This window comes from Furipterus horrens, unplaced genomic scaffold (assembly GCF_987537825.1).
Source record: "Furipterus horrens unplaced genomic scaffold, mFurHor1.1.pri manual_scaffold_7, whole genome shotgun sequence".
In the NCBI taxonomy this organism is placed as follows: Eukaryota; Metazoa; Chordata; class Mammalia; order Chiroptera; family Furipteridae; genus Furipterus; species Furipterus horrens.
The window spans coordinates 32,013,309-32,157,487 of NW_028327177.1; the positions used below are offsets into that span (position 1 = coordinate 32,013,309).

General features: G+C 40.0%; 1 protein-coding gene and 1 pseudogene across 1 annotated transcript; one reads left to right on the plus strand and one right to left on the minus strand.

Annotated features, from left to right (window-relative positions):
• Positions 1–25,466: 25,466 nt before the first annotated feature.
• On the minus strand, positions 25,467–26,248 carry LOC150004238 (carboxy-terminal domain RNA polymerase II polypeptide A small phosphatase 1 pseudogene; annotated as a pseudogene).
• Positions 26,249–26,987: 739 nt separating this feature from the next.
• CDH17 (cadherin 17) lies at positions 26,988–100,677 on the plus strand. Its single transcript, XM_090283563.1, has 18 exons — positions 26,988–27,098; positions 42,820–42,891; positions 49,127–49,225; positions 58,753–58,887; positions 59,750–59,888; positions 62,119–62,277; positions 62,375–62,574; positions 65,710–65,841; positions 66,164–66,314; positions 70,548–70,763; positions 74,276–74,352; positions 76,219–76,410; positions 85,728–85,972; positions 88,354–88,484; positions 90,704–90,943; positions 95,359–95,475; positions 95,600–95,713; positions 99,782–100,677. Exons 2-18 carry the CDS (start codon positions 42,841–42,843, stop codon positions 99,880–99,882), a joined length of 2,499 nt encoding a protein of 832 aa, XP_090139689.1. The 5' UTR covers positions 26,988–27,098; positions 42,820–42,840; the 3' UTR covers positions 99,883–100,677.
• The last annotated feature ends 43,502 nt before the right edge of the window (positions 100,678–144,179 follow it).

A 144,179-nucleotide genomic window follows, 5' to 3' on the forward strand; every position in this document is an offset into this window, starting at 1 on the left:
TAGCAGTATGCTTTTTTAATCAAGGCAACCACTTTTCTGGTTTCTGGTCATTATCTTTGAATTGGACTACCAAGATTACCTCTCATCAGCAATAATTTACTACTAGCACACAGCTGCCTTGGTTTAGGACTGACTGCTTTTGCATGGTTTTTCAGATTAGCCATGATTTTCAGAGGCTTGGCAAATATGCACTGGACCACTATTTGCAACAAGAGACACTGCAGAGGGGAAGACAGGTCCTCCTGTGTCACTCTTACCAGAAGATGGCCATGCCAGACCTGGCTTTCCCTGGACGTGTCTCTTGGGTCATACCCCATGGGTTGGTTTGTAATTTTCATGTCTGCATCTGGCATGCCTGTAGCTCTGCCAAGCACTCAGCCTCTTATATCCTACTTGGAGATTAAGCACTGGACAAAAGCAGGAGTAAGTTTATCTGGGGGGCACATGGAGGAGAAATAGACTGCTATTGTAGCCCAAATACTAAGACAAATTTTAAAAGCAAACAGCACAAGTGATTCTATTATAATCCTCATCTTCTGTTTTTCCAATTCAGTGTTTCCACCCCAGGATGCTGAGTATTAAACAAGGGTGGTTCTGAGCATAAACCAAAGACACAGTTTCCCAAGAGGAAACTGTGGGTAACCCAGGGTGCTAGGAGGTGCCAGCTACAGATCTAAGAGCAGCCTAGCTGTTGGCTCCCTGCCTCTCAGTGGCTCTTTGGAACAGCTCTGCCACAAGCTACAAGCAACCGTTAGTCTCAGTTTGGGGTTGGCAGAGATAAGAGACCAGGTCATCTGACTGGATGAGAGCCCTTCCAGGGCCTCAGTAAAAATCTGTGACAAGTGATGATTGTTAAGAGGGTGTGAGGGATTGGGAACTATGGACACGTCTTACTACCAAAAGCATCGCTGAATTTCTTTAGAAGAGGAGGTATGGTTTACAGTCAATGGGCTTAGGTATATAACTGCAAGAGCACGCTTCCCCGTGATTTCCCTAACTAGAGATTATATCCTGCAACGACATGTAATACTACACACTTACCATCACAGGTTGCTTCTGGTATAGGTATTTTTCTGATCTTCTTTTCTCCCTTATCTCTGGGGCAGCGTGAAAAGAAATCACAAGTGATATGGTCTTTGAGGAAGTGTGATGAAGTTTAGATTCTTCTATCTATTAGCTGATAGCTACTAAGGCAAGTGACTTAACCAAAAAGAGTTTCTTCATCTATGAAATAGAGATATGTCAATATTTACCTCAGAGGTTTTTAAAATAGCATCTTAGATAAATAATGCCTGTTTTCTGAATCAATGGACTGTTTTCTTCATTAAAGAAGAAAAATATAATCATACCTTGGAATTGATTCAGTGATGCTCATCAGGCCGGTGGCCTCTTTGGAGGGTTCCACAATAACCCTCGTGCTTGGCATTACCTAGATGATTTTTCCCCTCACTTTGTGATGAATCTTGCTCCAATGTGTGTGAGAAACAGAGAGAGAGAGAGAGATTGAAATGGTTAATTGACAGATGTGTGCTCAAACATTGTTCTGGGTATTTCTGTAAGGCTGTTTTTGGTTACACTTAATATTTAAATTGAGTAAAGCAGATTGCTCTTCCTAATGTGGGTGGCCCTCATTCACTCACTTGAAGGCCTTAATAGAACAAAAAGATTGATCTCCCCTGAGGAAAGATAAATCCTGTCAGCAGATGGCCTTTGGACTTGAGCTGCAACATTGTCTCTTCCTGATTCTTCAGTCTGCTGGCCCACACTGCAGATTTTAGACTAGCAAGCCTCCATGATTGCCTGAGCCAATTCCTGAAAAGAAATCTTTTCAAACAGCTACATATTCTATTGGTTCTGCGTCTCTGGGGAACCCCAACTAATCTAGGGATGGAGAGACAAGAGAACATCTGTACTCTCTGCTTCCTTATATCAGCTAGAGATTTCACTTGACAACAGTGGTCACCCACTTTTTCTATTTTTAGAAATAGTCTTTCTGCCTCGTGTCTGCTTTTCATTTATTTGCTTATTTAGGATAAATTAAAAGGATGAAACAGGGTGATTATTAGATTGCGCTATGTTCATGTGAATCTTAACTCAAACTAAGACCAAAGACATCCACACCCCCGCGCTCATAAAGACAAAATAAAAGGCAACACATGCGAGTTTCTACCGACATAATTCTAGTATAATGACCTATAAGGCAAGGATCATGCGGTTAGTAATTATAATAGGATCATAGTAACAATAGCTGTCACTTAGAGGTCCTAAACAATTATTAGGCATATACAGGACTTTACATATATTATTTCCTTTAACATGATACTAGATTTTGGAGGCCTTCCCTATGTATTGAGTAATCACTGCAGGGTCCCAAGTTGTAGTGTAAAATTTCTCCCTAGAAATAACATACTTTGAAAGGGCTGTCCCCCGACTTCCGGCCAATATGGAGGCTTAGACTGACACCCTCTGTCTCCCTCTACAACTAAATAGGAATACAACTACCTCAAAACCAAAGATAACCAGAAATTCCAGAAAATAAAACTACATCGAAGCCCAACGTATGAAGTTATAAACCAGCGGTGCTCACCTGGAGGGGTAGGAGGGGCGAAATCGGAATTGGGATGGAAAGGTCGGGCTGGGTTGTCCGTGGTAGCAGTGGGGATAGCGGTGGGACTGTGAGAAATGCCAGGGGAGGAATTGTGCCTGGAAGCTCGCGATTCCAACACTGGGGAAGGCAGATCCCCCATTGCCTTGGACGGTGAGGCTGTGGAGAAGGAGCCTCCCAGTCTCTCAGCAGAGAGTAACGGCAGGAATCCATCTTGGACCCCCGCCCCCACACAAAGCACCACAGAGCGGTGAAAAAGGTCACTAGTCGCAGGGTAGTGACGAGTGCACAGGGTGCCACCCCCTACAGCCTGCTCAGGAAACAAAGGTAAATAGAAAAGCTGACAGGATGAAACAGACCATGACACAGCTCACCAGCCAGCAGATGAGGGACCTAACCAATGAGCAAATAAGAAATCTTTCTGAGGCTCAGTTCAGAGCTATAGTCATAAGGTGGCTTACAGAACTAACGAAAGATTTGGAACAAGGCGGGGAAGGAATGAAAGCTAGTCACGCTGAAACAAATGAAGACACATACGAGACAAGTGGTGAGGAAATGAAAACCAGAGATCAAATCAACAAATTGGAACATAGGGAAAGAAAGAACAGTCAACCAGTGCAGAAAGAGGAAACAAAAAGGGAGGAACATGAGGAGAGGCTCGGAAACCTCTGGGACAGCTGTAAGCGAATGAACATTCGAATAATAGGATTGCCAGAGGGCGAAGAAGAGAAACTAGAAATAGAAAAATTATGTGAAAAAGTAATGAAGCAGAACTTCTCGAACTTGCGGAAGGAAATAAACTTACAGGTCCAGGAAGCACAGAGAGTTCCAGAAAAACTGGACCCAGGGAGAACCACTACAAGACACATTATAATCAAAATGTCAAAAATTAAAGATAAAGAGAGAATCTAAAAGCAGCAAGAGAGAAGAAGAGAATTACATACAAAGGGGTCCCAAGAAGACTATCAGCTGATTTCTCAAAGGAGACCCTGCAGGCAAGAAGGGACTGGCAAGAAATATTCAAAGTAATAAAAAGCAGAAACCTACAGCCACAAATACTCTATCCAGTGAAATTGTCATTCAGAATAGAAGGGCAGAGAAAGTGCTTCCAGGACAAAGTAAAACTGAAGGAGTTCATTAGACCCAAACCACTATTATATGAGATGTCAAAGGGATTGGTTTAGAAGAAAAAAGATCAAAATTATGAACATTAAAATGAAAACTGTATCACAACAACCAATAACAGAAGCTAGGGAATCGAAAACAAAGACAAACTAAGTAGGCAACAAGAGTGGGAAAAGAATTATAGGTATGGGAAACATATTGGGGGGAGGTCAGCAGGGAGGGGGAAGGGGGAGAAGGGAGGGAGATGGTACAGGAATTAAGAAGCATAGTAGGAGGGAGTGGAGTAGACAGGAAGAGGTTGAGTAGAACTATATGCACAACCAATGGACATAAAAGAGGGGGACAACTGGAGGGAGGGGGGTCACTGGGTGGACGGGAGCAGAGGAAAAAAAAATTGGGACAACTGTAACAGTATAATCAAAAGATATTTAAAAAAAAAAAAGAAAAGAAAGGGCTGTTCCCAGATCCTTTTTGACCATATTCTTTCTGGTTCAGTTTTAAGCTTGTCTTCTCCAAAATCTTCATGTGATGGAATAAAATTGTATGAATGGCAGAGGTCTTATTTATCTAGATTCAATGGCAGAAAAGCCAGTGTGGTCAGAGAATGTATTATTCTGGTTAATCAAATATTCTGGTAATATAGATTTCTTATAACCATATGCAGCTGAGCAATTGCCAGATAAATTTAATTCAATAAGATGTATTTAACGATGTGCCTCTCTGGAACATAATTGCATTTTGATGAGTCATAAACCTCTTTAGGATATCTCGCTGCCTTTGGGTCTTTACAGTCATCAATTCTTGTTGGATTGGATGACTACTTTCTAATCAATAGGATGCTAAATGAATGAACTTTTATTACATTACTTGCCACTGGGGAAAAGGGACTACATTTGTCTTTAAAAATATTCACAATCTATTTTAAAGTGATGTTAGGCTGATAGCTCTGGGGTTGGGGATTAGGGGGTGGAGGGATCTCTCAAAAAACAAAAAGAACTCATGGGGACAAACAACAGTATGGTGATTGAGGGGGTGGGGGAGTAGGGTGGTGGATGGAGGTGGGAGAGAGTATAAGGGGGATAAATGGTAATGAGAAATCATCCAATAAAGAATAAACTATTAAAAAGATAAAAGTGATGTAAGGTGATGGGGAAAAAGGATCTGTGTAATACACTCCCTCCTGACACATTGCCCACCAGCACCTGCCAGCCTTTCTGAATGCCTTTGTCCTGGATTTGCTGCCTCCATCACTGACTGAAGCATGAATTGTCTTCTGAACTCACTTGCTTTCTGTAACAAGGTTTTCATCCTTTCCTGGATAGTGCTGTTGCCTGTATTTCAAGGGTTAGAATTTTCACTCAGGAAATGCTGTATGTATGACCCTGCAGTAACACCAACTACTGGTGTCCACGGAGCGCTGCCCAATGGCCCACCAAGCCCAGACAACAGAGAAAGGGTTTTGCAGGCTGATTTCCCTAGTTAGAAGGCAGACTAAGTCATTTACCAGCTGTGTGGCCCTGAGAAATTACCAGACCTTTCTGAAACTCCTTTTTCTTATTTGTGAAATTTCTATGTTAATGCCTCTGTCATGGGGGAAGGGAAGGGTTGTGAAGATTCAATGAAGTAATTAATATAAAATGCTTAGTATATGGTCTGCAATGAGAATTTACAAACGGCAGTTGGTATAACTGCTTATAATCCTGTCATCGGCTCAGATTTCTCTGATCATTAGAAATATGGAACCTCGAATCATGCTGTGAAACGATAAAGACAGGCCCACAATACCTTCAAATTCCCGAGGTTTAGGCTCAAGCAAACAATAGGATCCTGAACCCCTACAGCCCCCTTTTTTCTGGGCCACAGGCTCTTGTGTCTGCGGGCATGTTTTTGTTTCCCTGTGTGCCCACCTGGCCATGAATCTCAGCTCAGGAGTTACATTATTTAGCTGCTGGCAAAGGAGAAGAGTTCTTACGTTTCACTACCATTATCTGAGCACCTTGACCTTTAAATTTACCTTCTAATTCAGGAGACTTCATTTAAATTTTCTGAAAGGCCAGATCCAGAATGTGAAATAAGATTCAGCACATGATGTTATGGTTGAATAGTCTCTTCTCGGGCAGCTTTCCAATTCAAATGTGCTCATTCATGTTTTGAAGAAGTAAATGCTTTGATTGTTTAGATCAGTGATTTTCAACTGGTGTGCTGCAAGAATTTTTAAAACATGCAGCCCTTGACTACTTAGTCAGGGGCACTGACCTCTTTTTCCTTAGACTGTCAAATAAAAAACAACAACAACCAATACAATAGCCATCTGGTGTGAATGAGTCAGAATTATACCTTTCTTTTTTCCAAATTGGCAAAAAATTAATATATTTTTTGGTTTGCTGCAGAATTTTAGTAATTAGTTTATGTGTACATGAGATGAAAAACGTTGAAAATCGCCGGTTTTAAACAAAAATCCACCACTCACCCATCATGGACCCAGGTCCTCTGCTCAAAAACAAGAACAAGAAGGTAGGGAGAGTCAGGATGTGTGTGGTGGGGGGCTTGAGTTTTCTCATTTTAACATTTTGTAATAGGAAATTTCAAACACAAATAAAAGTAAAGAGAATAACATAATGACCCCCACATACTCTCACCGAGCTTTGGCCATGATCGGCTCATACCCAATCTCATTTTATCTGTGCTTCCCTGTACCATACATTCCCACAGCCCCAGTGGATGCTTTGGAAGCAAATCCAAGACAGCAAACCACTTCATCTATAATTCTTTCCATTTCTATCTCTAAATGGTAAATCCTCTTTGAAAATTGAAACCACATAACCATTATCACATCTAAAGAAAAAGAAACATTGGGATTTCCATAATTGTATCATTTTCCCCTTAAAAAAAAAAAAAAAAGAAGAAGAAGAATTGGCTTGTTCTAGTCAGGTCAAAATAAGTTCCAAATATTTTCTTAAATTTCCTTTAATTGATAGGCTTCTTCTGTCCCTCTTTTTCAATGTACATGTGGAAGAAAAAGTCATTTTCCTGTAGTTTCTCACATTTTGTTTTTTCCAACTCTGAGGTATCATTTTATCTACATCCTGTTATTCTGACAACACTGCCTATAAAATAGTGGTTAGGCCTACACCATAGAATTGGAGGTTTGATTGATTCAGGTACAATTTTTTTTTTATCAAGGATTCTTCATATGTGATATTGCACAGGGCAAACAGTTGTAGTTCATCACCTTTGTCTGGATCCATTATTTCAGTAGAGGTTTCAAAATGGTAATATTCTATCATCCCTTCAGTTATTAGCTGGAAGATTTCTATAAAGAGAAACTGTTCCTTAAAAACTATTTGGTTACCTTTAGATAGAGTTTGTATGGCAAGGGCAGATTAAATATTTGATTCTTACCTAGTATTTACATGTTTTCAAAATAATGAATCTATCCTCTAGTATCTTCCAAAGGTGATCAATAAATTTTTGTTGTTGAGTATAATTATGACCTCAAGGATACTTAACATACTTGGCATGTTTCAATTAATTGCAGTCATTATTCTTATTGGTTCTCAAAATTATCCATCTTTTGCTAGTGAGTGCTTCTTCCTGTTGGTTTCTGAATCCTTTGCTAGAACCCTGGTGGTATAACGTCCTCTCTGCCTAGTATGATAAATGTCCTAGACACATTTTATACATTTCCTGTGCCAGACTTAAAATCAGCAATTTCTCCAACTAGGCTTAGTTTCTTTTGTGAAAAATGATAGTTAAAAATCACAAGTTCGTTTTAGGGCAGCCTTATTGCTTAAGAGTAAGTCATTGTTTCTAAGGTATTTCAGTGGACATACATAAATACTTACGAGAAAGTATATTATGAGTCTCTGCTATTATTTTGAATTCGAACTTAGTATTGCAAGCTTTTAAAATCTAACTTCTTTGATTCTGTATTTGTGTATCTTCTTTCTTCTGCCTAACATCTTGGTTGCAAACAATTATTTCTTGCTTTACTTGGTTGTTGAAATATTCTATCATTCTAATCATCGATCTTCTGTTTGTTTCCTTTTTTTTGGTAATAATTAGTGTTGGAATACATAACCTTATATATACATTTTTGGATACTTTTTCCAGTGTATCTATGGGATATATTCTTTGAAGTGAGATTCCTAAGACAAAAGGTAAATATAATTTTGCTAATATTGCCAGATTCCCATCCATGGGCTTGCACCATTTTGCATTCCAGTAGCCATGTGTGAGAGTGACTGTTTCCTCACAGCCCCTTCAACAGGACATGTAGTTTGGATTTTGTTAACCTGAGAGGTAAGAAATATATTTTTTCTTATTATTAGTGAGGTAAAGTGTTTTTGTTTTTTTTCATATGCCTTAGGGCCATTTGCATTTCCTTCCTATGAATTGTTCATATTTCTTGTTCATTTGTCTATTTTAAAAAACTTAGTTGTTCTTTTTTGTTTTTATTTTTAGAAGCTTATATACACTAAATTTATCAACTCATTTTCTGTTATATTTTGCATTTATTTTTTCTAGTCTATCATTTGTTTTTTACTTTGCTCTTAGAGAAGTTGACCACAGAGCTGCTTCCAGACAAGAACACCATATTCTCCTCCCAAAGAAGCCAATTTGAATGCTCTGTGGGAAGGAGGTAGTGTGTACAGGTGGAACATAGATGGAACTAGATTGAAAATGAGCTGATAATTGCTGGAGCTTGGTGATGGTACATGAGGGTCATTGCATTATTCTCTCTACTTCTGTTTATGTGTGAAAATTTTTCTATTACAAAATGTTAAAATGAAGAAATTCAAGTCGCATACACAGTCTGAAGCATTTGGTATCTGACTATAGATACTCTCCGGGGCCTTCTACATCTATCCTTGAATCAAATAAATTACCAGCAGAAAGCTATGGACTGACTACATTAACTTAAACCTCTGTAGAAAAGTCTGGACTAAGGTAGCTTTTATCCTTTGCTGTTATCAATGATGGATATAAAAAATGTCCTTATGGAGAATGTTTTGGCATCTTCCATAAAGTCACTACATAGAGACTGTCCCTTACATTGTAAGACCCACCTACGTAGAATCAGAGGTTGGACGTGATTCAAGTACAATTCTTTTCAACATGAACCATGTAGAAGTAATATGGCATACTTTAATCAGGAGGCATAATATGAACAGTGTCTGTCATATGGCAACCACTGATGGTCTTTGCCTCGACTCATTTTAGTGAGGGTTTGCAAAATGGTAATACTTTTTAAAATTTAGTTTTTATTATATTTATTCCATTACCTTTTAGTTCCCTTATACCTCCCTCCCCTCAGCAATTCCCACTCGTGTTCATGAGTCATTTTTCCTTTTTGCTCAATCCCTCCACCCCCTCACCTCTCTCCCGACTGGTAATATTTGAATTCTATCATTCTCACTTCATTTACTTACTGAAACCCTTCTTTCAGAGAAACTTCCTGTGATCCTAGAGCTCCTTTCCACATAGCATGGCAGACATGATTTAAAACTAGAAAATGCTAAGGGAAGCAACCTAGTGTCTCCCTCAACCTCAGGAGAGCCCACTGAGCCCAGGAAGCTTCTGGAATGGAGAGCACTGAATTTGGACAGAGAAGTCTGAATGAGTATATATAACTATATCTTGGAAGGAATATAGCAGGATATAAAAAATAGAGCTGGTTAACATTGCCTACCTGAATATTAGAGAGTTTGTCCAAAGCATTTTAGTTTGGGCATAAGTTCTCCAGAGCTTTTTGAAAAACTGTTGTAAAACAGAGTTGGTGGTATATTAAGGCCTCTTTTGGTTGGTGGCAGTTAAGCCACTCAAGGCCAAATGGTCAGAGAAAGGGTATAGCCATGGTGTCCAAGGTAAGAGCTGTGACTAGGATATCCCCATAAATTAGGAACAGTGTCCACAGTAGCAGAGACCTCAAGCCGGCATATCTGAGTTAGAATCCTGGCTCTGTAATCTACCAACTTTGTGACCTTGAACTAGATCTTTGACTTCTCTGGGCTTCAGTTCCTCAATTTTAAATAGAGGTTGGAAGATTGTTACCTACCTTTCAGACTTGTGCACATTAGAGGTAACATTAAGCCAAGTACTTCTGTGCCAGAGCCTGGCACAAAATAGACATTCGCTAAATAGAGATCATCAGGGTAACTGTTTAATTATCAGAGTAAATAGTTAAGCAAAACTTGGGGCTCATCCCTAACTCTAGTAGATGAACACTTCAGGTGGCAAAATAACTTCTGGAGCAATTAGATAGTCCACACTTGAAAACTGCAAGATTTTTGCTGGGGAGAGTTGTAGGCTGCACAAAACATGAAGACGTAGCTACAGGGCTACAAACTCTGGGCAGCTGTCTGGTGTGCCACCAAGAGAAATCAGAGTTCCTGCTGTACTTTCAGAAGTTATTGGGTGAGACATGATGTGTTCACGTCGAGTTCACTATGATGTCTGATGGCTTATCTCAAGCTTTCTCACTGATGTTTCCTGTATTTTAGCTTTTTAAAGAGAAACTTACACAAGGACTTGAGCTCAAGTTTCCGTGGTTCCCTTTGTATTTGGTTTGGTGTGTTGATACCAGATTTTAATTTTAGTTTTCTAGTAGCCTTTGTAATAACATGAGATAGGGTGACCAGCTTCCTAGTTGCTCAGGCCTGTGACATATGAGGCTAATTGCTGTTTGTGTGGTTGGGAGGTGCACGGGAAAATACTTTTAAGGTAGGTGGAGTAGAGTTGAAAAGCTCTTTAAAAAAGTAATTAATGGAAAACGTTGGGATCTTCACTTTCCACCTTCAATTTACGCTTAAATATTTCAGTACCTTTTTTTTTTTTTTTTGACAGAGTTCAGAGTTCCCTATAAAAGATCCCTAACCTACCTGTTTTTTACACCTTGATTAGGCCATTGCAGTATGAGCACAGTAGGGGGTGTAATACTGAAGGTCTAGTCAAAGATTTCCAAATCCATGCTGGTGAGACATATAGAAGTCAAAGAGAAGCATTAGAATGGGATTCTAATCCCAAATTGGATTCAGATCCCAATTTTCCAGTCTCCAAAGTCTGTGGTTTTGAACACTCTGCCTGAAAGAATAGTAGACTAATTTACTAGGGATCTGAATAAAGATGGGAGAAATGACAGCTCCCTGGTAATTCTCCCTACATTCCTTTGCTTCATGACAAAAAAAGAAAAGAACCAAAGAGTTCTGTATTTCAAAAACAGAAGAAAATTAATGTTCAACATCCAAGACTCCTGTAGACTGATGAATGTTAAATTCCAGAACAAATGTCAACGATTCAGCATTGTTGTATTGGGAACCACATGCTACCCGAGTAATTTAGAAAGCCCACTGGGGGCAAGGTGCACCTGGTGTTATTTGCAACATTTTGAACAATTTTGGTTCAATAGATTGTCTGAGCTGAGCTAACCACTTCCTCAGCTCAGAAGTTGAGCTACAGTCAAACTAATCACTTCCTCACTATCTTTGAGTTGAGCTAAAGTCAAGCTAACCACTTTCTCATTAGCTCCTCCAGACTGGCTGAACAAGAGTGACTGGATCTTCGTCAGCCAAGTGATACTGTTGCTCAAAGACAAAGGTCAGTAAGAAATCCAAGAAGATATCAACTGGAGAGGAGATTTGTACCTGGGACAAAGTGGTTGGTGTTACCAGTTCGTGGAAATGACCCCTGGGCAGTTTTATCAGCTGGGACGGGATTCCCAGTGATGGAACTCTCAGAAAAGGTGGAATGGGAGGGACGGCTGGTGGGAATGATATTAGGGTGGGAGTATTGATATTTCAGCTATGGATCTGTGAGCTGATCAATCTGTTTAGGGGACTTGAGCCAGCCCTGGTCTGATCACTGCTCCTTGTCGGTAAGTAGAGTTGTGCAGGAGATGTGCTGGGAGGGCTGTTACTGGAGCTCAGCTAAGGGTAGCTGTTAAGGGTCCTTGATTTTTCAAAAAAATTCAGACCTATATTCAAACCCTGGATAATCGATTTTTATCTTCTTTGTTCCTCAATTTCCTTATTTGTTAGGTGATAGTAATACCTAACTCACAGGGTTGTTGTGAAGAGTAAATTAGATACTATGGAGAGTGCCTGGCAAAAGGTTGAATTTAACCTGTAGCTTCTCAACCTCAGCTGTTGGCACCGAGAACTTTTAAAACGATTGCTGTCAGGCTTCACCGAAGACCCATCAGATCACAATTTTTATGATTCATGCAGCCAGGGTTGAGAGCTCTGGTACTAAACTTTATTATTGTATTCAGAAAACTCTTTCAAGGGATTGAAAAGAGTAGTGGATTTCAGTTAACTTTTAGTCGAGTCCTGTGTTGTTAACTGCCATCGGTATTCTTTTACATAGTGGTGATTTAGAAAAGGTATAGCAACCTGTCATGTAAATTTGTTTGCATATAATCCTGGTTTAGGCAATTCCCCTTGTTTAACTCACACTTGGGAGCAGAATTAAAAAGATCAGAAGAACTCCCCACCTCCACCCCCACAAAAAACACAAAAAAACAAAAGAGTGTCTCTGGAATCCTGCCTTTCTGAGACACTGGTCAATCCAATCAAGTTCCAACCAAGGGCAGGTGGGGTAAATGGGACCCCAGTAATTTAATTAAGTTTACTCTGCTGGACCTCCTCTAGGCCTTTTTACATATGGGGAGGCTGGTGGAGCCCGGCCTTTCTTCCCCTTCCTCTGCACTGTGGGATCTCCTGGGGACCGGCTGAAACAGCGGAACTGGGTGGATGGCAGATGTGAAATTTCAGTTTCTGTGTTTTCTCATGCAGCAACGGGAAAACTCAGGCTTAAGATAAGAGGGCTTTTCCAGAAATTTTCCTGGGTTGTTACTGGGACTAGGCTTAATGTTATCCTGAGTGAAAAGACCTAAGGAAGAAAAATTTGGCCTCTGTCTTTGGAGTTACTAGGCTTCATCATGTAGAAAACTAGTCTTCCTTTTGGGGCAGGCAGTGAGGCGAGAGAGTTTATCTTGTGTTGAACTTCCTGAGCTGAAACACTGGGAGAGACACTGAAGGGCGCCGTAGTTGCGTTATTTTCTCCTTCCTTCTCTGCTCAGGGTAGAGGTAATCGTCAGGTACTGAAATGTTCTAGTAAACATTTTAAAAAGTGAAACATAAAAGGGGAGATCAAACAATAAGTAAAAATGAATGTATGTAAATGAAAAGAAATCAAATGATTAAAAAACCTTGAAACATTCGTGTTAGTAAAACAAAAATGATATGTTCTGAAGTAACTGGATTGAAGTGACTGAAAATGCTTAGCTTATGTCTTGTGTGTTCGTATCAGGGTGGGATTGAGTGTAGGAAATATATCTTCCTTTTTTGCTGGTAACAGCTTTATTGAGGTGAAATTCACATACCATAAAATTTACCCATTTAAAGTGAATTAAACAGTTTTTAGTATATTCACAGAGTTGTACAACAATCGCTGCAAACAATTTTAGAACTTTTTTTTTCATCACCCCCAAAAGAAACCCCATATTCTTTATCTGTCACCCACAAACCACATTCCCTGACCCCAGACAGCCATTAATTTACTTTCTATCTCTATGAACTTGCTTATTCTAGATATTTCATATGAATAGAATCATACAGTATTTGCTCTTTTCCATCTGGCTTCTTACTTGGAATAATGTTTTCAGTGCTCATTTGCATTGTAGTATGTATCGGTACTTCATTCCTTTTTATGGCTGAATAATATTATATTGTATGAATATATCACATTTTATTCATCAGTTGATGCACATTTGGGTTGTTTTCATTTTGGGGTATTATGAATAATGCTGCCATGAACATTCATGTACAAATTTTTGTGTAGAAATATGTTTTCATGTCTTGTGGGTGCATACTTAGAAGTGAAATTGCTGGGTCAAATAGTAACTATGTTTAAGTCTTTGAAGAAAGTTCCAGGCTGTGTTCCAAAGTGCCTGAATCATTTTACATTTCCATCAGAAGTATATAAGAATTCTGATTCCTCTCTTCTCCAATACTTGTAATTATCTTTTTTATTATAGTTATCCAAGTTGGTGTATCTTAATAGGTGTGAAGTCATATCTCATTGTGATTTTGATTTGCATTTTGCTTATGCCTAATGATGTTAAGTATCTTTTTATGTGCTTGTTATTTGTACACCTTATTTTTAAAATGTCTATTCAGGTCATTTGCCCATTTTTCTTTCTTTTTTTCATCTTTTTTGTATATTTTATTGATTATGCTGCAGTTGTCCCAATTATTTTCCCTTTGCTCCCCTCCACCTAGTACCCCCCTCGACTCCAGCAAGCCCACCCCCCTTAGTTCATGTCCATGGGTCTTGCATGTAAGTTCTTTGGCTTCACCCTTTCTTTCCTATATTATTCTTAACTTCCCCCTGTCTATTTTGTACCTACCAATTATGCTTCTTAATCCTTGCACCATTTCCCAATTTCTCTCCCTCCCTCCTCCCAACTGATCCAAATGATCCCCATCCCTATGATTCTGTTCCCATTCTGGTTGTTTGTTTAGTTTGTTTTGGTTTTTATTTTTTTAGTTTCTGTTGTAGATAGTTGTGAGTTGGTTGTCATTTTAATGTTCATAGTTTTGATCCTTTTTCTTTTTTCTTTTTAATATGTTTTATTGATTATGCTGTTACAGTTATCCCAATTTCTTTTCCCTTTGTTCCCCTACACCCAGTGACGCCCCTCCCTCCAGTTGTCCTCCCCCCTCCTTAGTCCATGCCCATTGGTTGTATATATAGTTTTTCTCAATATCTTCCTGTCTATTCCACTCCCTCCTACTATGCTTCTTAATACCTGTACCACCTCCCTCCCTTTCCCCCCTTCCCCTCCCTGCTGACTTCCCTCCAAAATGTTTCCCATACCTATAATTCTTTTCCCACTCCCATTGCCTACTTAGTTTGCCTTTGTTTCAGTTCCCTAGCTTCTGTTGTTGGTTGTTGTGATACAGTTTTCATTTTAATGTTCATAGTTTTGATCCTCTTTCTCCTAAATAAGTCCCTTTAATATTTCATATAACAGTGGTTTGGATCTGATGAACTCCTTCAGTTTTACTTTGTCCTGGAAGCACTTTCTCTGCCTTTCTATTCTGAATGGCAGCTTCACTGGATAGAGTAATCGTGGCTCTAGGTTTTTGCTTTTCATTACTTTGAATATTTCTTGCCAATCCCTTCTTGCCTGCAGAGTCTCTTTTGAGAAATCAGCTGATAGTCTTATTGGGACCCCTTTGTGTGTAATTTTCTTCTTCTCTCTTGCTGCTTTTAAGATTCTCTCTTTATCCTTAATTTTCGACATTTTGATTATAATGTGTTTAGTGTGGTTCTCCCTGGGTCCAGTGTTTTTAGAACTCTCTGTGCTTCCTGGACCTATAAGTCTATTTCCTTCCCCAAGTTAGGGAAGTTCTGCTTCATTATTTTTTCACATAATTTTTCAATTTCTAGTTCTTCTTCACCTTCTGGCAACCCTATGATTCAGATGTTGGCCCGCTTATAGTTGTCCCATAGGTTTCTGAGCCTCTCCTCATGTTCCTCCCTTTTTGTTTCCTCTTTCTGCACCGGTTAACTGTTTGTTCCTTCCCTATGCTCCGATTTGTTGATTTGATCCCTGGTTTTTTTCCCCTCAGCACTAGTTTCCTATATGTTTTCATTCATTTCAGCAGGACTAGCCTTCATTCCTTCCCCGTCTTGTTTAAGATCTGCTGTTAGGTCTGCAAGCATTTTTATAACCAAAGCTCTGAACTATTCCTCAGAAAGATTTTCTATCTGCTGCTTTGTTAGATTAGATATTTGCTGTCTGGTCAGCTGTGTCACTGGGACCTCTATCATGATCTGTGCCATCCTGACAGTTTTTTGTTTACCTTTGCTTCCTGGGTGGGGCTGTCACACCTCCTACGCTATAGGGGCAGAGCCCCATGCACTCATCACAACTGGACGACCCTTCTCACCACGCTGTGGCGTTTTCTGTGGGGTTGGGGGTCCAAGATGGATTTCTGCCATTCACTTCTCTGCTGAGAGACCGGGAGCCGCCTCCTCCGTCCCCACCCCCTCTGGACCTCACAGTCCAAGGCAATGGAGGTCTGCCTTCCCTGGCTTTGGAATCACAAGCTGACAGGTCTGGTCTGCAGCCAGGGGTGCTCCCCAGGTGCTTCTCACCTCCCCTTAAATATGGGTGTCTGTGCTTACTGCTGTCCTGCCTCCATCACTGTTGCTGCCGTGGACAGCACAGCTTGACCTCTTCTCCCTGGCTTCACCCCTCCTACCTGTCCGACGAGCACCACTTCTTTATAACTTCATATGTTGGACTTCCATTTATTTTCTGGAACTTCTGGTTATTTCTGGTTTTGCGGTAGTTGTATTCCTTCTTAGTTGTGGAGGGAGACGGAGCGTGTCAGTCTAGGCCTTCATCTTGGCAGAAGTCTCCTCTGATCCTCTTTTTCTTAAATATGTCTCTTTAACATTTCATACAATATGGGCTTGGTGATGATGAACTCTTTTAGCTTTACCTGCTCTGGGAAGGACTGTATCTGCCCTTCCATTCTAAATGATAGCTTTGCTGGATAGAGTAGTCTTAGTTGTAGGTCCTTACTTTTCATCACTTTGAATACTTCTTGCCAGTCTCTTCTTGTCTGCAAAGTTTCTTTTGGGAAATCAGCTGATAGTATTATAGGTACCCCTTTGTAAGTAACTCTCTGCTTTTCTTTTGCTGCTTTTAAGATTCTCTCTTTATCTTTAACCTTTGACATTTTAATTATGATGTGTTTTGGTGTGATTCTCTTTGAGTCTAGCTTGCTTGGGACTCTCTGTGCTTCCTGGACTTGTATATTTATTTCCTTCACCTAATTTGGGAAGTTTTCCTTCATTATTTTTTCACATAAACTTTCAATTTCTTGCTCTTCCTTTTCTCCTTCTGGCACCCTTATGATTCAGATGTTGGCACATTTAAAGTTGTCCCAGAGGTTCCTAAGATTCTCCTGGTTTTTTCAGTTCTTGTTTCTTCACTCTGTACTGGTTGACTGTTTATTTCTTCCTTATCTTCCAAGTCGTTTATTTGAACCTGGTTTCCTTCCCTTCATCATTGTCTTCATGTGGCTTTTCCTTTGTTTCACTTAGCTTAGCCTTCACTTCTTCCCTTATGTATTTGCCATACTCAAGCATATCTGTCAAATCTGTGAGCATCTTTATCACCAGTGTTTTGAACTCTGCATCTGTTAGGTTGGATATCTCCTCATTGCTTAGTTCTTCCACTGAAACCTTGATCTTTTCCTTGTTTTGGGCCATACCTCTCTGTCTCCTCAACTTGAAAGGCTCCTGTGTTTGCCTCTGTGTCTTAAGTAGAGCTGTTGCATCTGTTACATTGTAAGGGGCAGAGCCTTAGGTATTCGTCAGTGCAGGACGACCCATTTTACCATGTTGTGGCACTGTATGTAGGAGAGGGATCTCTCTGGATGAATATTTCTTCTTTATATCTTTGTGTTTTCGACTCCCATGCAGCTTGATTTTCTGGAACTTCTGGTTGTTTCCAGTTTTGAGGTTGTTGTATTCCTTCCTTGCTGTGGAGGAAGATGTAGTGTGTCTACCTATGCCTTCATCGTGGCTGGATGTCCCATTTGTTCATTTTTCATCGGGTTTTTGTCTATTTATTCTTGAACTGTAAGATTTCTTTATATATTCTAGATATAATAATCTGTTCAGATATGTGATTTGCAATATCTGTGTGTTGTCTTTTCATCTTTTTTTATTCTCACGGCATAAAAACTCATTTTATTTTATTTTTCAATTATGGTTAATATTCAATATTATTTTATATTAGTTTCAGGTGTATAGTACAGTAGTTAGACACTTATACAATTTTTGAAATGACCCCCCATTGGCACCATATAGCATGCATAGTTATAATATTCCCTCTGCTGTACTTCACATCCCTGTGAACCTTGTAACTTCCGATTAGTACTTCTTAATCACTACCCCTTTTTCACACAACCTGCTAACTTCCCTCCCATCTGGCAACCATCAGTTTGTTTTCTGTATCTATGAACCTGTTTCTGTTTTGTTTTGTCCTTTATATCCCACATGTAAGTGAAATCATATGGTATTTATCTTTCTCTGTCTGACTTATTTCACTTAGCATAATACCCTTTAGGTCCTTCCATGTTGTTGCAAATGGTAAGATTTCATTCTTTTTATGGCTGACTCATATTCTATTGTATATATGTACCACATCTTTTTATCCACTTGTCTGTTGATGGGTACTTAGCTTGCTTCTATATCTTGACTATTGTAAATAACATAGGGTGAATATATCTTTTCAAATTAGTGTTTTGGATGTTTTCAAATATATACCCAAAAGGGAAATTTCTGAGTCATAAAGCAGTTTAATTTTTAATATTTTGAGAACCTCCATACTGTTTTCCATAGTGACTGTACCAATTTGTAATCCTACCAGCAATGCATGAGGGTTCTTTTTTCTCCACATTCTTACCAACACTTGTTTGTTGGTTTATTGACGATAGCCATTCTCACAGGTATGGGGTTATGTCTCATTGTGGTTTTAATTTGCATTTCCCTGATAATTAGTGATGTTGAGCATATTTTTCATATGTCCACTGGCCATCTGTATGTCTTCTTTGAAAATGTGTCTATTTAGGTTCTCTGCCCATTTTTAAATTGAATCGTTTGTGGTTTTTTGTGTCTATTTGTATGAGCTCTTCATAAATTTTGGTTATTAACCTCTTATTGGATGTATCATTGGTAAATATCTTCTCCCATTTAGTAGGTTGTCTTTTCATTTTGTTGATGATTTCCTTTTTGTGCAAAAACTTTTCAGCTTGATGTAGTCCATTTGTTTGCTTTTTCTTTTGTTTCCTTTGCCTGGGAAGACAAATTGAAAAAAATATTACTAAGAGAAATGTCAGAAAGTTTACTGTCTGTTTTGTTCTAGGAGTTTTATGGTTTTGAGTCTTACTTTTAAGTCATTAATCCATTATGACTTTATTCTTGTATATGTAAAGAAAGTGATCTAGTTCCTTTTTTTTTTTTTTTGCATGTATCTGTCCAGTTTTCCCAACATCATTATTGAATACTGTCTTTACCCCATTGTATGTTTTTGCTTCCTTTGTCATATATTAATAGACAATATTGGCATGGGTTTATTTCTGGGCTCTCTATTCTGTTCCATTGATCTATGCTCTTTGTAGTATAGTTTGATATCAGGGACCATGATACCTCCAACTTTGTTCTTTTTTTCTTAAGATTGATGTCGCTATTTGGGGTCTTTTGTGGCTCCATATAAATTTTATGATTGTCCTATTCCTGTGGAAAATTTCATTGGTATTTTGATAGGTATTTCATTAACTCTGTAGGTTGCTTTAGGTAGTATGGACATTTTAGTGATGTTAATTCTTTCTATCTATGAGCATGGTATATGCTTCCATTCATTTGTAACTTCTTCAATGTCATATAATTTTATGAATCTTTTACCTTCTTGGTTAAATTTGTTCTTTTTTTTTTTTTTTTTTTGATGCAGTTGGAAGTGGGATTTTTTTTCTTAGTTTCTCTTTCCAATAGTTTAGTATTGGTGTATAAAAATGCAACCAATTTCTTAATATTAATTTTGTATCCTGAATTTATTTGTTAGTGTTAGCAGTTTAAAAAAAATTTTTTTAATGGAATCCTTACGGTTTTCTCTATATACTATCATGTCATCTGCAAATAATGACAGTTTTACTTCTTCCTTTCCAATTTGGATGACTTTTATTTCTTTTTCTTGTATGATTACTGTGCCTAGGACTTCCAATACTATGTTGAATAAAAGTGGTGAAAGTGGATAACCTTCTCTTGTTTCTGAACTAAAGAAAAATGCTTTTTGTTTTTTCCCATTGAATATGTTAGCTGTGGGTTTGTCATATATGCCCTTTATTTGTATGAGGATTTTTTCTCTATTCCCACTTTGCTGAGAGGTTTTTTAAAAAAAAACTCATAAATAGATGCCAGATTTTGTTAAATACTTTATACATCTATTGATATGATTTTTATTCTTCATTCTGTTTATGTGGTGTATCACATTAATTGATTTGTAAATATTGTACCAAACTTGCATCCCAGGAATAAATGCCATTTGAGCATGGTGTATGATCTTTCAATGTATAGAACAAAAGTTCTTAATTTTGATGAGGTCCAATTTGTTTTTCTGTCTATTGTTTTTTGTGATTTTGAGATTATAGCTAAGAAACTATTGCCAAATCCATCATCATGAAGTTTTACTCCTTTTTTTCTGAGAGTTTTATAGTTTTAGTGCTACATTGAGATCTTTGATCCATTTTGAGTTAGTTTTTATGAATGGTAGGTGGTAGGAGTGTAACTTTATTTTTTTTTCACATGAATAACCAGTTGTTTCATTAAATTTTTTTAAAAGACTTTTTTCCCAGGAAATGCTTCTTAAGTACGTCATTTTCAGAGTCAAACCCAATGTTTTGGTGTCTAGTGACAGACTTACAAGCAGAGAAGGGAAACCGATGTTTATTGAGTTCCTAGTGTCTGAGTCTCAGACATCCTAGGCAAGGTGTGGGAATCCCAGGCATATGCATTGCTAGTCTTCTCTTTATACCCATGACAGGAATTATTAATCAATCACAGCACACTCTCTGGCTAAGGCTTGATGACTGTCAGAGCTAACATGCAGGGGTGGTTTCCAAGATGATAAGTTTGGGAGGAATCAAGACATTAAGGTCAGTTTTGGATATGTTGATTTTGTTGTGCACATGGAACATGTATGTAGAACTGTGGCAATGGGTGATTGAATATAAAAGACTTCAGACCAAACTAAGGGACAGATCTGGACTGGAGAGAGAAACCTGAGGTTTTGGTCCTTAGATCGGAGCAGATCCAGCCTCCTAGAGTGGGTGACAAGGCATCTGATGAACTCACATATATGACTGTGAGGGGCCTGGCAGAGAGGTAAAGTAAAACCAGGAGAGCTCATTGGCAAGGAAATCAAAGGTAAAGGAAGATTCAGGGATAGCTACTTATAGTGTCAAATGTCATGAGAGGTCTGGGAAAGTGCAGACTGAAGAGTGACTCTGATTACCAAGGGGAGGTTGTTGTTCACCTTGGTGGGTGCAGCTTTGGTGGGATAGTGGAGTGGAAGCCAATGATGCAATGGTCTGAGCAGTAAACTGAATATGAGTAAAGACTCATATTGATGAAATCTGATAAGAGACAGAACTAGGTCTCAGAAAACCAACCAAATTATTGTAATTTCTTGGAATTTAAGGAAAATCTGAGGTCAAATACGAAGTTCAGTGGATGGTGAGAAAAATGTATGAGGGAAATGAGCCTGTTTGTGTCTGCCAATTCAGCCTGCATGTACAACACCAAACCAACTGTATCATCGTCCGAGACATTCCTGCAGAAATGCACCCTGAAAGGTGGGGTAAAATTAAACTCAGGTACAGACCTTGCTAAAGAATATTTACTGGCAGATAAAGGACAGAATTCCTAAGCTAGTGTTTCTTATAGAAGGGCCCATGTGTTCATCTGGTTCAGCAATCCAGATTGCTTTTAAAATGTTGATTCCTGGGATACATCCCAGACCTGCTGAACTAGGATCTCATGGTGTAAGGCCCAGGTTAAATAAACGGTACAGGTTTAGAAATCCCTGGAAGGCATTTGTCTAAGGTATGGCTGATGATGTGGATATTTACTAACCATTCCATTCATAGGATTCTCCAGCAATTCATTATATAGGCAACTAGAGCCAGATTAAGGACCTTGCCTACTGGGCAGTTGCTTGGAGCAACCATCTATGGATAGCGTTAAAATATTTCTGGAATAAGCAAGTGCGAACTGGGTCCACGTTTGCACCTCTTTGTTAAGCTAAACTATCTTTTTTGAATATTTTTTTGGTGGCTGTCAAATAAGATTTTGCAACAGCATTTTGTATGATTCTAATGATTTATTTTGTTATCTAAGTCTTAAATCATTTAGTGATTCTTCAAAAGTTCTGGTATGGAAAATTGTCCCCAACTCCCCCAAAATAACAACATGAAAACACAAACTCAAACAAAACTAGAGACAAGTATAAGAGCTACATAAAACTGGGAGCTGCTTTGCTTAAATTTATCAGAAAATGGACACTTTTCTGGACACTGAAAGTAATTAGGGAAAATTCTGTTTCAGCTTAAAATGTTTACTAGTGCAAAGATGGTTTCACCTCATTCCACTAAATAAATATAAAACAAAGTATAGAAAATATTTGTTTGAGGAGGTGTAAGATCATTCACTTGTTTGCGTTCCCATCAGTCTTTGTTGAGCTTGCATGTAATTCTGACTATTTGGAGTTAATAAATTAAATACTTGTAACTGAAAGAAGTTCAGTTCTAAAAAACATTTACTGAGTGCCAATAGAAGACATAGTTTCTGCCATTATTAAATTACTAAGATTGAGATGGATAATAAATGTTATTTAAAACATTACTATACATTTCTATTAGGTGAAGCTTGTGTTGATAGACTCATGATAAATGTTCTCAAAATATATCATATGTCGTCGGCAGCTGTCCGTCTCGAGAGACGATGGTGTAGCTTCTTAAGAGTCTATCTGCACCACCGAGAATGGCTGTGCAGTCCGACTCGGGAGTGACACGGTATCTGTCTCCTCCCGTGTTGAATCGACATCTTGCGATGACGCTGAAGTGTCCTCTCCGGTGAAGCTGAAGCTACAGAGCCTGGGCGGGGTGATATGGAGGGTCTGCTGTTGCCCATGCAGCAGACCCCCCCTCTCTTCGCAGCTGAAGGGTCCAAGGGAAAGACGGAGTCAATACAGCTTGGGTTCAGGTGCGCCGCAGGAGTTGCCGGTGTTGACTACAACGTCAAACCGCCTTAGGGACTCCGGCTCCGGATTTTCTGTCGGGGTTTACTCCCTTAGCCTTTCCCCTGAAGAGGTATGCCGCAAGGCAGCGGAGGTTTTTTGGAGTCAGAGTTTTCCTTCTCTGATGTGCCCTGACTGGAAGATCGAACCAGCGACACTTAGCTCACAGGCCGACGCTCAATCCACTGAGCCAAACCAGCCAGGGACACAACGTATCATATGTAGTACACAAATAAAGTACCATTAATATGAAAGTACATGAAAAATGGAAAAGTTCAGCATTCATAGATTCTATTTATTTTGAGTTTTAAATAATAGAAATATTAGAAATGTAACATACTTTGAATTTTAAGCAAACTTCAAAATTTTCATAAGGTGTGTTTTTTTTTTTCTGGGAGACTATCCAAACTTTAATTTTGCTGACTAGCATTGTCCATAAATTAAACATTACTTATATATTTTTCTAGGGCTAATGTTGGAAGAATGGTTAAAACATTACTATAGACAAAAGTGCTAAAATGTCTTTAACACCATAAAGCTCTTAATCAGAAGTATTTGCCCAAACCCTTTCAATTGTTCACTTGTTTCGATCATATAAATTATTTATCTCTTTTGCTCTGATACAAGGAACCAGAATTTTTATCAATTAAATTTTCCTTACTATTCCTATTATTACTGAGTCAGTATTAAACTATTGAACTATCATTAAAATGGATTCTTCAAATGCAGTGGTGTTCACCCTGAAACACAGGGCAGAACATGCATGCTCTTAATCTTTGCATTTAATCTTTAAGAATGTGTAAATGATGAAACACAGTTCTCAGAATCTTGCTAACCTGTTATCCTGGAGAGCACAGGAAAAGCCTTTATTATTCAAAGATGTGATCATCTTTTAATTTCTCTGGTTTTGTTCTTTTTAGAGTTAATCAATCTGATTCTCTGACTTGAAAGTTCAGTTTAGGAACTTGGCCATCTCCCATCCAGAATGAGCTCACTCAGAGGGAGTTCTTCCAATGGAATTTTTATTATTCACATGGAGCTGGAAGTAAAATAATTGGGCAGATTCTATAGTTGTGATTGGTAAGCTGAGCTTTCAATCTGACAGACCAGGGGTGGAGCCCTGATTCTATAAACACAGGCTGTATGACTTGGGCAAGACAAGGCAGACGTTTTTGTGCCTCTGTTTTCTATCTGTAATATGGACTCTACTGCATGAACATGCTGTAAAGGTTAAATGAAAAAACATATTTTTAAACCAATTTTCCAATATGCCATAAACATAGTTGGATAATATTGCTGAAAAACAATGCCTAAAAGTGATACATACACTTAAAAACTATTAATTTTTTTTAAGGGGGGGTCTTGGCTTTCTCTTTAGTCTCATCACACTGAGGGGCTCTCCATCACAGAGAAGGCACTTAAATCGGAGGGTCACTGGATTCAGGCCAGCCACGTCCTCCCTCCAACCCCCAACTCTGGGGGTAGGGGAAACAAACAATGATATCTCCATTTGACACTCCCCTTGGCACTGGTATGTGGGTCCCCTTAATTGTTAGGTCCTGGGAATAGCCTAAGGCCTTGACCTCCAGACTCAGTATTTGGGGGAGGGGTTCAGGGTAGAGGAGCCAGAGCTGGAAGGCAGGATATCCTGGGAACAGCCGCCAGCCAGCAGGATCAGGCAGGGGGCTGCAGAGGGTGGGTTGGCACAGAGGGGTGTAGCTTGGCAGGAATACCTCCAAACCCCACAAGAAGGGTCCCACCTACTGATCCCCTAAAGGCACAGGTGAAGTATGGGGTGGCTGGCCTAAGTACCCATCAGGTGGTATAGAGAACTCCCCACACCCACTCACTGGGTGCTCTGGCACAGGCTGGGCACAGGGAAGGTGCTCAGTAAATGTGTTTTGTGTTTTAAATGAACAAATGAATGAAGAAAAGAGGGTGTGGGGGACAGAGTACAGGGTCTAGGGCCCCTTAGCCTAGCTTGTTTCATTCAGAAAATTGCAGTTTAAAAATGTAAAAATCCTTTTCCTCCCTCCTCCCAATTTATGGGCTCAGGAAAGGGGTGAGGAATGGGTATCTCAACCCCAACCCTTCCTCTAAAAATCTATATACACATATACATATTTATATGGCACCAAAAAGGGGTCCTGCCTATGGCCCCACACTTAGAGCTCAGGGAGCCAAGCCCACGGGCCTTGGGGTGGTCAAAGTAGATAGGAGGGGTCAGGACTTGGGTGATGTGGGGCAGCAGCCCTCAGCTGCAGATGAGCCCAGAGAAGCTGAACTCCAGGTCCTGAAGGACAGACCCCTCCTGCCCACCCTCCTAGGCAGAGGTGGTGGGGTCTGTAACAGTCCCCACAGAGGAGGTGGGGAGCCCCCACCAGCAGCCTGGAGGCTGTTCCAGGCAAGAGCTGACCTGATCTGGCCCTGGGAAAACCAAGCAGGGAAGAGAACTCTATGCAAGGCACTTGGTGTCCACCATTCCCAGGCTGGAGGCTCAAGGCACGGGGCAGCAGGAACCCTGCCCCCTCCCCCAAGCAGAACCGGAAAGGGCCAAGGGGCCCAATTTGGCAGCAGAGAAACGTGGCAGCACAGAGAGAAAGGGGGAGCAGCACACAGGGCCCCTCACATCCCCCAAGAAGAGGGAAGAGGTTCTAAGGCAGTGGCACGGGGACCCAGGGTCTCACTGCCCTCTGTGCGGCCTGCTGCCCACTTCGCAGCCTGGCCAGGCTGGTGAGGGAGATGCCCACTTCCCCATGGCACTGAGGTGGCCGAGGCAGCTGGGTTTTCTTAAGGCAGAGTCCACGTGTGAAGGGTGGAGGTGTGGTCAGGGGCAGGTCCTGGCCCCAGGGCACCTCACTAGCTGCCAGGCTGTGGCTGCCTGAGCACTAAGTACACATCATCCACTCGGCTGAGCTGCTCAAAGAAGGGCAGGAGGTCGTGGAGCTCTGTGTCACTCATATTGTCAAACCATGAGGCCACTGGTACGGCGTTGTCTGGACGGAAGACATAAGAGGCAGGGGAGTTGTCCAGGATAAGCACCCTCTGCAAGTCTCGGCCCAGCCTGCTCAGGTCCTTCACGTAGTTCCCACAGTGGAAGACACATGACTCATGAAATAGTCATGCCCGGAAGGCTCCCCACTTGTCCAGCAGGTCAGCTACCGGATCTGCATACTTGGGCAGGCTGGCAGTGAACAGCACGCACTCAAAGAGCTCGCCCATTTGCTGCAGGTACTCATCCACGTAGGGCCGCTTCAGCACGTAGACCTGGTGGACAACCCCATCGATCTCCACAGGGATGATGGAGTCTGCATTGTCCACTGGCTTGAAGGAGCTGTGCACCAGGGTCTCATCCAGGTCGAGGACCACGCAGATCTTGTCCGAGTCCTGGGGCTTGGCCTCGGGGAGCAGATACTGGACTGGGGTCTTGGGAACAGCTCCATTTTCCTCCACGAGCAGGGGTGCCCCACTGTGGGTGGGCAAGGCCTCCCCATTATCCCGGAAGACACAGCAAAAAAGTAAGTGTAAGATGCCCCAATACCTGGGCTTCTGAGAAGCCAATGACGTCTGGTCACCTTTGCCCCATAGCGGCCGCGAGTCTCCTCCTTGCTGATCTGAGTAATGACGGCAGAGCTGTCCATGGGGCCGGGTGCGCTCCGCTCCCGCCGGACTCTGGCCCCAGCGCCCGGCCTCCCCTCTAGCTCTTGCCGAATCAGGGCGTGGGGGCGGGGGGAAGGGGTGAGCGGGAGGGATCCCCGTGAGCTTCGGAGGGGAGGGGAGCCAGGTTCTTAGGGGGAGGGAGAGGGAGAGGAAACTTTGTTACAGCATGGAGTTTCCTTCCCCCAAAACTTTATTGATTTAAAAGTACTTTTTACATACATTATTAAAAAATAATGTGCCTTTGGTGGTGCCTTCTGAGTCATTTCCTAGGTCTCCTGTGGCTGGTTACCAATGAACTGCGTCTTTGCTCAGACATGGCATTCTGTGCTCTATGTTTGAAAGAGAATCTACTCAAGTATTAGTCAATTGATTTTTCTGTGCCAATGCTGCTAAGTGTTGAGGTGGTGATGCAGAATATGGATGAAACTGTCTTTGAAGTCATGGAACTCATACTCTAAAGATAGTTGAATACACAGAAAGTTTTTACACTTTAACTCCTCCTTGTCTTCTAATTTACTTTTCTACACTCAAAAATTCAGAAATCTGCTTTGAGGTGTATTAGTTGTGAATTATCTTCTTTTGGTACAAACCCATTTCTTTCCTGGAGTGAATGTAATAATACATTTTATGACATCTGATGGTTCCTGAAAAATCAATAAAACCAGTCAATGATTAATGTGTGACTGAAGGTGAAGGGAGAGGCTTCTAAGGGAGCAGAGCAGTTCAGCCAGAGTGTCCTCCGGGGAGATACTCCAGTCCCAGCAAGAGTCTCAACAGCTGAATGGAAGAAAATAATTTTTAACAAACAGTTTGGTATTTACTTACGGAAAGGTAAGTGTTGATACTACTTTACTATGTTAATAACATATTTCTTCAAGAATGAAAAAAACATAGATGGGAAGAGAGTATTTACGAAGTCTCTGGACAGTACCAGCTGGTGTGGTTCAGTTGGTTGGAGTGTTGTCCTGTACACCAAAAAGTTGGGGGTTGTGTCCCTGGTCAGGGCACATACCTAGGTTGTGGGTTTGGTCCTCAGTTGGGCAGGTATGGGAGGCAACTGATCAATGTTTCTCTCTTTCTCTCTCTCTCTTCCTTACTCCCTCTCTACAATCAATAAATGTATCCTTAGGTGAGGATTAAAAATCTTGGACAAATTTATTTCTTGAGGGGTGCTATGTAGTATTGCTGGGAAGGGAAGTTTATTCCTGATGTGACAACTTTTGCTTGCAGACCGTAATTTCTTAAGTAGTTTCTTTTCATTCATCTATGTGTCAGAAATTCATTTGATGAAGTGGCTTCGGGTGAAGCAAACTTGGTAGTGGAATTAGGGAAAGGTTGAGGTTTTGGATGTTTAAATGAGTGTTGCAGCCATTCCTTGTGATTAAAATATGAACGTACCTAGCCTTAAGACGCTCTGGCTCTTGTATCCTAGAAATTGGGGATGGAATCTCATTCCCACAAAATGTCTTCTCTCAGATGTGGTCTCCCAAAACTGAGCATTCCAACTATTCCTCAGAGAATGAGACCCAATTTAGAATTCTTATGACTGCCTGGGATACAGCAGGGGAGAAGAAATGCATGAGAGAAAAGAAGCGTTTTTAAAAGTAGTAGAATGAGAATTGAAAAACAGAGCAACAGACCTGCTTTCACAACTGGGAAAACAAGGCTTGATGTGTGTATTTGCCAGCTGATGGTACTTCTTTCAGCCTCACAGGTGGATGTACTATCTGCTAATGAGTGACTATTTTGAGATGTCAAGAACATACAGCTCATTGGTGCCTTCAAAGGTTCAGTCCTTACTCTGTTTCTGTTTTCTTTATTACAATAGGTTGACTTTCTGGGGACAAATGCCCTCTGTAATGGGAGATATGGAGCAGGAGATTGGAAGGACAATGCATTCTCTGATATTTGCTTGTCTTTATTTTTCTTCAAAAACTTAGGTAGTAAGTGAGAAATAGTTTGAAAGAAGAAAGTACATGTTTAGGTGACGACAAGGAAAATGGATGCATTCAGCTCCCATCAGGAAACAAAATGAATCTTTTACTGAGTAAGGGTTTATCATGGTTTGCAAGTTATAGTTTATGAGTCTTCAGGGTTGGGCAGTGGGTTAGGCCAGTTTTATCATTTACCAGCCAGCAGGCATTGAACATATTGCTGGAACTCTCTGAACCTTAATTTTCTCCTCTATAAAGTGGAGATACTTGCCAAACCACAGTTGTGAGAGTAAATTAGATAAGCATGTAAAGAACTCAGTGTTGTTAACTCTCCTTTCCATGAGAAAGTTCAAGTAGGTGACTCAGTCAAAATGAGAAATTGCTATTTTATTCTCTAGAGGGAAAAAAAACATATAATGTGGCAATAATTATGTCTTTCATTGTGCAAGAGAGCAACTAATTCTATGCTAAGGAAATGGGGTCCAATAAGATAAGAAAATGATAAAACAATTGGGATTTACTTTTATATGAGGCATTAAAAAGTCCCTCTGATGTTTCATATTAAGTCTTTCGTGAGGTGGAAAGAGGCACCTTTGAAACTTGCTAAGATGACCCCTGGGAAAACTCATTTGTGTTCAAGGTAAAGGTTTCATTTTCAGTACCTTTTCCTTTTTTTCCCCAAAGGACAAAGTATATTCTGACAGCAACTCAACTTCCTCTTTTACTATCAATGGAACTCTGAGAGGGAGAGCATGTCCACACTTTTCTTTTATGTCAAGGGATGACTGTGAAGGAAGGCTAAGCACCACCATGTTCCTTTCTCTAAAAGTCCACACATAAGTGCTTTTCTGAGTGGTAGTTTACACGGGTAGAAACATATAGATTTAGTCATTGGCATAAAATTGCATTTGTTTAGAAATCCCTGGTTTCAAATTTAGAATGGGGTTATTCATTCATTGAGTAAACAAGGAAAGAGGTATTGAAGTTTGTTAGGGGAATATCTACATATGTTACTTGTGAGAATGAATGGGAATGTTTACTCAGATACAAGTAATATTAATAAAAGCAGTTAGTCACTCAGTGTTTGAGGTATTAATTACACTGAAGTTGATTTTTCAGTTCAGCATGTGTAACAGACCAAGCTATACTTTGTTATTATATATATGGCACAAAGAAAACTTAATTTCTCTTAAACTGTTCTGTAAAACTGACATAGTGAATATTCTGAGTCAATGATTTATTTCCATATTTTAATTATTTCAAACCATTAGAACCTGTAGTTCTTGACTGGAAAACGAAGAGAATCAAAATGGTAAAATGTTTAAATTAGCCCTGACTGATGTTGCTCATTTGTTTGGCATCATCCAGAAAAGCGAAGGGTCGCTGGTTCTAGTCTCAGTCAGGGCACATGCCTGGGTTGTGACCCGGTCCCTGGTCTCTTCCTCTCTCCCTTCCCCTTTCTCTAAGAATAAATTTTAAAAAATCTTAAAAAAAAAGAATCTTAAAACTAAAGATGAACATATCTTCCTCACACGGAGAATCCTATGCTTGGTCTTGGCAGCCAGATCTTCCTTCCTTACTGAGCTTGGTTTCCTAAGCTGTGGGATGGATGACAACAGGACCTACTTTATAAAATTGCTGCAATATTTAAATGAAATAAGTTGTCCAAACTCCTTAACTTAGTAAATTCTCACAAAATGCTGGTTATTTTTTGAAGTTTTAATTATATAAAGTTAACTCATGAGTGAGATTTTGTACGGTATGATAACTCTTAATAAACTAGAATTAAATTTATTTTTCCCTTACTCTCTTGTTCATCCACATTGTCGGTTATGAGTTAATTACAGAAATCAGAAAGTTAACCTGCCATACTTGCAAATGATTGCACATTTATGTCATTAGAATCTTGCCTCAGGGTCACCTTATAAAAAACTAGTATTACAGAAAGTGTTTTTTTCAATTGTGTGTAATTAAATTCATTGATAAATTAAATTGTTATTTTAAATTATATTTTATTGATTATACTATTACAGTTGTCTCAATTTTCCCCTTTTGCCCCCCTCCACCCAGCATTCCCCATTTGCTCAGGCAATTCGTACATCATTGTTCATGTCCATGGGTCATGTGTATAGGTTTTTTTGGCTTCTCCATTTCCTATACTGTAATTTATATACCACTGGCTACTCTGTAACTACATATTTGTACTTCTTAATCCCCTCACCTCTTCACCCATTCCCCCACACCTACCTTCCATTTGCAACCATCAAAATGCTCTTCATCTCCATGATTCTGTCTCTGTTCTTTTTGTTTGCGTAATTTGTTTTTTAGATTCAATTGTTGATGGATTTATTGCTATTTTATTGTTCATAATTTTGATCTTCTTTTTCCTAAATAAGTCTCTTCGACGTTTCATATAATAATCATTTGGTGATGATGAATTCCTATTGTTTTTTTTTCTTGTCTGGAAAGCTCTTTATCTGCCCTTTGATTCTAAATGATAGCTTTGCTGGGTAGAGCAATCTTGGCTGTAGGTCCCTGCTTTTCATGACTTTGAATACTTCTGGCCAATCCCTTCTAGTCTGCAAAGCTTCTTTTGAAAACTCAGCTGACAATCTTATGGGAATTCTCCTATAGATAACTAACTTTTTTTCTCTTACTGCTTTTAAGGTTCTCTCTTTATCTTTAACCTTTGGCATTTTAATTATGATGTGTCTTGGAGTAGGTCTCTTTGCTTCCATCTTGTTGGGGACTCTCTATGCTTCCTGGGCTTGCATGTCTATTTCCTTCACCAAATTAGGGAAATTTTCTTCATTATTTTTTCAAGTACATTTCCAATTTCTTGCTCTTTTTCTTCTCCTTCTGGTACTCCTATGATGTGAATCTTGAAACACTTGAAGTTGTCCCAGAGGCTGCTTACACTATACTCATTTTTTTTAATTCTTTTTTTTTTTCTTGTTTGGATTGCTTTTATGTTGCTTTCTTATGTTCCAAGTCATTAATTCGATTATTGGCTTTATCTGCTCTACTGTTATTTCTCTGTATGGTTTTTATTTCAATTAGTGTATCCTTCATTTCTGACTGGATCTTTTTTATGCTGTTGAGGACCTCACTAAGTTCCTTGAGCATCATTATAACCAGTGTTTTGAACTCTACATCTGCTACATTGTTTATCTCCATTTCGTTAGTTATTTTTCTGAAGTTTTGACCTGTTCTTTTATTTGGGCCATATTTCTTTGTCTCCTCATTTTGGCAGCCTCCTGTGTTTGTTTCTGTATATTAGGTAGAGCTGCTATGACTCCCTGTTTTGGTAGCGTGGCCTAATGTGATAGATGTCCTATAGGGTCCAGTGACACAGCCTCCTCTATCACCCAAGCTGGGTACTCGAGGTGTGCTTTTCATATGAGCTGAGTACACCCTCCTTTTGTAGTTGAGCCTTGATTGCTGTTGGAAGGTCAATGGGAGGCATTTACCCAGGCCAGTCAGCTGCAAGGACTGGCTGTGACCACTGACCACCAACATCTACCCTCTACAGAGGATCAGCTGTGCATGGGTAGGGTGGTAGTGTTCAATGTAGTGTATAGCTGGCCACTGGGTGCACAGGCTCTGGGATTTCCAGATGGTACAGGCCAAGTTCAGCCCCTACCTGTGTTCTGCCCAGGGCCACCGTGCATGAGCTATAAAACAATCTGAGATGGCTGCTACTTGTACTGGGCTTGGAGGTTCTCAGGTGAAACCAAGCTGTGAAATTAGGCTGGCTGCTGCTAGTGCCAGGCCTGGGGACACTTAGTAAGAGGTATGGGGACAGGGATATCACTGAGGCTGGCTGTTACTTGTTTGAGAGGATTTAAGAAGTTATGAAGCATGAGCCAACAGCTTGAATGGGACAATAAGTTGGGTGGGATGGAGTCTCAGGGGATCTCCAGGGTCGGGCAAACAGTGTTAACCAGGGTGCTAGAGTCTCAGATACAGCACCTGCCTGCTGGCTTTGTGGCTCTGTTGGGGAAGAGTTTAGAAAAAGGACAGTGGCTTCCATCTGCCTTTCTGTCTGGGAGAAAGCTGTCCCCCAGCTCTCGCCTTCATGCCAGACACTTCTGTTCCTTTCTGTGTACCACTGGTGCCTTTCAAGCTGCTGCCCCAGTTCTAGAACTCAAAGGGAGTGAGTCTTAGTACATCTCTGTGAGGGTTCTTTAAGAGGAACTGCTTGGGACTCCAGAAGTTTCTTCTACCAACTCAATCCCCGCTGCTTTTTGCAACCAAGAGTTATGGGGACTTATCTTCCTGGCACTGGAACCCTAGGCTTGGGGGCCTGGTGTGGGGCTGGGGCTCCTTACTCTGGAAATATCCCTCCCTAATTTTCATCCACCACATGTATCTACGGGACCAGCCTATTCCATGTCTCCACCTCTCCTACTAGTCTGGATAAGATGTACTATCTTGAATTCTGTAGTTGTTAGACTTTCATTAAACTTTATTTCTGATGGTTCTGAGTGATGGTTGTTCTATAGTTTGGTTGTAATTTTGATTTGGTTGTATGAGGAGGCGAGCTGTTTACTATACCACCATCTTGACTGGAAGTCTCTTATTTATTTATTTTAATTGAATTTATAGCAGTGACATTATTTCATAAGGTCATATACCTTTCAGGTGTACATTTATATGATTCATGATCTGTATATTGCTTTGTGTGCACACCACCCAAAGTCAAACCTTATTTCATCACCATATGTTTGGCCCCCTTTATTCTTTACTACCCCCCACCCTTTTCCCTCTGATAACCACCCACTGTTTCTGTCTAAAAGTTTTGTTTTTATATTCCACATATGAGTGAAATCATGGTTTTTAGCTTCTTCTGACTGACTGATTTTGCTTCCCATGATATTCTCAAGATCCATCCATGTTGTCATAAATGGCAGTATTTCATCTTTTCTTGTGGCTGAGTAGTACTTCATTGTATATATGTGCCACATTTTTTCCCTTTAAATTTCAGTGTCTAAACCCAATGGGATGGGATCTAGTTTGCACTTACCTCATACTGAATTTCTGAAGCCAGAAGGTGTGACTTTATTATCTTGACAAAATGCTCACCTGTATACTTTATAATACATGAAGAAACATTGTCTAATATATGAAGGAACACCTTGTCAAAAATAATTAAGTCACCTTTTATGAGAAGCAGTGATTCCTACCTTTGTTTTTAGTCAAGGAAAGCTCTTGTGATGTTCTGCTAGACAGGAAAGAAAGTCCTTTGCCTGTCTCCCTCCTAGGATTTCTGAGGTATAAGCCTGCACCACTCAGGTAATTCAATGCTGACATCCTTACTGCAAACCTGCCTAGGCTGTCAGGGAAGCACCAGGACAGAATAGCCATCTGTTTTACTTATGTGTATGCTTCCCTTCCCTTTGACCTAGTCTGGACGACCTTTCCATTCAGGACTTTGGTGTCCTGCGTGAGTTCAAGAAGAGGGCTCCTCATTGCAAAGCAACTATCCTTGCTCCCTCTGGGGTAGTGCCGGGTGGGACAAAAGCTAGCCGAGAACAAATATTCCTTAAAATTCATTACACTTTTCTTTGATAATAATAATTATACCAGTGATTTGTATTTTTTTAATACTTGCCCAAGGATATGTTTATGGATTTGAGGAAGGGAGAGAGAGAGAGAGAGAGAAACATAAATGTGAAAGAGAAACGTTGATCAGTTGCCTCCCATAGGTGCCCCAGCTGAATATCAAACCTGCAGCCCAGATGTATGCCTGACTGGGATCAAACCTGTAACCTTTTGGTGTATAGGATGATGCTCCAACCAACTGAGCCACTTGGCCAGGGCCAGTGATTTGTATTTAAATCAATCATATAAACTTAAAACATTTTAAGTCCTCTAGGGGAGCCATCTATATCCTCCCATGAGCCCCTTTACCCAACCATGAATCTACTGATAAAACAAATAATCACCCCCACTTTTACATATTTGTAAATCCAGATTTTCATATACTGAAAGATTAGCATATCTATATTGTAAAGTTTAGTGAGAGAAAAACGTGCTCACATTTGTGTGTGTGTGTGTGTGTGTGTGTGCGTGCACGCGGGGTGTGGGGACATCTACCCCTCCTTTTCTTCATTCCTTCTTCCCTCCTAATCAGCCTGAAGTACAAGGCAGCAGCCCTGATCTCATGCCTGCCTGCTTTTAGCTTAATAAGGGCTACTTTAATTGGGTCCCTAATTTGTTAAGAGCGCCAGTTGGTCTGATTCTTCGTGATTTTTCTAAGCCTTAATGATATAATTGGTGCCAGATATTTGTAAGTAAAATCAAAAGGAGTATGATGGTCTGAACATTACTTGATGCACAATGGTGTGAGTGAGGTTTTAATCTGATCTTTATTCATATCTGGTTTTGCTTTATAATTTATGCTGCTCTTAGCAGTATACAATGCAAAGGTGAAGTAAATGGCACATAGGATGCTTGGTGTTTGGTACTAGCGGTGTTATGAATTCCAGTCACATCCTTTCCTGCCCACATCACCTATGGTGTTTGAAAACAAATTTGGCAGTCCGCTCCTTTGGCACCTTGTTGTTCTTTGGAAATTCATGGTTCAACTTCAGGATAGCATGAGTTAATTTAATTCCAAGCCCTTAGTGGACTTTTTTAAACAAAAAAGATGAGAGATAACTTACTACTTAAAGCTTGTCTTTAACTTAGCTTTTTTTAAGGAGGGAATCAAAACTTGTGTATTGAGTTACTTGCAAGTTTTGAGATCTGGGTCATAGGAATTCCCTGTCCTTACTCAAGTGGAGAAATGACAGGACTGTCTAAAAAAGCCTCTTGGGAGCGTTGGAACCCAGCAGGATAATCAGTCAACCTTCGAGGGGACCCCCTGGGATACTGGGCGCACCGGCTGCATGTGTAACAGCTGAATAAAGCTCCACCGAGACTACCTCTATGCTGGGACAGCAGCTCCCTTTTCAGTGAAAACTAGGGTTGCTTGGGATATGCGTTTGCTAGGGCTGCTGTAACAAAAGCACCGCAGATAAAGTGGCTTAAACAACAGACAGTTATTGTCTCACAGGTCTGGGGCCTGGAAGTCAAAAATCAAGGTATGAGCAAGGTTGATTCCTCTGGGGCCATGAGGACCTTTTTCAGGTGTCTCCCCTTGGCTTTTAGATGGCCATCTTCCCCCTACGTCTCTTCACGTCATCTTTACTCTATGCCTCTTTCTGTATCCAAATTTTCCTTTTTTATGAGGACACCAGCCCACCCTAATGACCTAATTTTAACTTTATCACCTCAGCAAAGACCCTATCTCCAAATACACTCATATTCTGTGGTACTTGGGAGTTAGAATTTCAACATACGAGTTTTTTGGGGTGGAGGGGTTGAGGAAAAGGGTATTATTCATCCCAAACACATGGCTTTATTTAAAAAAAAAACACGGGAGACTGCTGAGGTGAAGGTAGAAGGGAAATGAGGAGAGATGGTACAACACAGAAATGTACATGCTGTAGGAACTCAACCTCCTGGCTGCTGTTCCTCTGGGAAGGGAGAGTTGTGTCTGTATCTGCATAGGAAGGGCAGCCCTTGAATGAAAAATGATAACTTTTTTGAATTTTTGGAATGATATGTAACAAATGAAGTCATACCGGACAGTAACATGAGGATGTTTGTGTCTTCGGAAGGAGAATAATATATGAATAAAAGCATAGGTGTGGAATCAGCCAGGCATGGTGATCTCGGGCCAAGTCTAACTTGCTGGACTCTCACCTTTTGATTTTCCATCTTTTAAGAGATAAATTTAATAGGGTTCTTATGAGAAATCAATAAGACAATCTATATAGAAGTCTCAGCATGTATGTGGCAAATTGCTTTCAATAAATGTTGGCTGCCTTTGTGTTGTTTTCCTGCCTGAACACACATTTAGGATGTAGGGGAATCTCAGTGTTTTGTGAGCTGTAGCAAATTAAATGAAAGCATCAGCCTTAAGCAGCAAGACCAGCAGCCTTGACCCCATATTTGTTAATGGTCCATGGTTAAAATAAGTGGTGGTGGCTCTTCAGAACTCCTCCTTTTCCCCCCCAAAAAACCGTTGACCTGTGTTGCTAAGGCTGTGCTTGGCCCTTCACATAGTTGCCATAGAAACTGCCTGAATTTAGTCTTTGAATCTCAGGGAAACCCTGACAAATAGCAAAAATTCCAAGCAAGTGATTGGATCAACTATATCACGTAGTTGAGATAAAATGTCACTGAATTATCCAGAAAGCTACTCCAGTCCTTTTCCAAGCAGTGTTCATGAGGAAATCTATCAAGTATATATGGTTTGGTGATTTAGGCCATTTCAGTTACAAACTATGGTTTCCTGCCGGCATCCTTATGATCTCGGATGTGAAATTCATTAGTGAAATTATGCCCATGCAAAGAAGAAATACAGGCAAGACTTATTTGAGAGGCCAAATTCCTCTTCTGGCATAATCCTGGCATTAATGTAGTTAGCCGTAGGGTTGTTGCTGTGAAGGCTGCTTTTGAGTATTCTCATTATTAGAGCCACAGAAAGCTGAGGGTTGAGCAAGGAGATGCCTGTAGACAATGTTGAAGATCATAACTAAGCAAACTTGGGTGGAAGGATGAATTTTTATTTGACAAACACTGTTAGAAATATTAATTCGCTGAATCCCGTAACTCTCCAAGGTGGATACTATTATTATTATTTTGAATCCTCACCTGAAGACATGCTCATTGATTTTAGACAGAGGGGAAGGGAGGGAGAGAGAAAGGGAGAGAAACATGAGTGTGAGAGAGGAACATTGATTGGTTATCTCTCATACATGCCTGGACCAGGGATCCAACCTGCAACCCAGGCATATGCCCTGACGGTGGAATTGAACCTGCAATGCTTGGGTTTATGAGACGATGCTCCAACCACGGAGCCATGCTGACCGGTGCTAGATAATATTATTATCCCTGCTTTCCAGATGAACAGACATGAGTCAGTGGAGGAGCCAGGATCCAAACCAGTCAGTCTAAAGCCAGGGGTTTGCTTTCCTAACAATCCCATCATTGTGCGGGAGATTTATCTGCAAATACGTCATGGCGCCCTGGGCACCAGAGTGGAGAGCACTTTTGTGAGGGATAAGACTAAATGTAAATGACAAAATAAAGAATAAGGGCATCGTTACTTTTACTTCTTAGGTTCCATAAAAATACCCCAACCAGTGGCTTGTGTAAACATCTGACTAAAATAAGGTTTATTTTATTTATTTATTTATTTATTTTTCCGTGTGGTTGCCTCTCACTCACATCCCCAACTGGGGACCTGACATGCAACCTAGTCATGTGCCCTGACTGGGAATCAAACCAGCGACACTTGGTTCGCAGGCCGATGCTCAATCCACTGAGCCACAGCAGCCAGCGTTTATTTTACTTTTATTTGCGTTCTATTGTTCAGTTTATATGTATTTTGGAGATTAAAAGTGCTAAAAAGAAAATCAGTTCAAGGTGAAATGATATATATTAACCAGTTCTTAATCTATTTCCCAAAGCAGATATTTGTTAGTGTATTTAAAATTAAAACAGCCCTTTTGTCAGCAATTCAAAATTCATTACTTTGCATCAAGTCTTTAAATCTCAAATTAGTTTTCTTTAACACTTAATGTTTATTCTGATATCTGTTATAGGTTAGACAAATTAATAGGGTATCAATGTTAGACAAGCACAAATGATTTAGAATTTAGCAAACATCTGGTGAGGGTTTAATAAGTGCAAGACAGACTGTGAAGAGCCATTAAGAGATTAAGAAATAACAATTTTAGAGATCAGGCCTTTGCCTTGAAGGATTGTATTTTCCAGTAGAGGCACTAACACAGACATGTAAATAAACGATGCAAAATAAGATGCGGGCAGGAGGGGCTTTGAGAGGAAGATCCTTCTGGCAGGAAATCAGGGATGAGTTCATAAAGGAAGATTCCAGTCCCAGCTCCATGGAGGCAGACACTGTCCTTATTTTGGTTCCCTAGTTCTTAGCACAGGATCTGGAACATTATAAAGTTTTTTATAACAAGTCAGTGCTTTTAAAATAAATGAATACTTTGGACCTAGATGCTAAGATATAAGAAGTAGAAGTAGAGGTGAGAACAGATATTCTCGACTCTACTTCATGAAACAAATATCAATTGTCCACTGATTGCAGGTGAGGCCTTGTGCCAGGTGGGGAGAACAGCATGGAGACAGGGAAGCTCAGGGTGCGAAGTCCACCTGCGTGTATGGCCTCCTGGGTGTGGGAAGGGAGTGGGAGATAAGCCTGGAAGGGTCAGCTGGGACCAGCATTGGAAAGATCTTGTACTGAAGAATTTGAAGAGAAACAACTCAAAATGAGTTATTACTATCTATACTTTTACTTTCTTAAGCAAATGTTGGTGATTGCTGATCATGTTCTTTCTGCTAATGTAAAAAATACTAATTAGGCTTCAGAATAGCAGTTTATTCTTTCACATATGTTTTATATTGCAATATGCTAGAACCAGGGACTATTATTTGTTCCTATGTTTTTCCAAACCACATAAGCAGTCTGAAGCAGTAGAAATGTGTCTCTTTTGTGTTTAACATGATGAGCCAATTCTACAATGATGTTTGGATGCATCAAACAAATGAATTCTGAGGCAAAAGCAAATTTTTAAACATTTGTCCAGAAGGGTTTTAGTTCAGGTTCTTCCTTAAAATAGCTGAAGAATCATGGGGCAAGCTATTCATTTAAATAGCATGTATATACAATAGGTACATTTTATATATCTCTACCTCTCCATGCCTATATCTACTTCTCTGCAGTTTACACACTATATAGGAGGTAGTAGAAGGAGTCAAAAGAGATTTGAACTTTGTAATCTGACAGATCTGATTGGAAGCATGGCAGTATCACTTCCTAGCTATGTGTCATTAGGTGAATTACTTAACTTTGAACTTCAATTTCCTCATATATAAATAAGAATAACAATTTCTAACTTGTGTTGCCTGTGAGAAACTCATGAAAGCATACGTTATTGAGTAATTGCTATGTTTTTTCCATTTGAAGAAACTGAGGCACAGAGATATTAAGTAGTATGCCCATGGCCACACAGCTAATAAAAGGCAGAGCTCTTGGACTCAGAGTCCATCTTCTGCACCACTGTTATTATGTTTGTGAAGGACCATCCATAAATGTACCACATAGATGATGCTTAATAAATGCTCATTTCTTACTTTCTAACTCCCAGGGCATTTGAGAGGCTAAAATGGAACAGTCCTTCTATCCTTTAAAAGTTTAAATATAAGCTATCCAAATGTAAGGCATTTAAAAATTTCAGGGTCTACATTTTTAAAGTGGTTAGAATTTTAACAACCATTTTATTCTATGCTGAGTATATTAGTGATATGTTGAATGTAGAAAAACTTTTAAAAATAAAGACAAGATGAAGTGACCCAAGATCAACCATAATCCCTAAAGATAATAAAGTGATTAAAATGTTAGTAAAATGAATGGTTTTTAAAAAATTAAGATAAATTGGTATGTAACATTATATTAGTTTCAGGTATACAACATAATAATTCAAGGTTTGTATACATTACATAGTGATCACCACAATAAGTCTAGTTAGCATCTGTCACCATTCAATTAATCCCCTTCACTCATTTTGTCTACCCTCTAACCCCCTTCCCATCTGAAAACCACCAGTCTGGTCTCTGTATCTATGAGTTTTGTTTGGTTTTATTTTGTTTGTTTCTTTTGTTTTTAGTTTTCACAGATAAGTGAAATCATACATTATTTGTCTTTCTCTGACTTATTTTACTGAGCATAATATCCTTAAGGTCCATTCATATTTTCACAAATGGCAAAATTTTTTTCTTTTTTATGGTTGAGTAGTATTCCATTGTGTGTGTGTGTGTGTGTGTGTATCTCTGTGTGTGTTACAGTTTCTTTATCTAATCGTCCATCAATGGACACTTAGGTTGTATGCACATCTTTGCTATTGTGAACAATGCTTCAATAAACGTAGAGTTGCATATATGTTTTCAAATCAGTTCTTTTTTTTAAAATAAATACCCAGAAGTGGAAAAGCTGGATTCTATGGTGGTTCTATCTTTAATTTTTTGAGAAACTTCCATACTGTTTTCCATAGTGGCTACACCCATTTACGTTCCCACCAACATTATTTGTGTTCCTTTTATCCACATCCTCACCAACATTTGTTATTTTGAGTCTTTTTGATAATAGCCAATCTAGCAGGTGTTGGGTGACTATCTCATTGTGGTTTTGATTTGTAGTTTCCCTGACAGTGATGTTGAGTATCTTTTCATCTGCCTATTACCATCTGTATGTCTTCTTTGGAAAAATATCACTTCACGTCCTCTGCCTATTTTTAATTGGATTGTTTGGGTTTTCTTTTGTTTGTTTGTTCTTTTGCTATTGAGTTGTTAGAGTTCTTTGTACATTTTGAATATTAACCCCTTGTCAGACATAAGATTGCAAATATTTTGTCCCATTTTTTAGGTTTCCTTTTCATTTTGATGAAGCAGAAGTTAATTTGATATAATTCCACTAGTTTATTTTGCTTTTGTTGCCTTTGCTTTGAGACTCAGATCCCTGGACTGAGGGGCCTGGTGTGGGACTGGGACTCCTTGCTCCTGAGCTAACTCTCCCAAATTTTTATCCACCACACATGGGTAAGAGACCAGCCCATTCCATGTCTGTGCCCCTTCTACCTGTCTCAATGAATGCGGTTTCTTTAATTCCAGTTGTCAGACTTCCATTCAGCTCAATTTCTGATGGTTCTCACTAATGGTTGTTCTATATTTTAGTTGTAATTTTGAGGTGGTCGTGCAAAGAGGTGAGCCCTATCTGCCTATGCTGCCGTCTTGACCAGATCCCTCATTGATCTTTTCTATTGTTTTGAGTTTCTATTTTGTTTATTTCTGCTCTGATCTTTATAATTGCCTTTCTTCTACTAACTTTGAGCTTTATTGGCTCTTCTTTGTCTAATTTCTTTACATGTAAGTCAGATAATTTATTTGATATTTTAAAATTTTTTGTTTCTTGAGGTAGGCCTTATCACTATAAACTTCCCTTCTTAGCACTGCTTTTGGTGTGTCCTATAAAATTTGGAGTGTTGTATTTCTGTTTTCATGTGTTTCAAGGTATATTTTGATTTCTTCTTTGATTTCTTTATTGATCCTTCGGTTTGTGATTTTTTTTCAGTTTTCTTCCTGTAATGGATTTCTACTTTTATACCATTGTGGTCAGAAAAGATGCTTGATATTATTTCAAAATTCTTTAATTTATTGAAACTTGTTTGTGGCCTAACGTGTGATTTATTTTGGAGATTGTCCCATGTGCAGTTGAGGAGAGTGTGTATTCAGCTCTGTTAGATGGAATGTTTTGTATATGTCTATTAAGTTCATATGGTTTAATGTGTCATTTTAGGTTACTGTTTCCGTATTGATTTTCAGTCCGAATGATTTATCCCTTGATGTAAGTTTCCGACTATTGTTATATTGATGTCAATTTCTCTCTTCAAGTCTGTTAATATTTGCTTTACATATTTAGGTACTTTTATGTTGGGTGCATAAACATTTAAAAATGTTATATCCTCTTATTGAATTGACTCATTCATCATGTGTAATGTCCTTCTTTGTCTTTTATTACAGTCTTTGTTTTAAAGTTTATTTTGTCTGAGATAACTGTAGATACCCTGGCTTCCTTTTCATTTCTACTTGTATGGAATATCTTTTTCCATCCTTTACTTGCAGGTCCTTCCTAGAGGGAATTGATTCACATGTAGCTATAGACTTTTGTCCATGGGAAGAGTTGACTTCAGGATCTTCTTCCTATGTTGCCATCTTGAACTGCCTCTGAGTTTTTTTTTTGTTTTTGTTTTTTTTTTAGTACAATGTGATAGGCAACAATCCTGCTTTACAGGCCATGTGGAAAATTTATCCCAGGTCTTAAAATATGTTAGTTACCACATGTCTCAGGGTGAAAGATATAATTTCTGTGAAATGTGAAGTGACAGGAACAAAGGAGAAATAATGTTGAACAGCAGAGAATAAGATCAGAATTTTGGATTCTTATTTAGTTGGATTTGGAGTAATAAGAAGTACATGTTTTCCGTAAGTATATTGCGTAGTTAACAACAATCTTTAGAAGATAAAAGAGGTCTTTGAATGAAAAATTGTGAACATTCTTGGGTTCTTTTGGCTTGAGGAATCTCATATACTTGTAGCTTTGACTCAGAATCACTAATATTTTAGTATCTATTTATACTGACATTTGCTAAGACATAGCTTTTTCATCCATATGATGAGTGAAAATTAAATTATTGCCTATTATTTAAGACCCTTAAGTGAACATTATAATAAAGTGGAGTGGTTAAAGAAATGGAAGAAGCATGAGCTTGATTGGTGGTGTTGACTTGTGCATTGCTATGAATGAAGTATTGTGAGGCTTCTGGAAGACTGGGTAATTCCACATAAAGGCAAGACTGGCCTTTAGGGATCCCCTTCTACTATCTTTGTAACTGGATATCATCCAATGATCTTTTCTGGATGGAAAGACATTATTTTAACAGACTGGTAACTAATCACTTTTATCTCTGGTTTATTCACAGGAGATTGAATAAAAGGAAACCATGAAAGCACAAGCCCAAGTGTACTGCGTGTGTCTCCTCACACTTTATTTGGTAAGAGAAGAGGATGTTCTTATCTATTTATGAAATATTTTCTGCCATCCTTCTGCCACATACTAGGGAAACAATGATTATCACTTTTAAAAAAATGTCTATCAAAATTAAATCATATACAAAGGACACATAGTTTGCCCCATGATGTTTTTGATGAAATGGCTACAAGTCATGCATCTGAACTTTCTCCTCAACTCTTAAAAGCTAATAGCATTTGGGCAAGGTGTAAAACAAAACTATCTACTCAGGTTTAGACCTCCATGTATAATTCAAGGAATCTGGAAATAAAGACATACTAACCATGTATTAGTCTAAGTCTTTTAATTGCAACTTTTTTTTTTTTTTTTTACTATGACCATGAAAAATTACCACTGAAACAGACACAAAGCATTTTCTCTATTTTCAACTCTGTTCTGTAATTTTTCCCATATATATTTTGGAGTTTTCTAGTTAAACGTGTCTTTAGCCATTTGTTGATAGAACTCTAATGACTGACAGGCTTCTAGAGGTTGGAGCTGGATGAAACCTAGAGAAATATAACTTTTGACCTTGGATAGATAGTGAGGTGCCATCCTGATTTTACTCATGAGACTCATGCATGTCATATACTTGCCAATTTGCTATATTATTAGGCAAGATTATGGGGGATCCTTTGCCTTCTCTTAAGAAGGATGCTTCTAGAGGCTCATACCTCAAATCATGATTGCTTTCTTCTATGACCCAAAAATAACATGCCAAATTTCAAGTCCCAGAGAGTTTCCTAGAGCCCACAAAGTTCAAAATATTTACAGAGTGCAATAGAACTAAAATTGTGAAACTATTAGAGCCTTCCTCCCAGGGATGGAGGTGGAGGAGCGGATAATCTGCAGTTCTCAGATTGATGAGCAATGTTTATTCTCAAAGACCAGGGTCTCAATGCTTGTTTCTAGCCAGAGGTGGATTTAACGGCGGGCACACCAGGTGCGCGCTCTGGGCCCCAACTTGTGAAGGGCCTGGAAAACCCCAACTTTACACTTTTTTTCTAATGACACCAAGTTTGGTTTCATATGTGCAATTTTAATTACGTACAAGTTTACAATTGGCGGTAAAACCTGATAGTATGTTTATATTTGCTTAATTTTGTTATTTCATTGCTACGCTGCATACTATACACATACTACACTGCATAGTTCCCGCGTGGCTGCGCTACCGCTTCTGGGAGCAATAGAATCGTGTTTGCTGCTTTGTACTTACAAAGGTTCTCCGGCAGTGCAGTTTTTTTCGTGTTTACATTGTGTGTAGAAGAAAATAAAAAGTGCGTTAATAATTGGATAGAAATGTATAAAGATGACATTGATTCAAGTAATTTTAAAGATGAGTTGGAACAGTTTTTAATCTTTTTAGATGAAGAAGACAAGTGATCAATTAATAATATATACAAAAAGTATTAGGTATGAAAGCAACTTTTCCAAATGTGGAAATTATTTTCTTAACCATGCCAATTTCAAACGCATGGTGGGAACTCTCACTTTCTTGCCTAAAAAGAGTAAAAAAAAATCTAAGAAATTCAATGTCAGAGGAAAGACTAAGTAATATGGCTATTTTATATATATAGAGTGATTTACTTAAAATTATTGATTGTGATGAGATAGTTAATAAGTTTGCAAAATGAAAAGCAAGAAAAAATTTATTTAAATATTTTCACATTTGTAATTTTAATTTCAAGTAAAATTATGGTTTTTTGTTCATATTTCTGATTGTTACTTCTATTATACATATGCTATCATTAATTATAATTATATTTTTACATATGTTCAACTATTAGTTCAAAACTTTGCGATTATTATTATGCTACAATTAATTATACATATATTAACATTTTATTGGAAATAAAACATTAATAGTACATAATATTTTTTATTTATTAAAACAATATGATTAAACATGTATTTTTATTTTCCCTGTCTCTCTCTTTTTTTTTAAGGGGCCCAATATTTTCTTCTGCGCCCGGGGCCTCAACTGACCTTAATTCACCTGTTTCTAGCACTGTCTAGAGACTTGGTCAAACATCCCCACTTAACTTCTGTCCTCTGCCTACCCTTGTGAATGTCCTTTGCTATCTATAATGTCATCGGATTGTGGTGAAGTCATATCTAGGTTCAAACTTGGCACTGTGACTTACCAGTGATAGGAACTTGGGTAACTTAAATATTGAACCTCAGTTTTCTGCCCGGTGAAATGAGTGATTAGAGTACTTGCCTTATAGAATGTTGTGGCAATTAAATGAGATAATGCATTTTTAAAGTCCTCAGATCAATGACTGGCACAGTTTAAGTACTTAATAAACATTAACAATTATCATTACTACAGCATTTTAAATATTCAGTGTCTACTATCGTATGGACCCTGACCTCCATGAAGAAGAGACTGTGTTTTAGTCATCTTTGTAGCCTCAGCATATAACACAGTGCCAGGAATAGGTAAATTAAATACTTATTTATGGGCTTATATTAGGAAACAATGAGATCTGAAAGAGAGAGAGAGAGAAGATTCTATCATAGTAATTGGATATTAGCAGGCTCATCTGCTTTTTTTCTTCCTGGGTAAAAATAAGTTTTTCTTTTCTCTACTCTCATTCCAGTAGGATTTCTACCTATAGTAAGAAATACTGCCTAACACTGCTGACAGCAAGGGCCTTGCCCTGGAGACAGCCACAAACACAGCTGTCTATGGTTGAAGGAGGAAATTGCTACCAGTGTGGTGGGATTTCAGGGGCATTGGAATCCCTGCCTCCACTGTCTCTCCTGCCTCCACTCACCTTTACGTACTCCCAGACCCTTTCCTACAAGGAATGATGAATGGAAGTTTAGTTGAAGCTTTTTACCTTCAGCATAAGGCTTCCTTCGGCAGAGACAGTAATTTAAAATGGTTTCCAATCATATATTCTATACTGCAAATGGCTCTCTTGTTATTTTCTGAGAACTGGTTTTCATAAGGAAGTTAGAAACACCGCATGAATATATTGCAAGGGCACTGAAGAGAGAGCAAGCAAGTAATCCAGGGTTTGGGAAAGGTGTCGAATAGGGAGAAAGGAAGGAAAATCAAAGGGAAGCCACCTATTTTAGAGTTTTGCCTGGGACTGTGCTTCCTCCAGAAGGAAGAATAATTTGGCATTAATACTACCTAATGCAGAGAACTCTTGCTGGGAAGTGAAATGAGGGTGGCTACCAGACAGGCAGATCTGGCATTTGCCCATGTCTGATGGCTGGAAGGCAGTGTAGCTACATGGTTCAGAGATGGGACTTGGTGATCCAACAGGGCTGGCACTATCCCACTGTAGCTTTATCAGTGTCTCTGCTAAGGGACTTCTCTGTAGACAGTTTCCTGGTTGTTGAGGACTAGAAGAAATGATGTGTGTGGAGGGTCTGGACCCCCTAGCTGCCACACAGAAACACTAAAAAATGTCAGTTTTATTCTCTTCCTTTCTTTTCACCTTTTTGTGCAAGATGGTAGGTGTTATTCTCTCCAACTCCTGCATAAGCCCTCTGGTCCTTTCACATATTTCCACCACTCTGTCCTCAGCTCTGGCCCTATGGCCTGATGAGTCATGGTGTGTAGGTGGATTATGCAATCTTTATAGCCCAAATAGCTATGTTAATGGGCAGTAAGAAAAATTGGTTGTCCCAATATAAGAACCCAACTTTGAACCTTGCACTGAGATGAATCTTCCTTTCCTGATAGGTGAGCCAGCTTATCCACCTAGGAAAAACTCAGGCTGGTTTGTGAGGTTTGCCTGACTAATGTAGCTTCCTCTGGATACCATCAATGGTGTGATCACCTGAAAGGCTGACCACTTGCTGATATGCATGGAAAGTTGATGAAGGCAGTTTTCTGTTAAGCATAAGCTCCACAGAAATTCCTGCCTTGGTCTTGGAATAACCATGGTGGCACTTGGCCACCTGCACCAAGTTCTTGTGTCCCACCTTCCAGAGGAGCTAGTGGAGCTAAAAAACATATAGAAAAGGAGTGGAAGTGAAGAAAAGACCCCAGAGGATGATACACTTAAAAAGGAAGAGGTGAGCTAAAGGTCTATAGAATTATTGTGTTGGTACAGAATCCTTTCAGTTATAAGTAACAGGAAGTTTGGCTGTAGAGGTCTTCAGTAAAGAGGGGTTTATTTCCCATAGATAACAAGGAGCCTGAAGTGGTAATCCAGGGCAGGTGTAGCAGTTCTGTGATAGTATTAGAGATTTGGGCTTCTTTATCTTTGTCCACCATTCTCTGAGCTGGTTTGTCCCCTCGTAGTTTCATGATGGTTGTCCTATCTATAGACACAGGTCCATTGTCTGAGCAACAACAGGGAAGTGTAAAGGGCAATGCCAAACATGTCTGTCCTTTTTTCATCAGGAAAAAATGCTTGACCAGAATCCCCCAGCAGACTTCCCTTTTGTTTCATGAACTAGAACTGGTTCACTTGACCAACCTCCTAGTTGCAAGGAAGTCTGGGAAAGAGAACACTTGGCTTCCGAAGGGAGAGAGGTTGATGATGGCTGGGAACAGCTAATCCAAGAGCCTGCTACAACTCTGAAAGAGAGGAGACCAAATTCCAAATCCCTTTGCATTCTCCTTTGTTATTGTTCCTCTACCAGACAACCAGTATCAATTTAATGTTCAATGAGTCAAGGGATCTACTAGAAGATCATTTTTTTCCATCACTCTCTTGCTAATTTTTCATTTAAGTTAGTCCCAGCATTTCCATGGCAAGAATATACTTGCTCTCCCTAAATATGTGGAGGACAAAGTCTCTCCCCTTTTCACCCACTCCTTACATTTTTGGTTTTACTTGTCTAGCTCAAAAACCATTGACTTGCCACATGCTTCTGGTTCTAACCTGTTCCAGCACAAGTAGGAAATCTGAAGAACCAGTCAGGAAAGAGGGGAAACCAGCATCAGGTTTGTGGGCTAAATCCCTCCTCCCAGAGGATGCTCCTCCACTGGTGGATTATGACTGGCTGTCACTTCCTGCATGCCACCTGCTCCATTCTACTTTCCTCTTTCTTTCAAAGGTGCAGCTGTTCTAGGAACAAAGGGATGGCAGGGGATGTGCTGAATGCTCCCCTTTCTCCCTGGTTGGAAATGGTGAGAGTCACACCCTTCCACATACCCTGGGTGCAGCTGGCTTCCTGCCAGGTCATCTCTGCTGCTTTTGCTTCCTGTAGTGAATAGAGGGGCTTTAGTGGCTGAGAGGGCCAGTTTAGAGTTGCAGCTTTGAATTCTGCTTCCTGCCACTTCCTGGAAAATTACTTAACCTGTCTGTGTCTGAGTCTCATCACCTGTAAAATGGAGCTAACAATAACAATTTACCTCCCTATGATTGTTGTAAGGATTAACTGTGTTTAGGACAGAGCTCAGCACATACTAACTTCCCTACTGTTCCAGACACCACTTACTGCTATTCCAGCCTGGATTTGGGCCTCTGCACAGGGCTTCTTGTTCTTCAAGTTCAGGGTCTTTGGATTTTAGAACTTTTGTGGGGCTACTTCTTGAAGTAAACATTTCTGTTTTTATTTTATTTTTCTAAATGAGTACAGATTGCTAATTAAATGTTAAAACAGTAAGCTTTTCTCAAAGTTATAGTTCAAATTCAGATCAAGTTTGACTAAAATTTTTCAGATTACTTTGTGCCAAAAAAGCATTCTTCCAAACACATCTACATATTCTTTTTTTTCCCTGATAAATTCTATTGTCCCTGGGGAGACTGTAAACTCTATAGAGTGCTGTGAATCTTCCATGAATTTCCTTATAAACTAAGAGAAGTGAAGGGAGATATTTTAAGAAGCTGGTATAAAACCATCTAGAATTTAGAAGGCAGAGTGGCACTGTGGGACGATCATGAGCCCTTGCTTAGTTAGATCCATGTGTATGTTCTTTGTCAAACACAAATTTTACTTTGAGCAAGTAGCTTAACCTCTCTGAACCTCACATGTAACATGGGAGTTAATATTCTCCCTACAGGGCCACTGGTTGAATGGTTAAGTGAGAAAAGCAATTGCAAGGCTTGTGGTAAGTCATCTTGACATAGTAAAGCCTCAACAAATACTCGACCACTTTCTGCCTGTTCTAACTAGATTTCACATTGTTTTTCTTCCAGGTTAAAGTTTTATATTTTCTGTATCAGCCCTGGAAGCCATAATAAAGTTAGCAAGTGATTCATAATAGATGGTGATGCTAATTTTCTTCCTCTGTTTTTTAACAGACAACTGGATATGGCCAAGAGGGAAAGTTTAGTGGACCCCTGAAACCCATGACATTTTCTATTTTCGAAGGCCAAGAACCAAGTCAAATCATATTCCAGGTAATGACTACTTTTGATCACTATCATCTTGAGTTCTCATGCTCTCTCAGTAAAATAGAAGCTTGACAGATCTCATTATCAAGAATAATTTTAGAAGCTAAGTTAAACGGAGGGATGGGTGGCCTCGGTTTTGTAAGGCATTGTAGCTAACATTCTCATTCACGTTTCCTCAGTTGTGTTGGGGCGAGTTCTCCCATCCTGGGAGAAGGGATCTTGTGCCTGTAGGCTCTGCCCGCACTTCTAGGATGGGAAGAGAACCAATTTTGAGAGCAGAGCGGCCATCTGACCATCAGGCTTAGTAGTCATGGCTGAGTGTTTTTTTGTTTTTTTGTTTTTTTTTTTTTGTGTGTGTGTGTGTGTGTGTGTGTTGGCTGGAGGAGTAGATGAAGGGGATTTCCTTTCTAGGATCACAAAATCTTTGTGGTAGAAAAGTCATCAGAGACTTTTGATACCAGCTGTTTGTTTTACATATAGGGAAACTGAGGCTTACATAAGTTAATGGCAGAACCGAGACTAGAATACAGTTGACTTCTGGTTGAGCATACATACTCTCTCTGTCTTTTTTATGTGGTGCAAATACCACAAACCCAGGTTTGGTAAGACAAGCCTTTGAGCTCTTTATTTCAGTGTTGGGGAAGAGTTGTAGATTCCCTCATTTAGCATCACCTGAAATACTGGGTTGGCCAAAAAGTCAGTAATTTTTTTTTCTGTAAAATAAAAGACACATTTTTCATTTTCACCAGTAACTTTAACTTGGATATTTTGAGTATCTCGGCTATCTCCTGCTATTGGCTTGTAGAGGCCAGGGTGTTGCTAAGACATCTTCCAATGCATAAGATGGCTCCACAGCAAAGAATTACTTGGCCAAAGTGTCAAAAGTACCAAGAAACTTCACAAATCACTTTTGGCATATTCAGTCACAGCACCTTCTCCACACTCTGCACAAATCTTTTTTTGAGTTTTAGTTGTGTTTTTACCTTTCTTGAAATAATCAAGCATAATATGCTGAAAATGTTATGAGTTTTCTTCCATCTTCAATATCAAAATGGCTCCACCAGAATTCACCAATTTTATGTTTTTTAAGAATACTCTGATATGACAGCTGTCACAATACAATCTAACAAAATTGTTTCAAATGAAGTTAAGACAACTAAGCACTACTAGAGCTGTTATATGGAAAAAATGTAATGGCCTTTTTGGCCAACCCAGTATTTTTTTTTCTGGAGTTAGGGTGGCTCAAAGCAAGTTCACAAAGAAAGCTCATTGCTCCATGAGGCTGATCCTTGGGTTATTAACATATCCTCCAAAAAAAGGAAAAAAAAGAACCACATAGCTGCAAACTTTTTTCACTAAGGATTTTCAACCAGCCCCAGCTTCCAAATCTGAGATAGGTCATTTTTTAATTTTTTCTTTGTAGTGAGATATAGCTTAACTTACCATAAAATCCATCCTTTTAAAATGCACTACTCAGTGGTTTTTAATATATCAAAAAGATCTCCAACCACTACCACTATTTCATTCCAGAACATTTTCATCAGCTTTAAAGAAGCCATGTACCCATTAGCAGTCACTCCTCATTCTCTTCTCCTCCCAGCTCCTGGCAAATGCTAATCTACTTTTGGTCTCTAGATTTGCCTATCTAGACATTCCTTATAAATGAAATTATGCAGCATATGACCTTTTGTGTATGGTTTCTTTTACTTAGCATAATTTTTTCAAGGTTCATCTCTACAGTAGCATGTATTAGTACTTCATTCCCTTTTATGGATGAATAATATTCCATTATATGGATATACCATAGTTTGAATATCCATTTATCAATTGAGGGACATTTATGATTGTTATGAATAATGCTATAATGGACACTTGTGTACAACTTTTTGAGAATATATACGTTTTCATATACGTTCTCCTGGAGATATACCTAGGAGTAAAATTGCTGAGTCATAGTTTAACTTTTTGAGAAACTGCAAAACTGTTCTCCATTCCCAAAACTATTTTACATTCCCATGAGCATTGTATAAGGGTTCTGATTTCTCCACTTCCTTGCTAACACTTGTTACTGTGTTTTTTTTATTGTAGATATCCTAATGGGGGTGAAGTGGTATTTCTTTCTGTTTTGGGTTTGCATTTTCCTAATGACTAATAATGTTGAGTTTCTTTTCATGTACTTATTGCCTATTTGTATATTTTCTCTGGAGAAATTCTATTCAAAACCTTTGCCTGCTTTTTAATTGGGTTGTTCGTCTTTTACTGATATAAAAACTCTTTATATGTTCTCTATACAAGTTCCTTATCAGATATGTGATTTGAACATATTTTCTCACATTCTATAGATTATCTTTTTACTTTCTTGATAGTGTCATTTGAAACACAAAAGTTTTTTATTTTGATTAATTTATTTTTTCTTCTGTTGTTTGTGCTTTTGATGTCACATCCAAGAAACTATTGTCTCATCCAGAGTCCTGAAGATTATGTCTATGTATTTTTCTCAGAGTTTTATAGTTTCAGCATTTACATTTAGACCTTTGATGCATTTTTAGTAAATTTTTGTATATGGTGTGAGACAAGGATACAACTTCATTCTTTTGCACATGGATATTCAGTTGTTTCAGCACAATTTGTTGAAAACACTATTCTTTCCCCATTGGGTTATTTAGCACCTCCATTAGAAGTTAATTGACCATAAATATAAAAGTTAATTTCCGGACTACTGATTTCATGCCATTGATCTATATGCCTGTCTTTATGCCAGTACCACACTCTCTTGAATAATGCGGCTTTGTAGTAAATTTTAAAATCAGGCAGTGTTAAGTGCTCCCACTTTGTTCCTCTTTCTCAATATTGTTTTGGTTATTCTGGGTCTCTTCCATTTTCATATGAATTTTAGAATCAGCCTATCAGTTCTACAAACAAGAAACTGTAATTTCAATAGGGATTGTGTTGAATCAGTGTCTCAACTTGGGGAGTATTACCATCGTAACAATATTAATTTTTCAATCCTTAAACATGAGATGGTTTTCCATTTATTTAGATCTTTAATTTCTTTCAACAGTATGTTTCATAGTTTTCAGTTTATAAATCTATTTCTTTGGTTAAATTTATTCTTATGTTTTTTTTATCTTATTGTAAAAGGAACTGTTTTATTAATATCATTTTCATATTTTTCCTTGCTAGTGTGCACAAATACAATTGATTTTTGTTTATTGATATTTTTCCTGCAAACTTACTAAACTCATTTATTAGCTGTAATAAAAATTTTAAGATTCTTTAGGATTTTCCATATGTAAGATCATGTAATATGTGAATATAGTTTTACTTCTTTTTTAAAAATCTGTTTGCCTTTTATTTCTTTTTTCCCCCCGAAGGACCTCAAGTATACAATGTTATTTAGAAATGTCAGTATTGGGTGTCGTTTTCTTCTTCCTGATATTATGGGGGAAAACTTTCAGTGTCTCTCCATTAAATATAATGTTAGCTGTGAGTTTTTCTTAGATGCCCTTTATTAACTTAATGAAATTACCTTCTATTCCTCATTTATTCATTTATTTTTAACATGAAAAGATGTTGGGTTTTTGTCAAATTATTTTCTGCCTCTATTGAGATACTCATCTGGTTTTGTGTCATTAACTTAATTGATTTTTATATGTTGAATTAGCTTTGCACTCTGGAATAAATTCTACTTGGTCATTGTATAAAATATATTTATATGTTGCTGGGTTCAGTTTGCTGGTGTTTTATTGAAAACTTTTGCAACTCTATTTATAGGAGTTATTGGTTTGTAATTTTATCGTATTGTCTTTTCTGGTTTGCACATCAGATGAATCTGACCTCATAGAATGATTTGGGAAGTGTTCTTACTCTTTTGCTTTGTGGGAGTGTTTGTAAAGATTTGGTGTTAATTATTTTTTACATTTTAGGTAGAATTCACCAGTGACGCCACATGGTCCTGGGCTTTCCTCTGTGGGAAGTTTTTTGATTACTAATCAATCTCTTTACTAGTTATAATTCTATTCAGATTTTCTATTTATTCTTTAGTAGGTTTTGGTATTTTTTTTTTTTTTTTTTTGGTCTGTATAACAATTTACTCATTTCACCTAGGTTGTCTAGTTTATGAGAAACAATTATAGTATTTTCTATCAATTTTTTTTTGAAATCTTTGTAAGGTTGGTAATGATGTCCTCTCTTACATTCCTGATTTTAGTTCTTTGATTCTTGTCTCTTTTTTCCATTGTAAGTACAGATGAAGGTTTTTCAATTTTGCTGATCTTATTTTAAAAAGTCAGTTTTTGGTTTTGTTGATTTTTCTCCTTTGCTTTTGTATTTTCCACTTCATTAATTTCCACACAAAACTTTATTTCCTTCTGTTTGCTTTGGGGTTAGTTTATTTGCCTTTTTTTCTCTAGTTTTTTTAAGGTGTAAGGTTATTTGAGACCCATTTTTAAAATAAGCATTTACAGCTACAGCTTGGAGATATTGAAGACTTGGTTCCAGACCATCACAATTAAAGTGAATATTACAGTAAAGCCAGTGACATGAATTTTTTATTTTCCAGTGCATAGAACAGTGATACTTATACTGTATTGCAGTATATTAAGTGTGCAATAGTATTACGTCTAAAAATATACATACTTTAATTTAGAAATACTTTATTGCTAAAAAATACTAACAATCACCTGAGACTTTGGTAAACTATAATCTTTTGCTGGTGGAGAGCCCTGCCTCAATGTTGATCATTGCTGGCTGATCAGGGTAAATGGTTGCTGAGGGTTAGGGCAGCTGTAGAAATTTTTAAAATAAGAAAACAATGAAATTTTCTACATGGATTAACTCTTTCTTTCACTTGAACATTAGAAGTTATTCAAGGGTTATTAATTGGCCTAATTTTAATATTGTTGGGTCTCAGAATAGAGAGGCTCAAGGAGAGGGAGAGAGATGAGGGAATGGCCATCAGTGGTGCACTCAGAACACAAACATTTATTAATTAAGTTTGCCATCTTATATGGACACAGTTCATGGTGCCCCCAAACAATTTTTGGGTTGGCCAAAAAGTTCATTATATTTTTCTGTACGATTGCCCTAGTAGCACTTAGTTGTCTTTAACTTTATTCAAAACTATTTTGTTAGATTGTATTGTGACAGTGTCATATCAGAGTGCATTATTTAAAAACTTATCAAAATTGGTGAATTTTTGTGTAGCCATTTTAATAAGGAGGATGCAAGAAAATATGCAACATTTTCAGCATATCATGCTTTATTATTTCTAGAAAGGTAAAAACACAACTGAAACTCAAAAAGATTTGTGGAGTGTACAGAGAAGGTGCTGTGACTGATTAAGCATGTCAAAAGTGGTTTGTGAAGTTTCATGCTGGAGATTTCTTTCTGGATGATGCTTGATGGTGGGGTAGACCAGTTGAAGTTGATAGCAATCAAATTGAGACGTTAATTGAGAACAATAGACTTTCGGCCAAGATGGAGGCCTAGACTGCCATGCTCTGTCTCCCTCCACAACTAAGAAGGAATACATCTATCACAAAACCAGAAATAACCAGAAGTTCCAGAAAATAAACCTATATGGAAGTCCAGCGTATGAAGTTATAAAGAAGAAGTGGTGCTCATCAGGATGGGTAGGAGGGGTAAAGCCGGGGCGGAGAGGTTAAGCTGTGCTGGTGGCAGCAGCGGGATGGCGGTAAGCACAAACACCCATATTTAAAAAGAGGTGAGGAGTACCCCCAGCTGAAGACCAGACCTGTTAGCTTGTGATTCCAACACTGGGGAAGGCAGACCCCTATTGCCTCAGACTGTGAAGGCCAGAGGGGGTGAGGATGGAGGAAGAAGCTCCCGGTCTCTCAGCGGAGAGTAAATGGCAAGACTCCATCTTGGACCCCTGCCCCCACACACAATACACCAAAGTGTGGTGATAAGGGTCACCTGATAGTGACGAGTGCATGGGGCTCTGCCCCTTATAGTGTAGGAGATGTGACAGCCCCACCCAGGAAGCAAAGGTAAACGCAAAACTGTCAGGGTGGCACAGATCATGATAGAGATCCCAATCACACAGCTGACCAGACAGCAAATATCTGATCTAACAGATCAGCAGAGAGGAAATCTTTCTGAGGCACAGTTCAGAGCCTGGGTTATAAGAATGCTTACAGACCTAACAGCAGATCTTAAACAAGACAGGGAAGGAATGAAGGCTAGTCCCACTGAAATGAACAAAAACACATACGAAACAAGTGGTAAAGGAAGGAGAACCAGGGATCAAATCAACAAATCAGAACATAGGTAAGGAACAAACAGTCAACCAGTGCAGAAAGAGGAAATGAAAAATGAGGAAAATGAGGAGAGGCTCAGAAACCTCTGGGACAGCTATAAGCGGGCCAACATCTGAATCATAGGGTTGCCAGAAGGTGAAGAAGAACTATAAATTGAAAAATTATGTGAAAAAAATAATGAAGCAGAACTTCCGTATCTTGGAGAAAGAAATAGAATTACAGTTCCAGGAAGCACAGAGAGTTGCAAAAACACTGGACCCAGGGAGAACCACACCAAGACACATTACAATCAAAATGTCAAAAATTAAGGCTAAAGAGAGAATCTTAAAAGAAGCAAGAGAGAAGAAAATTACATACAAAGGGGTCCCAATAAGACTGTCAGATGATTTCTCAAAAGAAACTCTGCAGGCAAGAAAGGATTGGCAAGAAATATTCAAAGTAATGAAAAGCAAAAATCTACAACCACAATTACTCTATCCAGCGAAGCTGTCATTCAGAATAGAAGGGCAGAGGAAGTGCTTCCAGGACAAAGTGAAACTGAAGGAGTCCATCAGATCCAAACCACTGTTATATGAAATGTTAAAGGGACTTGTTTAGGAGAAAGTGGATCAAAACTATGAACATTAAAATGAAAACTATCACAACAACCAACAACAGAAGCTAGGAAATCGAAACAAAGGCAAACTAAGTAGGTAATGAGAGTGGGAAAAGAATTATAGGTATGGGGAACATATTGGGGGGAGGTCAGCAGGGAAGGGGGAAGGGAGGGAGATGGTACAGGAATTAAGAAGCATAGTAGGAGGGAGTGGAGTAGACAGGAAGATGTTGAGAAGAACTGTATGCACAACCAATGAGCATGGACTAAGGGGGGGAGGACTGGAGGGAGGAGGGACCACTGGGTGTAGGGGAACAAAGGGAAAAGAAATTGGGACTACTGTAACAGCATAATCAATAAAGCATATTTTTAAAAATTGAGAACAATAAATGTTATACCACGTGAGAGGTAGCTGACATACTCAAAATATCCAAATCAATAATGTTATGGGTGAAAATGAAAAATGCCTTTTATTTTATAGAAAAAACTAAATAGACTCTTTGGCCAACCCAATACAATAGTAACATCAAAGATCATTGATCACAGATCACTATAACAAATATGATAATGGAAAATATTTGAAATGTTGAGAGAAGTACCAAAAATGTTACACAGACATGAAGTGAGCAAATGCTGCTGGAAAAATGGTACTGATAGACTTAATGGGTGTAGGCTTGCCACAGACCTTTAATTTGTAAGAAACAAAAAACAACACAATATCTTCAAAGCACAATAAAGTTAAGCTCAATAAAATGAGGTATGTCTGTACAGATTTTTAAGTACTGCTTGATCTGCATCCTGTTATTTTTGGTATGCTGTGTTTTCACTTTCATTTATCTAAAGACGTTTTCTAAATTCCTTTTAAATTTTCCCTTTGACCTGTTGGTTATTATATTGTGTTACGTATTTCCATATATTTGTGACTTCCCCCAATTTCTGTTGACCTTCTATTTGTTAAATACATTATTGGAGGTGAAGTTTTGAAGTCACCAACTATATTTTCCTTTCAATTCTCAGTTTTTGCTTCATGTATTTTTGCATCTTGGTAGGTATATATGTGTTTATAATTGTTATAGTTTCTTGATGAAGTGACCCTTATAGAATGCCTTTCTTTGTCTCTAGTAGAGTTTTTGTTTTAAATTGGTATTATTATAAAGTCTGGTTTTTTTTCCTAATAGTACAGATTAATTTCAACTTTATTTTGAAGGATAATGTTGTTAGATATATAATTGGCAGTTATTATTTTTTCAGTACTTGGGATATATATATCCACTGCCTTCCTGCCTCCATGAGAAATCTGCTCTTTATTTTTTTATTGAGGATCCTTTGTGTATAATGAATCTTTGCACTTTCAAGATTCTCTCTTTGTCTTTCACGTGTTTTATTATGATGTGTCTAAATGTAGGTCTCTTTAGAGTTCCATTTCTTGCTCACTGACATGAATAATTTTATGTCTAGATTTAGTCTTATAGCCTCCTTTTGTTACTTTACATCATAACATTTTTTCCTATGTTCCTTCATAATTTGTAGAATAAAAGTTTTAATGATTAAAATTCTATCAAATGTATGTACTATAATAATTGTATCATCTTTCTTTTGGACCATTTATGCATTGTCAAATGTACTGGTATTATAAATAAGGCTACTTACAATACAAGCATGTAGTTTACTGTTTAAAAAGTATTTCCTTAGTATAAATTTTGTTTAGTTATGTTTGCCATCAAGGGCTACAAACATTTTATTTTATGCCTCAAGTTATTTCCAAAAGGATTATGTTAATTTACATTTCCATAAATAATATATGCGTTTCTTTACATGTTTTATAACATACTGAAACATTGGCTATTATTGATTTTTAAATTTGTTATTAAAATATATGAAATATACTAAAAATTACAATTGGGGTTAAACAACTTTTATATCTGCCTTATTTCCTAGAAACTTTCTCTTCTTGTGATCTTAAAAGTAATATAGCTTTTCAAAAATATTGCGATAACTATGTATGGTATCAGGTGGGTACAGGAAATATTAAGGGGGCATTTTGTAATATATGTGATTATCTAACCACTAGGCTGTACACCTGAAACTAATACAAAATAATATTGAAAGTAATTGAAAAATAAAAATTAAAAAAGTTCTAAAATTTAAAATAGTGCTATAGCTTTGTCTATAGTTGATATTTTCTTCACTTATGAAAAATAATTAAGAGATTTTCATATAGAATTTTATGAAGTTACAGTCACTTTTAAATTGTTTCCCTTAATATTAAAATATCTCTTAATCATTGTCACCATGTTTAGAAGTACTAAATGACATTTTTTTTATCATAACAATAAAGCTACCTTTTAAAGTATTTCTTAGAAGTTAGTAATGTTATAGCTTTCAGGTATTCCCAGAAAAATCTCATGTAGCTCCAGTTACAATTTATACCATCAATTAAATTTATCAGTATATTAAAGTATATCATACATTGTTAAAGGAAATGTGTTTTGAATGTTAATGTTCAAGCAAACTTTTAGAATGTATCACTTTAGAAGCTCATAACTTCTTAATTAGTGATTGTACAAATGAAAACATTACCTGAAATTGGTAACTTTCTACAGATTCTACAACATTATTTTTTCTTACAACCTCATCTAACTTTTGCTTTTTCTCAGTTTAAGGCCAGTCCTTCTGCTGTGACTTTCAAACTAACTGGGGAGACAGATGGAATATTTCATATACAACCTGATGGACTTCTGTATCACAGCAGAGCTCTGGACAGGGAAACAAGAGCTGTTCACAAACTTCAGGTAAATTGAGACCAGAAAAAGTCACTGACCAACCTTTCTGAGTGTCTTTGTCCTGGAAGTATCAGGGCACTTTCACCCCCTGCATAGAATCTTGTTAGTTCTCTCCTGACATTAAAAGCATGCTTTGCAAACCTAATTTGTCCATTTTTTACCAAGTGCACAGGGGTATGGCAAAGGTCTCCTGTCCCTTAGGCTTTTTGACCACAGCAACCCAATTTACATTGTCCAGGCCCACAGATACCATTACCTGTTCAAGTATGGCATGCTCCAGCACCTGGATCCAAACCAAGCCAACACTTCTCTGATTTTCACTGGTACTATCTGCCTGTGTCTGTTGTGTGGGCTGTGGATCCGCAAAGAAAGCAGCATTGGTGCTGGAATGGAGCTTCTTTGGACCTTGCAAGAAGCAGAAATAACCAATGGTCAGTTTTCATCTTTGGTATCTGAATATGCAGGAATGATAGACAGCTAATTGTAGGAAAAAAGAGCAACCCCAAAGCTTTCTGTCTGGTAACTTATATTGTTGGATCTGCAGGTCAACCATTAAAATGCCTCTGTAAGAAAGAGGACATGGCATTTCCATAGCCTCAGGTTCAAAGTGTTCACTGACTCTAGCTGTTTAGAAAAAAGTTATGTCGAGTGTCCATCATACCCTACAGCTGAAAAAACAGTCATGATAATCGAGGTTTAACTAATAGGGCCCGTATTTTAGCAGCTCCCAATTTGGGCTTTTATGGGTGTTTTTCTCCCCTACAGTTACCAGGTATTGGTTCTTTGGACACTAATTTCCCTCAGATGACTTTCGTTGTGTGATATTAAGTCCAAATTCACCAAGGTGGTTTCCTTTCCCTTTCTGCCTCAGGTCTCAGCCCTGGATGCTAATGGTGCTACAGTGGAGGGCCCAGTCCCCATCACAATAGAAGTGAAGGATATCAATGACAATCGACCCACGTTTCTCCAGTCAAAATATGAAGGCTCAGTAAGACAGAATTCTCGCCCAGGTAATAGGCAGGAGCCTGGAGGTATAATATTTATGGAAAGATGGAAGTGTATCAGGCAGAAGGAGCAGATTTGTGTGGCAAATAGCTGCAGCTGCCACTCATTAAGCACACCACCTTATTTAAATTTCACAGCAATCCTTTGGGAGTTGTTTTATTATACCTATTGCTCTAGAGCATGGTTTCTCAACCTTGGCTCCATTGACATCTTGGGCCTGATAATAATTTCTTTCTTTTTTTTTTTTGGTCTGGTGCTGTTATATGCACTGTAGGATGTTTAGCAGCATCCCTGACATCTACTCACCAGATGCCAGTAGCAACACCTACTCCTAAGCTGTGACAACAAAGATATCTTCAGACATTGACAAATGTTCCCTGGAGGTGGGGCAAAATCACCCCCAGTTGAGAACTTCTATTCTAGGGTGAGCTTTAGAACACTTTAGAGCTCTATAACACTTTAGAATACTCTGGAAAGGTGAGCTCACTCTCCCATATCCTCCCAGGAATCTCGCATTCACATGGTCATTGTTGGCTTCCATTTCTTTTTCTACTCTTACTTCCAATCCTAAATGTAACTTATCCATTTATTATGCTCCTACCTTTTATTTCCACTAAAGCCCCTCATCAAGGCATGCATGTATGCCACAGACTTTGCTAAAGATTTGAGCAGTTGAAGGAGCATTACATCATAACAATGCACAAAATAAACATGAGTATTAGCCTTAAGACTCTTGGCCATTTCCATCAACTCACTGTGGAGTTTTCCTCTTCTCTACTGAATCTTCTCTCTCATTCTTTAATGCCCACTTCTAATAATTCAGGAAAAGTATTTCTTCCACTTTATAATGTGGAGCAATTTCACTGTCTCTGTCCCTGAAATTTCACACTAAAGACTCTAAAAAAACTGCTAAACAAGAATCTTTCATATCTTCCCCTTTCTCTCTTCATCAATGTAAACTTCTAGAGTAGTGGTTCTCAAACATTTTTGTCTCAGGGCTCTTGTCTTCCCCTAACAAGCAAAATAGAGACAGACTCATAGAGAGCAGGTTGAGAGCTCCTGGAGATGGGAGGTTGTTAGGGTGGTGAGGGTTGAGCAAAAAGGACAAAGGACTCATGGACGTGGACAACAGTGTGGTGATTGCAGGGAGAGGGAGGTATAAGGGGGATAAATGTAATGGAAAAACTACAATAAAAAAATAATTAAAAAATAAAATAAAATACAGCCAGGGACTAAATTTAAAAAAAAAATTATTAAGGACTCCAAAGAACTTTTGGGTAAATCCAGTGGTATTACATGTGGGTTATATCCAGAGGGATGCTGATAAATGTGTAATAGCTGTCTCTCTCCGGGGGAAAGCCCTGCTTGTAGCATTTACTAATTTCTGTGGTAAAAAATTCCTCCCATGGCCAATTTTAAGTTACTAATGGTGTTAATAATTTGCTCATCAAGCTTATGGAAATTCAGCAATTGGCTCCCACAAATTAGCTTGCAGTACATCACTGGTAATATCTACTAATATTTGTCATATTAGAAATGAAAACTGAGAGACTTCAAAATATTTATTAATTAATTTAGAATAACAAACATTTTAATAAAACCTGTATTTTAAAAGACAAAAAGAATTATTAAGAATAATGGCATTGTTTTAATCTTTCCAAATCTCTTTACTATCTGAATTAATTGAAAACAATTGGATTCTCAGGTCTCTTTCTGTACTTGTTTTGTTGCCATATGCTGTTTTGGTAGAAGCTATGGAGAAAAACTTGCCTCACACACATATATAGTTGGAAAATAGAGGAATATTGTTATAGCATTTTCAGATAACTAAGGCTATTCTTTCCTTGATACTATACCTAAACTCTGCAAGTGGTGGTTTCTTAAAGACTGGTTAAAATGTGTAATCTGAAACCACATATATGCCCTCCTACCTTTTTTTGCTACTCCTTTACACTGAAATCCATTGAACTAATGCTTTGAGTGAATTTTTTTACATGTGCATAAGTTTAGGGCCCAATTGACCCTAAAAACAGTCTCAGAGATCCCTAGAGGTCCCTGGACCATACTTTGAGAAACCCCATCATAGGGGAATCAGAATAAAGATTTATTGCCCCACTGATATGAATTATGGCATCTTCCCCATTCTATCTCTGCCTCTTAGAAGGTCAAAGTGGCTATGGTTGGTTTGGATTTCAATTAATATCTTTTTTTTTCTGGGTATGTTTTGTTAAATAGGAAAGCCTTTCATGTATGTCAATGCTACAGACCTGGATGATCCAGCCACTCCCAATGGCCAACTTAGTTATCAGATTATCATGCAGCTTCCCAAGATCAACGATGTCATGTTTTTTCAGATAAACAACAAAACAGGGGCAATATCACTTACCCGTGAAGGTAAGTCAGGTGGTGCCCTCAAAAGACTGAGTCAAAAAAGGGACCTAGGTCTGTGTCAGCTTGAGAGACATGTCCTTTTCTGTTCTACTTTCCATAGGATCTAAGGAATTGGATCCCATTAAGAATCCTTCCTATAATCTGGTGGTCTCAGTGAAGGACATGGGAGGCCAGAGTGAGAATTCCTTCAGTGACAGCGCTCCTGTGGTTATTATGGTGAAGGAGAATATTTGGAAAGCACCAGAACCTGTGGAGGTTGTAGAAAACTCGACTGATCCTTACCCCATCAAAATCACTCAGGTAGTGTCTAAGGAATACCTAGATCCCACTAGATAAATGGCCTCACTTTGTAGAAGCCCACCCTCATAGTCTTCACAGGTACATTTATTATGTACATTTTTACACAGCATAATTATAAAGCAAACTAAATAGATAAAGTCTCTGGCCCCAAGTCTCTGGAGTTTACCATCATGAGTAAACTCTGGGCTTCACCAGATTGGAGATATATATATATATATATATATATATATATATATATATATATATATCGTCGTCGTCGGCAGCCGTCCGTCTCGAGAGACGATGGTGTAGCTTCTTAAGAGTCTATCTGCACCACCGAGAATGGCTGTGCAGTCCGACTCGGGAGTGACACGGTATCTGTCTCCTCCTGTGTTGAATCGACATCTTGCGATGACGCTGGAGTGTCCTCTCCAGTGAAGCTGAAGCTACAGAGCCTGGGCAGGGTGATATGGAGGGTCTGCTGTTGCCCATGCAGCAGACCCCCCCTCTCTTCGCAGCTGAAGGGTCCAAGGGAAAGACGGAGTCAATACAGCTTGGCTTCAGGTGCGCCGCAGGAGTTGCCGGTGTTGACTACAACGTCAAACCGCCTTAGGGACTCCGGCTCCGGATTTTCTGTCAGGGTTTACTCCCTTAGCCTTTCCCCTGAAGAGGTATGCCGCAAGGCAGCGGAGGTTTTTTGGAGTCAGAGTTTTCCTTCTCTGATGTGCCCTGACTGGAAGATCGAACCAGCGACACTTAGCTCGCAGGCCGACGCTCAATCCACTGAGCCAAACCAGCCAAGGGCAAATATATATATATATATATATATATATATATATATATATATATATATATATACATTTTTTTAAAGAGAACTTTGTCCAAGAATCAAGATTCTGAAGGTACAATTGATATTTGTTGTTCCTTGTCAGTAGTCTGGAATATGGCTTCCCTAGAGTGGGTTGTAATATGGTGCACACATCATGTACATGTATTCTTATCCTTGTGGGAAGAATCTCTCTCCAGAAGACTCATCTCATCCTAGGCTCAGGGACACAGACAGGACTGGTCATGAGTTAAGAGTTGAGTAGACAACCTTTACCTTTGGAGATCACCCTCCCCCAACTCCATCTCCTCTGTATGCCTCTCCTCTCCATTCACATGCTCTCACTTCCCACTTCTGTGGCTGGTGCTCTCACCTCCTCCCTTAGCTCCTGTAAACACACTCTGGGCTCCACCCAGATCTGATCTTTTCTGGAAGATCAGAAGGTTCCTTGACATGAAAGCTGTGGGTTAGTGAGAGAGCACTGGATTTGGAAGCAAATGACCAAAACCATGTCCTTGCTCCATTACTTTAATGATTGACCATAGAATAAGTCATTTAACTATTCTGTGCCCCAACCTTTCAACAGTAGAATGGGGACAATAACGCCTATAAGAGTTGTTGTGGAGATTAACTAAGAGATCATGTCTGTGAAAGTAGATAACAGGTATTAATGTTATGAGTGAGTCCCAGTCTGTGGTTCCCCTAAGATTGTTTATTTATTTATTTATTTATTTATAGAGAGAGGGGAAAGGAGAAAGAGAGGGAGAGAAACATCACTGTGTGGTTGCCTCTCACTCGCGCCCCCAAGTGGGGACCTGACGTGCAACCTAGTCATGTGCCCTGACTGGGAATCAAACCAGCGACACTTGGCTCGCAGGCCGACGCTCAATCCACTGAGCCACAGCAGCCAGGGGCCCCCTAAGATTGTTTTAAAATGACACTGTTGTTATTAAGGAACACTGTAATGGTCCATCTCATATCTATTGTATAACCTAAAAGAATTTTTATTTATTGAATGTTGAATTAATGAACTTCACCATTAGGGGGAAAAAAGCATGAAAGCAACAGTTATTCTGCTTTGCCAGCTAAGAAGGTGTGTCAGGACTCACTACCATGACAATTGCAGATCTGTGGCCTTTACTAAAGTCTTCCTATTTATTATTTAGCTCATCCCCATGAGGGTTTGTAAACACTATAAAAATAAAAATAAAAAAGTATGCTTGTTCGCTCTTGGGGCTATCAAGGAAAAGAAATTCTGGGGTGCCACACCTAATACCCAAGCCAGGGGAGAGTGGTTTGGGTGTCTGGAAACCCAAGAAGAAGAGTTGGGAAGGACAGCTCAAGAGAGAAGTCAGACTGAGTTTTTAGCGCAGAAGGAGCACTAGACCCAGGAACATGGTGTTTGGCTTGGACAGAAGGTAGTGCTGAAATAACTAGCATGGGACAGTGGTGCTTCCTTGATACCCTTCCCAAGCTGGTCTGAGAGAATAGTGTGGCAATTTCAAAAGACTGTAGGACTTTGGGCAAATCACTTAAACTTTTTGTGCCCTAGTTTCTTCATATATAGAATGGCAATAATGATAGTCTCTATATCATAGAGCATTTAATGAGGTAATAGACAAATGTGTTCAGAATTGTGTGTGGCATGTACTCAACCCTCAACAAATGTTAGTAATTAGAGTATCAGAGAGGCCAATCTCTGTCTGTAGCAAGTAGACTGGTCTTAGTATTTATTTTATTTATTTTGCCAAGTTGTTTACAGAACAATGCAAGAAGCTGGCAATTATACTTAATCCGTAAAGTCTTTAAGACTAAATATTTAGGGAAGGAATGTGCTTTATTTATGTATCATTTGTCTTACTGAAATAATAGCATGGAGAGGAGTTTAAAGTCTCCTTTGCTCTTGTCTTCATTGGTGAGTTTTTGAAACTCGTCATATATCATGGCTTAGTCCTCAGATAATGGCAGCTACAAAGTAGATTTTGATTCTTAGATTGGTGTTTTATGGATATGAAGCTTCCACAGTCAGACTTCCAAAATAACGACCACACAAACTCTTCAGAGGGTTCACACACACACAAATAAATTGCTTTAGAGAAGAAAAATAACTCATATGTGTTTTTTTGGAGCAACATAACGTAGTAAAAGAGTGGGGAAACGGCTTGTTTTAGGTTGAAAATGAAAAATGTAATTCAGTACTTAAAGGAAACCACAGACATAAAAACAAGGTTGTCAGATGTGTCACACTGAGAACCAGAAATTGTTTATTTCCTTTCCTGTTCTCTGGGTACAGATGTCTCTTGCCTCACAATTTGCTTTGGGCCCTGTAGGTGCGGTGGAATGAGCCAGGTGCACAGTATTCCTTAGTTGAAAAGGAGAAGCTGCCAAGATTCCCATTTTCAATTGACCAGGAAGGAGATATATATGTGACTCAGCCCTTGGACAGAGAAGAAAAGGATTCAGTGAGTAAAACTGGGAGGAGCTTCACAAGTGACAAGACCAAGTCCTGGGTTCACAAAGAGCTGAGAGCAGGAAAGATTTTCCTTAAAAACAGTAAAAAACAAACAAACAAAAAAACCCTAAACTGGGTTCAGACCCCAATACATTATTGCTCTAAAGGACATGATGATATCCCACAAATCCAACCTATTTTTTTTTTCTCATTTCCCAGTTCTGAGTAAATTAGAAATAAGGGGTAAATGAAATAGAATTAAAACAGTCATTTTCTCTGCCTTTTAAAGGCAATGACGGAATCATGTTTTAACTCTGATCCTCCTGTTGTAGTATGTTTTCTATGCAGTTGCAAAGGATGAGCTTGGAAAACCACTTGCATTTCCACTGGAAATTCATGTGAAAGTTAACGACATTAATGATAATCCACCTACGTGTCCACCTACAGCAACTGTGTTTGAGGTCCAGGAGAATGAACCAATTGGTAAGTCATGAGAGCTGTTTAAAGCTGTGTAACTATCTTTCTTATGTTAACTCTGTAATCCGTTTCTCCTCTCTGTCTTGTAAAAGGTGAACAGATAAACTTGATCAGTGATCAGTTGTCCATGTCTAGCACAGTATAGAGGTTGAATGCACCTTTAAACTTGCACAGGTACAGTATTCTGGCTCAATTACTATCTGAGTAGCGTTCTTAACTTGGAGCTTTTATACTACCGTCACCACTACTACCACTAAAACTGCCCCTGCTATTACTGTTACCACTATTACTACTACCACCCTTACTACTAGCACTAACACCATAACCACTTACATTACTATCCTGTGTGCATATATAAGATTATCTCATTTGCAGTGTTTTTACTTAGATTCTTATTTGCCCTCTAGCAAATTCAGTCACAGATAAAATTTCATCAAATTTGCTAAAAAGTTTTAATCAGCATTTACACCTAAGGTCACATACCCTGCAATAAGTAAGTACAACAAATGGAAATTGACTTTTGACCCTTGTTGCTCCCTCTCTAGGAAGCTGATAATAATAGTTCAGGAGGCTGGTCGATGAAGCACAAGTCCTATCTGTTGTTTGCCCTTTTGTTTCTGACTTGCTTTGTTCTCTCATGATAGCTTTAGTTTTAAACACGGACAGCTACTATGAGAACATTATGATTTCTGGGAGTCTTATGACTTCCCTGGATTTGGGGAAACTCTTTGTCTATCACTCCTTGGAGCCCATTGGTTGAACAGGCTGGTTTTTCTTTTTCTTTTTTAAATTTTTTAAATCCCCATCCAAAGATATGTTTAGAGAGAGGAAGAGGGAGAGAAGGACACATAAACACAAGCACACACAGAGAAACATCAATCAGTTGCCTCCCATATGCTTCCTGATCGGGGATTGAACCCACAACCTAGGTATGTACTCTGACAGGAGATCGAACCTGCAACCCTCTAGTGAACAGGACAATGCTCCAACCAACCAAGCCACCCAGCCAGAGCTGGCTAGCATTTCTTAAAATGTTTTTGTCTGTTGTTTCTTGTAAGTTTCAGAGATTTTACAAGGTTAGGAGGTCTTATGACTACCATGCCTAGGGCTTTGCTGCCCTTCCGGGCAGATCCTCAGATGCCTATGGACCTCCTCATTATTGTTTTTCTTCATCTCTCTATTCTTGCTACACACTTTTGACACAGTGGTTGCTGTCCTGGTGGCCTAGTTGGTACTGCTTGCATGGCTTGCTTGCTGAATCTTAGATTTTTACTTCTTGCTGTCAGGAGTCATACATGGGCTACCTGTTGTCAGTGTGTTTTGCTTATGTCCTCTCTTTTTCATTTATTTCAATTTGTACTACAACAGGAAGTATTAAATGACAACTTAAGGATTTTAATTAATTATAAAGGAGAATCTTCTAACAGGGGCAGTTCTGTAACAATGGAATGTGTAACAATAGTCAAGAAATACTTTTTGGAAGTTTGGGATGGTCTGTGATGCTGCGTGAAGGCAGAAGACCCTTGAAGACCTTTCCCGATGGAGCCTTTACATAAGGCCTAACATTTAGCATATTAGTTGTCTATTGTTTTGCAACAAATAGCCCCCAAAATTAGCAGCTTAAAACAACAAGCATGTATTACCTCACAGTTTCTGTGAGTTAGAAATGGGCCATGAATTCTTATAAATCAGCACAGATTTAGTCTGTTCTATATATGTAGGCTAAAAAAGATATAAAATGATGTCCCTGCCCTTTGGAGGGCTTACTATGTAGCTCAATAAAATACTAAATACCAACATTGATTTTAGAATCTGATTTGCCACTAACTCCTGTGTGTTCATACAGGAGTTTAGACTTTCATAAAAGCACCACCTCTCTGCAGTATTTTTGAGTGCCCCAAGGATCAATTTGAGATGCCACTTGTTCCTGGCCTTTGTCATTTAGAAACATGGCACTCCTTTCACTTCTGACTCATCCACAGAATACCATACTCGCACTGAGTGGCACCCTCTACTGGAATTTCCCTGGTCACTTATGTCACAGCCTCACTGAGCCTGACAGGAAGGATTTCCCATGCAGTGAGAGAGGCGCAGTGCCCTCTGGGTTATGCTCACTCGTTTGGGAAAAAAAGTCCAAAGCAGGGCTGCTCCAACACCAAAGGACCCCAGAATTTAGTAAGAAACTCTTTCATTCCAGCACGCAGGTCCTTTTTTTTTTTTAAAGGGCAGATGCCTGCCACCAACGTGACTTGGTTGTGATGGAGTCAAAATAGCAGCTGTACTAAATACATCTTTTCCTCCACTCTATTGCTCACGGTGCCCCTTCCTCAGCCCATGAGCCACGTCTACGTAGGTCCAACTCCATTATAGACATGCAGAGGAAGTCCCCCCACACACACACACACAATGAAAATCCTCCATTGATATAGGAGAGGGGGTAAAGCCTGGCTCCACAAATAGGCTATATTCATGTTTTAGTCCTGCGGTGGGATTGTGGCTGCATGCAGAGAAACCCACAATTCCCATTTCACAAAGCATGAGGATCCAGAACCTATCAGACCTCACCCAGAGCTGGGTGAAGTACAGAGTCATAGCCTCCAACTCTGGGAACTCCCTGGACTGAAACACTCACAGGAATAAATACTGAGGGCCATAACCTACAGCGAGGCAGAGAGGGTGCATACCTGCTCTTTGCCCTGTATTATCTTTGGGGTGGAGTCAGCCTCTGCAATTGTTCTGTACAGTTGCTGAGAAGTGACCCACGGTAGGCCTTTCTTTAGTTACACAACTTGCCTTGTATATTAGTGTCCAAGGGTGGTTGTGACAAAGTACCACAAAGTCAGTAGCTTAAAACATTAGAAATTTATTCTCTCACAGTTCTGGAGGCTAGAGTCTAACATCAGGGTACCACTAGGGGAGCATTCTTCCCTGCCTCTTCTGGCTTCTGGTGGCTCCTGGCATTCCTGGGCTGCCTGTGGCAGCAGAACTCTAGTCTCTGTCTCCTTCGTCACATGGCCGCCTCCTCTATGTGTGTGTGTCTTTGTGTCTTCTTATAAAAACAGTAATCGCTAGATTTTGGGCCCACTCTAAGTTTTAATCTCAAGATCCTTAACTAATTACATCTGCAAAGATGCTATTTCCAGATATGGTCACACTGAAGTTCTGAGTGAACCTACATTTTTGTGGGACATTATTTATTACAGGCTGAATTTTGATCTCCTCCCCCAAATTCATATGGTAAAGTCCTAATGCCCAGTAACTCAAAAGGTGACTATTATTTAGAGGTTGGGTCTTTAAAGAAATAAAATTAAAATGGTGTCATTAGTGTGGATCTTAATCCAATATGCATTAATGTTGGAATTCTTAAGTCTTGGAGACATGAGTTCCATAGATTCTGGTTAATATAAGACATCAAACAGGAGAATATATATACATACATACACATACATACACATACATATACACACACTAAGGAATAATTTATTTTTAAAAATATTTTTTTTTAAGTTTATTTATTTTTAGAGAGAGGGGAAGGGAGAAAGAGAGGGAGAGAAACACCAATGTGTGATTGCCTTTCTTGTGCCCCTAACTGGGGACCTGGCCCGCAACCCAGGCATGTGTCCTGACTGGGAATGGAACCGGTGACCCTTTGGTTCACAGGCCAGCACGCAATCAACTGAGCCACACCAGCCAGGGCATAATTTAGTATTTTACTGAGCTAGAACATAAGCACCCCAAAAGGCAGAGGCATTATTTTATACCTCTTTTATCCTATATTTGTATAGAATAGACTTGATACAGCATTCTGAATCCATCATTAATACAGTGTTCTTCTAAGAAGAGAAAATCTAACACAGACATGTAGAGGAATAACCATGCGAAGATATATGGATCTGACAGCTATGCACAAGTCAAGGAGAGAGGTCTCAGAAGAAACCAACTTTGCTGACACCTTGATCTCAGAACAGTAGCTTCCAGAAACTGCGAGAAAATAAATATCTGTTGTTTGAGCTGCCCGGTCTGTGGTATTGTGTGACAGTGACCATACCAAACTAATACACTACTCAACACACTATACCATGGAGAGGGTGAGAAGAACCAGAATAAATCTAAGAACTGTAGTCAGCTATTTAAAGTTATTTTCAAAGCTTTTTAGGAACCTGCTTATTGAGTAGGACCATTTTAAGTAACTTAAACAGAGCTCGTAATTGATAAATTTCCTTCTTTCCTTCTTCACAGGTAACAACATTGGGACTCTTATTGCACATGATATGGATGAAGCAAGCACTGTCAACAGTGCTTTGGGATACAGAATTGTGGATCAAATTCCAAAGTATCCCAGAGACGGACTCTTCACGGTCAACACCTACACGGGGGTGTTCCAGTTAGCCAAACAATCCTTGAAGAAGCAAGACTCCCCTCAGTACAACTTGACAATAGAGGTGTCCGACAAAGGTTAGTATCACATTCGCTGTCAAGAATGAAAATACTTGTTTTCCTTGTAGTTGTGATTTGATAGACTGTTCTAATGCCTGGATATATTACAGAAGGATGCTTCCTATGTGAAACACACATGCCGCACAGAGGCAGCTGGTCCAAGTGACAGCTCAGGCAACATTATTGTGTTGGTCCCAGGCCTCCAAGAAGCAGATGCCAAGAGGGGATTAAAAGTACAAGGATTTTATTAGGGGAAATGCCTATGAGAAAAAAATAGAGAGAGATACAGAGAAAGCTGGGAGAACCATCAGACTATAATATGAGCCTGACCCCAAGCGAACGAGACAGGGAAGGAAGGCTGGTGAGAATATCATAGACTACTGAGCAGTCAAAGAAAAGTTTGGCAAGGTCATTGGGGAGTCCAAAATCAGATGCCGAAGAGTCCATGATAGTCAAGAATGGGCCTACCTTAGCATGCCTGCCTTCTGCAGTCACTGGCTGGGGTCAGCCATGGGAAGCAGGGTCTCAGAGCAAATGTGGTGATGGATTTCAGAGTGCAGCAGTAGGGCTGTCATCATTAAATATCTCTGTTGCTGGACATTGGCAAGGTACGTTGTCATGGCCACCATACTCATTAACAAAAAATTTAATTGCATTTCCCAATTCTTCCTTTTGGACTCAAAGGATTCTACCATATGAAAGTGGAGGAAAACGCATCTTTTGGGATGTTCTGTCTTCTCCTTTTAGTGTCTAGTTGGCCATTTGACACTATCAGAAGACATTTTCCCCTATTTCTTATACAATTCCAAAGCAAGTGGTTATTTTTGTTGAGTCACAAGACACTTTGAGAATCTGATGAAATCTAGGCATTCTCAAACAAATACACTCATTCTCAAACAAAAATGCACAGACACAGAAAGTAGCTGTATTCAGAGATATGTTTATTTCAGGGACATGCACACTCCCAAGTTAAGAATCTTTCTTTGAGTTAGAACTGAATCTTAGATTAACAAATAATTCAATAAGTGTTTTGCTAGCAGTGCTAGGAGACACAGATTATATAGGTATGCTGAAGAAAAGGACATCATTTCATACTGTGCTTCACATTTTTTTCTTTTATGCAGATGTTGATATACTGAAGACAACTGAGGTTTAACAGGCCCCTAATGCAGAATGTTTTAAACTTAGTAATTTGGCAAATATTAGAGGGCCTAATATTTGAATGGCATTATGTTAAGAGGTATAACAAAAGTGATTATGAATATAATAAATCTTGATAAATTAATCATCTCACACCAATAGCCATCCATTCTTACATCAAAGAGTTAATGAGCACTTACCTTGTTTGAGGCACCATAAGTATTGAGGATACATCTGTGAATAAGACCCATTGTCTGTCCTCAAGGAGCACTCATGACAGGGGATATGGACATGTGAATAAATAAATTTTAAGAAACATGTACAAGTTTGCATGTGAAGGAAAATGAATGGCTCAGTGGAGGGAGAAAAAGGATAAGGCTTTCCGGAAAAGGTAAAAGAAATCCCATGTACAAATGCAAGGGGATTTGAAGTAATTTAAGGTTGTAAGAGCATAATGTCGGAATCAGACTACATATTGTCTATGTACATGAATACATCTACAGAAAATTTGGGCCAGGTGATAAAATATATTTACACATAAATATATATGTGTGTTTGTTGATAGAATTAAACACTCAAGTGTACACTACAGAAAATTAGAGACTAGGCTGTAATAGTTTTACATAAAATCAAGGAGGGCTTATAACCCTGGAGGCCTCTTGCTAGCCCCAATGAGATGTGTGCAAAGCAGGGAGCCAATGAGTGCAGGACCTGAGACTCCTCAATCTTTAGTCATTCCTGTTGTCTGCAAATGTTCTGGGGACTAGCCCCAGCTTTAATCAACATTCATTTATTTATATTTTAATTATAACTAGAGTACAGGCCCAGGGCATTGAGCAGGAGCTCTGGAGTAAAACTGCCTGAGTATATTCCTTAGGATGCCAGCAGGAAATAGAGACAACCCCTCAGAAGGAATAACCAAAAAGTTTAAAGAAGGAATTATTTGTAAGGGTTGTGGGCAACCAACAGGCAGTGTAAAGCACCTTAAGGCATGAAGGGATGAGGGAGGGGAGCATTCCTGGAAGAGGCAAGCCCTGTGCCTGTGACTATACATGAGGCTGCTGACAATGGGGAACTCCGCCAGCCCTTTCACCTTTAGCCCACTTCCTGCCAGTCCTCCTATTGGCAGAACCCAGGTGTTACCCAAAGGGCCAGAACACCCACTGATGCAGTTCATAAGGTGGGTCTCCCAGACACAGAGCAGGGAGGAGTGTGAGATGTACAGGTAGAGGACAAAGGAGCACATGGATTTCAATTCTGGCTCTGTCACTAATTAGTTGTGTGACCTTAGTCAAATTACCTAACTTCTCTATCCCTTGGCTTTCTCATTTGTGAAATAAATGAGAATGATAATAGAATCTACATCATGAAGTTAGTATGAAGATAAAATAAGTAATGAAAGTAAAGCAGTTAATATAGTGCCTGGTTCCTAGGGAGTGCTCCAATTTGTATTATGTCAAGAACCTCAGCTGTTTTGTTATATAAATTTTATGCATAAGTTAAGGGAGGCACAGAAGCCCTGAGTGACACAATCAAGTTCTCACACGTCTGATACGTGGCAGAGGCAGAATTTGAACAGTGGGATTCCAAAGCCCAGATTTTTAATCTTTATATGATACAGTATGTCATGGTTATTACAACAGAATGATGGTGATCGCAACAAAGAACCTGTTGTGTTGTTCCTTATTCTCGATATTTCCCTAGGCACCCCATTCCCACCCACACTCCATGCTTATCTTGGACCCAGGTTGAAACTGCTGTGTCTGACTAGGTCTTTGAATTAGCAAACCCATCCTTCAAAGCCAGTGTCATTTCCCCAAGGTTTCATGAGCCACCTCTGTCCCTCTCTTGCCTCCAGCAAGCTAGGTAGTCAGGCCTTTTGATGGGGACTAATTAAACCACTTCTTCCCACAGTTGGAGGAAAGAGAGCAGGCACCCTAACACTTCCAAGCATGGGGAACAGAGAAGATGGAGGACAGGAAGTACTAGGATATTCAGAGAAGGAAAGAGCCGGCTGGGATGCTCAGGGAAGGTTTTCTGGAAGGATAGTTTTGCTCTGGGCGTTGAAGGCTACATGACTTCGACTAGTTAGAAAAAAGAGGCTGCTTCACAGAAAATGAACAGTCTTGCTCAAGAACAAACTTTACCCTAGAGGGGGCAGGTAGAGGGAATTGGAAAGCCCAAGGGAACTTCTTTCAAGACTTTCTTCAGCCTCTGTGTGGTAACCTGCACCCATAAGCAGACAATCCCGTTTCCACATAAATTGCATGTCAATAGCAAAATAGTGACTATGGCTGTCACTTCACTTGCCCATGTTTTCCTTATAGGTTTCTAATTTTAATGCATGATTTTTCAGTGAAAAATTTTTGTGATATGACTTTGATTTTCAGATTTCAAGACCCTCTGTCATGTGCAAATCAATGTTATTGACATCAATGACCAGATCCCCATCTTTGAAAAATCAGATGTAAGTAGTTACTTGTTTTTTTCCTCTTCTTTGTTCATATTACTTGATCCCTACTTCTGCTATAAAGACACAGGCAGACATCAGTTAGGTAAAATGCCAGACTTCACACGTAGCCTTAGTTAATACATTGGTAACAAACCCAGACACCTTCTTAAGTGATTCTTAAGGGAACAATAACATTCACTATTATAGTATCTGGAAATGTCTGTTTATGAATTTCTGTCAACGGCTCCTTTATTCCAAGGGTTGCTTAAAAGCTGCAACCATAATCTTTATCAAACTGAAAAAAGTTGAATGGCTACTTGCAGTTTGTCATTATATATTTTGTGGGGAGTCGGCAATAAATGGACTAATGTGAGGTTTCAAACAACCATTTTTAGTAAAAAGTTTAATATTTGCAATATTTGTGTAAGAGAAGAGGAGAATAAAAAAACTAACCTCTGGCTTAAGCCAAAGAAAAATGTACTCAAGACATTTGAAAGAATTAGGAACACTGGGCAGAAAAAGCAGGAGAGAAAGGATCGGTTGTGGACATCAAGAAAACTGTTTACTTATTGTCAAAGTGGACTTTAAACTTGGTGTTAGTTTTATGACTGCTCCCCTTAAAAGGGATGTCTATTTATTCGGGAGCAGAGAGAAGCCCATTTGACTAGTTTGTTTGAAGCCAGTTATGAGGTAGCCCAGAGCCCAGTGATGATGTTCATAAAGCAAAAGAGGGACAAGACTGTGACAAAGAAGGGGAACTGGTTTGTGAGAGGGTTCAGGGCAGTAAGAGGTGAGACTGAACATAACTTGCATGTGTAACAGGCAGTGAGGCAAACCAAGCAGGAGATAGAACCATTTGCTTCTCAGCTGCTGTGTTCCCTTCCTTGTATTGTGAGTTTTTTGTATTACCTCCATAGACAGTGGTTTTGAATTGAAAGTGAGAATCCAGCTTTGGGAGTTTCAGAGTTTGGAAGTGCAAACTGGGCTTGAGAGAATGAGCCTGCTGCTTCACTGCTGTGGTCTTCTCCCAGACCCTGGCTATTTTCATCTTTAAAATCGTGGTGCCCAGAGAGATGATCTGAGGGATTTTCAGTGGAGGAAGGAGAGGCAGTCTAGGCCAGTGAATGAGAGCATGGGCTTTGGAGTTAGATAAACATGGGTTCTGTGTCATCTTGGGTGAGTTTTACCTCTCCATTCCTTTCTCCTCTGTGAAATGGAGATGATGATATAGCTATGTAGTAGGGCTTGTTGCTTATCTTTATTGAGTATTTACTATGTGCCAGGCAACAGGGGCTTTACACACATTATCTCTCAATCCTCAAAGCAAACATGAAGTAGTTCTATTATTATTATCTCCATTAGACAGAAGATGAAACTGAGACTGAAAGATGTTTGATAACTTGCGTCAAGTCACACTGCTAATAAGTGGCAAGCCTAGGATTCATACCAAGGCTGTTTGGCTCCAAAGTTCAGCTTCTTAACCACTACTCCTTGGTTGATTATGGGCTAGTTAAAATAATGTTTGTAGAGTACCTGCCACATTCTAAGTACTCAATATATAGTATTTATTTATATAATTACTAATATAATTATTACAGTTATTAAATGTATTGGATGTTGGAAGAGGAATCTGTTTTAGAATCCTACCTGCAGGTCTTTGAGACATTGTGTTTCTTGGTAAAATGGATATCAGTCTATGAGTAAGACTGATGTCAAAATCAACTGCAACATATTTATCAATAGGAAAAACATGCTTGGTGAGTATTAATGTAAACTATGACTTAGTCCATTCTGAAGCTAAAGAGATAAGTTAGTCCTTTGGCAATTATTCTTGATGACAATGCACATTCTCATTGTTTCCTTCCTCCGTTTCCTTCTTAGTATGGAAACCTAACTCTTTCTGAAGACACAGCCATTGGGTCCACCATCTTAACCATCCAGGCCATGGATGCTGATGAGCCTTTTACTGGAAGTTCTAAAATCCTGTATCGAATTACACAAGGAGATGATGAGGGGCAACTGGGGGTTGACACAGATCCCCACACCAATGCTGGATATGTCATAATTAAAAAGGTAAATGGCCCTTTAATGGGATTTGTCTTTTTCATGGATTAATTTACTTATGACCATGCAAGGACCTATAAACAGAGGTGATGTATTAGCAGTGACCTGTCAGACATGGCAATGGATTCCTGGAGTACTCTTAGTCACTCCTATCCTTCTGAAAGACAAAAGACCAGGAATCTAGTTCTTAATCTGTCATTAAGTGACCAAGTAAGCTTTGTGGAGGGGGTGAGGATTGCCATTTAAAATACATAAAATACAGAATAAACAGTTTTTAGTATATGCCTGTCCCATGTAATATTTGGGACATACTTATGTAACTGAATGCAGGTCCTGCTGCCTGCAGCTTCAAAAGCCAATACTTGAGAGACAGGTGCTAATGTAAAAGGAAGAGGTTTACTCAGATGCCAACCACCTGGAAGATGGGGGACTCATATCTCAAAGCCCATCTTCCTGGGGAGATGGGGGACTCTTGTCTCAATGTCCATTTCAACATCTCAGTGCAGGCAGAGGTTTTTATAAGGAAGGAGAGGGAAAGAACATAGAAATCAAGGGGAGGAGAATAGAAAAGCTGTCTACATGCAGATGAGTACAGTCCATTCTGATAAGGCAAGCGATGGTCTGGTGTGTGTCATCCTGGTTTAGTCACCTGGCTTCATGTCATCCGGCTTTATGTCATCCTGGCTCCATGGTTAAAAGTCAGCAAATCTCCCAGAGCTGGGATGCCTGAAGGTCAGAGTCTGTATCTTTTGAAGTTAGTTCCTAGGATTCTTACATAAGCATATTGTTTATCTGCAAGCTACATATTAGTCAGGGCCAGCATTTACGGAAACAATGTCAAAAGAATGATGGGTTATAATTCCTCACTGTTACTTTTATACTAAAAAATTATTTGTTGTTTATCTGAAATTCAAATTTAACGAAGTGTTTTATGTTTTCATTTGCTAAGTCTGGGTGGGTGGGTGTGCTTAGCACTTTCCTTCTCCCTTTGCAAATGTAGGGTGTTAGAGTGGATGAACCCTATAAGCCATTTAGGCTGTAGACCTTTTATTCTAAAGTGCCAGCCATAGACTCTTTAAAAGCGACTGGAAATTGATAGATATCCTTTCAAGGTTTAAAAGACAAGTTTATCCTTTTATCCCTTCTTCTCTGTCCACCCCTTACTTTCATCTTTTATGGTATTGCTAAGCCCACTGGCTCTTACTTTGTCTCTCCCTCTGTAAGGACTAGGCACACTGGAGCCAAAATCTTACATACCATAGTAACTCCTTCCTTGTACAGGATCTTTCCATTCCTCCCCTAATCTGCTCTGATCCCCCACTGTGTACACCTAAATCTTGACTGTTTTCTCTGTGGCTGCCTCATCTATGCTTTAGAGCATATACTGTAAATGGTTTACCAGATGACTCAATAGGAAGCAGCACTCAATGTCATCCAACATATTTAGAATTAAAAGTGGTCAGAGTTATAGCAAAAGAGACTCTGCAAGCATACCTGAAGGCTGGAGGTTTGCAGTGTAGTGGACTGGAGGCTGCAGCGGAAAAAAAAAAAGGCTTTTGAGAAAAGGTTTTGTTTTGTTTTATCCTCACCCGAGGGTATTTTTTTCTTGCTTTTAGAGAGATAGACAGACAGATAGAGACAAAGACGCATCAATGTGAGAGAAACATCGATTGGTTGCTTTCTTCTACGAGCGCCCACCAAGGATCAAACCCATGACCTTTTGATCTGAGAGATGACACTCCAACCAACTGAGCCAGACTGGCCAGGGCTTGAGAAAAGTTTTGAACCAGAATAAAAGAAAACTGAATTAAAAATAAAACAATAATTTCACAGAAATGGATAGAAACAAGCCCCAGGGCCATGTCAGAATTCAGATCCCATTATTACCTCTGACCACAAACTGCACTGGGTTTTAGCAGGAGGTTTATGTGTGGACCAACTCAAATCGTTAGCACTCTGTGTCAGTCTGACACTTGGAAAAGGTGCCGTTACAACCTACCCTTTGGCTCACACCATAGAGGAAAGCATAAAGGAAAGGGCATTTTTCAGAGTTTGCAGCAGGTGCTCCAGACAGCATAGCTCGTATCCTCCCCCAGGACCAGAGCTCTCTAGGGATCTATGAGAAGATGGAGGCCTGTCCATCTCATATGAACAATTCCCATTTTTTTTTCATGGTGGCTTGTTGTGAACCAACTTAGGTTATTTGACATTTGTGGCTAATGGGCACCTTTAGGGGGATGTTGGTAACCCCAGTGATTTGTGGTAGATGAGAACTCCAAGTATCTTCCCACACAACTTTGAGGGGGTACATTACAATACAGCAGGACTTGGTCCAAAATCTTTGTCACACTGTTATTTTGTTTGTGGTTGTATTTCAAGTGTCTGGCACTTGGTAGAGGTTTAATAAATATTGGTTGACTAAATAATTGAATTTTATTAATTATTACAATTGTTAACAAGCAGGTCCCCCAAAATAAAATTAAAAAAAACAGCAAAAACCAATCATCCAGCTTGTACTTTAGGCTAGTGAAGTCCTGCTGTCTGTCCCTCAGGCACTGTGGAAACAGCATTCTAGTGAAAGAATTCGTCTGATCATGGAAAGTTGATCCTAGACAGAACAGGTGTCCTGGAACTCTGGAGTGTGTAAGCTGCTGGGCTAGCCAGATGCTTACACTCATGTTGATGTGATGACCAAGAGATATACTATGTTTACCAAACTGCATGTCTTGAATACCACTAATATCACAAAATCTCTTTGTAAGATCCCTTTGCTGATTAACAAACTTTCTAGTGTTGCTTGAGATAGGACTAACTCAAGGCCTATGGTGTGGATCTCTAATTAGGATCTTTCAAATGCAAAGCAACAACCACCCCTGAAGTGTGGATTAGGATACACAAACTGTCCCTAGGATATATGTATTTACTATGACAGACATATGTATTTATATTGCTTTTGGTGTTTTAAATAAATTAGACACTATAATGTTGTTTCTTGTGTATAACTTAGGCTTACTTCTAATTCCCTACCCTTGATTCTGAACCAGCACATTAATCGTTTTAAGTGTTTAAACTATATTTTTTTAATTGTGGGGGAAAAAAACATAACATGAAATCTACCCTCTTAAATTTTATAGTGTACAGTGCAATATTGTTAACTCTATGGACCTTGTTGTATATCAGATCTCTAGAACTGTTTTATCTTGCGTAAATAAAACTCTATACCCTTTGAACAAGCTGTTCACTGGTATGCTGGCCCTGTGGTTTCCTGGGTGGTGTAGGTCAAGGTCAGCCCCTACCTATATTTTGCCCTGTGGCCACCCTGCCTGAGCTATAAAGCAATCTGAGATGGCTGCTACTTGTGTTGGGCTTGGAGATTCCCAGATGAAACCAAACTGTGAATCTAGGCTGGCTGCTGCTAGTGCTGTCAGTTCCAGCTGTTCCGTGTTTGAAAGGATTTAGGAAGTTGTGGAGCAGCAGCCAAGACCAGCCATTCATATGGAAAAGCAGCTTGGGTGGGCCCATAAATTGGGTAGGGTGGATTCTCTGGGGATCTCCAAGGCAGGTCAAACAGTGTTAGCCAGGCTGATGGAGTCTCAGATATGGCACCAACTTGCTGCCTCTGTGGGGGCAGGGTTTAGAAAAGGGACAATGGCCTCTTCTCACCTTGATGCCAGTTCTTCAGTTTCTCCTTGTATGCCACTGGCCGGAGGGAGTCTGTGTAGGTGAGTCTGTGTGTGTGTTCTTTAAGGGGAACTGCTTGGGGCTCCAGCAGTTTCTTCCATCGACTTAATCCCTCCTGGTTTTTGCAGCCAGAAGTTATTGGGGATTTATCTTCCTGGCACTGGAACCCTGGGCTGGGGAGTCTGGTCTGGGACTGGGACTCCTCGCTCCTGAGATATCCGTCCCAAATTTTTATTCACTACACATGGGTGAGGGACCCGCCTGTTCCGCATCTGTGCCCCTCCTGCCAGTCTGAATAGATGTGTTTTTTAAAATTCCATAGTTATCAGACTTCCATTCAACTCAATTTATGACAGTTCTGAGAGATGGTTATTCTATATTTTAGCTGTAATTTTGATGTGGTTGTGTGAAGAGATGAGCCATGTCTACCTATGCCACCATCTTGACCAGAAGTCCTATTTTTTTTCTTTTTAAAAACATTTTTTTTATAATGGCCACCTGAACAGGTATGGGTTTGATTTGCATTTCCCTGATGATTAGTGCTGTGGAGCATTTTTTTTTTAATACACCTGTTGGCTAGTTGTATGTCTTCTTTGGAAAAATGTCTATTGAGGTCCTTTGCCAATTTTTAAATCAGGTTATTTGTTTTTTGCTATTAATTGTAGGAGTTTCTTCTGTATTTTGTATATTAACCCCTTATCAAATGTATGGTTTGCAAATATTTTTCCCGTTCTGTAGGTTTGTCTTTTAACACTGCTGATTCCTTCCTTTGTTGTGCTTTTTAGTTTGATATAGTCCCACTGTTGTATTTTTTTTTTTTTTTTGCTTTTGGTATCATATCCAGAAACTAAGTGTCTTAAACACACATCTATCAGCAACTGTTCATCTAAATTACAAATGTGCTAATTGTGGGTAAAATTTACTGAAAAACCCATACCCCAGCTGTAAGTTGTTTTAGTTTATGAAGCACTTCTGCATATGCTCCCATTTACTTTTCACACTGGTTATGAAGGACGCAGAAATAAATCCCAGGGGAGCTGAGGTTCAGGCCCACAGCAAGATATAGTTAGGTCCCCCAGTGAAGGCAGAGCTGGGATCTTGACCCCAAACTTCTGTCTTTTCTTAGGAAATGATTTCTGTTGAGGCCAGGTGTTGTCCTCCCTTGCTCTGTGACCTTGATCAAATGACGGAATTTCTCAGGTCTCAGTTTTCTGATCTGTAAAAATGGGTAAAATAGTAGCACCTTCTTCATAAGGATGTTGGAGGGTTAAATGCAAAAATACACATATTGGTCTTAACATAGCACCCAGTAGATAGTAAACTTAGGTGTTCAGTATTATCTTAACTCTGGTTAATTAGAACTAGGGCAGAAGCCAGGATTCTACCTGTGGAGAAGTGTGCTTTCCCCTCTTGCCAAGGGCACAAAACTTGCTGAATCCAATAGTCAAATGCTACCCACTGGGGATTGCTGACTCAGCCCCTCCTAGGAAGGATCTGGAAATGGGAAATGAGTAATTTTAACAAGCCTCCTGCAAAGGGAAGAAGAAAACACTTGTTGTTGTCTCCTTTACTCTTGTACTACTCCCACATGACACTTCTGACACCTGCTGTGTGGGTTTTCCACACATCAAGCAATTCTCTAATACCAGCTTGATGCACTATAATTCAGGTCAATTCTGATACTCTCTATGTGCAGATAGCACACACTCCAGAAGTTAAGGGCTCAGTTCCACAAGACTGCCCCTACTTTTAGAAGCCAGTTGCAAATCCCAGCCTGTCACCTATACTTTCTGTCCAACTGGTTATAAATCAGAGGTTCCTATGACTCCCTCCTCAAGTTCCATCATTTGCTTGAATAGCTCATGAAACTCAGACACACTAACATTTACTAGTTTCTTCTATGTTAAAGGATATGATAAAGGATACAGGTGAACAGCCAGATAAAGAGATACAAAGGAGGTCTGCAATGGTCCTGAGAGCAGGAGCTTCTGTCCCTACAGGGTTGGGTTTACCACTCTCCCAGCACTTGGATGTGTTCACTAACCTTGAAGCTCTCTGAACCCCATACTTGTGGGATTTTTATTGAGGCTTCACCATTAGACAGGATTGATTATTAACTCAATCTCTAGTTTATCTTCCTTTCCCTGGAGGGGATGGTGTGATGGGGCTGAAAGTTCCAAGCTTGGTCTTTCTGGTGACCAGCCCCCATCTAGGAGCTCAGCAAGAGTTGCCTTGTTAGAACAAAAGACATTCCTATTACTTAGTAAATTCCAAGGGATTTAGAAGCTGTCTCGGGAACTGAGACCAAATATTAGAACAACAGATGCTCTTAGTGTTCTTATCACTTAGGAAATTACAAGGGTTTTGGGAACTTCTGTGCCAGGGACTAGGGGCAGAGACCAATATATGTGTTTTCTATTATTTCACATGTCCCAAGTGACGCTTAGGATTAAACAAGTTTTAGAAAAGCTGTCCTACTCAATATTGACTGCCACCCAAAGCTCTGGGCTGGTGTGTGGTAGATGATGATGCTCTTGAGGTCAAGCAGTTGTCAGGAGCAGAAAGACTGTTCCTTTGAGGCTTTCCAGCTCATCAACAACTCTCCTGGGACTCCCTTTCTTGATATTCAGGGTTTTGTTTTAGCTTTAGTTTCTTAAAGTGCAAATTTTGCTAGTACTCCCTTATAAATGGTCATATTGAATTCTCAGTACATGACCTAATTTTATACCAGCCAGTGTCATCTGGAAAACTAATGCATACACTTTTCTCATCACCAATTATTGGTAAATTAAATGTTAAATATCCCAAATTAAATGTTAAATATCCCCCACTGCAACTTCTCTCCCTCAGCACTTAGCACTTTTATCTCTGCCATCAGGCTGAATCTAAGTAACTAGGGTTGGCCTTTCAAGCAACTGTGTGCAGAAGAGGAACTGTGGTATGAACATATTTTTTCAGCTTCTTTCATGGCTGTTCTCCAGGAGGGATCTGAGGCCACCCCAAGAGTCATGATGGGTCTCTTGGCTTTGAAGGCACAACCCTATATTATGAAAGATGATACACATGGTTTGACAAGTCTTGTCCTTGATTAAGCTCTGCTGATTATCATGAACTAATTTAGTATCTTTCCTTTCTAATTTTTTCACTGGAAGATTTGGCTCAGGTTTTTTCCTGGTGAGAAAGCTAAGCAGACTGATCAATGGCAGGCTGCTCTCTTTTTCGTTTGTTCTCCCCTTCAATAAACGTTTAAGGGGAGCTGACACCTTTCCTAACTGATCTCCTGTCTGGGTCTGGGTCACCTCAAATCCATCACTCACATGGCTGCTGCCAGAGTTATCTTTCTAGAACATTAATCTGACCTTGTCAGTCTTGTTCTTAACACCTCTCTCGGCTCCTGAAGTATAAAGTCCCAGCTCTTTAGGCTGAAGTACATGGTCTTTTCCACTACCTCTTTCTACTCTCAGCCTCACATGTTCTGTCCTGGTAACACAGGCTGCTTCCCATTTGCAGATATACTGTCTCATTTCTTTATCCCTCCCTTCTGGGGGCACAGTGATGGGATGGGAGAGCCACAGGGAGGAGACTTAGGACCTGTTTGGTGGTGAGGAGATGTGCATCCTCTGCCTGAGCACACAGACAACTAACTGTGCTGCCTGCCTGAGCCTGGGTGTGGCTGGACCAGCAAGGAACAGAGAACCTGTCCTTCGTCCTTATCGTGGGCTTGTTTGAGGGGCTGCTGTCTTTCTGTTCCATCTTCCAAGAGTTCTCAATGTGATGCCTCTACAGATGAGGAGTGGGTCTCTGGGAGTCAGAAGCTCTATTCTGTCCCTCGCCCCCCAGATGAGGATCCCTATCAGACCACATGGTAGTGATCAATAGGACACTGGGTGCTAATCTCTGTGAACAAGCTCTCTTTTTACATCTCAGCTGTCTTACATTTTGTATCCTTTATATTCTGTCAAGTGCCTCTTACTTACTATTTCAAATGACTTTGTATTTTCATAAATAATGCTTTCTCTTCCATATGAGCAATCTTTCTATTGAACTAGAAATTGAGTTGTGATGTTGAGTGTGTGTGTGTTTTCATAGAGAGGGTTCTCCGCAAAGTAGAGATCTTCTCTGGAGTCTTTCCCTCTGGAGCCCTCAAGGGCTCCTGAAGGACCAACACCTTCTCCTCTTTATGGTTCTTGCCTGCTATGGGTACTGCATGCAAGGAAGAGATCAAAACCGGTGATGAATATAACACAATTCCTCCTCTCAGAGAGCTTCTGGTAAGTAAGAATCTAAAACAGATAATGAAACAATTAGAACCCCAGGACAGGTACTATGAGATAGCAGAGGATGTGGAGCTCATCCATTTGGGGATGGAGGTTGAGGATCAGGGAAGCCTGTCTGGGGAGACAGCATTGAGCCAGCTTCTGACTCAGGGGAAGAAAATTTTTTTCAGATGTTAAGGAAGGACAGGCTCAGTTCATGCAATCATGTGTCGAACGCTCCATGACTTTTTCTCTTCACAAATGGGTATTACCATTTCTGTTTAACCAATGGTATAAGTAGATATAAACTAAAGGTAAGGAACTGACAGCTCTCCAAGAGGTCCTGGGTCCTCCAGGCATGGAAGACTGAACAAAATAGTGCAATTTCCACAATCTATAATGTACCTTTTGGGCTCTGGTTTGGTTCCTTCATCTTTTTGAGTTCCTGGGTACCACTGAGACTCCGGCAAATCTACATAATCCTCTCCCTAGAAAAAAGTTCACATATGCACATATTTAGATTTTGGTTTCTAGGGGGTTTTCCCCATAGAATTCTGGACTCTGTGCTTTGAGGGAGACCTTAAATGTCCCACAGAGCCAATTGCTTAAATGATATTTAAGTCCTTTCTATGCTAGCCTGTCACGTGCTGTTTAATCCCATTCTTGAAAAACTACCAGAGTTGAGAACCTATTAATTTTGAAGCAGCTCTTTCTTTCTTTTTTTTATTTTTTATTTTTATTTTATTAAATTTTTAGGGGTAACATTATAGGTTTTAGGTGTATGCAACTCTTTCTTTCTTGAGTAGTCCTTTCTGTTAAATTCTTCCTCACACTAAACCAAAATTGGTTTCTTGATTTTTCATTTCTGGCTCTGTCAGGAATGACCTGGAACAAGAGCAGGTCAGCTATCTTTTTGATCCTCTCTTCTAACCTCTCTCGCCCTCCATGAGTTTAAGGAGTTTTATTTTGGGGTTTGGATCCTGAGGTTTCTGGAAAATCATTCTCCATATACTGTGGAAAATCTTTATCTAAGCATTTCCCACACTGTCTCCTGGGAACGCTCTTGAGCGAATCAGTAAGTTTCTGCTGAATGAATGAATGAATGAATGAATGAATGCACTGTCCCAGGGTTAAGTAAATTTGAGTAGTGCTGCAATGATTTGCTCTTCTAGGAGAGTCTAAATGCATATTAGCACATTAAAAGCTCTGATAAATCCTGCAGCACAGACCCTTTCATGGATCTGTTATCATTCTGAGCAGTAGGTGTTTGCTGGCACTGACTCGAGAACTGCCGCTCTGTAAGAGTTTTTAAAGAAGCATAGGAAATGACTATTTCAAAGGAGCTAGTCATCTTAAAATTAATTTTCTCTGTTTTTTTTCCCCACACAGCGTCTTGATTTTGAAACAGCAGCCGTTCACAACATTGTGTTCCAAGCGGAAAATCCTGAGCCTCTGGTGTCTGGTGTACAATACAACGCCAGCTCTTTTGCTACATTCACTCTTTTCGTGACAAATGTGAATGAAGTGCCTCAATTTTCCCAACATGTGTTTCAAGCAAAAGTCAGTGAAGATGTGCCTGTCGGCACTAAAGTGGGCAACGTGACTGCCAAGGATCCGGAAGGTCTGGACGTAAGGTAGAGAGCAGGACGGGGCAATCCTAGCTGTGCTGTGACCAAGGCCAGTGAAGGGCTGGGCGGGGCAGAGGAGCTGGCCTGACTCCAGGACTCTCTCCTAAGAGAGCAGCCAGCAATCTGAAGTGCACATGGTGAACTTGACCTTGGTTCCTGGAGGGGTGAGTACCCTGGGTGGGAAGGGAAGGAAATACAGTCTCAGGCAAGTGAGAAGCATGTCAGGTTAAATCTGGCCACTCACTGTCGGTCCCACTGACAGCTGGTAAGTTCAGGAGATAGGGGTCTTAAAGACAGGGCTGCCCAAACCCAGGTCCTGTGTCTGAACCAGTCTCAGAGGCTCGGGTTTGGGGAAGGATTCCAGCCCAGCCCCTAAAGCAAACTGGAAGTCTAGATAGAGAGAATGAAGCAAAAGCCCAACTGGACAGACTCAGCCACCTGACAAGGTTAAGGGAATCTTCTAGATGCAGGGTGTATAGGTTTCTTAGACTCATTCCAGAGCATGCCCCTGGGGAACTAGTGTTCAGGCTGAGGTGGTTAAACAAATGTATAAATCTTCCCATCTTAGCAATTCTTAATCCTTTTTTTTTTTCAGTGCAATAGGATTCACACAGATTTGCCTTAAAAATGTACAATGATAATTAATTTGCCCAAGAAATATATGTATGTGTATATATCTACATCTGTATCAATATCTATAACCTCTTTAAGGTCACAAAGTTAATGAGCACATAGATAGGACTTGAGCCCTGATCTTTTGCTTCTAGGTATAACAGCCCTACTTCTAAGGTATGACAAGTATTTCAGTATGACATAAACTTATGCATGTAGTTATGATGATAATTCCTTAAGTTTCTCTAAACATTTGAGGGGAGTCTTCCCCTCAATGAGCTGCAATTTAGGCACTTGGGGTCAGTTCTAAGACCTATTTCTGATTGTCAAGGAGTAAAGTTCTCACCTACTGTTCTACTCTTCTAGTTTACCCCTTCTCTAGTTTTATAAAGAGGGAAAGACCAGTGGGGGCTACACTGTTTGGTTTAATATAGATACACTCCATACCTAAGACTCACATATTTTGATGGGGGACACATGTTTATAATTTTATAGCCATTTATTGTTTAAAAGATGATTCTGCCTCCTTCATGAGAATGCTATAAAAATTATTAGTCCTGCCCTGGCTGCGTAGCTGAGTTGGTTTGAGCATCATCCTGATATACCAAGGTTGTGGGTTTGATCCCAGCTCAGGCACATACAAGAATCAACAAATGAATGCATCAATAAGTGCAAATAAGTGGAACAACAAATCAATGTTTCTCTCTCTCTTTCTCTCCTTTCCTCTCTCTCTCTAAAAATCAATATAAAAATTTTTTAAAAAATCATTAGTACTCATGAACATGGACAACAGTGTGGAGATTGCTGGGAGAGAGTGGAGGGAGGTGAAGGAGGGTATGAGGGATAACGATGATGAATGGAGACTAATACACTGTACAGATGATGTGTTGTAGAATTATACACCCGAAACCTGTGTAATTTCGTTAACCAGTGTCACCCCAATAAATTCAATAAAAAGGAAAAAATTAAAAAGTCATTAGTCAAATACAAGTGAATAAAAATTTGAGTTTATGAGTGGGGAAAACAAAGGCATGTAAGAAGACTTCTCAGATAGATCAAGGAAAAGATACAAGCTACACCTTATCTGGGCCTCTCTGTGTTAGCTTGTACAATCTCTTCTGCTTCAAGCTGCCTCCTTTTTCTTACCTTAGTTAACATCTACTTCTTCAGGAAGATTGCTCTGATTCCCATGAACTTCTCTGGGATGCCACTGGGCCCTTTCCATTGTATTTACCACATTTTATTAGAATTATCTATCTCTACTGGCCTAAAAGCCCCTTTTTCTAATTTCCTGTCTCAGTCTACTGCCTGATATTTGCTAAGCACTCAACAAATGTTTGTTGAATGAGAATTCACTGGGCCACCAGCAGCCTCTGAGTATCCATCCATTCACACAATGTCTCCACCACTGGGTGTTCAAGTTTTCTTAGACTGGTGGTTTGCTAATCAGTTTTAAAAGATACTTCCAGATTGTTTTCATTGGAATTCTTTGATTGCCAGCAAAGTTTAACTCCCCCCACCCCCAGAGTTTGTGACTATACCTTTTCTAATAAAACAAGTACAACTACCACTTTGTAAAGATGAGCAAATCCTTGTTTTGAAGATAGACAATATGCAAATAAAGCATTAATAATGTTAAATAATGATCTTTTAAATACACCACAAATAATATGCAAGGGATGGTGTTGACAAAGTAGCATAGTGATACAAAAACTATCTTCGTGTTTGCACATAAAGTAATGTGGGATTCCTTTTGCTCTTTTCACCTTGTGAAGTTATTCACTGAGAGGCGACTGGAGAGGCTGGCTTAAGATTGACCCTGTCACTGGTGAGATCTTTAGTGCGGCTCGGCTGGACAGAGAAGCTGAAAGTCTGTATCGGGTACAAGTGGTGGCAACTGAAGTAGGTGAGCAAAAAAAAAATTTTTTTAAGTGACATAAATTATTAGGGGCTACATCAATAGAATAAGAGGGAGGGAAAGTGGGTGGAAAAGTTCACTGGGTCAAATTGTCAGAATATCTTACAGTGGACAGGCAAGAAGGGAACCAAAGTGGAGGGAACTACTTCCAGGTTTTGTTTAAGATAAGGATCTGAGCACCTGCAGGGTTGTTTCTACAGGCTGGCTAGGGTTCATGGGTGCTGCTCACTCTGGTTTCCTGAAGGGGCTACAGCTCTGGAGGGACCCTTGTGCCTGCTGAACCACCCGCTTTCTGCAAAGGGGTTCGGAGTTTCTCCTGGAAGCGGACTCAAACCCCTGCCTGGCTGACATCCACCATTACTTTCTCCTTCAGGCTTAAAATTGCAACATCTCAGTCTCATCCTTTTTGACACAAAGGTTTTATGTGATGTTCTCATCTGACATGTGCCAGAATCACCTGAGGAGCTGGCTCAGTACATATGCTGGGAGTTCACCTACTGATTCTGATTCAGTCGGTTTGGGTAGCCTGGGGTATCTGTGTTTTGATGAAGGAGGATGAACTTTGGAAACACTTATTATTTAAATAAACCAAGGATGTTTGTAATCTTTGCATCCCGTTTAATTTGATTGTGGTGATATGTATCACCCATTGGTTCTAAATGTGGAGTTCCAGGGAATTTAAAAAATTAAAATTAACTTGCAGAAATAGTATGCTTATCAGTGATGAGATTGGTAATTGAAACTGAGTTTCTTTGCATTTAAATGGAATTTTCCAACTTCAAGTAGGATTTCTGTTGATCTTATGCCAATTAGAGCCTTTAACTAGATAGTAAATATATCTGCTTGGTTTACCAAAATAGGAGAGTTGAACAAATTATGAATAAATAAATACAGTTTTAGACCAAAATATAAACTTTCAAAATGTGAGGCCCAGGGTTGGGAGCTGGAAGGGGGAACATTTCAGTAGGTGGAAATCATAAAATGTTACCCACATGTGAAAGATTAACATAAACAAAAGTACTGCAGTCAAGTGAAACCAACAATTATAGAAACACAGAAATGTGTGCCGAGTTTTGAAGGGATGTGTGTGAGTGGACTGGCCACACCAACGCAGGTAGGTCATTGGCTTTCTCTTGCTTGTTTCTAATTAACACATTCCACTATCACATTGTATACATTTAACTCTTGATTTAACAGCTTTGATTCATCAGTAGGAAGTTTATGGCTGGGACTTTATGCTGTGCATTCCACTACCACGTACTGTGGGGGTCAAAACTTCGCTTTGCATGCTTCCTAAAGACCTCTCGCATTTAACAAATTTATGAATCAAAACCAGGGTGTAAAACCCTGCTCCATCTTGCAGTTGTCAACCCTGAAATGATGCAAATAAATGAAATGACCTCAGGAGCACAGTGGCTTTTCCTCCTTTGGTTAAGTGTGACCAGGGACATAGAAGACAGTTGGAGAGGAAAGCAAGAAAACAGAGTTCACTGAAATTGAAGCAGGTTGGAGCCAGAAATTGTAAAAGCAGTATCTGTGATGTCACAGAGAATGAGGACAGTCACTGTTTTTATGTTGCATTGATAGCCCTGTTAAAGCACTCAGTGTAACAACTTACTCTTCTTACAACACTTACAGGGTAGGTACTGTTCTTGACCATATTTTATGGATGAGGAAACCAAGGCACTGAGCAGTTAAGTAGCTTGCTCATGATCACATAGCTAGAGTCCAAATTTTTCACCACTCATGTGTAGCCCTTCACTATTTTCTAAGAGCACTATATGTGGGATCCTTACAAAACCACATGTATTACAGCTGAAGAAATGAGGCTTAGAAACCGTAACAAACATGGCCCAAGTCAGTGTTGAGGAGCAACTGAAGATATAGGCTCTAACATCAGACCTTCTGGAGTGGAAGCTTCTCTTGTGTATGACCTTGGGCAAGTCACAGAACTTCTCTGAGCTTTAGTCTTCTCATCTGTAAATGTAAATCAGAGTCATTTTGATGTAACGTATATAGTTATTATTATCATTAAGACTATTTAACCAGAATATGAAAACCAGTCTGATTCTAAAAGTTTATCTTTCTACTGCCTCAATGTACCCAACTACTTGAATTGCAATTAAAAAGAAAAGAAAGAAAATATTCTTTCTTATTAAGAGGAAATGAGAGAGCTGATACCCTGTTTCAATCATTCAATTCCTTAGGTGGATCCTCCTTGAGCACCACGGTGTATTTCCACCTGGCCCTTACTGATGTCAACGACAATCCCCCACGGCTAGTAAAGGAGTACACAGGCTTGTACTTCTGCTATCCTCTTAGAGAACCCGGAAGTCTCATTTTTGAGGCTACTGATGATGATCAGCAGTCAGTTCTGGGTCCACGCTTTACATTTTTCCTTGGCAGTGAAAGCTTACAGAATGACTGGGAAGTTTCCAAAATCAATGGTGAGTTGTCAAAAGTACATTGAGAAAAACACTATTGGGTGATGAAATGAGTTGGGTTTTTTGTTGTTGTTGTTATTGTTTTTATTGTTGTTCTGTTACAGTTGTCCCAATTTTCCCCAGTTGCTCTCCTCTGCCCCGCTCAGTCCCCTCTTCTACAGTCAGTCCCCACCCCATTGTTCATGTCCGTGGGTCATTTATACCTCTTTCTTGACTAGACCCTTCCCCTTCCTTCCCTCCTCCCCCTCCCCTTCCCCTCTGGTCGCTGTCAGTGTATTTCCTGTTTCCATGCCTCTGGTTCTATTTGGCTCGTTTGTTTGTTCTGTTCCTGCTTACAGCACTCAAGGCAGATTTTTCTTCCATGCTCCAGGAAGGAACTTCATGCTTTAGAAATTTGCACAGGGAAGCTCTCTAGAGAGGAGAAAGCCCCAGGCTTTGGAGGGAGGAAAGATTGTTAACATGCAGCCATTTCCCTTGGTGCGTGTAGATGGATAGTTGGACAATCTGAGGAGCATTTGCAAAATTTCCAATGGCAGTGGAGAAACAGATTTCAGTGATTTTTAAAAACAGCTTCACTGACATAAAATTTTTATATAATAAACAGTACATATTTAAAGCATACAATTTTGTAAAAATTAACATATGTATTGACACTATTGAATGCAGTGTGCACAATCAGGATATGATTATTTCCACCACCCCCAAAAGTTTTACATGCTCTGTTACAATCCCAGTTTTCAGCCCAACCTGCCCTTCCCCTATCCCCAGGTAACTACTGATCTGCATTCCATCTACGATAGATCAGTTTACATTTTCAAGAATTTTATCAAAAGAAAATAATACAATATGTAATCTTCATTTCATCTGGCTAATTTTATTTAGCATGCTTATCCTGGGTTTTAGCCATGTTGTGTGTATCAAAACTTCCTTCCCTTTCACTGTGGTATAGCACGCCATCGTGTCACCTATCACAATTTGTTAAACACTCACTTACTAATTGCCATTTTGGTTGCTTCCAGTTTTTGCTACTACAAATAGAGCTGCTGTGAACATTTGTGAGCAAGTATTTGGTTGGAGCATATGCTTTCATTTTCTTGATTAAATGTCTAGAAGTGGAATGGCTGGGTCACATGGTAGCTGTATGGTTAAATTTTAAGAAAATGTCAAATTGCTTTCCAACTGGTTTGTAACATTTTATATTCCCACCAGTGTACGAGAGTCCTCAGCATTCTCCTCAATGCTTGCTATGCTCAGTCTTTTTAGTTTTAGCCATTCTATGGGAGTGTAGTAATACTTCATTATTGTTTTAATTTTTATTTCCTTAATGACTAATGGCGTTGAGCATCTTTTCATGTGCTTATTTGCCATTCATATATCTTCATTGGTGAAGTTTCTGGTCAAATATTGGGCCTGTTTTAAAAAATTGGCTGTTTGGCTTCTATTGTTAAGTCATAAGCATTGTTTGTATAGTAAAGTTAGACGTTCTCTGTCAGATAACATGTTTACAAGCATTATCTCTCAGGCTGTGGCTTCCATTTTTATTTTTAACAGTGTCTTTTGCAGAGTATATTAAAACTTTTTGATGATATTTGACTTATTTGTCCTTGTATAGTTTGTGACTTTTTTGTGTGATGTTTAAGAAATTTTTGCCAAACTCAATTTCCCCCCCAAGGGTTTTAGTTTTAGCTTTTACATTTATCTCTAAGGTTCCATTTTCAGTTAATTTTAGTATATGGTGCATGGTAAAGGTCCAGGTTCATTGTTTTTAATATGGCTCTCTAATTGTTCTAACACTATTGAAAATATCCTTTTCACATTGAATTGCCTTGGCAGCTTTGTCAAAAATCAAGTGAACACACACATATCAATATGGATCTATTACTGGATTTTCTTTTTTGCTTCATTGATTTCTTTGTCTGTCTTCATAGCAGTACTACACTGTTTTGATTACTGTAGCTCTATAATAAGACTTGAAATCAGGCAGTGTAATTTTTTCCAACTTTGCTCTTTTTTGAGCTCTTTACTTCATCTATTGTGAGTCTTTTACATTTCTATATGCATTTTAGAATTTAGCTTATCCATTTCTACCAAAAAAGCTCATAGAAATTATGATGAGGGATTGTGTGAATCTATAACTGAATTTGGGGGAGAATTAACATCTTAACGGAATTGAATCTTATGATATATGAAATTACATACACCTCCATTATTTACTTTAATTTTTCTGAGCCATGTATTTTAATTTTCAGTGTATAGTTTTGCAAAATTTCCCCTAAGCATTTCATATTTTCCCCTAAGCATGCTATTTAAATTTTTTAGTTTATAAGTAATTTAAGGCTATAGGAATATAACTGATAACTTCAATGTATTGCTCTTGTATCCTATAACATTGCTGACTTCATTATCAGTTCGCTCGCTCTCTCTCTCTTTTTTTAGATTTCATAAATTTTCTACAAAAACAATCATGGTGCCTGTGAATAATAATAATTTTATTTCCTTTCCATTTTGAAAGCCTTTTATTTATTTATTTCGCTTTATTACTGGCTAAAATCTTCAGTACACTGTTGAATAAATGTAGTAAGAGAAGAAATGACTTGACTTGTTCCTAATCTTGGGGATAAAGCTTTCATCTTCACCATTACGTATAAAGTTAGCTGTAGTTTTTTGTAGATACCCTTAATCAGCTTGAGAACTTTATCTTCTATCCCTAACTTGCTGAGAGGTTTGTTTGCTTTTTTAAAATTAGGAATGGGTGTTGAAATTTTCAAGTGCTTTCCTGAATCTATTGAAATGTCTATCTTGTTGACTTGTGAGGGGTTTTTTGTCTGGTAATTGGTGAATTATATCAATCAACTTTGGATCTTAAACCAGTCTTTTGTTTCTGGGATAAAATCTACTTGGTTGTGAAATATTAGCATTTAAAAAATATTGTTGGATTTGATTTGATAAAATTTTAAGAATTTTTACATCTATATTCATGAGGCATATTAGCCTACATTTTTCTTTCTTTTTTTTTTTTTTGGCAGTGTATCTGGTTTCGATATCAGAGTACTGCTAGCCTCATAGAATGAGTGAAAAAGTGTTCTGCCTCTTCAATTATCTGGAAGAGTTTGTGTAAATTTGTTTTTCATATCCTCCTTAAAGTTTGAAGCCATGTGGGCCTGGAGATTTCTTTGTAGGAAGTTTTCTCAACAAATACAACTTCTTTAATAGATATAGGGCTTTTCAAGTTATAGATTTCTTCTTGATTGAGCTTGTAGTTTATATCTTTCATATAATTTGTCTATTTCATTTGATTTGTCTAATTTATTGGCACAAGTTATTTATAATATTTTTTATTATTCTTTTAACATCTGCAGACTATGTAGTTTTATCACCTCATTCTGATGTTGGAAAATAATGTCTTTTTCCCTTGAACAATCTTGACTAGAGGTTATTAATTATATTGATATTCTCAAAGAACCAGCTTTGACTTCATTGGTTTTTCTTTATTGTGTTTTTGTTTTGTATTTCATTGCTCAGATATGTATTATTTCCTTTATTTTATATGCTACATTAAATTTGTTCTTATTCCATTTTCATATTAGTGGAAACTGAGGTAATTAATTTGAGAAATTTTTTTTTATGTTAACATAGGCATTTGGTGCTATAAATTTATCTTTTGGTGTGACTTTAACTTCATTCCACTAAGTTAGATGTATTGTATTTTCATTTTCATTCAGTTCAAGATACTTGGTAATTTTTCTTTAGATCTCATCTGTGACCTATGAGTTATTTAGTTTCCAAATATTTGTGAATTTTCTAACTTAATTCCATAGTGACCAGAAAACATTTGGCTGGAATACTTTTTAATTTATCGAGACTTTTTTCATTCACTACTGTAAAGATATTTCTCCACTGTGTTCTGGGTTGCATTTTTTTTCTTTTTTGTTTCTTTGAATGTAATACGTCTTTTTTTCTCTGGATTTTTTAATATTTTCTCTTTATTACTAGTTTTAAGCAATTTGATTATTATGTGCTTTGTCATAGTCCTGTTTTTCTTTTCCCTGAGATTTGCTGCTCTGAGGATTTAGTTTTTGTTAAATTTGGGGTGGGGGGGATCACATTTTCTATGAATATTTTTTCCTAAATCAGTGTTTATGGCAACTTTACAAAATACTAGTACTTGGAATAATGATAACTGACTGTATTTAGTTTTTGTTTTTACAGAGAAATCATGAATTGAGGACTGGAAAAATGCTTTAGTCCTTTTTGACATTATGGAAGATACATGTGGAGTGGTGATACTTTGTAGTTTAACTCATATCTAACCACTTTCTAGTCACCCTGAGTATGTGATACAAAGATGAGCTTTATTCCTGGTGATCCAGGGTCTGAAGTCGTGTTCCTTGTCATTCATTTTATCCCTATTGTGACAGGCACTCATGCCAGACTCTCTACCAAGCACACAGGCTTCGAGGAGAGGGTATATAACATACCAATTCGCATCAAGGATAGTGGTCACCCACCCTTGGAAGGGACTGTCTCTTTACCAGGTAGGTATTTGCTGCAGGCAACTTGGGATAATGTCTGTTACCATGGGTAGTTTGAAAGATTCTTGTCTTGGATTCCTCAATTCACTTAAAAATTTAAACTGCCAAATATCTTTCTGCCTTTTAGTTACTTTCTGCACGTGTATGGAAGGAAGTTGTTTCCGGCCAGCTGGTCACCATCCTGGGATGCCTACTGTGGGCATGGCAGTTGGCATACTCCTGGTCACTTTTTTGGTCATTGGTAAGTGTAATATCTCAGATTCCAGGATTTCTGTCCTGGTCCTCAGAAACATTAGCTCACCTAAGGGTCTGTTTAATGGGCTGCTCTGGTGGCTGCTCAAATGGCCACCTAGATGACAGGCAAGGATATAGATCACCAGTTAACCATATCAAACTTTCCTGGATGGGAGATACTGTTTTAACACCACCATCCACCTATCACTGCCTTGTTTGTTACTTTGGGAACTATTATAACATAAGAGGCTTTAAAACATAAATGGCTATATTTGATGCCTGGTTACTAAGCATTCATGATGCACGAAAAGGAAATGCAGTAGCTGTGCCCCTGCTATGTGTCAGGCACTGTGCTTGGTCTCGGGAGTACAATGGTGGGCAAGACACAACAGAAGCCACACTCACAGGGCTTATGGCAGTCTGCCAGGTCGGAATGGGGGGAATAAGCCTTCCAGGGGAGATGCTGACATACCTGAAATGTGGCAGAACTTCCCTCTGCATGTTTCCGTGACTGTGGACCATAAATCTTTATTAACCCACAATAATTCCACTGCATGACAGGCTTTATTTGGCCTTGGCCCCTTGTCTGGCTAAGCAGCACAGTCCCTATTCTAGCTGTCTGCTTTTTCTGTGAACATCTTAGTGCCTGCTATAGTAATTACTCTCAATTGTTGTCCTCACCACCAGTTAAGTATTATAAATAAACACTTCATCGATTCATGTGCACCTGAGTGGAGGAGTTTACAACGTTTCACATCCTTTCTCTTTTAAAAGAAGGGCTGAGATTATTTCAAGTATTCTTAATCTTTCTCTCAGCATCTGATCTTTTCTGCCACGACCCCATCTGTCACACTGGACTCTGATTCACAGCACTAAAGGGGATCTCATTTCCTTATACACTTCCATTCAAACTCCTCATTGTTATGACATGGAAGGGCCTTCATGACATAGCCATTACCCATCTTAACATGTACACGATGACCATCATTTTCTCCCTGAGGACATCGGGGCACACCTTTCATGATAACTGAGCTGGCTTTTTGAGGTCCCACTCACTTACCAAGCTCCCCTCTCCCTCTATGCCTTTTCTTATTCTATTTGACATCCCTTCTTGAAAGGATTTTAGAGGTTAGGTACCAAACATCTGTTTTCTAATATGACCATTTAATTTCATAATTTTACTACAAGTTAAAGATTGAGTGAGTTTGGTGATAGAGATAGAAGTAATAGAATCTTATCGTTTCATATTCTTACTTTTTTTCAAAATAGGGTTGGGATTATTGCAAGATTCTTTTTTTAAATGACCATAGAATAAAGGTTTATTAAAATATAGTTGTCATACAATATTATGTAAGTTTAAGGTATATACTTTGGTTATTCAATAACTATAAACCTTACTTACAAAGTGATCACTATAATAAATCTACTAACTATCTGTCATCATACAAAGTTATTATGGTACTAGTTACTATATTTCTTATGCTGTACATTACATCCCTGTGACTTATTTATTTTATAACTGGAAAGTTGTACCTCTTATTCCTTTGCACCTTTTTTTTTTTTTTTTTTACCCATCTACCCATTTGTTTATCCTCTGCCAACCAACAGTTTGTTCTCTGTACCTACAAGTCTGTTTCTGTTTTGTTTCTTTGTTCCCTTGTTTTGTTTTCAGATTCCACATATAAGCGAAATGATATAGTATATGTTTACTTCCATTTTGTTAGTTTTCTAGTTGTATTTGAAGTTCTTATTTGTTCCTTTATTTTTCTCTTGATTTCATCCCTTGTGATTTGATAAATTTTTTAGTGTTATTTTTAGATTTGTTTCTCTATTTCTTTTGGGTATATATTATAGGTGTTTGGTTTTTGGTTACCATGAGACTCATATATAACAACCTATGTATGCAACAGTCTATTTTAATTAGATGATTGCTTAAGTTCAACTGTATTCTAAAAGCACTATATTTCAAACCACCCCCCCTTGATTTTATGTTTTTGACACTATGTGTCTTTGTGTGTTTGTATGTTTTTATTTCTTAACTAATTATTATTTATATAAATGACTTTAACCCTCTTATTAGCTTTAGAAGTAATTAATCAACTACTTTTACTACATGTTTGTCTTTGCCAGTGAGATTTTTCCTTTTATATATATTTTCATACCTAGTTTTGGCCTTTTCTGCTCAAAAAAGTTTCTTTACTATTTACTGCGATGCCAGTATTATTGGAGTTCTCTTGTATGTAACTTTGTTTTTCTCTTGCTACTGTTAAGATTTTCTCTTTGTGTTTAACTTTTGGAATTTTAATTATGATGGATCTTGGTGTGGGTCTCTTTGGGTTCACCATGTTTGGTACTCTCTGTGCTTCCTGTACTTGGATATCTGTTTCCATTGCCAGGTTAGGGAAGTATTCAGCCATTATTTCTTCACATAAGATTTTTGTCCTTACTCTTTTTCTTCTCCTTCTGGGACCCCTCTCGTGAAAATGTTAGTAAAGATGTTGTCTCAGAGATCTCCTGATATTTTTTTATTCTCTTTTCTTTTTGATGTTTTCATTAGGTGATTTTCACTACTTTGTCTTCCATATCACATATTTGTTTTCTTGCATAAGCTAATCTGCTGTTGATTCCCTCTAGTATATTTTTCATTTCAGTTATTGTATTCTTCAGTTCCTATTGGTTCTCTTCTGTATTTTCTATCTTTTTGTTGAAGTTCTCTCTGTGTTCATTCACACTTTTCCTGAGTTCAGTGAGCATCCTTATGGTCACTACTTCGAACTCTTTATCTGAGAGATTGCTCATCTCCATTTCATTTAGTTCTTTTTCTGGGGTTTTATCTTATACTTTGGTTTGGAACATATTCCTCTGTCTTGTTATTTTGCCTAAATCTCTGTGTTTGTTCTACATATTAGGTAGATCAGCTTTGTCTTGAAGTATTGAAAATGCCCTTACATAGAAGTTGTCCTGTGAGACCCAGTGACACTGTCCCTCCTGGTCACCAGAGCCAGGGGCTCCAGGGGTATCACATGTGGGATGCATGCATCCTCCTGTTGTGGTTGTGCCATTATGTTGTGGGCATGCTGTTGGTCAGGGTTAGCCACTGGCCTTGATGGCTGCAAGGCTTAGCTACAACTGTCAAGAGTGCACTGGTATGCGGGACAGACCCCTGGCTCAGCTGGCTGTGCTGTTCATCCACAACTGTTGCTGATGCCCTGGGGTGCCCTGTGGCTTTGAGGCCCAGCCTCTGTTTAGGGGGGGGGGGGGATGCATTGGTGTGTGGTGCCTAGCCCACCAGATTGGGGCACTGCTTTGGAGGGACTCCAGGGCCACCAGAGGCAACCTGCCAGGGTCCTTGGTTTAAGTTTCTTAATAGGTCTCTGAGCATCTAGTCTTTTCTGACACAATCCTCCTGTGAACTTACTGCCATGTTACTTTTTTAAAAAATAACACCTTTTCTTGTATTGGTCTCTGATTTATAGTACACATTTAGTGCTAAAATGTACAATGTAATTTTGTAGGACTTCAGAGATGGGAGAAGTCTGAAAGGTTAGGTAGTCTACTCAAAGTGAAACCATGAGGAAAGTGCCAAAGAAAATGTGATACCTGATATGGACACAGTGAAAATAGGCTTTAGGTTGGGAAACAGGTCTGAGAACAGCTTTCTGGTTGTTCTGATTAGACTATTTATTCTAAGGAAAGGGACGAAGGACTGGAATCAATATTTATTGACTATGTGTAAAATTCAGGAACTCTGTCAGATACTTACACACTTAGTTTTCGGAGTAATGCAGGCATTAGATTCTATTTTCCTTGGTAGAGACCAATCAATAGACACCAGCTTAGATATGATTTGGGACTTGGTGCATACTTACTGCCAATAAGATAAGTGATAAGCTTACTTATCCAAGAAGGCCAAAGCCTCGGATCCCTTATTCACCAGGGCAACAAAACTTTGTTGAACCACAAACAAAAATGAAGTTGTATGAGTCATTTTCCCCTACCACGGTACTACTTTTTAAATGAATTTGACAGTATATTTTAAGATTCCATCTATTTGACCCTGAGTTTTCTCTTTCAGGTATAATTTTAGCAGTTGTATTTATCAAAATGAAGAAGAACAAAGGCAAAGATAATGTTGAAAGTGCTCAGGCATCTGAAGTCAAACCTCTGAGAAACTGAATTTCAAAAGGAATGTTGGGGTTTATGTACAAAGTGCTATTTCAGTAACACATCCATTTAATCCCATAATTTTGCTTTTCACCAACATGTACACTATAATATTCTAGATATACCTTCTTGCCCTTTAATATTTTGTTACTTTTAGCTATTTTCTGTGTTATAGACATTAGAGACAGTTTCCATTTTCCCATGACACCTTTCCTTTCTGAAAAAGCCTTTAGCTATTTATCCCAAAACAAAATGTTTATGTTTTGCCCCTTTAGGGAAAGATGGGGCGATGAAATAATCTGTTTATTTTTTCTTCATTGAGGAGACTATTGTCATCCACCACAGAACTTTCTGGATTCCATTTTTATTTTTTTATCCATCCTGTGTCTCCTTTCTGTCTCCTTTAGTAGTTCCCTAATTTAAAAACATTTGTTGGAGAAAAGACAAAGTGAAGTTTTGTCAAGCGTCAAAAGAGGAGCTTTGTCCCGTAGTTTAAACAGAAACTCTTTGGGGTTTTTGCCTCTTTTAGTGCAGTGTGACTGATGCTGCTCTTCATTTGAGGTTTTTCCACTTGTGAATGTCACAAGCTCACCACAGGCCACATAGAGCCCCCTGCAGACACCAACCACTGATGGGTTTACTTACTACCTACTACGCTTACATGCTGCGCATGTTTTCGTTATGTGTATATTAATAAAGTTTTGGTTATTGTATATTTAATGTGTTGTGGAAAATAAGGAAGCATGAAAGAAGTAGTGACAAAAATCAAGAATAAATGTTGGCTGTGGTTGTTTCTGTTTTCCTGAATCTCGTTGGCTCTGCTTCCTTGTTCTTCGCATTTGTTGAGGAAAGGGCTGGATAATGACGGTTATCTGTTGTTTATCAAAAATTTCTTCCATGTAGAATTTGCCCAAGAGGAGGAGTCAACAATGAAATAAAAATTCACTGATCTCATGACCATGGATTGAAGGGTTTAAGGCAGATATGCTAGGAATTTTTAAAAATTTAAATAAGAACCTTTGAGATTTGGAAGCATTTCTAGGCTCAGAATGGTTGTATGACTCCTGATTTGAGCCTTGAAAGCATTCCACATTACACAACCTCTCAGAATTTTCAAGAATTTTCTGAGAAGCACTCACATCTGAAAAGTTGCTCTTATGATGATGGCTGAGGCAGGCCACAGAAGCGTATTTTTCACAAATAAAGCTCTTTGTGGTCTTTTATTGTATTTTTTAAGTCAAAAAAGTAAAACAAAAAAATTTTCAAATTGTTTTAAAGACTTCAGTATTACTTTCTTTGGTCCTGTGCATCAAACACTCTTTTACCTTTTTCTTTCATATGAGGCCATCGGGAGTCTTATAATGGGTGAGATTCTCTCCTGTATTACCACACATTAAAAGACAGAACAAAAGAAAACAAAATCCAAGAGCACCAGAAGGAAACTTACCTCACAAATTACATCCCAAACTAAAGAACAGTCTAACACCCTCAGCAGCTTCTATAGGTATTTTGCTAGTATGTTATTAACCAAGAGTGACTGTGACCTGACGTTTAGGTCACTTAAAATTGCATTATTGCTTGTCCTGCTCAGTTTTAAGAAATCATACATGTATCAAGTCATCATGTTATACACTTGAAATATTTTATCATTTTATTTGTCAGTCACACCTAAATAAAGCTGAAAAAAGTCATTCTCATCCACTGAGCTCTCCATTTCCTGAGAGAAGCATGAATGAGGGCTTCTCAAACACAAAAATTGTGGAGAGACCTTTGGTAGTCCCAATTCTGAACTTAGACGACTCCTGGGTGAGACATTCTGGAAGACAAGGGGATCTCAGTCACTTCAACTCTCGAAAGTTTACTCGGAGCAAAGGTATGTGCTGGGCATCAAAGGGACTGCTGAAGGAAGCCCTGGGCTAAGCATTAAATGTTAACTGAATGAAGTATAACATTGGGTCCCTGTTTTCCCTGACCTTGTCTCCTGACTCCTCGTCCTTGCTCACCATGCTTTAGTCACTCAGACCATCCGCCACTTCTGAGGAGGCTGAATTCCTTCCTCTTTGGTTCCTTTACACATGCCTTTACCTGGTACATCCTCCCACCCCATGTGACTGGCCTTTCTTGTTACTTTTCTCTCAGTGTAAAGGCTGCCTCCTCCAAGATGTTCTGCCTGTTATTTTCCATTAGAGCGCCTATTAATTTCCTTTCTAGTGCTTTTTGTAGTGTGTAATTACATTCTTTATTGGTTTGTGTCTCTAGGGGCATAGCCCTTGTTCACTGTTGGGTCCCAGCACTGCACGTGGTGCCCAGAATATAGTAGACACTCCATATTCAAATGGACAGATGGCTTAGCTTAGAATCTAATTATGGAGCCAAGATGTGCATCTATGACACCGAAAGTGGCTGCTGAACTGCTGAAAGAATGAAGAGATTGATGTGTGTGAAAACTGTCAAGGAGATGTAAACGTTGAACAGGATAAGCAGAATTCAGGGACTTAGGGCAGATCAAGAAGGAAAAAGCAACTGAAAGAGAAAAATCCAGTCAGTGGGAGGACAACATGTAGTGTTCTCTTCCTTGCAGGTCTGAAGCACCTTTGTTTTCAGCGTCGAGTCACAATAGCTTTCTTTACCTCCTAATAAGTTCAAGTTCTGCTTATTGGAACATTGGCCAAGGCCATGATGACCAGTTGTCCAACCTTCTCTCCCCAGAGTACTTAGGTGGGCTTCTTTGGGGGACCAAACACAGTACTGAGACAGCTCTTATATGGCTCTTCAGCCTAGAAATTAGGATATTTTGGAGAAAACGTTATAAGTGCTGACCTCACTTTGACTTGTGCATAACAAAGCAACTCCCAATATTCAGGAAGTACTGCAAATGGCCATGTTTTAGAATCCCATCAAGGATTTTAGTAGAAATCGACTTCACCAATTACAGTTTCTTTACTCAGCTGTTCCTGTTTTCCCCCCAAAACAGACATATAGTAGAGCACATCATTTGATTTACTTACTTTTTAAAAAAATCCTCACTCAAGGACATTTTTTCATTGCTTTTTAGAAAGAGAGGAAGTGTGAGAAACGCTCACAATAAAAACTGGGACACAGGACTTGAGCAGTAAAACGAGGCCTTTATTCACGAGTCTGCAGAGCCGGGCGCACCCTCACAGCCAGGCACCCTCACAGCCAGGAGAATGTGCACGCCAAGTAGACAAAGGAAACTGATTTTATAGTCTTAGCTTCCCCACCCTGAAATTGCCACCCTAAAGTGATTATCTTCCTTGCCCTAAAGTGAGAGGATTATCTTCCCCGCCCTAACGCAATTAGCTCCCCCTCCCCTCTCCTTCTTCCCCGTTTCTCCATTACTGGTTACTCCGGAGTTACAATTTAACACGGTTATCTAAATGCCCCTTCTGTGGTTTGTAGATATGCCAGTGATGTCAGCTCCCTTCTCGGAGACCCTCTAATTACATTTGCCCTTAAGACCCTTTAATTACATTTGCCCTTTGTTACTAATGACTTTTCACTGGTTTGAGAGTCACTATGTCCTTGTTTCTAACAATTCCCCCCTGTCTCTTTTGGAAAATTGACTACTCAAACCATTCTATTTATCCCTTCAAATTTAAGGAGGATTTCTCAACTTTCTTCCTTATAGTTAGGATTCCCTTTGGTCTCTTGGAGGAGGAGATTATGAAAAGTTGCTGGCATTTGTTTAGTTAGTGCAGTCTCAATTAGCCTTTGAACCAAACCTCTGACGCATGGAATAATACAATAGCCTAAAGCTGTGAGGACACCTGCTACCACTATGAGGGATACCAGAGCTGATGAGATCATTCCTTCCCAGTTGCCAAACCAGTTTTCTAACCATCCTGTTATGGGATTATCAATACCTGAGTTTCCTGCCAGCTTATTTGCTAAGATAGTTAGTCCCTGCAGGGCCTTAGTGATAGATCCATCAGGGGCTGTATTATTAGGGATAAAGGTGCAACACTGCCCCCCAAGCATTACACATACACCTCCCTTTTCTGCCAGCATCATATCCAGTGCCATCCTGTTCTCCCAAGCCACTCAACTGGTGGCATCTAATTGTTGAGCGATTCCTTCTATAGTATTCCTAGTATAATTGATAAACCTCTGTTGGTTATAATATAGTTTATCTAATCAACAGAAGAGCACTGACTCAAACCCTGCTGCTATCTGATTTCTAGGTTTAAACTCATCTGGAACTCCTCTGGGGACTCCAATGGTGTCACTATAGATATGAGGATTATAGGATTCACCAGGCGCCACTGACCCTTTTTTTTTTTTTTTTTTCCTAACAGGGGCAGTCTGGATCGGTTTTGGAAATGCTAGGGTAAATGAGATAGCCAATTGAACAGGGCACAGGTTCCACTCCACCTGTTAGGTAGGATTTTCCAGAGACTCCTCTGCCCACAATACCACCAGACATGTGTTCTGGGGATTCGGAGGGGAATATAGTTGCCGGCCCCACTGTAAAGCTGTCTCGCATTTCTGGTATGAGTGCATATTAGGAGTTCTTCCACAGGGGTACCCAAATTCGCTTCCCACCTAGAGAGGCAAGAAGAGTAATTCATGGGCCCCACTGAGTATGAAGGGAGGGATTGAGTCCCATTACTCCTTATAGAGGGAAGAGGAGAGACAAGCTTCTGCAAGTCCCATTTCCCCATGCATTCTCATCCTGGTAGAGAGCGAGCATACAGGCCATTCCCGAGGGGTCAGAGTCCCAGCCTAGGGGAATGGTACGACCTGTGCCTGGGGTCTCCCTGTGGTACAAGCATAAGAGTTGCTTTTATTCAGAGATTTAACGGTAAATTTGACCCATTCTACCCAAGCATTTGCATCCCCGTATCCAGTCTCTATCTCTAAGGTCTGTCTGAGGTTTAATACCTTAAAAACTTTTACCTTGGCTGGATTATTCTGGGGTCTTTTCTGAGGTGTTTCTGAGATCTAGCTGAGAGAAGTTAGATTTTCTAGGGAAGGAGGAGTTGTCACTAAGTGAAGACCTAGCCATCCTACTGGATCTATGCCAGATATATCCACTCCTAAGCCATAAACTCTGGTAGCCACATGGGGTTTCTGACTTAAGGCCTGTGGCTGGTTAAGTGTTAGAAGAGGGTTGCACTGGAGAGGCTGGCAGTTTGGGGGAGGAGCTTCTTTGCTTAAAGTTATTTTAGGCAAAGGAGACCAGTTTTAAAATGAAGCCCATTGACCAACCCATACTTCGCCAACCCAACCACTTAGTTCAGCCAAACTGTTGAGTCTCAGGAGGCAGCAATGCAGATGGGCTTCTTAAGTGCGGCTTGTATGTACAGACAACCACTCAGGAAATTAGATCATAGGCTTATGCCCTATGAAAACAGAAAGACACACACATGTTAATTCACACAACACAATTCACAAACCAGTCTTTAAATTTGCAAGACTGTCTTATTGGGAAGATATCCAGTTGCAAGGCATTTGATATTCTTCTTGCCTGTAAATTAAGCATTATTGATAATGTCACAGACCTGGTTTAACTTTTGAATGAAAACAAACTTTTAATTAAAATAAACTTTATAGACACAGCTGCACTAGTTTATAGTCTACCACTGATCATTGTGATTTTCCTCAAATCACGATTTTTCTCCCTAAGATTACCCTCCTCATTATTAAAGGGACTGCATTAAGTCCAGTTTTAATTTAGCCTGTTCATTTGCATAAATACAACAAGAGCAGCCATTGATAGCATAAATCTTTTAAGTCTGCTTTGCTGGAACTTACACAAGGAACCTTCAGGATTACCTTTAGTCTGCCCTCTGGGCACAGAAGCTGAGCCACATACCTGCCATCTGGCCTTGCCTGTAAAACCCATGCTTTTTACAAATTCTTCAAGCTTTCCATTGTGCCTAAAGTTTCCTCCTAGCCATTTATCAGGGAAGCAACCTTTGTTTCTTCCCTAGAAAGATTGCCATGGACTGCACAACCACCCAAGGTGCTAGGTCTTTCCCTCATGGGCTTGCATTAGCCTAGGCATGCCTCCTTCAGGCATGACATTCCAGTCAAAGCCTCGGCTGACATTACCACCATTAGCAACTGGTCTTATTAGTTTTATGCAAAGGAACCTTATGTCACTTCTTACTTCTTTACAATGCCAAATACTGGAGGGTTCCGGTAGGGAGAAAAATATAAAGGCGTGAAGGAAAATCCTTGTCCTTCAAAACTGCATTTCTATGCATTATACCTTCTATTACTAAAACCATACAATTTCTTCTCAAAACCTTTATAAATTTCTAACAAATTTTTCATTTACATGCTTTACACTTCTTTTGGTTCCCTTTCTTTCATGTGAAGTTTTAAAATTTCCCTGGGAAACCTCAATTTTTCCTTTCAGAGCATAAACAGAACACAAGCAGCTGAGGTTTTCTTTTCCCAGGTTTAAAGCTTCCATAACTTTCTTTCTTTTTTATAATTACAACTTTCCTCAGACCTTCTGCAACATTCACAAACTTTCTAAATACCCTTTACTGCTTTAGATTTAACCATAACATGCTTCCAATCCTTGTTCTTTTCCACATGGCGAAGAACTGTACTTAAACTCAGTATCTGGCAGCTAAAAGTTCCTAGATTTGCAGAGATATTCTGCAGCTTTTTGAAGTTTCTGCTTCTCCTCCTCTCTTCTAACATACGCTTTCTGAGCTTTCCTAAGGAGTTTTTCAGTTGCTTTATTTGGCCCATTCATTTACTTTTTGCAATTTCTTACAAATATTTGGCCAGTTTCTGTTACAATGGTGACTTTTAAGAGTCCCTGTCCCACAGCATTCTCTGGATTTAGACCAGAATACTTCCTCATTTTGTCCCTGAGCTTCTGCAGGGATCTGATGGAGCTGTATTTCGAATGCCTTGGAGACATTCTGTGCATGGGGAACGGACTCCTTGATTTCCCTGATGACGAAGCTCCTAAGGTCTTTCATTTGAGCCCTAGCCTCCGGCCTGTTATCCCAATCAGGGTCTATACTGGGAAACTTCTGTTAGGCCGGGACAATTTCCTGACCGGGGGGATGTTCCCTTTCCCATATCCTTATAGCAGCCCGTCTGATCACTCCCTTCTCTTCCCCACTGAAGATGTCTAGTATAGACATTAATTCTGTCCACATGTATATGCTGGGTCCGGGGAACTGATCTAATTATTCTGCCAGTCCAAGGGGGTCCTTTACCAAGCGCTTCATATTGCGTTTGAAGTTTCTAACTTCAGTGCTTGTTGAAGGAGCATTTGACATATCCAATATGTCCTGGACCCATGGAGACCTCCCTAAGGGGAAACCGGCTGCTCTGAGGGAACGGGGAAGTTCTTTAGGTCTTGCTTACATTGTTTCAATTCCTTTCTTAATTTAGATAAGTTGCCACCAGCGCAGTAGGTGTCATGGGGGCGGATACTGGTGGGGTATCTGCTAGGTGTTCCTGGCCTCTTCCGTCTGTACTGTCCGTCCACGGTGCCTCTGCCCAGTTGGCTGCCGGCTGGCCAGGGCTATAAGGCAATGGGAGACAGGACAGAGGGTCCCAGGCCTTATCTTTTTCTTTTTTACAGGGAAGAGACCTGCGGATCTGCTGGTAGGTGGTGATCAGCAGAGAGTATATTCCCTCTCTTCCTTAAAGGCTGATGCCTGGCCCTGGCTGTTGTGACCCAGTGGACCAAGCACCAGCCCGCGAACCAAGTGTCGCCGGTTCAACTCCCAGTCAGGGCACACGACCAGGCCACACACCAGGTCCCCAACTGGGGGCATGAGCGAGAGGCAACCACACAGCGATGCCCCTCTCTTCCCTCTCCAAAAACAAACAAACAAACAAACAATCCGAAAAAGCTGAACACACATATAAGACCAGGGCTTGACAAACCCAACATTCATCAGACCCAAATCGGGGCTAGGAGACAGATTTCCCCTAAATGGGTTCCTTTGGCCAAAGGAAACAACAATAATTTACCATTGTCTATTCTTCCTTACTTTTGGTCCCCACCCCTAGGCCTAAAATTTCCATTTCCCATCCTCAGCTGATTCCCGTGGCTGAATCCGGCTGTGTTCTCAACCTAACGGACCCAGCAGAGGGGCACTCCACACTCGCTTACTTGCACACAGGCCGAGATGCTTCGTTCGTCTCCGGCCGCTTCCCTCACAGGACAATGGACCCAGCGGAGGTGCACTCCGGCCGTTCCCTCACGGGAGAACGGACCCAGCGGAGGTGCACTCCGGCCATTTCCTCACAGGACAACGGACCCAGCGGAGGTGCACTCCGGCCGTCTCCCTCACGGGACAGCGGACCCAGCGGAGAGGCACTCCACACTCGTACCAGCCACACACACAACTCATACCAGCCACACGCACAACTCGTACCAGCCACACGCACAATCAGCTTCCCGAGGATGCCCAACCACCAAGGCAGTACTTGAGTCCAATTTTCCTACCTTGGCCCGTGCACGAGGTTGCCTGGTTGCCGCGGTGTTTGCTTTTGTTTCCCCCTGCGTCGATCCACTGCTGTCCCAACAAGAAGTCTCGGGTCGTTTCCGGACACTGAGGCGGGTGGGCCCTGGGTCAAGTGGGCCACCCAAAAGCGGGTAGGACGCGTCTCCCCACCTTGGCTCAGAGCCCTTCCCACATACAGGCGGAGGATCCCGGACGAGCCCCCAAATTGTGAGAAACGCTCACAATAAAAACTGGGACACAGGACTTGAGCAGTAAAACGAGGCCTTTATTCACGAGTCTGCAGAGCCGGGCGCACCCTCACAGCCAGGAGAATGTGCACGCCAAGTAGACAAAGGAAACTGATTTTATAGTCTTAGCTTCCCCACCCTGAAATTGCCACCCTAAAGTGATTATCTTCCTTGCCCTAAAGTGAGAGGATTATCTTCCCCACCCTAACGCAATTAGCTCCCCCTCCCCTCTCCTTCTTCCCCGTTTCTCCATTACTGGTTACTCCGGAGTTACAATTTAACACGGTTATCTAAATGCCCCTTCTGTGGTTTGTAGATATGCCAGTGATGTCAGCTCCCTTCTCGGAGACCCTCTAATTACATTTGCCCTTAAGACCCTTTAATTACATTTGCCCTTTGTTACTAATGACTTTTCACTGGTTTGAGAGTCACTATGTCCTTGTTTCTAACAGAAGGGAGAGAGAGAAACACCTATGTGAAAGAAACATTGACCAGTTGCCTTCCATACACTCCCAGACTGGGGATTGTGTATGCCCATGTGAGAAACGCTCACAATAAAAACCGGGACACAGGACTTTACTCATGAGTCTGCAGAGCCGGGCGCACCCTCACAGCCAGGAGAATGTGCGCCCCAAATAGACAAAGGAACCTGGTTTTATAGTCTTGGCTTCCCCACCCTGAAATTGCCACCCTAAAGTGAGAGCGGTTAGCTTCCCCGCCCTAACGCAACTAGTTTCCCCTCCCCTCTCCTTCTTCCCCGTTTCTCCATGACCAGATACTCTGGAGGTACAATCTAACGTGTTCATCTAAATGCCCCTATTGTGATTTGTGAATATGCTAATGCTGTCCACTCCCTTCTCAGAGATCCTTTAATTACATTTGCCCTTAAGACTCTTTAATTACATTTGCCCTTTGTTACCAATGACTTTGCTACTGGTTTGGGAGTCACTATGACCTGTTTCCTACACCCAGACCAGGGATCAAACCTGTAACCTTTCAGTTACTGAACAATGCTCCAACCCACTGAGCACACCACCCCGGAGACTGATTCACTTACTTTTTTATGCACTTGCACAACTTGAATTTCATAGATTTCCATACCATATATTTTGAAGGTCAAGACTTGTTACCATTTGTCCTGCCTGCTACTCAATAGGCATTTATTTAACTTACTTGACTGGAAAGATGTTCATTATACTTTTTTCTCTATAGAGTGTCAAGTCTTGTTTTCATTATTTATTCATATATTTGCTTCCTCCCATTTGACCCCCATCGAGCATACACTCTGAGCTCCTTGAGGGCAAGAGACCAAGTTGTATTATCATCATAACGCTACTGCCAAAGAATCTTCAATAAAACAAACAGCTTCTTGGTAAATATTGAATTAAATTGAAGAGTTCCAAGACTTTCTAGAAGTTCAGTTCTTTGCTCTTTTTAACAGAGCCAGTTGCCTCAATTCAATTGAGCACAACATCATTTTGCCTGTTAACAATATAAACCAAAATCAGCATCCTTTTTGTCGGATTGTTAAAGAGCAGATATCTCATTTTAGTCTTAACTGATCTGTGACTTAATTTGGAAAGCTGCTCCTTACCCAAGATTAGACATGATTTAACAAGAAAATAGAAGAGTGAACTAAAAATAACTTTCTGCTATAATGGAACAACAAATTTTTTTAAAAGTAAAACTCTTTGCCACAAATCTCAACCCTTTAGGAAGCTTCTAGCTATTTCAGAATTTGAAGAAAATATCAATCGCCGCATTTTGGCCAAGGACAACACCATGAGATGAAGCTACGAATGAAGTCATTTGGGTCTATGTTTTCTAGTATTCTGCCCTGAATAGTTTTTTTCCTGACATTATGTCCAGCTCTTTAATACAGCTAAACATTTGTAATGTTCATAACCCTTTTATTAAATCATGTTTAGAATATAAAGGAAGCATGAAAAAGTTCTGTGAGGGAAAGAAGAGAAAATTAAGGAAGAAACATTTGTTGAGCATGAGCAAGCCTTCACCCTGATAGTGCACAGTGAAACCTGCTCTGCAAATGAGAACCTTAGTCATAGAATCATCTCCGTGGTTGATAGGGATTTGTTCCCTAAATTAAGACATTCTAAACTTAGCTAAGGATCATCTTTTCTGGATTAATGCATTATGCACTTAATCCACAAATTATTATTAATTACTTCTTTTTATTTCTAATAAGCAAGCAGGAAGTAGTGGTAACAACCACTAGAGCCTTTATTAATGCAATTTTCTTTCCATTAATCTTGCTCAACAGAATCCTGTCAGGTCTTCAGAAAGAATTTTAGATGTTTCCAGACTCCAGGTTCAAAAACTCTTGTTCACATTAATATTTACCCTCCTTGGACTGTTCCTGTCTCTGGTATTTTACTGCAATCAGAGCCTGATTATAAGATCAACTGGAAAATATTTTAAGGAAATGAAAGCTATGAAAACCCCTTTGCGAGGCCAGATCATTGGAGCTACAGGGAGACTTGGGAAGAGTCAGCCAAAGAGAGATGAAGGATTTAAAAACCATGTGAAGTGTTTTAATGCCCTGGAAAAAGCTCTGAAATGTTCCAATCATTAAATTACTCAACTGAAATTACTTTCAGATGTGCAAATTTAGGACAGACATTACCATCTTTTTAAACTACATCATATGTTCCAAAAGCAAAATGAAAAACAATAAGGCAGAATGGTCTGTTCTTATCCCACCTGCTCTTGCAGGTCATTCAGATTTAATACAAGGAAAGTGGAGTCAAGAGAAATCTCCAGTATGTCTGCCCTCACAGCCAATGATGTGAATAAACCATTGATTCACAGGAGTTTAATCTTTAAATGGGTATGACGATTAGAGTGGTTAATGTATTTAAAATACTCAAATTATCAAAACTGACTCAGGAGTAAATAGGTGATTCTTATAAAGTCAACCTAGTACTATCCACTGGATGTTACTGGAAATTATTGATTTGGATCAGATTTTATCTAAATATATCAGTGAATCAAAATCAGAAAAGAAGTGAGCAGGTTTAGACTGTCCAAATAAAGTCAAACAACCCATTGAACAATAAAATATGTGATTGTAGTTGATGGCTACATCATCAAACAAATTTCTAAATATTTGTCTTTATTGACTTGACTAAACAAGTTGAGTCCATTGTTTAGGAGTTTTATAAACATATTCAAGATTCAGATATAAAGGCACTGTGGGTTTGCTTGCCCGATACCCATTTCCAATCACCTTCTTTCTTGCTTATTTTCTGCGCTTTCATTGCAGCTAGGTAAGGTTGTCCATATGTCACCATTCTGACAAATATTATAAGCAGGCATCTTTTAAGGCAGCAGGAGGTGGGAGACACCTTAAAAGAACAGCCATCATGCAAATAAAAAAATTGCAGGGACAGTTCTAATATCATTGAACTGTTGAATCAATAATGGCAATAATGACCTCCTTCTTGGTTTTTCTTGTTATGTGAAAAAAATCCCTATTTATTTACACACTTGAAGTTGAGTTTTTATTTACTTGCCATCAGATATAATCTCAACAGAAGACTAAAACACCCTTATATAACCCCACAACCAAGGAAACAACTAAGGCAAAAAAGGAGGCATCAATTCAGTTCTTCCCTTTATGGTCTATAAAATCTTAGAACCATTCCTTAGCACTAATAGACCCATTTGACATTAATAGATTAATAAGAAGAACAACAACGATAATATCTACCTAATAGTATCTATCTAGTGAAAATAGTACTGAGAACTAACAAATTTCAGAATCCCTTTTGACCACTGAGAAAAAGACAATATACTAACACAGGTTTTCTTACACACCAGAATGGTTAAATCTAGGCTGTGAGTCTCCATGAGACATTATCAAATTTTATTGAGCGTCAGTTTAGCATGAATATTATTGAAGAAAAGGAGCCACATATTAACCTGAGAAGGTTAGGCGAGGCCTACATGGTGGCCTTACAAACTCAGAGACCTCAAGGAACCACAAAGGATGATCTGAAATTAAAACTTTTTTAACTAAAAGCTTCAGGTTCTTGGTGGGTAGTCATGTCCTAAGGCAATATTTTTCCCTAACAAAGGTCAGTCTTCACCTTAACTAAGCCTGTCTGCTGTCCTTTTGCATCTAGGATATCGTCGGCAGCCGTCCGTCTTGAGAGGCGATGGTGTAGTTTCTTAAGAGTCTATCTGCACCGCCGAGAATGGTTGTGCAGTCCGACCCGGGAGTGACACGGTATCTGTCTCCTCCCATGTTGAATCGACATCTTGCGATGACGCTGAAGCTACAGAGCCTGGGCAGGGTAATATGGAGGGTCTGCTGTTGCCCATGCAGTAGACCCCCCCTCTCTTCGCAGCTGAAGGGTCCAAGGGAAAGACGGAGTCAATACAGCTTGGCTTCAGGTGCGCCGCAGGAGTTGCCGGTGTTGACTACAACGTCAAACCGCCTTAGGGACTCCGGCTCCGGATTTTCTGTCGGGGTTTACTCCCTTAGCCTTTCCCCTGAAGAGGTATGCCGCAAGGCAGCGGAGGTTTTTTGGAGTCAGAGTTTTCCTTCTCTGCATCTAGGATAGCATTCCAGATAAACTTGCCTTTGCAATAACAAAAGCACAGTCACCACACTGCAACAGAGACCTCAGATCCCCTCATTGTTATTATTATCATGTTAATAGTTGTTAACTATCCTGTATCCACCTGTTTAAAAGTGTCTATCATTTTACTTTTTATCCAATCCCAGAGGTTTCCCCCCACCCCACATCCCTCACTCTCACCCCCACCCTTTGCTTTCTCCTGCCTCCCTAATCTATCACCAATGGATTTCACATAATAACCCCCTTATGCCTTCTCCTTTGATTGTAATATATAAAATAAGGTGCAAAACTGCCATTTTCCAGAGCATTTCTCAATTCATTGAGATTTTACTCGATGGGAATTGTCATCAATTTGGCTAAAATAAACTCACAAAAATTCTCCACAGATTAGAATGTTTCTTATGTTGACAATATGAAGAGTCTTGAAATATTTCACAGTCACATACATTGAGAAGGGGTCAACTCCTAAGAGAACCAGGAAAAGTAAACTAAGCATATTTAATATTTCTCCAACAGAAGCCTGTGACAATACTTCAAATGAAGGAATTTTTGGCTCTATGATTCACTTTACAAATCCCTGACTGTGGAGAGAGCTCACAGAATTTCACAAGAGAGCTAATTCTCAGGTAAAACCAGGCAAGCCATCCAGGCGTGTAAGGAAATGGAGCATGACACAGTCACGCACCGCTTCCAGTTGAAAAGGGAAGGCAGTGAAATTGAAATCTACACCACCATGGTGCCTTTCTTTCTTCAAACATAGACCTCTCTTAGCTCATTATTTTAACCAAATTTTTGTTTTGGTTTGTTTTGTTTTTTTGCATAAAAACATGGCTCTGCCATCGCTCAGTTCCACCACTTACCACCTGACTGTGTTGAGACTGGGAAAATAACTTACACAACTATATTAATTATGGTACATTTAATATTAAATGATACCATAAACACATGATAATTAATGGCTGCATTTATATCTTTTGATACATTTCTATAAATTATATTTTTAGTTCAAAGACAACAATATTTCTAAGCCTATTGCTACCATGTAAATTTTTGAAATATATGTTCTAAATCTGTGAAATATGTCATTGGTATTCTAATAGGAATTGCATTAAATCTATAAATTGCTTTGGGTAGTATGAACATTTTAATGATGTTAATTCTTCCCATCCATGAACATGGTCTATGCTTCTATTTATTTGTATCTTCCTTAATTTCTTTCTTCAGTGTTCTGTAGTTTTCCAAGTACAGGTCTTTTACCTCCTTGGTTAAGTTTATTCCTACGTACTTTATTTTTCTTTTTGCTATAGTAAATGGGATATTTTTTCCTAGTTTCTTTTTCTGGAATTCTATTGTTGATGTACAAAAATGCCCTTGATTTCTGAATACTGAGTTTTTCTGAATATTGAGTTTTATTGAGTAGTTTTTTTGGTAGAACCTATAGGGTTTTCTCTGTACACTATCATGTCATCTGCAAACAATGATAGTTTGACTTTTCCTTTCCAATATGGATGCCTTTCTTTCTTTTTCTTGTCTGATCACTGTGGTTAGAACTTTCAATACTATGTCAGATAGAAGTGGTGAAAGCAGACACCCCTGTCTTGTTCCTGATCTTAGGGGGAAAGGTTTTAGTTTTTGCCCATTGAATATGATGTTGGCTGTAGGTTTCTTGTATATAGCCTTTATTATGTTGAGATATACTCCCTCTATTCCCACTTTACTGAGTGTTTTTATCATAAATGGGTTCTATACTTTATCAGATTTTTTCAGCATTTATTGATATGATCATGTAATTTTTGTCTTTCATTTTGTTTATGTGGCGTATTACATTTAATGATTTGTGAATATTATAACATTCTTGCATCCCTGAGATGAATCCCATTAGATCATGGTATATAATCTTTTTAACTTATTGCTGGATTTGGTTTGCCAATATTTTGTTGAGGATTTTAGCATCTATGTTCATCAGTGATATTGGCCTGTAGTTTTCTTTCTTTGTTATGTCTTTACGTGGTTTTGGAATTAGGATAATACTGGCCTCATAAAAAGAGTTTGGAAGTCTTCCATCTTCTTGAATTTTTTGGAATAGCTTGAGAAGGATAGGATTTAACTCTTCCCTAAATGTTTGGTACAATTTGCCTGTGAAGCTGTCTGGTCTAGGACTTTTGTGTGCTGGGAGTTTTTTTATTACTGCTTCAACACACTAACTGTTATCAGTCTACTCATGCTTTCTTCTTCTTCTTGATTCAGTTTTGGAAGATTATATGTTTCTAGAAATTTGTCCATTTTTGCCCAGGTTTTCAAATTTATTGGCATATAGTTGTTTGTACTAATTTCTCACAATCCTATTTATTTCCGTGGTACCAGTTATAATTTCTCTTCCTTCATTTCTGATTTTATTTATTTGGTTCCTTTCTCTTTTTCTTGATGAGTCTGGTTAAAGGCTTGTCTTTGATTGGAGCATTTAATCCATTTATATTTAAGGCTATTATTGATAGGTGCTTATTCATTGCAATTTTTTTTCTTTGTACCTGTGTTCCTCTCTCTCTCTCTCTCTCTCTCTCTCTCTCTCTCTCTCTCTCTCTCTCTCTCTGTTTTTCTTCATCTTTTTAAAGTAGTCCCTTTAGCATCTCTTGCAATGCTGGTTTGGTGGAGATGTGTTCTTTTACCCCCCCCACCCCACCTTTTTTTTTGTCTGGGAAACTCCTTATTTCACTTTCCATTTTAAATGAGAGCCTTGCTGGGTAAAGTAGTCTTGGTTGGAGGGCTTTGCTTTTCATTACTTGGAATATTTCCTGTCATTCCCTTCTGGTTTGTAGTATTCATTGAGTAATCAGCTGATAGCCTTATTGGAGCTCCCTTGTATGTTACTAACTCTTTCTCCCTTGCTGCCTTCAAGATTTTCTCTCTTTTTTAAAATTTTGCCATTTTAATTATGATGTGTCTTGGAGTGGGCCTCTTTGGGTTCATTTTTATTGGGACCCTCTATGCTTCCTGGACTTGTGTGACCTCTTCTCACATCAAGTTAAGGAAGTTTTCTTTCATTACTTTTTCAAACAGGTTTTCCATCCCTTGCTCCTCCCCTTCTCCTTCTGGTATCCCTACAATACAAATATTAGGTTTCATGTTGTCCTGCAGCTCACTTAAACCCTCTTCATTCTTGTCCCCCAGCTTGCTGATTTGATCCTCTGCTTTATCTAGCCTGCTTTTAATTCCTTTTACTGTGTTTTTCATTTCAGATATTGTATTCTTCATTTCCTCCTGGCTCTTATTGATAGTTTCTAAGGCCCTTTTCATGCTGGTGTAGTTCGCAGTAAGTTCCTTACAGCTTTCCTGGAGTTCTTTGTAGTTCTCACTAAGCTCATTGAGATTCCTTATAACCATTATTTTGAACTCAGTGTCTGATAGTTTGCTTGCCTCTATTTCATTTATCACTCTTTCTTGGTATTCCTCCTTTCCTTTTGACTAAGGGTTGTTTCTTTGTCTCTCCATTTTAGGTGACTCTTCTTGTTTGTTTTTGCTTCTTAGGTTGATCTGCTTTGACTCCCCATCTTTGTGATGTGACCTTCTGCAGTAGGAGTCCTGTGGGATTTAGTGGTGCAGTCTCCTTGATCTCCTGAACCTGATTCTCTTGGTATTCCCTTTATGCCACTTATGTGGGCTCTCTGATTCTGATTGGTTTTTGGCTGTTGCTGGGTGGTCATTCTTTGGTGGGTCCTTTCCTCTGGCTGGCTGACTGAGAGTCCTTCCACCATTACATTTTGTATGATGTTGTACAGGTGCTGCCAGAAAAAAACCAAACAGACCAGGAAACAAACCACACTTGCAAAAATATTCCCCACCCACAATCACACTATCAACAGCAAATGAGCCAATATTAAAAAAGGAGTAAAGAAATTAAGGCTATTAAAGATTTTATTTATTTATTTTTACAGAGAAGGGAAGGGATGGAGAAAGAGAAGGAGAGAAACAGCAATGTGTGGCTGCCTCTCATGCGCCCCCAACTGGAGACCTGGCCCGCAACCCAGGCATGTGCCTTAACTGGGAATCGAACAAGCAACCCTTTGGTTCACAGGTTGGCACTCTATCCACTGAGCCACATCAGCCAGGGCAAGACTATTATAAGAAAGGAAAAATGAATATAAGATGACTAATAGAAAGAAAAATGATTTTGAGAGGGTAGAAGGAGGAGCAATAATAAGAGTAGGAAATAGAGACAAGGCGAAGAGAGAAAATACAATTTACATCATAAATAAAAAAGGGATGGAAGAAGGCAGAATGGAGTAAGAGAAGGGAAGCGTATAGTATTAGATTTACCCAGAAATTTAAAAAATATATAGTGAACTTCCAGCCAAGATAGAGGCCTAGACTGAAATACTCAGTCTCCCATCACAACTAAGAAGAAATACATCTACCACAAAACCAGAAATAATCACAAGTTCCAAAAATAAATCTACATGGAAGGCCAACGTATGAAGTTATAAACATATGGTGCTCGTCCGGATGGGTAGGAGAGGCAAAGTCAGGGCGGAGAGGTCAAGTAGTGCTGATGGCAGCAGCTGTGGCCACGACGACGGCAGGGCAGCGGTAAGCACAGACACCCGTATTTAAAAAGAGGTGAGAAACACCTGGGGAGCACCCCCAGCTGCAGACCAGACCTGTCAGCTTGTGATTACAATGCCAGGGAAGGCAGACCCCCATTACCTCAGACAATAAGGCCCAGAGGGGGTGGGGGCAGAGGAAGAAGCTCCCAGTCTCTCAGTGGAGAGTAAATGACAAGAATCCATCTTGGACCTCCACCCCCACACACAAAATGCCACAGCGTGGTAAGAAGGGTCACCTGGTAGTGACACGTGCATGGGGCTCCACCCCCTATAGTGTAGGAGGTATGACAGTCCCGCCCAGGAAGCAAAGGTAAACACAAAACTGTTGGCAGGGATCATGATAGAGACCCCAATCACGCTGCTGACCAGACAGCAAATATATGATCTAACAGATCAGCAGATAGGAAATCTTTCTGAAGCTCAGTTTAGAGCTTTGGTTATAAGAAAGCTTACAGATCTAACAGCAGATCTTAAACAGGACAGGGAAGGAATGAAGGCTAGTCCTGCTGAAATGAACAAAAACATATGGGAAACAAGTGGAGAGGGAAAGAAAACCAGGGATCAAATCAACAAATCAGAACATAGGGAAGGAACAAACAGTCCACCAGTGCAGAAAGAGGAAATGAAAAGTGAGGAAAAAAAGGAGAGGCTCAGAAACCTATGGGACAGCTACAAGTGAGCCCATATCCGAATCATAGGGCTGCCAGAAGGTGAAGAAGAAAAACTAGAAATTGAAAAATTATGTGCAAAGATAACGAAGCAGAACTTCCAAACTTAGGGAAGGAAATAGATGTACAAGTCCAGGAAGCACAGAGAGTTCCAAAAACACTGGACCCAGGGAGAACCACACCAAGACACATTATAATCAAAATGTCAAAAATTAAGGATAAAGAGAGAATCTTAAAAGCAGCAAGAGAGAAGAAGAGAATTACATACAAAGGGATCCCAATAAGATTCTCGGCTGATTTCTCAAAAGAGACTCTGCAGGCAAGAAGGGACTGGCAAGAAATATTCAAAGTAATGAAAAGCAAAAACCTACAATCACGATTACTCTATCCAGCGAAGCTGTCATTCAGAATAGAAGGGCAGAGAAAGTGCTTCCAGGACAAAGTAAAACTAAAGGAGTTCATCAGATCCAGACCACTGTTATATGAAATGTTAAAGGGGCTTGTTTAGGAGAAAGAGGATCAAAACTATAAACATTAGAATTAAAACTGTATCACAACAACCAACAACAGAATCTAGGGAACTGAAACAAAGGCAAACTAAGTAGGCAACGAGAGTGGAAAAAAAATTATAGGTATGGGGAACATATTGGGGGGAGGTCAGCGGGAAGGGGGACGGGGGGAAAGGGAGGGAGATGGTACAGGAATTAAGAAATATAGTAGGAGGGAGTGGAGTAGATAGAAAGATGCTGAGAAGAACTATATTCACAACCAATGGGCATGGACTAAGTGGGAGGCACAACTGGAGCGAGGGGGTCAATGGGTGTAGGGGAACAAAGGGAAAAGAAATTGGGACAACTGTAACAGCATAAACAATAAAGCATATAAAAAATATATAATGAGAGAGAAAAAAAACAGGAACCAAATTGAAGGAAAAGATCCACCATGGCAGTATAAACAACAAATGAGCAAGGATTAATATAGGTAGGATGGGAATAAGAGGGTAAAAAGAAAGAAAGAAAAGCTTAAGAGATGTCTAGAGGAAAAAGAAATGACTTTCAGAAGATAGAGAGAGAAGGAATACTAAGAGTGAGGAATTAAAACTAGGCTAAGACAGGAAAAAATTAAAACTAAAAAAACGGCAGGAGGACGGCAAAATGGAGTAAGAGATGGGAATGGTAAAATTTGAGATTTGAAATACAAAATAGTGAATATCTGGAAATAAAACTGAAGAAGTGCAGCAACAACCACTATATCCACAACCAATGAGCAAAGATTGATAAAGGTGGAGAGAGAATAAGGGTATTTTAAGAACAGGAAAAATAATCTAAGGTGACTAATGACAGGGAAAATGGTTTTGAGAAGCTAGAAGGGGAGAAGTAGTAAGAGTGTGGAATGGAGAAAAGTCATAGCAAGAGAGAAAATAAAATTTCAAATGAAAATAAGAAGAGGAAATAAGAAGGTAAAATGGAATAAGAGAAGGGTGGAGCCAAATATGAGATTTGAAATAAACTATAACATAAAAACTAGTGACCTAATAAGTACAACCTTGAAGGAAAAGAAACGAAAGCTAAAAAGCTATGCAGAAGAGAAAATAATGCAAATCATGAAGACTATGGTGGAATTTGTCTCAGTAGAATCTAGTGTTTACTACTGTTTTGTCATTCTGGATTTACCCCTGGTGATGTTAGCTGGTGTCCCAGTCTGGCCTTAGGCAGTAGTCTGTTCAAGACCACCAGTGTTCCAGTCTATGGCTATCTCCTTCAGTTGTTAATCTAGTCAATCTGTAATCATCAACTGGGTTTAAGAACCACAGGGTGGGGGAGAGTAATTCCTGTGGGAAGGAATATTGCTTCTCCTCAGGCTGATGTCACTTGAGGGGAGTGGTCTGCCTGAGCAAGATGGTTCTTGCAGTATGGAGAATGACTCAGCAGAGGGATCCTGGTGACTGCTCCCTCAGTTCTCTCCCCAAAGCTGCCATCCTAAGATTCCTCAAGCACCTCTAGTCCACTCTGCCCTCCCTCTGCCAGAGCCCAGGGTAAGTGGTTGCAAACAAAATTTTATGTGTTGGCCCTTTAAGAGGCTCTCTGTGTCTCCAGCTGTCTCCCCCTGGCAAACAGAAACCCCACCACTCCTAATAGATGGATGTTATCTGGGTTCCTTTCTGGCTCTGGTGCGGTAGGTTGGGGAGCCCAGCTTGGGGTTTTGAACCCACACTTCTTGGGGGAAAACCCCAGCCACTGAAATTTCACTCTGGCACTTCAGCTGCCACCCATGGGAGCCCAGTCAGCCCTCTCACATCTCCTCCACACTCTCTACTGGTTATGTTGTGTGAAGTGGTTTCTTCTGTCTGTCCGTGGTTATAAGGTTTTTCTCTAGCTATTGTTCTGTTGGTTCTGGATGATTTCTCTACAATTTAGTTGTAATTCCAGTTGGTCCTGGGAAGAGGTTACTGTAGCTCCCATTTACTACTCTGCCATCTTGGATTTCCCCATGATGTCACTTTAGAGACAACTGTAGAAATCTATTAGAGGTCAGGAATGGATTAAGTAGTACAAATAAGAGCATTAAATCTTTCTAATAAAACCAAGTTAAGGGGATAGTAACTTGCAAGGGTTTGAGAGTTATAGGTATTTTCTAGAGGAAGCCACTGAGGAGAAGCAGCCAGCACAAGCCAGATACAAAGGTAGTATTAATGGAGAGCTAAAGTCAAGCTCAGGAGAGGAACAAATGCTGAATTCTCACAATGGCAGGGAGAATTACAAGAGAATGCAAAGGGGGTAATCCTGCAACAGGCACTTTCCCACTCCTTTTAAAAATAATCTACAGCGGTCTAATACTTTTGTCTTTCTGCTTCATAACAAGAGTCATTGGCTATCTTTTTGCCCTGTAGATAACCCCACTCTATTAATATGAATGCTTAGAACATTTTTTCCATTCCCCAAGTTATACTTAATGCTAATCCCACTTTTGATTTCATCTTTTGCCAAGATGAATTTTATTCATCTTTACTTGTATTGCCTCCAATTATATTTAAAACTTTTCACAGAGTTTCTATTTTCTCAAAGATGTTACCTGCAATAAAAAAGATTTATTCTTGAATTTAAATTTCATGGAAATAATTTATTTATTTTTTCTTTTTTTCCCCACAACTCTCCAGCACAGCTTTCTGCTCTGATGTTTTTAAGAAATGGGAATGAAACTGTGATTCAGTTAGAAGAAAAGGAAAACTGGATGCTGGGTGGGCGACCAAGGGTTTCCTCTATCAGGACTCCATCAGGGTGGTGTGAAGGTTAAAGGAAATAAGGAAATGAAAAAGAAAACACTGGTTGCTTTACTCACTATTCACTGAGTACTTCTGTACCACAAGTGTGTGTCAGGCATTTCCCACACCAATGCAGCTCTAATTCTCTGTGACACTAACTGGGTGTCCTGAAAATTTCACTCAATTCTGTCACTATCTACCTCAAGATAGCATCAGATAACACAGGTTAAGGGCTCAAAAATCTGCTTCCCACCACTTCAGATGCTAATCTCAAGTGTCTCTTATTGACTGGCTATAAGTCAGACGTTGCCACTGCCCCCTCTTCAGGTTTGAGCATTTGCTAGAGTGGCTCACAGAACTCAGGGAAATAATCAACTTAGTAGCTTATTGGCTTATTATAAAAGGATACCACTCAGGAACAGCCTGATGGAAGAACTGATAGGGTAATGTGTGGGGGAAAGAGTGTGAAGCCTCCATTTCCTTTAAGAACTCAGCACCCTCCCAGTACCTCCATGCATCAGGCAACCTGGAAACTCTCAGAACCTTGCATTTTGGAAATTTTTATGGATGCTTCATTTGCATAGGCAGTGTTGATTAAATCATTGGCCATTAGCGATTAAACTCAATCTCCAGCCCCTATTCCCTACCAGAAAGTGGTGGGTAGAGCTGAAAGTTCCATCCCTCTAATCACATGGTTTATTGCCCTAGCAACCAATCTCCCATTCTTAGAGGCTTTCCAAAAGTTACTTCACATTAACATAAACTCAGGTATGGTTGAAAGAAGCTTGTTATGAATAACAAAAGATGCTCCTTTAGCATTTATAGTTCTTATTACTCAGGAAATTACCAGGGTTTTGGGGAGCTACAATAGTCCCCCTATTATCTGTGGTTTCATTTCCACAGTTTCAGTTGCCCATGGTCAACTTCAGTCCAAAAACATTAAGTGGAAATTTTCAGAAATAAACAATTCATAAGCTTTAAATTGTGTGCCATTCTGAGTAGCGTGATGAAATCTCATGCTGGGACTTGTATCATCCCTTTGTCCAGTGTATCTGTGCTATGTACATTCCCTACCCATTAGTCACTTAGTAGCTGTCTCAATCATCAGACTGATTTTTGTGGTTTCACAGTGCTTGTCTAACAGACTCCATCTTGTTCAAGCTGGCTTTGTTCCCATGAGTACATGGTAAGTGATATCCATTAGTATTACTAGTCTCTCTTTTTCTTCTCACGTCAAACTCTTTCTCCTGGATCTAGCTGCCTCAAGACCCAGATGTGTGATCATAGGGACATTTCAGAAATGTTTCTGGTATCAAACAGAACCATTGGGACAAGACTTTTAAGAACAGGGAACAAAAAATCCTTTAAATCACAACAGAATTCTTCATAGAAACAACATTGGTCACAGGCTGTGTTTGGGAAGCAGAGAGCCTGGCCCAAGTCCTCAGGGGTTGTTCTATAGCTATAATAAGTTGGCCCAGGCAAGCTCGCTACCTTCATCACCACCCCAAGGCCCTCTCTTCCCTTTATTTGTAACTTTCTCCAGCAAATAAATCCCTTTTGGTAGCATTATCCTGAGCAAGAATGCAAGTGCAACTGGGATAATATTTTGAAAATATTAATCTGATACAGTTTTCATTTGCTTATAGTGCTTGAGTCATAAGTCTGAAAATTAGGCTTATTACTCAGAGAAAGAGGGTGGTTGCTTCTGAAAATAGCAATGATATTATTTTTCATAGCCTATGCTTGGATGTGGGTTTCCACATTAGAACATTCCAAAGCATAGATTGGGTTATTTTTTTCAGATGGCCATCTGGTTCAAATGCTTGCTCTTAAGAAGACACATTCCTCAAGTTTCCTAGTTGGGGGTAAAGGAAAACAGCCTCACGTAGTAAGATGAGAGTCCTCTTCTCCACCCACACTACATTCCTTCACCTTTTTCTCTGGTCTCATTGCTTTTGTTTTACTATTCTCCCCACCTGTCCTTGCTTTCTCTTTGACAACTGTTTTTCACTTTCCCTTTAAAATGAAGCTCAAAATTTATCTTTAGAGAAATGTATGCCCCCAATTTCTCCTCTCTGAGCTCCAGCCAAGGGTGTAAAATAAAGTGAGAGGGGTGCTCAAGGCAGGGAATACTTGCTTTTAAGAGACTCTAAGAAGAGCCTACCTGCAGGGGCCTGCACTGAATGGTTTGGGGAGCAGCCATATCACTTGGAGACACACAATCATATTTTGTAGTTCTACTGTGGCATAGCCAGGACCCAGAAGAATCTGGAAAACTAGTTATCATAGCAGAGTCAAGACTCTCAGGATTATTCTCTTGAGCAAATGCCCAAGGAATGTTCTGATTGGGGATCACAGCCAAGCTTCAGAGAGGCCTTTAATTGCTGTAAGATGTGATGGGGACCAACCTTGTTAGCATGTGCTACTGGATCTTAGCAAGTTGCGAGAGGTCACATTGTGACCAGTGAGTTCTTCAGCCACAGGCTTCCACTGCAAGGGCCAGAAGGACAGGATATAACTAATTAGTTAAGGAATACCAACCAGGGGACCAGAGGAGGGGGAGAAGGTTATTCCTGGGCCTCTTTTAGCATAAATGGTGCCTTCATGCACATTAGAAAAAGGTGCATTTATGAGCAGATGGAAGGCAAAAAGCAGCCCTCTAGGACGATCAGTTGAAACGACGTGCCACTTCCCCAGGCTAATGCAGTTCCAGGCAAGTTGGGGCTTGGCGAGCAAGGCATGAGCTAGAATGAAAGCCACCCTCCAACCACACTGAGGTCCCTTGTTCAAGACACAGGCAGACTAACCACAGCAGCTAGACCCAGCCTCTTCTCTGTCACATCCCTCTGCCGACACCATCTTGGTATAGTAAGAGTACAGGCCAACTAACGACAAGCATTTTGATTCTAGAGAGACTCAATTTATGTAAATGAACTAGTTAAGTGACCAGAATGCACTAAGGTGTAAGTTGAGGTAGTCATATGATTAAAATTTTTATTCTCTCTATTTAAAGAATAGAGACTTGGGAAAGAGACCAGATTGGCAATAAACAAAGTTTTGGTAGACTGTCTGCAAAGATGGCTGCAAGGATTTCCTCTGCCTCTTTATGTGTGCTACTCTGCAATGTGATTTCTCTGTTCCTCCCATCCAGAGAAGGAGTCTATTTCTCCATTCCTTGACTCTGGGGTTGGCCATCTGACTTGCTTTGGCAAAGAAGATGATAGCAAACATGCAGCAAGCAGAGGCTTACAATGTGCCTGTGTACTGAGCCTTTCCTTTTCGTTCGACTGGAAACCGTGAAAACAAACCCAGATGAGCCTGTTGGAGGATAAGATACTATGTGCAGAGAGGCCTGAGAACTGCAAACACTCCGGGCGTGACCCACGCCTTCCGAACCCCTGCACTAGGAGACTTGACCAAGTACCACATGGTTTCAGGCAGCCCCCAGGCCCCTGCTGAATTCCTGTCTAGAAAAACAAAAGGCTGCCAAAAAAAATTTACTGCTTGTTCCTGTAGATACTTGAAGATAGGTCTCTGACCTTCCTTTCTTGGAGCATTTGTTTTAAAAAACTGACAATTGTGAATCCTTCCTCTGTCCCTTTCATCTGTATGGAGGGTCTTTGGAAAAAGTTCTTTTGGAACACAGGTTGCTTAGGCCCAGTCCAAAGGTTATTTTGCCTCGTTTTTAACATTCCAAGATTTGAGATATAAAACGTGCAAAGCAGTTTTTCTGGCATGACAGCACTGGCTTCATTTTGAAGGGTGCTTCTCAAAGACCTGACAGTCATTCCTTTAAAATATCATCAGGCCCTGGCTGATGTGGCTCAGTGGATTAACTATCAGCCTATGAACCAAAGGGTCGCCAGTTCAATTCCCAGTCAGGGCACATGCCTGTGTTGTGGACCAGGTCCCCAGTTGGCGATGTGTGAGAGGCAACCACATGTTCGTGTTTCTCTCCCTCCCTTCCCCTCTTTCTAAAAATTAATAAATAAAATAAAATATCATCAGGGAAGACAGGGCCTCTGTCCACACCCTAACTTTAATAACTGGCAGGAAGCAGACGCAGATGGCCTCATTGCGTTTACTTCCTTCTTACCCACTTGGGGTAATTATTTACTTCCTTGGTGCTGCATGAACCCCCATGTGCGCCCCCTCCTGACTCCTTCTTTCTGCCTTTAAAATGCCAGTAACCTCTGGACAACCCAGATTTGAAAGCTCAGCTCTTTCCTCTACTGTACTAATTATTGAATAAAATCTGTTTTTTATCACTTTTAACTAATGTCTGGCTTTTTTCATCTTGACAGTCCAAGCTGCCCCTGTGACCCTGGCCTTCCCAGCTGAGACCCCAGACACGTGAGTAAAGGTATCTTAGACCATGTAACTCCAATGGAGCCAGCTCAAGTGAGATGAACCACTCAGCCAGTAATAAATGTTTCAGAAATAACAAATATTTGTTGTTTAAATGCACCAAATTTTGGGGTGATCTATTACATAACAAGAGCTAACTAATAATATTTAAAGTTATGGGTATTTTGGTGTGTGTGAAAACTCTAGTTATAGAGCAAGTTAAATTCATGATTCCATTCCACTTGTTATAATATTTTGTATGACGATCCTAAGAACCTGTTAACTTAAACATAAAAAGGCCTTTCAAAGTGATAAGCAAACAAGTGTTTGAGACCAATAAGAATAACTATTTGGAACACAATGATTCAGGCAGAAACCCAAATGGTGCTCCAAATAGGAGACAAAGGCAGTGCCTATTTATGAGAAAGGGAAGGGAACAATTATATCAGTCGAAGGAAGGCATTTCATTTGGTGCAGATAACATAGTAATGTTAGTTCTAAACAACGTTTTAAATTTTCAGTCTACTAGTCATCAGCCCAGTCGTCATAATAACTGATTTTTTGTTACTCTTGCCGACAGTTCTTAGGGGCATAGTGTTGTGAGGTCATTTTGCACTGGCTTAATATTGCAAGATTTGAGACATAAGACAGACAAGAAGTTCCTCTGGCAGGACAGCTCCCACTCCATTTGAAAGTGGATCCATTTATATTATTGTTTACACATCCATTTAAAAGTGTGCAAACTAAATCCACTTGTGTGGTTCGGTTGCGTAACAAAATACAAGGTGAAGCATTTCCTGAAATCATTCATTTAAACTACACTCTGTGGTAAGACAGAGAAACAAGTTCTCTAGGGGAAATAAATGTCTGCTCTTTAGGTGAAATGGACTGGCTGCTGGATGAGCATCCCAGGTGCCTAGCTAGACTATTTAATTATCTCAGTATTTTTTGAAGACTCTTACAGAGTGATGAGACATTGGTGTGTTGCAATCAGGTGCAGTAATAGAGTAATTAATTATTATAAGCTTGTTACTCGTATATGCTTATATTGCCAATGGCTAACTTAAAAATAAAAGTGGTCTCCAGTTCTCCCAACAGAGTGGCTCTCCTAACTCACGTGCATCTGGAAGTGCTGTCAGGAGCGTGTGAGGAGACTGGAGCTGCAGAGAATGCACCAGGAATTTCATGTTGCTGCATAGCAGCCACCTGTTTCAAGTCACACAGAAAAAATAAAAAGATTAAGAACTTTGGTCAAGTCTGTCATCTACCAATCAACTGAGTGGTCTACCAACAATGAGGCAAGAAGCTTTGCCTCAGTGCTCCTGAGCACGTCTGTCATTTCCTACTCGTCGGCAGCCGTCCGTCTCGAGAGACGATGGTGTAGCTTCTTAAGTGTCTATCTGCACCGCCGAGAATGGCTGTGCAGTCCGACTCGGGAGTGACACGGCATCTGTCTCCTCCCGTGTTGAATTGACATCTTGCGATGACGCTGGAGTGTCCTCTCCAGTGGAGCTGAAGCTACAGAGCCTGGGCAGGGTGATATGGAGGGTCTGCTGTTGCCCATGCAGCAGACCCCCCCTCTCTTCGCAGCTGAAGGGTCCAAGGGAAAGACGGAGTCGATACAGCTTGGCTTCAGGTGCGCCGCAGGAGTTGCCGGTGTTGACTACAACGTCAAACCGCCTTAGGGACTCCGGCTCCGGATTTTCTGTCGGGGTTTACTCCCTTAGCCTTTCCCCAGAAGAGGTATGCCGCAAGGCAGCGGAGGTTTTTTGGAGTCAGAGTTTTCCTTCTCTGATTTCCTACTAGGCTGGGTATAAGCCTTATTTTTTCAAAATGTCCACTGTTACTCCAGGTGGAAGGACCTTACCTGTGCTGTTTTTTAGCAGAATATACAAATGCAGTAAAGTCGGTTAACTGTATCTTGAGTTCTATACAGATTCTTGAAATGTTTGCTCATAAAATTGGTTCACCTAAAAATACACCATGGGACTTGACTAGTTGGAGAGGACAGACGGTGATGGCGATGGACAGTAATGACAACTGCCGTGAGTTGCTGAGTAGGCTTCTGTGAGGGAAACACCTTTATTGATGACCTGGAATATCAATGCTCTGACATAATTTATAAAATTAACCAAATTTGGAAAGTGTTAGTGACATAGATAAAATGATTTGAATGATATTGAAGATGGAAGAATTCTGTACAAAAACCAAAAATTATTTTCCACTTCAGAAAAAGATATGAATCAATATCTGGAAGGCACCTTGATCTCAAATGCTGACTCTGTGGATGAGAAAACCCCTAGAAATTGGCAACTACAGGAGATTATTAAAAAACGTATGCATTGGCATAAAATGTTTAATTTGTAAGTCACTTGCTTTCTATTTATAAAGATTCTTTATAGCATTGCTGGGATGCTTAGTACCTTCAAAACTGAAAGTTATATTTTTCTAGTGCCATTTTCTATGATTATGCTACTTTTATGTATTACAAAAGCTAGTAACTTAGCATACATTTATTAAGCACCTAATATTTTTTCAGCTACTGTGCTGGGTGAGAAAGTAATTGTCTTGTAACATAAGAAAGAGAGGTAAAATTTTCCATGGGAGGAAAAAATGTTTTTGTATTCATCCTATCTTAATTTTTCATGAACATAATCCTGTCAATCAATTATTATTATTACATTTTATAGTCAAGGAAATTGAGGCATAAAAAAAGCTGATTTGACATCATTATTATTACTCCCATTGTCATCTTTGTAATTCTTATTAAGCACTTTCTAAATGCTTGGGCTTGACATTTATTTACTCATTTAATGTTCACAGTAACTCTGAGGTTTAGAGATTCATTAGTTCAACATTGAGTACCTATTGTTTCCTAGGTGTTGGGAATGCAGGGATGAATCGGACGAAGTTCCTGCCTTCAGAGAGAAGTGACTTGCATAAGACTTTGGAAGTAAAGGCAGAGTTGGGATTTAGATACAGAACTACCTGGCTCCAGTGCTTGTGTTCATCTCATTATGCCCAACACACCTTACTCAGGTGACACAGAGAGGAATTCACCAGGGGATGAAGCAGCCAGGACTTGACCCTAGATCTCCCATACCAATCCAATATTCTTCTTCCCACACCACTGCAGCCCTGGTAACCCCACCCAAATTGGGCCAACCCCATGAGAAAGACTGATTGGGGTTGGGGTGTGTAGTCTCCCCTGGTTCAGAAGCACTACCCCATAATGGGTAACCCTTTCCAGCCTGACTAAACGCCCACTGGCCACATCCCTCCCTACTGCTGCAAAGGACAGCGACTTCATCCCTCATTCTTTGCCTGCAAGATGGCAGGGACTTAGGTAGGCTTTCATTTCATCTTGTCTCCTTGAGATTTTGCTTCCCTGCTCTAGTTTCCAAAGTGCTGAATGATATATTGTCTTGCTTTTTTCTGGTCAGCTTACTGCAGAGCTACTCACAGAATAACATATTTTTAAAAGAAATTGCTACAGATGTAGCCTGCTTTTTAAGGTTGTCCTTGTTATGCTGTTAGAGCCATTCCTCTTGACCTCCAGGATTGGTCTCACCTAATGAAGGTTGCAGCAAATACAATTTTTGTTTAAGTTTTTACAGTTTTAGAAGGAAGTTTAGGATTGTTTAAAAACAGATGAAATTCATTTAGTTGAGCAAGCATTTTAAGGTCCACTGAAGTGTAACGATCAATAATGTAATCTCCCAGGCTGGAGGCTGAGACACTGGCAGGGATGAATGAGGCAGCCTTTGCCCTCTGGTAGCCTTTGATTTAATTGGAAAGGAAGGTTGTTTAGTGTAGTGCTTGAGAGCAGTGGTTGGCAAACTTTTTCTGAAAAGATTCAGATATTTTAGGTTTTGTGGGCGGGCCATAGAGTCTCTGTCTTAACTACTCAGCTCTGCCTTTGCAGCATGACAACAGCCACAGACAGTAATAAACAAACAGGCATGGTTGTGTTCCAATAAAACTTTATTTACAAAAACAAGCAGTGGGCCAGATACAGCCCACTAGCCATAGTTTGCTAACTCCTGGTTTAGAGCAAAGTCTCTGCCATCAGACTGCCCTCTGCCTTGAACTGTGGGACATTGGACAATCAGCTGGACCCTTCTAATTCTTAGATTTCTTATATATATGACAGGCTGGGAATAAAAACTTCCTTATGGGATTGTTCTAAGATTGAATGAAAAGGGTCTTACTTAGGGAAGTAGCTGGCTTCTGGTAAGAACTCAATAAATGTTAATTATTACCACTAAGCCAGGAGCCCGATCAGAAGCCTTTCTCTGGTGAGAACATATAGCAGTGATGACAGCTATAGAAGTAGAGAAAGGGGACCCTAAACCATAACATATTGTAAACAACTTTTTGAAGTAAGAGACTTACACAAGGCCCTCCTGGGAAAGAGAGTTAAGGATCAGAGGGCCTCCTGAGGCTTTCTCTGACCTCCCCATGCAAACGTGGCTGGTTTTTGCTCAGATCTCTTGTTTCAACCTTTGTTAGGGTGTTTGGAGGTCCCCCAGAAGTAACCGATGATCAGTTTGTCCCCACTCTATTGGGAGGCCCACCTTCTGGGATCCCAGAGCCCCATATGGTCTGGGCTCATGTAAGGTGATTAGTAAGTGTTGTTTTATATATTGTTCAGTGTTTAGGATTCTATAAAGGCAAAGAAATAGCTCTGCTGCAAGAGCCTTGAGCTCTACAAAGCCAGTCCAGTTTTGAGGACGTTTTGGAAGAACCGTCTAAAAATGCTGCTAACATTTGCCTCCATTCACTGTAGGTCCTAAGCTGGATCTTCACCAGTCTCTGAATGTCTGTTTCCTTTCTTTCTAAAAGTCAAGGACTGACTGATCCCTGTAATTCTTATAGGTTGTTCTTAAATGACCTCCTGATTATTAACTTGTATTTTACTTATATAATAGAAACGAAAAACAAGTTAAAATGCTAGAGGTGAACAATCTGAGCATGGCGATTCTGTGGTGGGTGGAGGCCATGCCACTGTGAGAGACGCAGATAAACAAAGGGAATGCAAGCAGGCAGCCAGTTTCCCATCACACAGTAAACATTCTCCAGTGATTTCCTGGCACAGTCTGGAAGGAAAGTGCCAAATGGGGACACGGCTGACATCCACCTCAATTCTAACAGATGCAGATCAATGGACCCTGGCGCTTGGTCCATCTCTTATTTGAATTGCTTTTGAAAGCCCAGGGTAGGGAAAGCCAACGAACTGCAACACGGTGTGCTATTGGCTTTGCCAAATGCACTTCAGCTGTCTGCCTCTCTGTTGTGGTGAGTCATTCTATATGGGGGAGGAGGGCATGGGGAAAGGAGGCCTCTTTACAAAGAGCACAGAGAAACCAGCACCACATCCCAGTTCTTTGTGCAAACTGGGCAATGTTGCTCACTCTTGTCTAAGCCACAGAATCAGGAGTGTAGCAGAAGGAAAGGATGGGGGCCTGGGAGATGAAGAACAAAACTAACAGATATCAGCGCATGGGCAAGCATAGTGCAAGATGCTGATACAGGTGATCACATTGAATTCCCACAAAAAGCCTGAGTCCTTCACACCAGAGCACCTCTTTACGCAGAAACCTGAGTGTGAAGGCAATTACCAAATCTTTTTTTAAGATTTTATTTATTTATTTTTAGTGAGAGGGAAAGGGAGGGAGAAAGAGAGAGAGAGAAACATCGATGTGAGAGAGAAACATCAATCGGTTGCTTCTTGCACGTGCTCCAACCAGAGGCCGACCTGCAACTCAGGCATGTGTCCTGACTGGGAATCGAACTGGCAAACTTAAGCTTTACAAAACAACGCCCAAATAACTGAGCCACACTGGTCAGGACCCAGATCTTTGTATCAGTCCCCATGAACCTCCCAGAGGTTCTGATACTGCCTCATGCTGTCCCTAAGAGCAGACAGCATTTACTGTTGACTTTTCTCAAACTTGGCATTCTCTCTTTTCTTCCCCACAGTACCTTTGCACATGCTATTCCCTTTATTAGGAACTCTCTTCTTTTGACTCCCCTCCTTCTAGCCTTTCATCTAGTTAACTCAATATTTAGATCTCAGCTCATCTCTTCATCAGGAAAGCCTTATCTAACCCTGCAGTGTATGTCAATTGTCTTAGTTACAAGTTTATTTCTTCTCTTAAAACCTCTTACCTCAGCTTATAATTGCCTGCTTATTAGAGGTTTACTTAATGTACTGTTTTATGTCTATTATTACAGTTTCTGGCTCCAGAATTTAAATTCTATCTCCAGCACCTACCAGCTACATGACATGGACAAATATGACATCTCTCTAAGTCTCAGTTTCTGCATCTATAAAATGAGGATTCAAGTGGTGTCAATATCACAGAGTTGTTGGGAACAATTAAGCGAGTGACTACGTTTTGGGGTGCTCATCCTGCTGCTTCTCCTTGGTGTTGATACTTGCTTGGATTTTTGTTTTCACAGATGTAGCTGGGACCTCAGCTTTAACTACTCCTGACTTCCTGTTTTGACCAACTGGTTATGCTGTCAGATTGTTAGATTTTTACCTGGTATGGTTATGATTTTTCTCTTCAATCCCTGACCTTAAAGCCAATGTGAACATCACTAATCTGGGCTGTAGTCCAGACTGTGGCCACTGCTCCAGAGGAAAGGGAGGGAGTGGGGAGAGCATGGTGAGATTGGACAGACCCAGCTCTGATCTGAAGACATCACCACCTACAGGCTGGAAGTCAGTGAGGGGCAGAGAGCTGATGAGCTGATCAATACTGTGAGACTTTTCAAAAATCTCTGGTCCTGGCATTTCATCCTGTTCTCTTCCATGACGCTCCCCCCCGCCCCCATCTGAGCAGCAGTACGCTGGTGCTCACCTGAAAACAGCCCAGAGGAGAATTACGGTGGTGGAGTGTTTTCCATTCTAATCATTCTTCTCATATCACATTATGATTACATTTACATGATTAGATTTTAATTTTATTTTAAATTAGTTTTTAATCATAAAAGCAATACAAATACATGGTTTAAAAGTACAAACTGCTCAACCCTGGTTGGTGTGGCTCAGTTGACTGAGTGCCAGCCTGTGAACCAAAGGGTCACCAGTTCAGTTCCCAGTCAGGGCACAGGCCTGGGGTATGGTCCAGGTCCCCGGTTTGGTGCACGTGAGAGGCAACCACACACTGATGTTTCTCTCCCTCTCTTTCTCCCTCCCTTCCTCTCTCTCTAAAAAATAAATAAATAAAAACTTTAAAAAAATATTCAAACTGACCAGAACATAGAAAAGTTATTTAAAAGCTCTTCTCTAGCTTACATATACTTGCATATCCCAGCCCCTTCTGGCGGATGTCCATACTATTGTGTGTCCTTCAAGAAAAGTGTTTGCCAGATGTAAAATATATATATATATATATATATATATATATATATATATATATATATATATATATTGCCCTGGCTGGTTTAGCTCAGTGGATTGAGCGTCGGCCTGCGAGCTAAGTGTCGCTGGTTCGATCTTCCAGTCAGGGTACATCAGAGAAGGAAAACTCTGACTCCAAAAAACCTCCGCTGCCTTGCGGCATACCTCTTCTGGGGAAAGGCTAAGGGAGTAAACCCCGACAGAAAATCCGGAGCCGGAGTCCCTAAGGCGGTTTGACGTTGTAGTCAACACCGGCAACTCCTGCGGCGCACCTGAAGCCAAGCTGTATCGACTCCGTCTTTCCCTTGGACCCTTCAGCTGCGAAGAGAGGGGGGGTCTGCTGCATGGGCAACAGCAGACCCTCCATATTACCCTGCCCAGGCTCTGTAGCTTCAGCGTCATAGCAAGATGTCGATTCAATATGGGAGGAGACAGATACCATGTCACTCCCGAGTCGGACTGCACAACCATTCTCGGCGGTGCAGATAGACTCTGAAGAAGCTACACCATCGTCTCTCGAGACGGACGGCTGCCGACGACGACGACGATATATATATATTATACATTCCTTTTTACATATATATATATTGCACATATTGCTCTGAACAAAGACACTTCTTTTAATGAAGCTGTGACTTTATTTTTTTTAAAGACAACCAGTAACTGAAGGAGAAACAAAGACATTTAAAACACCACTTGTCAACCTGTGCTGATTCTTCAAACATTATTGATATATGACTCATTCTTCCCAAGGTAATAAACCCCTGCTCAAAAATTACAAAAGGCCATCATTTTAAAACCAAAGGAAAACTTTGGTCTTAAGCAGATATTTAATAGGTCTCGTGCAGAGTAGGCATTTATCAAATGTTAAATATTATTATCGACACTATTGTCATTATTAATATAGAAGGGAAGTCTGCCTAAGAGGAGCTGATGACTCCTTTGTGCCATTATGTCCCATATATATATGCTGTAGCCACATTTATAATTCTAGATTTATGACTGTGTGTTTATATGTGTTTCCTTTTGAGTGTTCTCTTTCAAGCCCCAAGAACTCAGTAGTGCCTGGACAGAACACGTGATTGGTCTTTTTATTGTCAATGTTTTTTTAAACATACAGCTTCCACACTTACATATAAACAGGCAGCCAACACTTTCTAGACTTGAAAACAGCTAAGCCATAGAATTTTTTAAAAAAAGGAAACTCAAAAGAAACAAAAAGAATAACCAGGATGATGATGGACGGTAAGTTCCAAGACTTTCTTACAGGCGTAGAAAGAAACCAGAGGACATAGAACAGAGGATGTCTCCAAGGAAAAAGTGTAATTAATAGGTTTCCTGATGTGTTTGACCATGTTGAGGGAACTTGACAGCTTTGTATGTGAATTTGGATATAAATTAATGATAAGTACATAAAAAATAAGGGAATAAAAAATAGCGCAATCCTTAAATCCAGGAAAAACAAGAAGTTCTACAGGAAAGCAAATTAAACAGACAATGCCTGCATAGTCATAAAATATAAACAATATAGTAATTTAATGAAAACTTGAGATATTAATATACTTGTAGTAAGGAAAATTTAAGATGGGAAAGAAGTATAATAAAGTTTATCTTCCAGAACATATAAACAATAGACAATGTCTATAAAATTGAAAGAAAAGAAAAACAAGAACCTGTAAAAGCATATTACTTAGAGAGTAAAGAAAAAAATTAAAAATAAAATTACCACATGCCCCAGTAACCCTACTTTTGGGCACAAATGCAAAGAACTAAAGGCGATATCTCTAAGAGATATTTGCACACCCATGTTTATTGCAACATTATTCACAATAGCCAAGAGGTAGAAACACTGCACATGTTCATCAACAAATGAATAAAGAAAATATGACTTATACACTGAATGGAATATTATGTAGCCTTAAAAAAGGAAACCCTGCCATTTGCATCAACATAGATGGACCTAGAAGACATTATGTTAAGTGAAATAAACCAGTTACAAAAAGGCAAGTACTGTATGATTCCATGTACATGAGATATCTAGTCAAACTCATAGAAACAGAAAGCAGGTGTGCAACCAAGATGATGATAGGGAGGGAGGACGCTGAACTTGCCCTCTCCCACAAACACAGTGGAATATACATCTGTATATAGAGCAACTGAGGGCTGATTGAACTACTTCTGAACAACAAATGATAGAGACTGAATAGAGATGGCTGGGAAATGGCAGAAGTTCTCCAGGATCTGTGGGAACTATCCGGGATTGTAGATGCCATTGAGTGCTATTGTTTATGTCCTCCATCATCTCAACAGAGTGGGCAGGAGCTCTATTCAGGTTCTCTGGCCTACCTGTAAGATTGGACCACACCATCCCAGCCACACTGCCAGGAGCACATTTCAGCTTTAAACAAACAAAGCAAGCAGGATCAACAAGGTGTCACTACATGCACTTGGCCTCCCTGTCCAGAGCTGCTCCAGCCTGGCAGGCCAGTGCCCTGGGTGCTGAAAGCCCTGCCTGGCTCCAACCAACCTACCAAAACTACCCAGCACACGGAGCCTACACACAGGTTGCCTCCACACAAGGCCATTTTCTGCACAAAAAAAACAAGAGGAAGACAACATAAAGAAGGCTAGGGAGCTCTGGTCGGTGTGGCTTGGTTGTTTGTAGCATCATCCCATAACCAAAAGGTCATGGGTTTGATTCCTGGTAAGGGCATATGCCTAGGTTGTGGGTTTGATCCCCTGTCTGGGGACATATGGGAAGAAAACCAATTAATACTTTTCTCTCACATCAATGTTTCTCTCTCTTCCTTCCTCTCTTTAAAAGCAATGAAAAAATGTCCTCAGGTGAAGATTAAAAAAAAAAAAAAAAGAAGGCTGGGGAGCCATAAGAGCTCTCCCAGAACTGTGAAAGTTTTGGGGGGATGGAGTTGTCAGTGAGCACCATTGTATATGTCCCCCTCCACTTTGAAAGGATGAGAGGGAGCTTTATCAAGGTGCTTTGGCCTACCTGCAAGGTCGCCACAGCTTGGTCCTGAAAACACTGTCTGGGCCTGTTTTGGATCTAACAAAGGAAGCAAGGAGGATCAACAGGGCATTGTTACATTCATTTGGCTTTCCAACCTGGAGCCTCTACAACTTGGTAGGCCACTACCCTGGACACTGTAAGCCCCTGCTCAATTCCAGCTGGCTTGCCAAAACCACCTGGCACACATAGCCTACACAGAGATTGCTTCTATACAAGGTCACTATGTCAAGACTGGGAGAGATGGCTATTTTTTAAAAGATTTTATTTATTTATATTTAAAAGGAGAGGAAGGGAGTGAGAGAGAGAGAAAGAGAGAGAGAAACATCATTTGGTTGCCTCCCACATGTGTCCCAAGTGGGGACCAAACCCTCAACCCAGGCATGTGCCCTGACAGGGAATCAAACTGGCTACCTTTCATTTTGCAGGATAATACCCAACCCACTGAGCCACAACAATCAGAGCAAGATAGCTATTTTGTCTAATTCATGTAAACAAATATAGAAAGTCAAACAAAATGAAGAGAGAGGACTTCCGGCCAAGATGGAGGCCCAGACAGACACACTGCATCTCCCTCCACAACTAAGAAGGAATACAACTACCTCAAAACTAGAAACAACCAGAAGTTCCAGAAAATCAAACTGCATGGAAGTCCAGCAAACAAAGATATAAAGAAGAAATACTCATCCAGACAGGTAGGAGGGGCGGAGCCAGGGTGGAGAGGACGAGGTGTGGTGCTGGCAGGAGTGGCGGCAGCAGCAGCAGCAGCGGCAGGCCGGCAGAAAGCGCAGTCACACGTTTTAAAAAGTTGGGTGGGACACCTGGGGAGTGCTCCCAGCACCAGACCAGACCGCACAGCTCCCAGTCCCAGCACCGGAGAAAATCAAGCCTCATTGCTTCTGACTGTGTAAACCAGTGGGGATTGGGGCAGAGAAAGAAACTGCTGGTCTCTCAGTAAAGTCTGCTTGTTTAAAGGGCTCCCACAGTCCTAGAATGTCCGCAGACCCACCCACTCTGGGAATGACGGCCAGGGTAACAGCTGGGGATGGGGGGCGCCAGTCCCATACGGAAGTGGGAGAAGTGCCCAGAAAAAGGGCGAGTGCTGAGCAAGCGGCATTATTCCCTCTCAGACCCCTCCCCCACATACAGCGCCCATACTAATGAATCCCTAAGGCTCCGCCCCTTACAACATAACAGATGCAACAGCTCTACCTGGGACATGGAGGCAAGCAAACACAGGAGCCAGTCAAAATGAGGAGACAGAAAGGTATGGCCCAAAAGAAGGAACGGATCATGGTTCCAGTGGGAGAACTAAGCGATGAGGAGATAGCCAACCTAACAGATGTAGAGTTCAAAACACTGGTGATAAAGATGCTCACAGGCTTGACAGATATACTTAAGTATGGCAAAAGCATAAGGGAAGAAGTGAAGGCTATGCTAAATGAAATGAGAAAATCCACACAAAACCAATGTTGTTTATGATGCATTTTTAATTACCTTGAAAATGCTCGTAGTATATTGCTAAATAAATAAAGCAAAAGTCAAATTGTATTACTTCAACTATAACACACCAATAGTTAACATTGGTTATGTCTGGGTATTAGGATTGTAAATTATATATATATATATATATATATTTGTTATGTCCGGTGAGAGTAAGGGGAAAAATGACAGGAAAACAGACCATTAGTATAAAAGATTTACTGTATTTGGCTAGCTGCAACAGGTGGGTTGAGACCCTAAGGTGTCAGCAGCCAACAAAAGAAAGGCAGGGGGGTTTTAATGGGTAAGAGAGAAGGGAGTTGAAGGGACTCTCTGTTGATGGCTTTGGGGGAGTTGGTTCTGGAAACAGAGGGGCTTATTAAAACAGAAAAGTTGCTAAGTTCTTGCTGGCAGGCTATGATATCTTTGAGGGACACGGGCCTTGCCAGCAGACTGAGATATCTGTGAAGGACACAGGCCTTGCCAGCAGGCTGAGATATCTGTGAAGGACACAGGCCTTCACTGGTGTCAGTGGTTACTGAGGGGAGCAGCAAATTTATTGGGTGTTAGGCAGTCCCTGACACCAGCAGTTACTGTGGGGACTCTGCTAAAACCAGACCTGGATTCCCAGAACTCAAGTCTTATTGTTACAGAACAGGAGTGTCCAGGGGTCCCCAGAACCTGCAGGCTGGGGGATGGGGAAAAGGAAGCAGCTTTCAGGATGCCTTCACATGCCTGTGGCTGGTGGCTGGTGTCTTTGTTACACAAATGGCTTTGATGCATCCAAAGCCCAGGAAGATGGAAGGGGTCTTGGACCATGGGATGGTACTGAAAGAGCACACAGAGCCTGCGTGAGGTTCTGTGAATGGTCAGAACTGGGTACCATGCCCACTGTGTCACAGGACGCAGTCAGGGATTTAAAAATAAGCAGCAGACATTTTAACTGGGGACACCATGCGGTTTTGAGAAGGGTACACCATGCGGCTTTAAAAAGGGGACACACCATGCAGCTTTGAGAAGGGAGAACTCCACGCAGTTTACAAGGAGGCTGGGGAATGCACGTGGTTCTGGATTAAAAGCTGGTGAGCACCATAACACAGACAAGGCCTCCCCAATCAGAATTGAATGATTGGCAGCTACTGGTAAAGCTGAACTGTGTCTAGGAAGTAGGGAAACGGTATCTCTAACTTTTCTAAAACTAGCCTGGTTTGGTAGGGGGAGGAGGAAATATGTGTTCGTGGGTATTTTAAGGAACATAAGACTTAATGGCAGAAATCCGCAAATAATCTAAATCTATATAACTATTAAATAAACAATTATTTTTCTTTTCACTAAACTCTGGTATTGAGAGTTATAATTCTTGCGATGGGCAATCGGGCCCCTAACAAAACAGCCTGTGGGTTCTGTTTCAATCGGAGAACCCAGGAGTTCTGTTACATTATGCCTAAGAATATTTAGTTTTTAGTTAAACAACACACATTACCAATTAACATTTTAGCAAAAAGAAATTCCAGGAAAGTGATTTGTTCCCTTAACAAATATTACACAGGGGTTCTTTCCTATATGTAATGCCATATTGCACCCCCAATATTAACACTACTTCTGAAATCAAGATACCAGTCCGCAGGAGCTTTCGTAAAAGTCTGTGGTAGCTTCCTGTCAAACTGTTCCCCTTTGAGAGAAGTTTGTCAGCTGCACATCACTTATCAGAAACTATGAGTGAATTCCTATCTGGGTCAATCTAAGATTGTGCCTATTACTATTTATCCAATTTCTAACAACCCCCAAAATTGTCCTGAATTCCAGCTGGTTGCCTCTCTTAACTGGTCTGGAGGGCAATCCCCCTACTTTTGCCTTCTCTAAGGTCTTGCAGGAATCCCAAATACCTGATACCCCATGGGAATGAGAAAGGTGCCCCTCCTGTCCAGTGCTCCTCCATCTCTGGCTCCCTGAGGCACTCTTGCAGCCTGGGGTCTCCTCTCCTGCCTCCCACACTAGACTCTTAGCTCTTGAGGACAGGGTCTGCTGGCTTCAGTGTCCCCAGAACCTAGATAAGAGTGGGACTCAGCCCCAGGACCTTGAACGCCTACTCTGGTGCTTTAAAATCAATCCTTGTTTCTGGAAACTATTAAAAATGACCTCAGAACATCCCCTTGGCTTGCTGGGGTCTCTTAGCTTTACTGACATAAATGCCTGCAAAATGTGTGGATTCCCATCAGGCCGCCAAGTGGGGAGCTCAGAATTTTAGTCCTGCCTCTGATCATGTGCCTCAGTAGGGGCAACCTCCTCTTTCAGAGGGAAAATCATTTGGGAAGGATGCCTACTGTGGGAGGAATGGTGGTAGGGGAGGAATCTAAAATAAAGCTACTTTGGAGCTAACTGCAAGGTGAATGCATTCTGTGGACAAATTCCCTCCCTCCCTGGGCTTGTTTCCTCGTTTGTAAGATGCTAAGTCTGGACTTGATGACTTCTCAGTTCATTGTGGGTCACAGGCAGCAACCCTCATCTGAGTCCTGGGTACAGATTGAGAGGATACCATCAGCCCCAATACTTAGGGAACTCCAAAGAAAATCAAGAAGGAGGATATTTGGAGTATGTACCCACCCTGGTCAGGCCTTGTCTTCACATTGGCAGAAAGACTCCCCTTCCGGAATGTGTGAGACCCCGTCAGACTCAGTTCCCAGACATCTGTGGCACATCCCTCCCTGGCTGGGGGAGTCATGAGCTGAAGCTCATCTCACCTTACAGACCTAGTTTGAAGACCCGGTTGCAGGGAGGGTGCAGCTTTATGTGGGCATGTCCTGCAGCACCTGGCACCAAGTTCTGCACACAAACTGCCTAACTTCACACACAGAGCCTCTGTTTGCTGTGACCTCCTGCTCTCTGGTCTTTGCCCAGGGCTGGCTGAATCTGCCAGGCAGCTCAGTCACCAGGAAAAGATTGCCTCACCTCAGTAGCAGGCAGATTTGAGGATTGGTGCTTTTGAATTGTTTTCAGAAACAAAGTGCACATCAATTTCTAACCCCTCATATTCTCTGCATCTTATCCCCCTTCACAGACTCATCACAAATGAGCAGATATAAAATCAGGCGGGAATATGGGGCGCCATTTAGAAGAGAACAGATTTATGCAAAGGTCCCTCAGTAATGTATCTGTTTTGAAACTACAAGGCTGCTATAGAGTTTGAGAGGCTGTCGTGTTAGAAGAAACACTTCCTGTGACAAAGTAGGAGAAATAAATACCCTGAGCTCCCAGCCGACAGCGCTATGGAAACCAGTGACCTGCCACATATGGCCTGTGACTCATGTGAACTGAATTTTAAAAGGCATAATTTTGCAAAAAAAAAAGAAAAGCAGAACAATAATAGAATTAATTCATAAACCTAATGTTTAAGACTTTTCTCCTGATATTCTTAAAATACTTTTCTTCGCTGAAATCCAGGAAACAGAGACTTAGGATACCAAATACTCAAAATTAATAGTTGAAAATTTATTGATTTATTTTTTAAAAAAAAGAAAAAGAGAGAGAAAAAAACAGAGAGCTGGGCAAAAGTAGAAGTCCTAGCTTCATACTATAAGAAAATAAAACAAAAAAGCATCATACAGTGTTCTTACTAGTGCCTTTTATAGAAAGCCGCTTGCCTGACTCCTCACAGGCACACACTGGCCAACACCATCTGGTGGAAGCCTGGGTGAGTGCCCAGCCTGACCTGTGGGATCGATTTAGAGCCTTCATTGGTGCCTGCGAACTGTCTTCCCCACAGCTTTCCTTTGACCTCTGGAGTAATTTGAAAACAGAGGATGTTTTGCTATGGAAAGTTCTGCTCTTGGAAATATGCCCAAGCTTTTGCTATGGGAAAATTTTATATCTATTGCTTAATCATTCCCAACACATATCATAAAGCCCCCACAATTTGGGGTACTTCAGTTCACCGTACCAAAAATAAATAAGTTCATTAAAAACAACAGAAGGAATTTATTTCCCACAGTAATTATGAGGGGGAGAACTCAGCAGAGCTGCAGAGCCCTGGGGCAGGACAAAAGTTGTTACTCCTCTTTCCTTTCCGCTCCCTCCCTGGGAGTTGCTGATCTGGTTGTTCAGATCCTAGACACCACTGACTGGGGTCATGTCCTCCTGGAACAAGGGTAATAGGACTTTCTGTGTGTTACTGAAGCATTAAACTGATACAGGGCAGACCTGCCCATTTTCCTTTCTCAGCAGACCGAGCTGAGGTCTTGGCCAGTTGAAGAGGGAGCCTAGCAATCTCTCTCCCTTCCTCTCCTATAGGGCCTGTGTTAGGGTGCTTCCCTCCTTCGCTGACAACTAGAGGGTGATGAAAGCCCAAGAGCTGGATTTGGACTTAGAAGGACACAAACTGAGGACTCCCCTTCCTGCCTAAGGTCTCAATCCTTTCCACTGTCCCATTTACACAGAGCAGTGGTTCTCCAACTTGAACAAGCATCAGAATCACCACAAGGCCACTGGGCCCTAACCAGAGTGTCTGATTCAGCAGTTCTGGGGTGGGGCCTAAGGATATGCATTCCTAACACGTTCCGAGGGGATGCCCATGCTGCTGGTCCAGGGAGCACATCATGAGAATCACTGGCTTAGAGTTTCAGACACAAGCCCAGCTTAGGAGAAAGTAGTATTTTGTGTTTTATTTTGTTTTGTTTTTACAAACTGGGTATTCCTTAGATGAATACCATCAGAACCTCACTCTGACACCTAAAAAGAGTAATAAAATTATTAAATTATTTAGGAAATAGATGAGGGGAATTCAAATGGTTTTAACCTGGAGAGGAAGAGGACCAATAATCTCTGGGAGGAAGCTGATTACATGTCCACCACAGATGGCTAACCAGGCTTAGAACACAGTGAGAGAGGGCTTGGAAGAGCTAAGGAAAGCTTCCCGAGCTACAGCCACGACCAAGCGAGCGCGCTCCTGGGAGGTCGTGGATGCCTATCCCCAGAGGCCTCTAAAGTGGGGCCCATGACCATCTCACTTGTGTGACTTCAATCTGGAATGAGAATATACATTGTGGAAGCATCACAATGAATTTGACCTTCATTCTCTTTCAGAAACCAGGCCAAATGCTGTATTTTATCCTTATAACAATTCTATAAAGTCAGTGTTGATGTTATCACCATTTTACAGTTGAGGAGGCTGAGATCACAAAGGCCTCTTGCTTGTCCACCTGGGAAGTAGCAGAACTGAAACTCAAACCCATGTCAGTATGGTGCCCCATCCCAATTTAGACACTATATGAAGCTATAACTAACTATTGGAATTTTGTATTTTCAGATTAAAGAGTCATTCCTGTCCCAGGAAGATGGGAGGAAGAAAGGGCCCTGTAACTAAGTGAACAACACATGATAGGTAAGTTTGGACACGCAGTGGGCGAGGGAGATAGGACAAGAGGTGTTGGAAGCATGGAGGCACCAGCTCACCAGTGGGGAGCTGGGGGTGAATATGAAGACCATGGACACCTGTGGAGCAGATCAGACTAAAGAGGGTGGAGAGAAAGGAGACGCAGCTCACAACTTGCCTAATTCACAATTTTGCTTAAGTCAGAAATGCTGTTATTAAGATTCTGGGTGTAGCCCATATAAAAGAAACCCAAATTCAACAAAATGGTTTCATCAGAATGGAAGTTTATTTCTCTTTTATGTGAAAAGTCCAAGCTAGTAGTGCAATTTTCCTTTGGGAAGATGTCAGGGACTCAGACTCCTTCTGTCTCGTTCTGCCATCCTCAAAATGTGACTTGCTCTTGTGTTGCAGATGGCTGCTTCAGCTCTACTGACATGTTCCAGCTACTGGGACCAGATCCAGAAGTTACGTGTTACTTTCACTTATATACTTTTGGCTGGAACTTAGTCATATAGCCACACCTAGCTTCAGGGAAAGCTAAGAAATGAAGAGTGGTATTTTTCTTCTGGGTAGCCATGTGCCCAGTTGAAAATAAAGGGTTCTATTATTATGCGAGAAAGGGGAAAGAGATAGTGATATAAATTAAGCAATTGCTGTCTCAGCTGGGCCTTTCAAAGTAGTTTAGGATGCTTTACCTTTGGTGAAATAACGTACTTACAAAATACATTTCAAAACCTGCTCCTTCTCTCTTAGTCTCCACCACCACCAAAGGCCACCACTGGCTTCTCCATCACCTGGCTAGAAGACTTGCAGTCACCTTTGTCACCTTCTTCTTCTTCACTC

What these genes read in the sequence shown, in the direction of transcription:
- CDH17 (XM_090283563.1), top strand. Translation starts at nt 42,841, where the DNA reads ATGAAAGCACAAGCCCAAGTGTACTGCGTGTGTCTCCTCACACTTTAT. An exon ending in AAGACAGAATTCTCGCCCAG is followed by an intron (nt 59,889 to 62,118) that starts GTAATAGGCAGG and finishes TTTGTTAAATAG; the next exon opens with GAAAGCCTTTCATGTATGTC. An exon ending in GGAAGTTTCCAAAATCAATG is followed by an intron (nt 90,944 to 95,358) that starts GTGAGTTGTCAA and finishes CTATTGTGACAG; the next exon opens with GCACTCATGCCAGACTCTCT.